This window comes from Neoarius graeffei, chromosome 4, assembly GCF_027579695.1.
Source record: "Neoarius graeffei isolate fNeoGra1 chromosome 4, fNeoGra1.pri, whole genome shotgun sequence".
NCBI classification, from domain to species: domain Eukaryota; kingdom Metazoa; phylum Chordata; class Actinopteri; order Siluriformes; family Ariidae; genus Neoarius; species Neoarius graeffei.
The window spans coordinates 46,450,814-46,594,992 of NC_083572.1; the positions used below are offsets into that span (position 1 = coordinate 46,450,814).

Here is a 144,179-nt window from a genome sequence, read left to right on the forward strand (position 1 = left end):
CAACTGCACATGCACCTTAAGAATTCTTTGGAGATTGGGCAACCTTGAGTATATTATTAGGCACAACAAATAAAGACACACAGTTTCAATAATAATGGAATTTATTATAACAAAGATAAAAATGGATAATAACAGTTGAAATCATTATATACAAATATGATATGGTGTGTGTGTGTGTGAAAGGCCCTATGGCCTGAGCAGAAGGCTAGCATGGGATGCTAGCTAGGTATGTTCGTGTGTGTCCACGTGGTGTAGGGATCACCACATGGGATTTGAGGAGAACAAAGGAATTAGCCTTGTGTTGCTAAGCTGAGACAAAGGAATGCTAGCTAAGGTGTGTTTGTGTGTGGGGGGGAGGACCACCACGTGGTTAGGCCTATGGCCTAGCAAAAGAAAGGCTAGCATGTGTTGCTAGCTAAGGTAAAGGAATGCTAGCTAAGGTGTGTTGGTGTGTGTGGGGGAGGACCGCCACATGTTTCTAAGACAATACACTTAGCTTTGGATGCTAATGGGACAAAAGAAATTAGCCATAGGCTAATTTCACTAGCTTATAACAGCATTGAATCCACTGAAACCTTGATAAGGTCAAAATGTGTGATAAGGAAAATAAAGTGTTAGTGAGGAATAAAGAGAAGCATGCACAGCCTATCTATTAAAACAACTGAGAGATTAAAACAAAATAATAATCAATTCAACACGCTGCGTGTTTACAGTGTAAACAATTAAACCGTTCCTGAGCTTAAATTCACACTACTTCAATAAAAGCTAATTCCTAAGACTAGGTTTTTGATTATGCCCAAAAATGCCAGTCTTACTTCTGTATTTCGCTTCTACGCGAGATTATGAGAAGATGTCCCGAGACTTTTGGAGTTTTCACCATTGTGGAGATCTCCGTGAAGCACAGGAAATTTCTTGGAGAGGCTGAGTTCACAGGAGCCCGTAGAGACTTCTGTAGAACAACAAAGAATTCTTGGTCCGACGCTTCGTAGCTCGTGGGAAGGAAATCTTTGTAGAACAAGGTGCACAGCACTTCAGTTAAAAAAGGGTCCAGCCGCTTTCTCAACTTTGAATTAAACTGCTTTTGGGCGGCAGTCGTGACGTCACTTCTAATACGAATAAAACCGGTTGTAACTCGACTTGAGTTAAAGATCGCGCGACTCTGGAGTCTACCTTGGCCAAGGGTAAGAAAGAAATCGCGCTAAATCATGGATCTTGCAAGAAAGAGGTCTTTTTCTGGTTTGCTCGGGTGAGCAGCCTCTTTGTGTCCGTAGACCGCTGGTCCCGAGACGGAAAGAGGGAGAACAGGAGTTTCCGGGTTTTTTTATGCCTTCCTGGAGGATGCGACGTAGGTGATCCCGCCCACGCGTGACGTAGGTCAACGCGGAAGTTGGCTGATGGGAAATGTAGTTTCTTAAAGGGACCGTACCTACACTATTAAGTTTGCAAGGAATTAGATCTGCACTCTCAAAACATGATTCAATAGTAGTCTCCTTTGGGTATGCATCTGTGTGTTTTACCAGGTTGTTCATGCGCTTCCCTTCTGCTGGGGTCTTTGTCCTTTGTTTTTATTAATTGTCCAGTGTTTTTGTTAATTACTGAAAAGAAGGGGGAAGGGGAAAAAAAACAAAACCCTTTGTCCATGTCAATTCCAACACAAAGGTTAATATTTAATCTTCATTTCAACTGTTGTCATTTAAAGAATATTATAAATCTACATCTCCATAGCAGGCTACACTGCATTTTCAATAGCTTCAGAGCATTCTATAGTGACTGAAGATATATAAAATCATCTAGAAAGGGAGATCATAAAACTTCATAGATCATAAAGTATATTTGTAACAGTTCCCTGATGTGGGTGGAGTACAGAAGCATGGCAGGCGGGAGTTGATGTTCACACACACACACATTATTTTATTTGTTTCCGTAGCTTTTTAAAAAGATGGCGCCGCGGACGGTTGCCTCAGTACTTTGCTCTCTCGTACTTTCTACGTTTTTGTGTATTTGTTGTGTTTCTTGTGCTTCTTCTCTGGTCACATACTCCAGAGAAGAACTCATAAACATTGGAATAACCACCAGTAAAGTTTTTTCATTGGTTTTCATTGATCCGGAAAGTTTTCCAGAGCTACTTGTTGGAGGAGCAGCGGCTCTCTATGGTCTCCGCCGAGGACGCCGGAGACACCGGGGGAAGCGAGCCGGCACACTCGTCAGGCTAAGGCAGGGGGGGTTTCACACTGCGCTCCCGTCTATTCACGTGGCTAACGTCCGGTCTCTGGCCAACAAGATGGATGAACTGCTGCTCCTCAACACAATCAACACAGATTTTAACAGATCTGCTGCCTTGTGCTTCACCGAAACCTGGCTCGGTGAGCACATCCCGGACACTTCTCTCCACCTGCCTGGACTTCACCTGCACCAAGCGGACCGTGAAATGGAGCTCACGGGGAAAATGAGGGGAGGCGGAGTCTGCTTTTACATTAACGAAGGTTGGTGTACTGATGTCATGGTTCTAAACAAATCATGCAGTCCTCATCTGGAGACATTATTCATAAACTGCAAACCGTTTTATGCTCTGCGAGAGTTTTCCTCGTTTATTTTGGTTGGAATCTACATCCCTCCTCAGACGTGTATTACTGAGGCGTTACAACACCTGGCTGACCAGATAAACAACGTGGAGAAAAAAACACCCGGACTCTTTGCTCATTGTTTTGGGGGACTTTAACAGAGCAAACCTCAGCCACGAACTGCCAAAATATAAACAGCACATTAATGCCGCTTTTCCACTACAAACGCGGCTGAGCCGTGCCGTGCCGAGTCGAGCTGAGTCGGGCTGAGCGGGGCTGTTGGAGTTGCATTTCGACTACAACCGCGCTGAACCGTGCTGGCTGGAAGTGGGTGGACACATTGGGTGGAGTTAGCGAAAGTGGGTGGACGTCATGTGATGTCGTTAAGCAGCGCAAACAGTGACATCAGTGACAGTGGCGGAACAAGTCAGAGCCGGGCCGGGGGCGGGGCAAATGACCGGGCCCTTTATTAAAGCTTATCATAACATCATTTTAGGCTACAAAATGTCCGCAACTGCGGTGTTTACCAATTTCAACACTACCGGGTGCAACTATGTTATTTAGTACATCAAGTCCTTCAAACGAACATGTAACTCAGAAACAAAAAACATTAGGATACTGTACATGGCTCATAATAAAACATCAATAGCCTATACTGCGCACATTATTTGAAGGGCATACGAATGAGCGCTCAGAGGTTGCAACGCTGACAGGAAGAGTCAGAAATAAAAGGAGGGCGGTGCAAACCTCACTGAATGCACTGTGTTTACCAATTTCAACACTCCGGGGTGCAACTATGTTAGTTTGTACATTAAGTCCTTCAAACGAACATGTAACTCAGAAACAAAAAAAACATTCGGCGACATACTGTACATGGCTCATAATAAAACATCAATAGCCTACTGCGCGCATTATTTGAAGGGCATACGGCGAGCCTTGCGCTCCGCGAACTCGTCCACGATGCTCTGTATGTCACTGATTCAGTGAGCTTTTAAGCGGTAGTCTCACGACCCGAATAGTAAACAATAAACATGGAGGACATGGAGTCGTTAGTGTTGCTGGTCTTGGTGCTGTGGCTTGTTGTCACCGACAACGCCAACAGATACTGGCAAGAGCGTATAGATGAGGCGAGGCGCATAAGGCTTCAGAAATTCTCGTAATTCATAATTATTCTCCTTCCGGGTTTGCGGTGTTTACAGATCCCAGCGCGCTCGCGGGGCGTGTGTGGGCATGTGAGGACACGCCTCCTCACCAATCAGTGCACAGGGGAGTGTCTGCTCACGCCCCCAACCTCAGTCGGCACGGTTTGGCTCGCTTCAGCCCCACTCCAAAACGGTGCGAGTTTTAGGGGCTAAGCAGGGCTGAAGCGAGCCAAGTCGTGCTGGTTTTTGGTAGTCGAAACGCGAGCCGTGTCGGGCTGAAGTGAGCTGAAGCGAGCTGAAGTGAGCTGAAAAAGGGTAGTGGAAAAGGGCCATTAGTGTCCCACCAGGGACACTAACACTCTGGACCATTGTTACACTGTTTTAAAGGACTCATACCACTCTGTCCCCTGTGCAGCCTTGGGACTATCTGATCACCGCATTGTTCATCTTATCCCGACCTACAGGCAGAAGCTGAAATCTGCTAAGCCTGTAGTCAAGACGGTGAGGAAATGGTCTGATGAGGCCAAAGTGGAACTACAAGCCTGCTTTGACTGCACTGATTGGAGTGTTTTTGAGGCTGCAGCTTCAGACCTGCATGAACTGACTGACACCGTGACATCTTACATCAGTTTTTGTGAGGATGTGTGTGTGCCCACCAAGACCTTCTGCACATACAACAACAATAAACCCTGGTTCACTGCAAAACTCTGGCAGCTTTGCCAGGCCAAGGAGGAGGCCTACAGAAGTGGGGACAGAGTCCTGTACAAACAGGCCAGAAACACACTGACAAAAGAGGTGAAAGCAGCTAAGAGGAGCTATGGTGAAAGGATCAAAAAGAGCCTTTCAGCCAACGATCCGGCATCAGTGTGGAGAGGCCTGAAGAATATCACCAGCTACAGGAGACCATCCCTCAACACTGCAATGAACCATCAACTGGCTGACAAGTTGAATGTGTTCTACTGCAGATTTGACACATTCACACCTCTCCCCCCCCAGACAATAAAGACCCATTTACACCCCCTGCTATTCTGCCTCCTCTCACCTCTGACCCCAAACCAGCACTCAAGATCTGTGAAGAGGATGTTTGTCAGTTTTTTCGCAGACAGAAGATCAGGAAGGCACCCAGCCCAGATGGTGTGTCACCCTCCTGTCTGAAGGTCTGTGCTAAACAGCTGGCCCCCATCTTCACCCAGATCTTCAATAGATCCCTGGAGCTGTGTGAAGTCCCCTCATGCTTCAAACACTCCACAGTAATCCTGGGTCCCAAGAAAACCACCATCACAGGACTGAATGACTACAGGCCTGTAGCCCTCACATCTGTAGTCATGAAGTCCTTCGAGAGACTGGTGTTGTCACACCTGAAGGACATCACAGACCCCCTGCTGGACCCCCTGCAGTTTGCCTACCGGGCAAACAGGTCAGCAGATGATGCAGTCAATATGGGACTGTACTACATCCTGCAACACCTTGACTCTGCAGGGACGTACGCCAGGATCCTGTTCGTGGACTTCAGTTCGGCGTTCAACACCATCGTTCCAGACGTCCTCCACACCAAGCTCACCCAGCTCATTGTGCCCTCCTCCACCAACACGTGATATGTATCCCCTTGAACGCTTACCAGTATGCATATGGCCAGCCGATCTCCTCCAACATCAGCGTCCGGAAGCACTGACGATGTTGTTCCGGGGAGCGGCCGATGCTGCAGGATGGCTTTCTTCAGGTCGGCGTACCTGAGCCGGCTGTCAGCAGGGAGCTGCAGTACTGCGAGCTGCGCCTCACCAGTCAGAAGCAGGAGGAGGTGCGCCATGTGCTGCTTGAGTGGCCACCCCCACGTTTTGGCTGCTTGCTCGAAAAGAGTGAGGAAAGCTTCCGGATCGTCCTGCGGGCCCATCTTCGTGAAGGTGGCGTGAGGAGGGTCCGCCATGGTGATGGTCAAAGCCCCTGCTGACGTGAGCAGATGCCGGAATGCCTGGTGATCTTCCTGCTGGGCCAGCATCAAGGGTTCAAAGCGTTGCTCTTGCTCCTTCCGGAGGGCGGTCAGCGCTTGATGCTGGTTCTGCTGGGCGGTAGCGAGGGCATGGTTGAGCTCTTTGAATGGGGAGGACTCCATGTGGTGGTTCCCTTCTGTACGGCCCAGGTTTCAGCACCACTGTAACAGTTCCCTGATGTGGGTGGAGTACAGAAGCACAGCAAGCGGGAGTTGATGTTTGCACACACACTTTATTTTATTTGTTTCCGTAGCTTTTCAGCTTTCATGCACTCACACTCTCCCAGTCTCTCTCACACACACACACACACGTGTTCTGGTCAGGAGAGCTCCCTTCTCTCTCCCTCCTTTTCTATCCTCTGTCACTGCAACACAGACACACAACATTAATTAGGCACAGGTGCATTGACTTTGCCACTCACCTTCCCTGGCCCCAAATTCACAAACCGATGCTAGGCCATGTCCCCGCTGCCACAATATTATAAAAACAATGAATGCTAACAGTACTCATTTCAGTTTAAAACTAGTTGTTGATATTGATTAGCTTTAATATACCTTTAAACATAGTTTGGTCGTTAACAACCTTTATTCTTGTCATCCCCTGAGATGTACCTTCTAGGGCAGAGTCAACATCTGTGAAAAGAAAGTTAAAAATAAAATACATACTATAACAGACAATGGCAGTGCTTGGTCTGCACAAAATGAATCAAATATCAGTGGGCATACTGGTGGACTGAGGGAGATGGTCATACAGTGTGAGATGCCTGGAAGTTCCTCAACAGCTTACCTAGCTCTCTTCATTCTTATACTGAGCTCAATATTCATTCTATACTATTTAGCTCAATAGGTCTGGTGTCATATGTTCAAACATTTCATAAACAGAAAGTATGAATAAACTGTCAATCTCTAACAAGATCTCTTCAGAATTACAGAAGGAGAATTAAAACTGCAGGCTCTATTACTTTGTTTTGCAGTGATGTGGTTGGGCATTTTCAGAGTTCTTTTATTTTTTTAATTATTATTATTATTTTTATTTTTATTTTTTGTAGAGCCAGACAAGCACAAGCAGCATATCAACCTCAACCCACTGACACGCAAGACATGTACCAGTCACGATAGTGTAACTGGTATTGTTTTCACCTTGTGAGTCTGTGTGTGTGTCATCATGGCAAACCGTGGTCCTTGAGACACTTACTGTTACGGGAACTACCACAAATGCGGTTTTGAGTACTTTGTCAGGTGTGTTATCTGTCTGTCAACAGATTTTGTCAACACGATGGCATCAGAACCGTGCAAGATCCAGTCACAAAACTTTGGAGGTGTGTAGTTGAGATCAAAATGAAGGCAGAGTTCAAAGATGGTGTAGTCTGAGTACTCACTGAGTACTCATGGGTTGTAACACATACGTAAACATGCCATACACACCAATTGTGTGATGTGTGATATTGACTTCTGATTCCAGTTCTGATTTTGTGTTGTGGCTGGTATGATCCCATCGCAAGATGGTCTCGAGTTGAAATACTTGAAATTTGCTTGGTATATGTTGACCATATTTACCTCGCCTGCTACGGAGTAAGCGGGGCGAGGTATTGTTTTTGGTCGGGTTTCTTTGTTTTTTTGTAAACAATATTACGGGAAAATGACTGGATCAATCTTCATGAAACTTTCAGGATAGATGGGCATTGGTCTCAAATAGAATCTCTAACATTTTGAGGGTCATCCGATCAAGGTCACCAACAAGGTCAAAATCGTTTTTGTTGTGGCTACTGCCTCATATACAGGCAGGGCCGTAACTACCATTGAGGACACCGAGGCCATGTCCTCGGCATTTTTTTCCCACGGTATTTTTTTTTTCACTCAGAAATGTGAAATTAATATATGATGAAAATCGTTCTGACTTTGATCGGTGGAAAATTCTAAATTCAGCTTGCATCCCCCTGTTCTCATGTGTTTGTCTAAAAATAAAGTCCATATAATCATTTTTAAACGAAGCTGAAATATCCGACCTTGGAAACATTTCATATCAGGCAGCCTCGCGATAGTCAGCTAAGCACCACGGGATACACAAGAGCTGAGAAGTGTTCTCATCAAGGTCCGACTCCGCAGCCAGTCAGTTTGTCAGTTAGTCGTGGAATCTGAAAATTGACATAAGATGAAGAAGTCTACTACACTAAAACAAACCAAACTCAGCTTTGGAAAGTAAGCAAGTGAGAGAAAAAGAAAGAGGGAAGAAGGGGAGTTAATTTTGCCAGTCACTGACAGTTATGTGCCGGAATGCTTATGATCATTAACTGTGCAATTTTAATTAGCATTTCAAGCAACAACAGTCGAAGCCACTTAGCTAGATAGGATTTTCGTTTTCCAGGCAGCACAAACTCTTTTATTCTCTCTCTCGATTTGATTTGGTGCGTTTCAGATCAGAAAAGGCTGGACAGTCGTGACCTGTTGTTTATGAAGTTATTGGGTGCTGACGAGACTTGAGCTATTTTGCTAACTTACCAGACTATAGGCTAACGTGAACACAAGACACTATTGTTTTGATCATTGGTTGTATTTTTGAACGGAAATGAAAACGGGTAGCAAACTTATGTTCACATTTTATTTACAACATGATGTACCGCCTCTGACTGCTTTCTGTCAATCATGAACAGCCCAGCCGCGTTCACAGCTCCTCCTCCAATCACCAGCTGGAGATGAGCCTCCTCTCGGGAAGTCTTGTCCCGCCCCTCTTATTGACTCCCATCTCCAGTGAGGCTCAGTCTCCGAATGGAGCGTTTTAGTCGGTTTTGTCCAATAACCGTCTAGTATTTTGCTATTGAAAAGGGCAGATATTTTTTAAAAAGCAATTGAAGTCTATTCAGGCTCGGCTAGATTGCGTTGTCACTCTCACTCATTCTCACTCACTCACTCACTCACTCACTCATCCACACTCACTCACGCACGCACACACACAAAATACTTTTGTGATTGTGCAGTTTTGAAATTGTTAAAATAAACATGTTCACCTACATGTTCATCTTGTTGGGCTTGTGATTTTGACTCGTTTCCAAAATGTATGAAAAGTCACCATATTAGGACTTTTTTTTTTGGCAAATAAGATGTATCGCAATGTTTGACCTCGGTATTTGAAAAATCCTGGTTACGGCCCTGTATACGGGCGCTAGCCACTACATCATCATGCTGTAAGAATGCAAGAGTGTAACAATTGTGCACTGCGCATGTGCATACATGTGTCTCGATTAAAATGGCTGGTGAGTGTATACAATTCAGTTCACCATTCAAAACAAATGGACTAGACTAAAGAAATTGCTTTCAGACATGTTTATGCTCATTACAAAGGGAAAGTGTGTTCCACTGAGCTCTAGCGCTGGGCCATTTCCGGGAAATAAGAGTTTCAGTCATGGCGACAGCATGTGTATGTCAGCCTCGGTTCGGAGGTTTCAGTTTCAAAAACTGCAGAGGTAAGAGTAGAATAATACAAAGTACAGACACTTGGTATATTTTACTTCTGTAATTTTTAAATTGTTCATTTTTGGATTACGCTTCATTTTTGTGGCTACTGCCTCAAATATATATGCTATATTTACTATATGGACATGGTATCAGAAAACAATTTTATTTATAAGTAGTAGCCACATGAACCCATAGTGTACCTATTTTTTTCATGATATCTTCCTTCATATTCATCATAAGTGCTACTGGGCGAGGTTTGTTTTGCCTGGCAACACAGGTACTTTATAGTACACTGACTATATTGCATCAGTAACAGCTGTGTATATCTAAACTATCTTATAATTTGAGTGCATCATATACTGCACTTCTTATGTGGACTTAAATAATTTGATGTTTCATTTACCCGTTTGTATCTGTGGATATGCCTCTTCATCTTCACTGTCTTCACTTTGTCCAGAATCAGTCAGGTCTATGGTATCTGACACAAACAAACAAACAAACAAATACATACACTTTTAAGCATGAAATAAGTTTAATATCGCAAATGTTAATAGAGTAACATATCTAACACATAATGATCAACATAAAATTTGGTGAATATTACAATATTGAAGTTCCAAAGTCACCATGCTAAAGATTGTCTATAGGTTAGGAATAGTTCAATAGGGCTGTGTGATATGACTAGAATCTCATAACCTGATAGGTTATTTCATATCCCCATAATGATGCACATCACGGTAAGGCATATTTTCTGTAAATTCAATGAATAAACTGTTTATATAAAATGTTCACAAGGAAAGGCCTATTTCTTGTTCCATTTTGAATTATATACTCAACAAATACTCATTTGATTGATTATTTTCTCCTTTCATTTAGAACATTTGTGCAAATTTTCAATGAACAAAATATAAATGTTTACTACATGGCTTCGGTGGTGTAGTGATTAGTACTGTCGCCTCACAGCAAGAAGGTTCTGGGTTTGAGCCCAGCAGCCGATGGGGGCCTTTCTGTGTGGAGTTTGCATGTTCTCCCCGTGTCTGTGTGGGTTTCTTCCAGGTGCTCCGGTTTCCCCCACAGTTGAAAAACATGCGGTTAGGTTAATATGGGGCGGCCTTGGGATTTAGTGCCCTTGAGCAAGGCACCTAACCCCCAACTGCTCCCCGGGTGCTGTACCATGGCCGCCCACTGCTCTGGGTATGTGTGTGCTCATTGCTCACATGCGTGTGCATGGGTGTGTTGACTGCTTCAGACGGGTGAAATGCAGAGAGGAATTTCACTGTACTTAAGTGTACGTGTGATGATTAAAGTTGTTCTTCTTCTTTCTTGATTACTCGATTCTGATTGGTCAATTATGGTATTCTGTGGGCTGTTATTTCTGGATAAATTTGTTGCTATGGACAATTTTTAAGCAGAAGCAATAAAATCATATTTAAATCAATAAAATAATTCATACAACAAAACCTTTTACCCCCACTGCGAATAAAAACCTTAGAGGAAACACTATATCACATAGCCTTTACTTGAAAAACTTTACAGTTACCTACAAAAGACAATTTACAACAACTTTAAACAGCTATTCCTTCTGTTTCAATTACTTCAAGTTGCCTTGAAGATTTGTAAGGGACCCTTTCTCCATAGCAAGAAGTAATTTGGATATTTTGGCTCGCTGGGTTGTAACCTCTGGAAGCCTATAATATTCTTTGTGGACATGAATATCATTACATTACATTAATGGTATTTACAGTGGTGTTTGAAAATTTGTGACCCCTTTAGAATTTTCTATATTTCTGCATAAATATGACCTAAAACATCATCAGAGTTTCACACAAGTCCTAAAAGTAGATAAAGAGAACGCAGTTAAACAAATAAGACAAAAATATTATACTTGGTCATTTATTTATTGAGGAAAATGATTCAATATTACATATCTGTGAGTGGCAAAAGTATCTTGGAGTGGTCTTTGTTGGTCGACCACTCTTAGAGAGGGTAACAATGGTCTTGAATTTCCTCCATTTGTACACAATCTGTCTGACTGTGGATTGGTGAAGTCCAAACTCTTTAGAGATGGTTTTGTAACCTTTTCCAGCTTGGTGAGCATTAACAACATTTTTTCTGAGGGCCTCAGAGATCTTCTTTTTTCGTGCCATGATACACTTCCACAAACATGCGTTGTGAAGATCAGACTTTGATAGATCCCTGTTTTTTCAATAAAACAGGGTGCCCACTCACACCTGATTGTCATCCCATTGATTGAAAACACCTGACTCTAATTTCACCTTCAAATTAACTGCTAATCCCAGAGGTTCACATACTTTTGCCACTCACAGATATGTAATATTGGATCATTTTCCTCAATAAATAAATGATCAAGTATAATGTTTTTGTCTCATTTGTTTAACTGGGTTCTCTTTATCTACCTTTAGGACTTGTGTGAAAATCTGATGATGTTTTAGGTCATATTTATGCAGAAATGTAGAAAATTCTAAAGGGTTCACAAACTTACTTTCAAGCACCACTGTAGCAGACATTCTTATCCAGAGCAACATACAACATACCCAGAGCAGCCTGGGGAGCAGTTGGGGGTTTGGTGCCTTGCTCAAGGGCACTTCAACCAGTCCTTCTGGTCCAGGGAATTAAACTGGTGACCTTTTGGTCCCAAAGTTCCTTCTCTAACCATTAAGCCATGCCATGCCCCCCCCATGGCCCAGAAAGTCAGCAACTTGGTCCAATTCATGGTTTTTGAAGTTCAGGACCTGTGACAAAGTTGCAACATGCTTGCATAACTATGTTGACCTGAGGAGTTCAGGATTTTGTACACCACACCCATTTGTATAAATCCTCAGACAGTCCCATCCTCTGTCAGGAGTCAAAGAGTTGGGTCTTGCAAACAGGAATGGGCTTTCTTCTGGGACTCCACACTTTTCTTTTGCTTATGACCTGTGTTAAGGCACCAAGCACGTCTGGTGATGGCAGCACAACAACTTTTTGCCCCCTTGTACCCCTAATTTCCACCTGACTGAAATGTGCACAAAGTTTTTGTTCAAACTTTGTGAGGCCAACTGCAACATCCTTCTGTAGGGCAGCTGTGTCCCTCTCCAAGAAGCCTTTTCATTGCATCTTTGCAACCTCATCTCCACATCTTCAGTTAAAGATAATTATTTTTGCCGGAGTTGCTGCAAAGGTCCCCACAGACTTGTGCTGATGGCATCTTTTTCAGGTTCTCAGATGCTAAACCAGCAACTTTTTCAAGATGCTGGTGAAGACGTTGCACATCTTCTGTGAAAGGGAGGGTGGATGGTTTGTTAAAGTGTCCTTCATGCAAGGTGGTCAAAGCTGTGTGTGAAGCAAGTTCAGACAACTTTGTGATATACAGTTTTTTGAAAGTCTGGGTTGACTTTATCCACTCATTGTCTTCTGGCATTACAGCTTTGCAGTTTTTGATGTCACACATCTTTTGCGATGAGTGGCCCAACTTAAGAGCAAGGCTTGGAGTTTAGTAGCAGTGCTTTTCTTCATCAACCCCAGATACCTTCTTGACAGCTAGGATAACCACGTGAAAATTTGCAGGTCATACAGCATCCTCAAGGGTTTGTATTGAAAACTCTTGACACAGTGTCAGCAGAAGTCTTCCACCTTCCCATTACTTCTGTCAAACATAGTAATATCTGACGGGATCTTGACCATGTTTATTGAAAAATGACTGGGCCGATTGAAAAATGTAGAAGTCACTGTGCACAGCAGCAGAGACGTCATCATTTTTCATCACACTTAACAGCTTCCAAGCACCCCCAGATATCTGTTGGCACAGCATTGATTCCGACATCTTAGCTAAAGGCCTAAAGCCCTAGTTCTTCCTGACTCTACATTGTTTTTCACTGGTTTTGAAGGACATTTTTGAATGTGTTGCCACAGATCTCTCTGGAGAAACACAGCGTGGCAATACATGCAGTGCACATACTCTTTTGGATCATACTTTTTCTTTGGCTTACGTTTAAGCTTTCACAATCCAGTCCCACTCGTTAAAACATTTGTATTATGTTTGTACAACCCCGATTCCAAAAAAGTTGGGACAAAGTACAAATTGTAAATAAAAACGGAATGCAGTGATGTGGAAGTTTCAAAATTCCATATTTTATTCAGAATAGAACATAGATGACATATCAAATGTTTAAACTGAGAAAATGTATCATTTAAGGAGAAAAATTAGGTGATTTTAAATTTCATGACAACACCACATCTCAAAAAAGTTGGGACAAGGCCATGTTTACCACTGTGAGACATCCCCTTTTCTCTTTACAACAGTCTGTAAACGTCTGGGGACTGAGGAGACAAGTTGCTCAAGTTTAGGGATAGGAATGTTAACCCATTCTTGTCTAATGTAGGATTCTAGTTGCTCAACCGTCTTAGGTCTTTTTTGTCGTATCTTCCGTTGTATGATGCGCCAAATGTTTTCTATGGGTGAAAGATCTGGACTGCAGGCTGGCCAGTTCAGTACCCGGACCCTTCTTCTATGCAGCCATGATGCTGTAATTGATGCAGTATGTGGTTTGGCATTGTCATGTTGGAAAATGCAAGGTCTTCCCTGAAAGAGACGTCATCTGGATGGGAGCATATGTTGCTCTAGAACCTGGATATACCTTTCAGCATTGATGGTGTCTTTCCAGATGTGTAAGCTGCCCATGCCACATGCACTAATGCAACCCCATACCATCAGAGATGCAGGCTTCTGAACTGAGCGCTGATAAAAACTTGGGTAGTACTTCTCCTCTTTAGTCCGAATGACATGGCGTCCCTGATTTCCATAAAGAACTTCAAATTTTGATTCGTCTGACCACAGAACAGTTTTCCACTTTGCCACAGTCCATTTTAAATGAGCCTTGGCCCAGAGAAGACATCTGCGCTTCTGGATCATGTTTAGATACGGCTTCTTCTTTGAACTATAGAGTTTTAGCTGGCAACGGCGGATGGCACGGTGAATTGTGTTCACAGATAATGTTCTCTGGAAATATTCATGAGCCCATTTTGTGATTTCCAATACAGAAGCATGCCTGTATGTGATGCAGTGCTGTCTAAGGGCCCAAAGATCACAGGCACCCAGTATGGTTTTCCGGCCTTGACCCTTACGCACAGAGATTCTTCCAGATTCTCCGAATCTTTTGATGATATTATGCACTGTAGATGATATGTTCAAACTCTCTGCAGTTTTACACTGTCGAACTCCTTTCTGATATTGCTCCACTATTTGTCGGCGCAGAATTAGGGGGATTGGTGATCCTCTCCCCATCTTTACTTCTGAGAGCCGCTGCCACTCCAAGATGCTCTTTTTATACCCAGTCATGTTAATGACCTATTGCCAATTGGCCTAATGAGTTGCAGTTTGGTCCTCCAGCTGTTCCTTTTTTGTACCTTTAACTTTTCCAGCCTCTTATTGCCCCTGTCCCAACTTTTTTGAGATGTGTTGCTGTCATGAAATTTCAAATGAGCCAATATTTGGCATGAAATTTCAAAATGTCTCACTTTTGACATTTGATACGTTGTCTATGTTCTATTGTGAATACAATATCAGTTTTTGAGATTTGTAAATTATTGCATTCCGTTTTTATTTACAATTAGTGTCCCAACTTTTTTGGAATTGGGGTTGTAGTTCCCTTTGTTCCTTAATTTGTAATGCATTTTTTTCTGTTCTTTTGTTTTGAGAGTGTCAAAACTTGAGCAACAGCCACACTTGTCTTACATTAAATTACAGGCATTTAGCAGATGCTCTTATCCAGAGTGATGTACAATGTACCCAGAGCAGCCTGGACAGCAGTGTCTTGCTCAAGGGCACTTCAGCCATTCCTGCTAGTCCAGAGAATCGAACTGGCAACTTTTTGGTCTCAAAGCTGCTTCTTTAACCATTAAGCCATGGCTTCCCCATGTCTTCTTGTGGGTTTGCAAGTGGTGGGCAATTTTTAAGTGTGGTTTGCCACAGATGTAGCAGTAATTTTTTTTTAGCTCCCAAAGAGGATGTGTTTGTAGATTGTATGCACTGATCTTCCCCAAATCTTGTCCTATTCTTAACAGATTTATCTTCAATATTCTGAACTTCAGCCTGGACTCCTGATACTTGTACGTGTTTGTGTTAGGGGTGGTGGAGGTGTGGTGAGATAAGGATCCACAAGCAGAACACAGACAGTAATCCAATAAATAAGGTGATATAATTCAGGGAAAAGGGCATGGCAAAAAGGTAAACAAACAGCAGAAATAGTCCAGGTAAAAAAGAGACAAAAAAAACAAGACAGACAAGGACAAAAACGCTAGAGCAACAAAAAAAGAAAAAACCCACCAACAACAAACAAGTGTAAAAACCATGAACTAGAAAAATAGCTTGAGCAAAAACCATGAACCGCAATAAAGGCACAGAAACGGCTAGAATAGCAAAACGAGACATTCTGGCAATGTCAGGGTCTGAGAACAGCTTATTTATACACAGCAGAGAGAACCAGGAAGTGAATGGCATTCCCGTCCCGGATCCCGATTAGTGCTGACCTGGGAGATAAGTAATCTCCAGAGTGGAAGTCCGGGGCGGAGCATGACAGTTTGGTCTTCTCACAAGTCTTCTCAAGCTGCTCTGTACTGTCTGCACCTTTAGGAAACTGTTCTTTATCCAACAAACTTTCTGGGCAGCCTCTGCATTTTTGAATTTCTGAGGCAGGCTCAATGCAGGGCACTTCATTATCCTGAATTTCTGGGATTTCTACAATTTCTTCTGAACAACAACTGTCTGAACCGGGTACAAATTCCTCCTCCGATATCTCTTCACTTGAACTAGGTTTTTCAGAAACCGGATACTTAAAAAAAATTACTACACTGAACCTCTTAGGTACACAAATTAAAGAATAAAATTTCTCAAGTACACTCACCAATGGTAGACATTCAAAGTCCATGCTTATCATAACAGGATTTTTGCCAGAAGCAGAAGCAAACTAGACAGATAATATAAAAAAATTAATATTTGCGCATATACTATAGATTTTACAGTGCACTTGCATGCAGCCAAATGATTAAATTGCTTTTGACAGAAAGGAAAATGACACATTTTGCCACCAAAAGACTTGTTTCCCACTGTAAATATACTGTATTTGTTTTAACTACTTTGTGCATGCAAAAAAAAAAAATTCTACAGTCTGACAATTGTAGAAAAATGTCCAATAGTCGACATTTGTAAACCAAAGAAAGAATGGTGTAAAAGTGGGTCAAATTGAAAGACCTAATTTCACTGAAAAAAAATGGCCTGTTAAATTAACACAAAAAAATCTTGTACATCGGTTGCACTTATTAAAATCATATCCACTAAGACCAATTAAGTCATGCTCTGTTTGACTGAACATGACTTAATTGGTCTTAGTGGATATGATTTTAATAAGTGCAACCGATGTACAAGATTTTTTTGTGTTAATTTAACAGGCCATTTTTTTCAGTGTTCTGCCTTCATTGATAAATTTGTATTCAGACAGAAGAAAAATGGCAGCAGTAATTATTATAGCTTATTAATGGATATATATCTTAATAGATGCACATCTTAGTCATTGAGACAAAATACTCACCTTTATATCTTACAGCAATCTATTTCAAAGCAGAAAAGAGTCCACTACACAAGGCACATATTTTTCAAGCTTGATACTGCTGAGAAAACCACATCATGTTTACAGTTCTGTTGGGGGAAAAAAAGAAAAAAAAAGAAGTGACTGAGATTACATCATAAATTTAAAAGGATTTGATTTGATAAAGAAACGAATAAAAAAAAACACTGAAGTGCAAGCTTCTGACTGAACAGACAAAGATATAATTCATTCCTTTAGCACTGACAGATAAAAAATTTATCAAAGACAAATGCATTGTATGTATTAATTGTATTCAACCACTGACTTGTACTGAATACAAAAAGGCTGTTTAAGTTGTGGTGAAGATGTAGCAGAGGAAACCAAGTAACTTCCACTTAAAAAAAAAAAGTTGCCTAAACACAAATCAGCGAAAGGCAGCCGTACCTACTGCTTTCCACAGTATTATGTAAAACCTAAAGAATTTACATTTTTAAAAACTTACCCAATTAATGTTGGCTGAGTGATGTTCAACATTCAGACAGGACAGGATAGGAGAATCTCTCTCACCCAATAGCTATGGATATGAACACACAGTTAAACACAGTGAAATAAAACCATGTCTTTACACAAATAAAGTCATGTGTTAATTGTTCAGTTACATTTTGTAATTTGCTAAAAATATGCTGGAAAAAAAATATATATCTGCCGAGTATTTCCGGAGCAAAATCCATCTTCTTGCTCTTCTTTAAAAGCGCTAAAATATATTTGTGTCTCATTTTACTCATGAATTTATAGTGGGTGGAGCACACTTGACAAAACATGATTTCAATTATATCCAATGCCATTCCATTTGAAATGAAGTTTTATTGATGGCATTGACAATTTAATCTGATGTACCACATCCAAAGAGTGATGCACAGCTGCTGTTTTTTGTGTTTTTAATAAAAAAATTGTGTTTTTTTTTAAACACTTAAGACTGCTATGCATCTAAAATTACAGAAAAAAGCTGAAGATCAGAAACCAGGTTTTAAAGGGATATAATAATTGATAACTTACCTGTTCAGTGTTATCACAGGGGGAATCAGATGTCATGGCCACATCAGCAAGGTGAGGATCTGTGTCAGCTGAAACCTTGTGGGGAAAAATAAAAAAAAGCTCGATTATTTTCACTTAAGCAATACATCACTGTATTTAGTTAGGTAAAACTGTTTAAACTGGCAAACAAGGCTTGGCAAGTGGTCTTTCTCGTCTCAGGAATAAGAAAGACATGTGTAATAAGACAATGTTAAGTAATATTTCTTGTCTTCACCATCCATCTGTCCAAATGCTTTGATTTGACTTAAAAATCGGACTTTGATATTCAGCAAGTATGATGGGAAAAAAAAGGCCTATACCAAAATTCAATGGCAATTAATTCACCTGCTCAGTGTTCTCACAAGGGGAATCAGATGTCATGGCCACATCAGGAAGATGAGAATCTGTCTCAGCTGAAACCTTGTTGGGGAAAAACAAAAAAAACATCCATTGATGCACAAAAGACTGTACTTGCTGATATGCTGAAAGTCAACAAAATTATGTACTGGATGAATGATAGGTTATATTGATGAGACTGTAATGTAGTATAATGTTGACAGTGAATGTGAAAATTCATTGTGGTATGCAGACCAATAAAACGCTTAAGAGTATCCATACACAGTCCTTGTCATGTCCATACCTGACCGGTACAAACACACTGAGGACTATGCATCTATAACATTTAGTCTGGACCGTGTACCCGTATCTATATCCTTCAATTAGCAATGCCAAGTGCATAATTTAAATCACCGAAATTGACCATCTGTTAAAAAAAATAAAAACAAAAACATTTTACTAATGTATTACTTTTTATTTCATCAAAATCGAACAATTAGATCCAGAGATATCGTGATTTAAAGGTAAGTAATTGGGAGGCTTCTTGGGAAATGCAAATAATGCACATGCAAATAATGGACCAGCCTTAAAAACAAGCAAGACTGCATTCATTTTACAGCAGTTTGTGAAATAAATATTGTCAGGATTTTAAAAAACTGCTTACAGATAATTCTTAATGTCTAAAGAATATATGTCAATACCTATTTTATTCCAGAGTTAATCAAATTTGTGATTAAAATCCAACTTCAGAAGTTTCACAGGCACTTTACTAGGATGATTCCTTCAGTTGATTTCACATCTAAATACACCGACATGCAGGTAATTCTATTTTCTGATAGATTAAATTATTTCTATTTACATAGGAGACTGAAAGCCCTGCTTTTGGCCATTACATCTAGACCCCTCCATCTGTTTATGTACTAAAATGGCATGTATTGTAGAAAAGGGAAAATATTGCTTTCAGAGGCAATACAAAACAATTTTATTGGCTTTGCTCATAATGTATCACATGCTATTAATAAAAATCAACAAATATATGTTCTTAAGGTAATACAACAGTTTTATTATGTTGTCTTTATTGGTTATAAAGATCTGTGCACTGGCGCTTCAGAAGCCGAAGAATTTCCAATACGAAACATGGCTTCCATTGGCATTGCTACTTCAATATCAACATCCAGACAAAACTCATTTACAGGAAAAACCACATGAACTTCACATGTGATTTCTCACATGTGAAATATGTGGAAAATGTGTTTTGCACATGGGAAACATGTTATTTGCACATGGGAAACATGTGGTTTTGGCCCAATTTTATGTGAATCACATGTGGGAATGTTTTACATATGTGGTAACATGTTTTCCACATGGTCTACATGGTAATACATATTACAAAATCTGATACCATGTATTCCACGTTACCACATGTGGTAACATGTGATCACATGTGAAATACATGGGAAATTCATGTGTTTTATCTGTAAGGGTACTGAAAAAATTACTATTGTATTATGCAAGGAGGAAGCCATTCATCAATTCTATGCAGAAACGCTGCTGATTTCTCTGGGCCCGAACTCATCTCAGATGGACTAAAAGACAGTGGAAACGTGTGCTGTGGTCTGATGAGTCCACATTTACGTTTGTTTTCTGGAAAACTGGACATTGAGTTCTCAGTGTCAAAGGTGCAAAAGACAGCATCTGTGATGGTATGGGGGTGCATCAGTGCCCACAGCATAGGTGAGTTGCATGTGTGTGTTAAGGTGCCAGTGATGCAGAGGCATATATTGGGATTTTAGAGACACATATTCATCAAGGCGAGGTCTCTTCCAAGGAAGTCCATGCTTATTTCAGCAGGACAATGCCAGGCCTCATTCTGCATGGGCTACGTTGACAGAATGTGTGTACTTGATTGGCCTGCTGCCAGTCCAGATCTGTCTCCTATTGAGAATGTGTGGCACATCATGAAGAGACATCAGACAACAGCGACCACAAACTGTTGAGCAGCTGAAGTCTTGTATCAAGCAAGACTGAACAATAAATTCCAATTGCAAAACTGCAACAGTTAGTATCCTCAGTTCACATACGATTAAAAAGTGTGATTAAAAGAAAAGATGATGTAATACAATGATAATAATGCCTCTGTCCCAGCTTTTTTGAGTGAGTTGTGGGCATCACATTCTAACTTTGTTTAGATTTACAACCCCGATTCCAAAAAAGTTGGGACGAAGTACAAATTGTAAATAAAAATGGAATGCAATGATGTGGAAGTTTCAAAATTCCATATTTTTTGGAATCAGGGTTGTATATGTGATGTGTGTGATTTGAAAAAAAAGGAAAAAATGGAAGTAATAGATGTTTAAGTTCTGTATGCCACATTATACACTTCCTTGAATAAAGCATATATGAAAAAAAAAAGATTACCAGTATGATGCCAATTTGTTCAATCTGCACCAGCTACAGGCCAAAACAAAGGTGACTACAGTCTCAGTTGTGGAACTCCAATATGCTAATGATGCTGTGGCCTGCTCAACATCAGAAGCCAGACTACAGAGAATTACAGATGCATTTGCAGAAGCCTACAGCAGTCTCGGACTATCATTAAACTGCACCAAAATGGAAATAATGTATCGACCTGTTTATGGTACCACCACCTCAGCTGTCACTCAACCTGAAATTACTGTGGATGGAACTGTCCATAAGGTAGTCCTGAACTTTAAGTACCTTGGTAGCTATGTAACCAGTGATGTTTCCCTTGATCGTGAGATTAATAACAGGATCAGTGCTGCTGCAACAGCTTTTGGCAAGCTACGTGTGTTTTCAATAATCACGAACTTGAGCTCGACACCAAGATACAAGCCTATCAAGCTATCATCATACCTACACTTCTGTATGGTTCTGAAACTTGGACTATGTACTGATATCAAGTAAAACAGCTAGGGAAATTTCACCAAAGATACCTATGTACAATCCTGAACATCCTGTGGTACGATTGTATCGCCAGTACTGAGGTTCTTGACTGGTGTTCTGTGACAAGCATTGAGGCTATGCTACAGCAGAATAGATTACAGTGGTATGTACACATGGCTAGAAAGGATGCACATCGTCTACCTAAACAGCTTCTCTTTGGTCAGCTATCTACAGGAACCAGAAGTGTCAGCGCACCTAAGAAGAGATTTAAGGATGTCCTAAAAAGGACCTTCAAAGACTGTGAGATCAGTAATTGGGCCACAAACCCATTAGATAGATTGGGTGTGGTGTGTCCTTGGTGTGTGGTGTGCCCTTGTGACATAGGCTGGTGTGATGCATCTAGTGTGGTAGTGCGCTCATCACCGCTGCATAGCCCTATGGGTGAAAAGAAGGCCAAGTGCGTAAGTCCTTCTGGGCAATACATAGCCTCTCCAGCATCAGGACCCTAGCTGTCACCTCTTTGTGGTACCACACAGAAACTGGAGGCTTGTGCCTTCAGGCTAAGTGGCTAGGAATCTCAGAGGAGCTCAGCCCCCAGAGGTGCAATGTGCAGGCCCACCGGTGTGTGGACATGCCCTGGCATCCACCTACTGAGCCCCAACTATGGGTGAAATAGCAAAGACACTGGCAGCAGGGCATCGGATGGTGTCAATGGCAGAAGACCTCTTGGAGCCAATGGCAAAGACACCGGATGGCATGCGTAGGAATCAGATTATTGGTAAACAGATGGCATCACATGGCAAGTTAGTTGTCACTGTGGGGCAACCTTCCCACCCACCAAGTCATTGTGCCTTTGCGTACCACTTGGACTCAGATGGGGCGGTCCAAAGAGAGAGAGAATGGTGGGGGCACAACACCATTCTGTCTACAACACTGTGCAAGGCGTTCTATCAGGCAAGTGAGGTGGAAAACCCTATGGCAATGGAGTGAACGCAACAGCAACAGGCCTAAGAAGCTGGGAGCTGCTAGTAGGATCTCTGCACATAGGCGGCCCACACGTGATGGTCGCAGTCATTGCTGAATTTGAGCACCAGCAGGACTGAGGCAGCTGTGTGGGTGACCGGGAAGCCCTTTTCAGGGATAGCACTGCCCGCCCCGGAAGGGGAGGCCCCAAGAAAAGGCGGGGTAAAGAAAGAGTTGCTCAACCCTAATCCTGGCTGGCTGACCGTGGCCAGCGGGACTTCATGACAGCAGTGTGAAAAGCAAAAAGCTTAAAATGACAATCACGACATGGAATGTCAGAACGATGTTGGACGATGACTCAAGACCGGAATGCAGAACCACTCTGATCTCGAAGGAGTTGGATCGATATGGGGTGGACATTGCTGCACTTCAGGAGACGTGAATTGAAGGACAAGGACAAATCCAGGAGAAGGAATATACTTTCTTCTGGATTGGCATGGCAGAAGAGATACTGGGGTTGCACTGGCTATTGCCAACAGAATTGCAGGTAGACTGCCATTGCTCCCAACTGGGATATCTGAAAGGATAATGTCCCTGCGAGTTCCCCTCGGAAGCAGTCGTTACTTGAACTGTTATCAATGTCTATGCCCCAACCAAGTCATACTCAGATGAGGACAAAGAAGCCTTCTACCAGGAACTCACAAAAGTGGTAAACAAAGTCCCCACCCAGGACAAGCTACTGATCCTTGGAGACTTCAATGTCAGAGTGGGTATGGACAGCACTACATACGAAGGCATCATTGGCAAGTTTGGCAGAAAAACTCAAATGGAGAATTCTTGCTGAACTTCTGTACTCAACACATGCTGTGCATCACCAACACCTTCTTCCGACAGCCCGATAAGAACTTCTACACATGGATGCATCCTCGCTCCAAGCACTACCACCTGCTGGATTATGTACTGACTAGAAAGCAAGAAATGTCAGAGGTTCTGTCAGCAAAGACAATGCGAGGAGTGGAATGTTCTACAGATCACTACATGGTAAGACGTCAGCTTAGACTTAGGCTGACACTGCCTAGGAGGAAGACACCTGCCAGAACAATCACTAAAAAGCTGAATGTGAACAAACAGGCCATCGATGAGTACCAGCAACGCTTGGCAGATGCCCTCTCCTCTAGCCAAGATGATATATCCCTTTCCACAGGGGGTCAGGGTGACACTGAAGAACACTAGTATGGGCTAAGGGAGATTGTTTACTCTACGGCGAGCGAGGTGCTGGGCTACTTCAGCCACAAGACTCCCAACTGGTTCTGGGAGCACGGTGAGGCTATCCAGAATTTCCTGGACGAGAAGCACAAGCTATTTGACCACCATCTGAAGGAAAATTCAGATAGGAGCAAGGCATCCTTCAATGAAATCAAAACCAAAGTTCAATGGGAAATAAGAGCTCTGAAGAATGACTGGTGGTGCAAATAAGCACAAAGGCTGCAGGAAATGGCAGATAGACATGACTACCGCAGCCTTTTTGGTGGACTGAAAGCAATTTATGGACCTAAGTGTAATGCAGTGACCACCGTGGAGTCAGCCGACGGAAGAATACTGTGCACGGACATTGAGGACATACATGCAAGGTGGAAGGAACACTTCTGCACCTTGATCAACCAGCAAGGCACTGCCAATCCTGAAGCATGCCGCTGGCAGGGTTGCCACATGTACTGGTTTTCCCGGGATTGTCCCGTTTATTTAGTGTCTGTCCCGGAAAATTGATCATCTTTCCCGGGACGCGTATTGTCCCGTTTTTTTGTGAAAATGCACTTCTATTCACATATTCATTAGTTTCACTTTTGAATAAACCTATAATTCTGCTGTTGCATCAGTGTTCTCTTGCCCGCCACTATTTTACTTGCTGTCCTGTGTTGCCATAGCGCAGGGATGCTTTCATTTGATTGGTTGTTGTAGCCTGTGCAATATTAAAGTTTACTTTACCCATCATCACCTAGCAACTACTGTGGCTGTGTGGTGTGCGCAACTACTGTGGCCGCACGGTGCGCGCAACCACATGGAGCAGATTGACAGAGGCAGCTAGTATTGTTGTCTAAAAGTTTATATTTGATATATAGAGAGGGAGAGCAGCAGGGAAAGGAGGCAGAGTCCAGGGCCAGTGCGTGTGCATCAGGGAGTGTGTTTGCAGGGAGTTCCTCAAGACAATAGCCAGGTAAGATACTTGCATTAAAAACTTCCTTTATAAAATGGTTTGTCATCAACCTCTGCCCAGTCAGTAATCACGCCCCCCTGGGCGTCCTGGTTTTTCACAACTCAGATGTGGCAACCCTAGCCACTGGTTAGAAAGGAGGCAAACCAGAGATGATCTGTGTGACGATATTTCCATGGAAGAGCTTGAGAAGGCACTCAGGAGTACCAGCTCTGGAAAGGCACCTGGGCAAGATGGAATTCCACCCTAGGTGCTAAAGCATGGTGGATGTGCTCTGAGAGAGCATCTGCTAAGACTCTACAATGCTTGCTGGCACAGCATGTGCTTGTCACAAGATTTTAAGGATGCTCTGATTGTTACCATCTATAAGAAGAACAGAGACAGGAGTGAGTGTGGCAACCACCACAGCATTTCACTCCTCTCAATTGCAGGGAAGATCCTGGCCAAAAGCATTCTGAACAGACTCAGAACCATCACTGAGGAAGTTCTACCAGAGAGCCAGTGTGGTTTTAGATCTGGCTGATACACGACGGACATGATCTTCGCCCTGCAACAATTACAGGAGAAGGCGTTCGAGCAGCATCAACCTTTGTATGCAGTCTCTGTGGACTTCTCAAAGGCCTTTGACACTGTGGATAGGAAAACATGATGGAAGGTCCTGGAAATGTATGGGTGCCCAGATAAACTTGTGAATGTTATCAAACTCTTCTACGACAGAATGACTGGAAAAGTGTCAGTCAGTGGTGAGCCCAGCGATGCATTCACTGTTAATCATGGTGTAAAACAGGGTTGTGTTCTTGCTCCTATGTTGTTTTCCCTCTATCTAACTGCAGTACTGGAAATGATGAACATCAACCTGAACAAGGGAGTGTACATCAGGATCAGGTTAGATGGAGGACTCTTTAACTTGGCCCAATGATGAGCATCAACCAAGACAAGACAGCATTGTCTGAGAGAGCTTCTCTATGCAGACGACTCCGCCCTGATCGCCACTGATGTATATGCTATCCAGGAAGTTGTCAACAGATTTTCCTTTGTTGCAGAACTGTTTGGACTCCGTATCAATGTATCTAAAACTGAATTAATGTACCAACCCTCTCCTGATTGTCCCATTGAGGAAAAAGAACTGCAAGACGTGCTACTCAATGGTGCAGTACTGAAGAAATCTGATCACTTCACCTACCTTGGCAGCACAGTGACCAATACCAACTCATCTGATCTTGAGGTGGAAAGGAGAATTCAAGCAGCTACCAAGGCCTTTGCAGCCTTGCAGAAGAAACTCTGGAGCTGCCTGGACATTGGGCGATCAACTAAGATCAAAGTTTACAAGGCTGTTGTACTATCAGCCCTGCTGTATGCAACAGAATGCATGACCTTGTATCGACACCACATCAAGAAGCTGACAAGAGTACAACTCCAGCACCCCCACCAAATCTTGGGCATTAAATGGCAGGATAGAGTACCTGACATTGAGGGGCTAAGGAGAGCTGAATCAGTCAGTGTCAAGGCACTTATCACTGCTTCCCAACTTCGCTGGACTGGCCACATCTGCAGGATGGGGGACTCGAGACTGCCTAAAGAAGTACTGTACTGTGAACTTAGCCGATGTCTGCATATGCAGGGCAGGCAAAAGCTCCGATATAAGGATGTGATCAAACGTCACATGAACACGGGAATGAGCATCCCCATGTGGGAAGGAGATGCGGCTGACTGCATAAAGTGCCAATGCCTCATGAGAGAATCAATGTCATCGAGCTGAAAAGACTGAAAGAGTATGAGAGAGCACATGAAAGAAGACACTTGACTATGGATCAAACAAGTTTCGTTTGTCCACACTGCGCCCGCCGCTGCCGCTCTCAAGTGGGCCTTGTGGCTCATATGCGGGCCTGCCAAAACTAACCTGACAGCACAGTCAACATCGTATCGATGGACAGCCAAAAAGATAAATTGGAGTGGAGAACGGTTTGTGATGGTGTGAGGACCTTTGAAAAGAAGAGGCGATCAGCTGAGGAAGAGAGATGAGCCAGACACAAGGCTGCTGAGGCACTAAAACAAGGACAACCTCCTAGGTAGGTGTCCACACAGACACCATATGGACCGCCATGCTCATGTTGAGCGGCAGTGAGTGAGTGAGTGTACATGGCACACTTGATTTTGCTGTGTAAATACTGTGAAATTATAGTAGATTCACATAGAAATGCATTAGTTCTTTGTGAAAACAGATTCCATCTGTACCTTTAACCTCCACGGCCAGTCAAAGTTTCCATAGTTGTAGGTTATCTCTTCCCCTGGCTCGATGTCCTTTATTGCAAATAAACAGAGATGAGGCTTTCCATTGACAGTGATCGTCTTCATCTTGCTGTTTGGGCTTATATGATCATCGTTAACGAGTCTCCCTAGGGAGTCATCCTCTCTGGCTGCATCAATACTGAAATGGCAAAAATTATGTGGACAATAAGTATAATGACACACACACACTATGCAAGAATGAATAACTCACTACTAGAGCGGCAGCTACAATTATCAACAGTCCATAATTATCAACACCTTTTCAGATTTACCAATAAAAAACAATTTTACAAAGGTGAGTTTCAGTTACAACAGGTAATATTGGTTAATTAATCAACCAGAAGACCACCCCGATGACACAGCTTGTTACCTGAGATGGAATTCTTTTTCAGCATGATCAGCAAGTTGAGAAAAACCCGGACATTATCATCGCAGGTAAGTATGACGGAAAGATCATGGACATGTTTTTACTTATCAGATTCACCAATTTTTCATGATATCCTTGTCAAATCCTACTTTGTTTCTTACTCTTTCATTAGACGGTCACCATTTTGTATCTAAACGCGTGTTTGAGAAGTCAAGTGATGCTTTGATAATAGTGATCACTTTCACCGGTGTTCACCATTATCGACACCCTGTGGAATTAACTGACATTTACAACTGTTATGTATTGATCTTTGTGTAACATTGTTGAAGTAGATGAAGTACTTTAAAAAATGTAAAAGTGCTGTGATTTATAATAATTTTTTTCTGATTCATAACAGAATGGAATGCTTATAGAGTATTTGGAATCCGACTGCAATAAATAGAATTCGACCAGAATTAAAGTCCTAGCATATAAAAAAATTACATGCTTGAAATATTCAGATTTTTCTATTCCATTCAGATTTTTTTTTTGCAGTTTGTTGTAAGTATCTACCACGTATTACAATATTAGTAGACATTTTATATTTTTAGATGTAAATTTAAAATCTCAATTAAAAAAAAAAATGTTAGTCCTGTGATGACCTGGCAACTTGTCCAGGGTGTACCCCGCCTCTCGCCCATAGTCAGTTGGGATAGGCTCCAGCTTGCCTGCGACCCTGTACAGGATAAGTGGTTACAGATGATGGATGAATGGATGGATGGACCTTTGACCTGGATTTTCATGTGGTTACAATGTCAATTGCTTGTTGACATTTATTAGTAAACTACAGAACTATAAATTAATACAAACAACAACAATGAATGATTAACAAAATGTGATCTACGAAAATACTTAGAAAGTGGGTAGAAAGTGGAACAAAATGATTTTCTGACACAGGTTAAACATTATCAGTTCATTTGTTTACAAACATGAGAATTACTTCCTCATTTACATAAGCACCAACATCAATACGTGTATATAAAATATATTTTTTACTCAATATAAGTCGATGTAAAACAAATTTTAAATGAAAACTGTTTTGTTAACTTAATACCATATACAGATGATATATATATTGAGATATATATATATATATATATATATATTGAGATATATATATATATGGGGCGGCACGGTGGTGTAGTGGTTAGCGCTGTCGCCTCACAGCAAGAAGGTCCTGGGTTCGAGCCCCGGGGCCGGCGAGGGCCCTTCTGTGCGGAGTTTGCATGTTCTCCCCGTGTCCGCGTGGGTTTCCTCCGGGTGCTCCGGTTTCCCCCACAGTCCAAAGACATGCAGGTTAGGTTAACTGGTGACTCTAAATTGACCGTAGGTGTGAGTGTGAATGGTTGTCTGTGTCTATGTGTCAGCCCTGTGATGACCTGGCGACTTGTCCAGGGTGTACCCCGCCTTTCGCCCATAGTCAGCTGGGATAGGCTCCAGCTTGCCTGCGACCCTGCAGAAGGATAAAGCGGCTAGAGATAATGAGATGAGATATATATATATATATATATATATAAGTAATCATCTGGGTGTTGATAACTGTGGAACGTGTCGATAATGCAGACAAAGGTGTCAATAGACCCTTTCGCAGTAAACGTCATTCATACGTAAGAGGAAATTGCACGCACAGCCTGGACCCAAAAAAGACTCAGCGACGGTAGAGACGAGATAAGAAATATTTGGAAGAAATGCCTAGTTGTTGTGTTATCGGGTGTCAGAATCGTAGCAGTGATGGGGTTAAAATGTACAGAATTCCAGCAGGATCTCACCCATTCCAAAAAAATCGCCGACGTCTATGGCTACAAGCCATCAAACGTGTAGACTGGGATGAAAACACCATCAAAAATGCGCGGGTTTGCAGCGCCCACTTCATCACAGGTAAGATCAGGCTATTTATTAAATCTTTCTTTTTTATTCTTTCTAGTCTTCGTTTATTGATGTAGCAAAATACTTTGGTAACGTTTGTCTGATTAGCTGGGTCATAGTTACACAATGTAATGAATATTGTTAGCATGTTAACTTAGCTTTGCATGCAATTTTGTTTGTAGGAGAGGTCTCGCTTGACTCATGCAATCCAGATTTTGTGCCATCATTATGTGTGTATGCCGAAAATCACAATTTTAAAGCAAGGATGGAAAGGTAAAATTGTGTGCCCTCACTCTAAATGCCAACTTGCGTTGACTGCTCTAACCTAGCTCCCGCCCCGTTCAGTTTCATTTCTGCTCTCTGCCTCTCGCTTTTTACGCAGCTCTGATTTCTCTTAGCTGCACTCTTTACACTATCATTCCTTTCATGCCATTCCCTCCTGCAAACTGCTGTTTAGTGTTGGTATTTGCTGTTGTAGCTAAAGCCACATTGCCATCACATCACTGGCACAATTTGATTAAAACAAAATGAATATGAATGTCCCATTGTTAATCAAGTTGTAGTCTCGCTGTAACCAGAATGTTGATGGCAGGCTACTTTTGTAAATATATATATTTTTTTTTTAGTTTGACATTTTTGGTAAATAGTATGACTGCCTTCAGGTATCAGAGGAAAATGAGGAGGGAACTTACTAACATCATCCGTCCACTCTTTAATTAAATACGGATCCGGTAGGCGATGTCCACTTGTTAGAGTTAACTTATTTATGTAGCATTGTCGATCTTGTAACGACAATTGTTTTGCATAATCTGACAGCTCATAATGCCGGTCTATGGGCAGCGCCATTGTTTCTGAGTCCAGGCTGCGCGCGCATCCTGGCAACGGTCGGTTTGTTTACAAACATGCGAAGGGGCCTATACTTGTGGAACAGTGTTATGTGATCTGATACGCTAAGTAATAGAGAATCAACTCATTTTTTCCAGTGGAAGTTTGAGTAATTATTCATGCACAATTTATGTACTGAAAGTCTTTTCTACTTGCAATGGCCAAAAGATTGTTAAGGTGTCGATAATTGTAGCTGCTGCTCTAGGACTACTTTAATAACACAAAGTTTGTACAAAATAGCAGAGTTTGTTTTTTTTTCTGGGTGAAATAAAACTTGCAACAGATGCTATGAATTAAGTATGGCAATATACATACCAAAACTTTTTTCCTTTGTAACGAAATTCAAACATGAAACCCTTCACTGCGTAATGATAAATTCTTAGCCTGTTTTCATGCTCCTGTTTGTTTATCAAGTCCCCTCGATATTCAATAAGGAACTCTCCTTTCTGAATGTGGCACCTACTGAACACTCCTCGACCTAACAAAGAGCAGAGAATATGTCAGGAAAAGTGATGAGATTAACACAATAGTTAAACATATGCCTGTGCTAAAGACTCTTAAACGTCTTGGCCACTCACCTTTGACTGAATTAATAAATTGTACATTGAATAAATCCTTGTCCTTCCCCAAGGACGAAAAATATACTGCCTCTTCTTTAGGCTTCATCTCCAACTTCTGTGGCCCCATTGCCACTTCTTATGCAAAAGATGATGACTTCAGTAATTTAAACAAAAACAACAACAAAGTCAAACTTCAGACCTTTTTCACAGTCGACATTATCATGGGTTAATTCGTGATGGTTCTTTCCATTTAAGCTTACTAGTATAGCCTTGTGGAGGAATTTGTGCCAAACAAATTTGCAATACAAGTACGCTTGCCTTGGCAGTACATCACACCAGAATCAGAATTTGAATTCGAATCAGAATAGTTTAAAGACCGGTTTCACCCTCCTTGACAACCGTCGTTAAGGACGAACTCAAGAAGACAAACAGTTGTGGTTTTAATAACACAGTGCCTAAAGCGTTTAACTTGGAAATATGGTTATTTTTTGTGCGGTTTACAGGTGTTCAAATAAACAATTTTTTACTGCTTACCTTCAATTCCTGCTGAAAGATTTAATAAAACCCGGCGACATTTATACAAGAAACGACGAGAAACGTGGTTACGTCACAGTGAAAATATTTCTCCTTGAAATATTTTTCTCGTCCTCGGTTACGTCACAACGTAGTGTGTGACGTAACATTCGACAGGCCCTATCACTCGGGGCTATTCTTCGTGTGCAACCATGTGACAAAAACAGTGTGACGTATGCACCCGCTACCATGTTGGATGATATACAAATCTAGAATGCAAGGACGTACATAAGTTGTATATTTTATTAACATTTTGATATTCGAATTATTCTTGTTTTATATTATTAACCCAACAAACCTTGACATTTCAAAAAATAAATAAATAAAGATCTTTGACGAAATAGAATACAAACACAGTCTAAAAGCATGCAACACGAGAACTAGTGATGACGTCACAACCGGGTCATCGAGCGCGGTATTCAGTGTTGCCAGATTGGGCGGTTTTGAATTCTACTTTGCGGGCAAAAATGGCTTGGGCTGGTTGACAAAAATTGGGCAGGTTTGACGTTAGTTCGGCGGGTTTTTATAAGATGTTTATAAATATTTCGCACCAATGTTCTGTGTGAGAATGCAGCAAGAGACACTCAAGCCTTAGAAGGACTTTGATGCAGCACATTCTATGTACTATCTACGTCCACTAGTCTACATCCAATCCAATCCATATTAAACTAAGCCGAATGATGTTCTTGAATATGCGAAGGAAATTAGGAAAAACAGCTCTCTTTGGTCAACTGAGGCAAGTCATAGACCTAGTTTACCCAGCACCCCTTAGATATTTTAAACAACTAAAATCGAGCATTGGCCTAAATTAATCATTAACAATAAACATTAATCTCATTAAGTATTATTTAAATAAAAAAAATGTTGATGTAACTGTAAGACTAATATGAATGTGTGTAATGTAGTGCAGAAACTGAACTCAAACTAGTAAATAAGAATGACATTCTTCATTTTCTCTTCTCATGTTACATTCAGCCATGCATCATAGCCTAACTTTTTTTTTTAATTGAAGTATATAAAACAGGTACAATCTAACAAATCCACAAAAATCAGGATAACAGATGAAGAAAATACATGGATGTAGACAAAAATAAATTAAGCAGAATAACTAGGCCTATGAAATTAATAAAACAAACAGGATAAATAAAAAGATAAATAAATAAAAAATAAATAACCTCAGCAATGCAAATGTTAGATATGCATCGTAGCCTAACCAGGGCCGTGTTAACCCTTGCCGAGGCCCTGGGCAGACACCCCCCCGAGGCCCCACCCCCGCCTGTTGTCAACTGCACTCAGCAAATTCACCCCCTCAGACATGCCTGTCTAACTTAAATAATGACAGTGGCACAATTAGAAATACTATTGAATGATAAAACTTTATATCCAGCAACACCTATTTAATCGAGAAAAAGCAATGGTGAAATAGGCAATTGCATGGTGAAAAAATCCATCAGACATCACGGTTAACAAGTCTGGTTAACTAAAGTTTAGCTTCAAGAAGCCTTTGAATGAGTGAGTCAATGAACAACATGTCAAGAACATAACCTAGGCCTACAACAGTTTCTTTAGTATTCAGAACAAGAACATTCATTTGGTATATAACCGTTTGTTTTCATTTTGGAATCCAGGCGACTTTTAACTTGTGAAAACAAAGAGCGATAACAAAGAAAGAAAAATATCTTGCTTCTCAGAAATAAATCTCAAAATGTTAGGCTGTGTGAAACATTTCATCCTTTCACACACGTAATGTCCCAAACAGCAGTGGCACACAGCTTTGCGCATTCAGTTTGACAGCCATGGGTCAACTTACAAGGGCACTTTCCTACTTTTCTGGAAAGCGAAGTCATTAATTAAATCATTGAACTCAAGCTGGCGTAGTGTGTGAAGACATGGTAGACAGTGATCATATTGACAATGACGGGTGATTTATGCGACGGGACAAGGTGGGCTTCCTTACGGGTGGCGAAATGTATCAAAAATGTTATCAATATGATCAAAACTTCTGAAAATATCGTTTCATATTTTCCGATCTCGCTACCTCCGAGGCCCCCTAGTGACCGAGGCCCTGGGCAGCTGCCCATGAAGCCCATTAGGATAACGCGTCCTTGAGCCTAACATAGCCTACAGAATATTCCGCGTGTGCGCCACCTACTGGTGCATGTAGGATTCAGAACACAGCAGATGATTGCAAAGTTATAATCTGATTCAGCCATACGGAGCCGAGTACCAGACAGCAGATTTTTCACCTCCAGCACTGACGGTCTCATGTTGCCATTTAGAAGTTGTTTGCATTGTTGTTCGATTTACAAATAGTATACTGGTCTTTAGCTGCATATTTGTACTTTACAAGATAGGCATCAAGTACATTTTACATTTTGGGCAGTTTTAAGTGCATTTTGGCGGGTTTTGAACATATTTTGGGCTGGAAAACGTCAGCAGTATCTGGCAACACTGGCGGTATTGATCTGTCATCGGGGGTGGCCAAGATGGCGCTGTAGGAGGTGCAACGTGTTTTCAGCTCGGGAAAAAAAATCAAGCACTAACTCACTTAAGCTTGTCTAATATGATAAGGACTGGTTAGAATACGTTATCTTTTCTTTTAATACGTCGTTATTATGAATTAGAAGCTCTTAGTAACCATAAAAGTTGTTTATTTTTCTCTTTAATTTTAACACAATAACTAGCCTGTATCTGGAGTGCTAGGAAATTAGCCTGCAAGATAAAGATTGAACAAGATAAACAATCGAACCAAAATCCAAGGAAAATGAGTCAAGAAAGTGATCCAATGGACTTGAACAGCGATTTGAAATGAGCCTAACACAGCTATGCAAAGAAATCGTTGGAAAATTACTTTGATGCTTACGGAAGCGTATTGCTGCCACACTCAAAAAAAAAAATGACTTAGTATCAAGTAATTACGTGAAAACTTTATTGTTATAACAATATCTTATCACGTTTTTACAATATATTTATCATGTAATAACATGATATCACGTAATTTCATGATGCGAAATTATCACGTTATTTCATGATATTTTCATGTAATAATGTGAAAACACCTTATCAAGAAATAACGTGAAAGTATGCTTTAATGTCATAGGTTAGGCTACTTCCATTAAAAGCAGACATCCTAGCCTAACACCGAGCAAAAACATGGCTGAATCCTGAATGACTCAGTTTTGTATAAATAGGGGACTACATAGGCGGCAAAATGTAATGTTTTTCCTGCCATGGAAGTGCCCTTGTATACTGAGGAGGAAGGGAAAACTGAGCCGAGGCGCCATTTTGAATCCTCATTCACGGCTGTAATGCAAATTGCTTCCTCCTCAGTATACAAGTGCACTTCCGTGGCAGGAAAAACCACTACATTTTGCTGCCTATGTAGTCCCCTATTTATACAAAACTGAGTCATTCAGGATTCAGCCATGTTTTTGCTTGGTGTTAGGCTAGGCTAGGACGTCTGCTTTTAATGGAAGTAGCCTAGCCTATGACGTTAAACCATACTTTCACGTTATTTCTTGATAAGGTGTTTTCATGTTATTACATGAAAATATCATGAAATAACGTGATAATTTCATGTTATAACATGATAATTTCGTATCATGAAATAACATGATAATTTCGTATCATGAAATAACATGATAATTTCGTATCATGAAATAACATGATAATTTCATATCATGAAATTACGTGATAATATCATGTTATTACATGATAAATATATTGTAAAAATGTGATATTGTTATAACAATAAAGTTTTCACGTAATTACTTGATACTAAGCCAATTTTTTTTTTTGAGTGTGGCAGCAATATGCTTCCGTTGATGCTGTAGCAGAGGGACCTGCATTAAGCCTAGGTCACAACCGGCCATACGTGCTCCTACGGCCAGTCTACGTGCAAAAAACGCAAGAAACGCACGGAGGGCGCACATGTGATGTGCTGATTTTCAAGCCGTAAACTGGATGCAGACCGGTCGCAGAGGTTCTTTGTCATGTCAAATAAACTCTACGGGCGCTTACATTTTTTTCAGGTTGCAAGACAAACTTATGGCCAACGTGCGTCTTTCTCCACAAACAAAAAAACCGCAGCGATTTGGGAAACGCCAAAAATCGCACGGCCAAAAAATCGTACGTCCGGTTATGACCTAGGCTTTACCGTCAACTCCTGAGCCTCATGCAAAGAAATCCAGACCCTCTGACAGTCCACTTGTGTCTAACAGCGTACTGTTAGCAGCCATACAGAAAGTTGGACGTTTGCAAGAGGAATCGATTGCGAAACTGCAGTCTGTGGAAAATGCGGTAAAAAACAACACCCAGTCAATAAAAGATCTCACTGCTTCTTTGGAATTCATGAACACACAAGTTGAGGATGTTAAGGGGAAAGTGAATATAATGCAAGGCAAAGTTGACAGTCTGGAGAAAGAAAATGAACGGCTGCATCATAAGTGTTCGGAGATGGACTCTTACAAACGACGGTGGAATTTGTGCGTTGCAGGAATCAAAGAAAAACAAGGTGAAAATGTCAAGAGGGCCATCATCGATCTGTTCACCCAAATGTGTCCGGATATTGCTGAACTTCTCCCGAACTCTGTGGACATCGTGCACAGGATCGGTCCTCAGGATGACAGGCGAACCCGATGCATCATTGTGCAATTCATCTCCCGCTCTCACAGGGACAAGGTATGGAAAGCTGCTCGGACCTCTGCCGTGCTATCAAAGAACAACATAAAGATCTTCAAGGACTTATCACAGGAAACCAAAGATGCCAGAAATAGGCTGTGGCCTCTTGTGGAGAAAGCAAGTGGTGAAGGGAAAAAGACTGTTTTCAACGGCGCTATTGCAGTAATTGATGGTAAAAAAAGTCTCAGTTAAAGACCTGCCTAAATAACATTAGATAGCCTGCATAGCTAATTGTAGTCAACTATGGGTTGCTTAATACCTAATCTTTAGCTGATTGAACACATGCAAGGCCGTTTGTTCACATGATCTACATTTTGTTTTTCATAGCCATTCATATCTTATTGATAACCTAGAGATATGTTTAGTTTATAGGCCTGTTTTGTCTACATTGGATTATATTTTGTTCTGGATATTCAATTTGTCATCAGTTTAGGGTAAATGGCATGTTCAGGCTAGTAGCCTACCTACTCAGTTAATGCTGAATTGTTATTCTTACCTAGCTATGGCCATGGTTTGCTTAAATGAGTTGTGCTGATTCAGTTAAAACAGTTCAAGTTCAAGTGCAGACTAGTGTGAGTTTTAACTCAGTGTCAGAGGTGGAAAGAGTACTAAAATATTATACTCAAGTACAAGTACTGTTACTCTGATGAAATTTTACTTAAGTACAAGTAAAGTTACCAGACAAAAAATCTACTCAAGTAAAAGTAAAAAGTAGATCATTTAAAATGTACTTTGAGTAAAAGTAAAACGTTACTTTTAACAATGGGTGTTTTCTGCCTCCATTGTGTTGTGCAAAAATGAAAAAGAAGAGGAAACAAGGATATATGTACATCTCAACCCAGATGTTTTATTTAAAGGAAGTGTATCAAATTGAATGCTTAGGATAATGCTGCATTAAAACTGAGACAAACAAAAAAGGTCAATACACACAGTCATGTCGTTTGCATCACCCTGACCACACACAAAGCATTGTACACAAAATATGAAAGTGAAATGTTGCACCGAAATCTCATAGCTTGCCTGTGTGCACTGTGTGTTATTGAACAATTCAATTCAAACATTATTTGTTTTGCTTAGTATTCCTTTCTGGCCTGTTGGATGTAGAATGGTAGGAGGACTGATCACGTCAGGTTGGCGAGCTAACTTGCTTGCATGATTAGCTAACCGAATAACAGACTAGTTACCGTTATGTTACAGTACCAACAGGTTGCTACTTCAACATTAGCAATGCCATCCACTATTTTTGGAATATAACCAGCCTATTGTCGGTTTTACTATGGAAAGGAAACATTATGATCAGGGGCGCAGATACGTTTTTTGAACTGGGGGGGACAAAAAACTGGGGGGGGACAAAAAACTGGGGGGGGACAAAGCTGCCAGCAAACCAACCCCAATATGCCTGTCAAACTTGTTGTGGGTAACCATAGCAACCAAGCTCGAGCTCGCAACCTGTGCAGTCTGCGCAGTTCAACCAACCGAATATCAGTCTTTGTTTTGTTTTATGTGAGTTGTTGCAACTATGTATACACTGCTGTGCACCTCAATAAACCGAATGGTAATTAGTCTTTTGATTTTTCCGTGAGGTTTGCCTTATGCAAAGAAAGACAGCATAGACGTTTTTTCCTCCCTATAAGTGGGGGGGACCGAACGAGGTGAATTTAAATCTGGGTGGGATGAATCCCAGCCGTCCCACCCTCTATCTGCGCCCGTGATTATGATGCCAATGACAATACTTACCTCAACATGCTTGCACAGATTAGACGTCGAATTTTTGTATGCCGCAATGGTTGTCTTCTTGGGCAAACAATCTGCATTGCATAATGAAACTGTCACCCCTTTTCTCTACGAAGCTGAAGTGATCACGTATGTAGGGCCAGGGGTGCACTTCATTACTGGAAGAAATTGCGTTTTCTGCAGGGTCGTCCACCACAGGTTCCTCGGTCTCCTCCATGTCTGCAGGGGCGCTTTATCAACACCCGTGGCCCAGGGGCTAGGCCCCTCATAGGCTACCTGTCAACCCTACCCTTACCGTTGGCCAGGAAAACACTCTTATTTTATTTGCAATACATGTCAAGCATTTACAGTGTAAGCGCGTAATTAGCCTAGAAGCCTACGATAGGTTACGTTTGGCTCAGCGTAGCTGCGCAAGGCCCACGCTCACATCGCTCAACACATCCGACCACAGAGGGAGAGAAGAACGCGCGCATTATCATTACAGAGCCAGTTCTGATTATTACCACGGACAGGACAGTGATACTGCGTAACTTTCACGCAGGGGCATGGCCAGAGATAACCACACAAGCGCGCGTGCGCTAATGTAGACCTATGTGTTGTAAACATAAAACACACACACCTACAGACAAGTCCTTTTAAAAAATAAAATACATAAAAATAGCTCGGCGGCATGAAAACAAACATTCACTGCAAGACAAGGTGCCCTAGAATCGCCATCAGTTTTTAAATATCTATATGGACTTTGTTGTCAGGATTGCACAGCATGAGATATCAAATATCCACAAGAGAAATGCATACGAAAGCACGAGCATCAGGAGAGGGTTGCATAACAGAGATTCTATACGCAGATGATCAGGCCATACTCGCTGGATCCATCGAGGAGCTTCAGAATATTCTTCAGTTGTATGATAAGACCTACACCCGCTTTGGTTTACAAATATCATATGTCAAAACAGAAACAATGGCTTTTAACGTAAATGAGGATATCAAATGTAAACCAAGTATCATTTCCCTTGGTGGCACTAATATTAAAAACGTCCGCACCTTTAAATATCTTGGTTATAATGTCAGCAACTGTGATGAATCCTCACACTTCCTGCATGCTAGGATAAGTGCTGCATTCATGAAATGGAATGAACTGAAACACGTTCTAACCGACCACCGAATACTACTAAAAACCCGTATAAAGTTCCTAGTGGCATGCGTTCGATCTCGTCTCCTGTACAACACACAGGCATGGCAACTATCATCCAGTGAAATTCACAAAATTGAGGTAATGTGGCACGGCTTCCTAAGGAAAATGATTAAAGGTGGATATAAACGAAAGAATGCCCCTGACCAAAAGAACACTACAAATGAAGATATAGACTGGAGCTACAAGATGTCCAATGCTGACCTCCGGAAACTGACAGGAACCCAGGATATAAAACTATCCTGCTACGTACAACAACTAAAATATATTGCTCACATTTGCCGGATGGGCAATAACCAAGTGTAAAAGCAGCTCCTGTTTGACAAAAATGGTTACAAATGGACGAAATGGGAAAATCTGCTGGGCATAGACACCCAACAGATAAGACGTATGATGATGGACAAATCAAACTTTGAGCAACTGCTACAGCAGAAGCACCCCTAGAGAGTTTAACTTTTGACAGGGGAACATGATGATGATGATGAAGGTACTTGGCTCGGCGGCCACATGAAACGTAAACACCATGGACAGCGGCCAAACTCATAACTCTACAGACCGAAATACACGAAACCAAGTCCTACTAGGGTCTATTTTACCGATCTATGTTCAAGCATCATGCAAGTCTTCCTTCTCCTTGAATAAGACCGTGGATTCAACTGCCTTTTTGACATGACTGCATCGAAATACCACTTGCAACAATATTTCACGCACTCCATCAAGAAAAAAGTTAAACATGATGAACACGGGCATACTGTTTTGAGCATACGATTTTTTAAAAAGAAACTAGCTACATCAAAGTCCTTCAATAAACCCATCCTTTAGTGCAAATGAGCTTAACCTAGTTCAAAGCATGACGCTAGCAGTAGCTGCATAAGGCAAAATCGTGTGGGCCTTTCGTCAACAACAAGCCACGGCGGGCAAACATTAATAATCAAGCGTCCTTACCTTAAAACGTTGTCTTGACCACAGAACTTCTCAAGTATTTCACTTAAATCCACACGGGTTAACAACACACCCAACACAGCTAGCGAGAAATGTGGATATGCGCTAGCTTTGTATTGCTATTCCCCTCAGTATGCTTACTCTGTCTGCTGCCCGAACTGTGAAAATTATAGGCTACAATCTTTTCATCAATTTCTTCAGTAGATGCCGTTTTAGACATTTTATTATCCCCATCGAAATATGCTATTATACTAACAGGATTATAACTCAAATCACATGACACGTATTCAAATCACAACTGATTTATTTTACTGTTGGACAGATCATAGCATATCTAGCCTAGCTGCACATAGCCTAGCTGCTGGTAGGCTGATAACTGATAAGTAGCTGATATTCTGAACAGATTGATCCTTACCTTAAAAAAGTCTGTGACTTTAGGCAACGATTCTATCATTACCTGCATCTCTCTCTTTTTTTCCTTTTATGCGCCCCGCTAACATGTGAACGCTTCATCTTTCAAAGTCTCTAAATTTGTGTCTCAGTAGTCTGCAGTCTTTGGTGCGCTTTCGTGCGTGACGTTACATTTTGTTACATTTTATTCTGGTACAGTTGTGGGTGTTCGTTTCGTGAACCACATCCACCGTGTCTCTTACAGCAGGCTACTGTGCGCTCATTTATTTCTAACCTTATTTCTATCTGTACATTAATGTAGGCCCACGATTCCGACAGTTTATTATTTTATTAATATTACAAGGCCCCTGATTGGCTGTGGCCCAGGGGTTTGAGCCCCCCGAAGCCCCCTCCCCTTAAAGCGCCGGTGCATGTCCGCCATCGTCTGTGTGAGACTCGCGCGCGCGACAACTGTCCTTCCCATGATTCATTTCCAGAACGCATTTCCCCAGGGGCGTCAGAAGCATTTTTAATGTGGGGGGGACACTGGCGGGGGGTCCTCCGCCAGAAAAATTTTAATTAATTTTCAACAATAAGTCCTCATTCAACTAGTCCATATATTCATCAGCCTGTTTTTAAACCCACCGCTACGCCTAAGATAATGAGATGAATGTGACACAATTTATCACCAACAATGACTTTATGGGTGCATTTTACTTTTTATTTTGTGTTTTCTATTTAGTTTTTGATGTAACACAACATGCCACTGGGCCAAGCAATAGTGACACTCAACTGTATGTTTAAAAATAAGAATATTCATAATCTCACACAATGAACAGGCATGACATGGCATCATGCAAACTTCATAACACAAAATCACACTGTGTCAAGCAATGACACGTAAAAGAGAACTTCACACAATGAACAAGTGCAGTTTTGTCAACCTACATGCAATGGTGGTACTACAGTAGCATTTACAGATTAGTATAACAAATAGATTTATAGATATAACTCCTTCTTATATTGGTGCCACCACAATTTCTACCACTTCATAACTTTTATCCCCCTTTCCTTCACAATCCACCTGGAATAACATCTCTCTCCATCGCTTTCCTCTCTACTATTCCTTCCCCATACACTGATTTCCCATCTTACTTTCCAGAAAACTGCCAAAGACCAGACAAAACAAGGAATCAATAAATATCATCAGAGCAGACTTGACCTCATTCTTGGCATTACAGTAAGGCAGGCCTACTGGGTTTGAATGAAATGATAGCTAACGTTAAGCTAGCTGATACATCTCCTAACATTGACTAGCCAGCTAACTGCACTAACATTTCCATTGGGACAAAAAACCCTGTCCTGTGGGGAAATTTTGACTGACTTTCCGCTTCTTTGTAAAGAATGTCCTTATGTCCATTGAGCAAATACTGCAAACAATTCATCATCAATCAAGAATACCCCATTAGGCTAAGCTTATTTCACTGTTTAGTTGAATATTAATTTAACGTGTCCTAGGGTTAATTTTGAGGGCATATAACAAAAGAATAAGGTTTTAGCAAAAGCTAGACATTGTGAGGTTGCAATGGGCTGACGTCACCTCCACTTTCCAGCAGCTGCACCAACATTTCTGTGCTCGCGCTGAGATTCACTTCACTCGCGCGCGGTGAGCTGTTGTAGGGAACGCCCGGAAAACCCGGAGTGGATTTTCAGTGGTCTGTGTATTCTCTTATCGATCAAGTGGAATGGATTCTTTCACGAAGCAATAGAAACGGCGCTGGGTGAACTCATATTTTATGTTAAATGGGGGGGGGGGGGTCCAAACGAAGAATTATGAAATGTGAGGGGGACATGTCCCCTTCACATTCAATGGTGGCGATGCCCATGCATTTCCCCTTCTCCGTTTTAGCCTTTTATTTATTTATTTATTTATTTAACTCAGTAACGGTTGTGATGTAAAATGTACCGAAGTACACTACTTAAAAGAAAACATACTTAAGTAAAAGTACACTCTTTAAAAATTACTTGAAAAAGTATAAGTACACAAAAAAGCTACTCAAGTACAGTAACGCGAGTAATGTAATTCGTTACTTTCCACCTCTGCTCAGTGTTGTTGACATTTGGTGCCAATCTACTTGCTTTTTGTTAGTTATTTTCTGTATGTCTCTCTCTTTTTTGTCTGTTAACGCCAGGGGGTTAAAAGACAGTGTAAAAAGGAAAGCCTTATTTCTTTATGCTAAGAACTATAAAACTAGCTTTTGTTTTTTTCAAGAATGTCACTCAACAAAGGAGGATACAAACTTTTGGAGGACTCAGTGGGGTAATGAGTTGTGGCTTGCACATGGATCCTCTCACTCTGCTGGTGTAGCAATTCTAAAAAATGACTTCACAGGAAATATTGTAGGTCACTGATTCTTGAGAGTCGGGACAAAACACTTTCTGAAAAACGTTTTTTGAAAATTTATACGATATTGATTAGAGTTATATATTCATGTAGATAAAGATCTGTGCTATTTAACCATGTAAAGGTGCAGGCTGGAGGTTAAAAAACCTTTTTAACAAATTCACATGTTTACCTTAAAAACTTGATTTGTGTCAACTCCATCAGACACACTAAAAGTATATAATTATAATAGCCCAACAAGAATTTTAAGTTCTGATGTATGTTGTAATAGTGTTCGGTTACTCTAATAAGCAATTAAATATATAAACTAAAGGCTTAAAAGGATAGTTCGGGATTTTTGACATGAATCTGTATGGCATCCCCATCAATAGTGTCGTGCAAACACACTGACTTACCCCTGACAGCATCCTGTGAGTCCAGTTCTTGTCCAGTTTTGGTCCAGACGAAAGTAGTCCGGCAAGTTTGTTGGGGTCACGAAAGTAAAACGTTTTTCGTCTCAAAACAGTATGTGTTCAAAAGAGTGATATATTTGCATCACAAAACCGTTGCCAAATGAAAAGTCAGACCTCGAAATCACTTGGCACCATTTTCTCTCCCTTCTTATCACTGCGCGCTGCCGCCAGGTGACAGCCACGGCTGTTTCATTCATTGTTTTAGTGATGGGAATTTCGGCTCTTTTTCGGGAGCCGGCTCTTTTGGCTCTTCTTACTATAAGGAGCCGGCTCTTTCGGCTCCCAAACGGCTCCTGAGATTTTATTTTTGATTTAATTGCTGCAATTAACTAGTTAATTAATTACATTATTATTTATATTTTATCAATAGGATGTTTTCCATTTTATTTTTTAGTTTTTGTAGCCATTGTAAAGCTTTGTAAAGTATAGCAGTGTAACAATGTTCTAGCTATAGAAATAAAACTTACTTACCAATTAATAAATTATTTTCTCACAAACATAATACAAAACTGTGTTATATTACCAATCTCTCATTGCGAGGGAGAATCCTATTAACAAAAGCTGAAGGGATCTCAAGGCTAACATGCCTCGCTCTCTCCTTGTACATTGGTAAATCTCTTGCCAAGAAAATAGATCAAATTTTGCTTAATTTCCTTTGGAGGAATAGAGTGCATTATATTAAGAAGACTGTCTTAATGAATACTAACTCTTGTGGGGGTATGAATTTTTTTGACTTTATGTCTCTAAATAATACTTTTAAAATTAACTGGCTTCGGCAATTTATAAATAATTCTTCTTCTATTTGGAATCTTATCCCACAATACATCTTCTCAAAAGTAGGTGGGCTCAAGTTCCTTCTAATGTGTGATTATAATATTGAGAAGGTCCCCATTAAACTAGCCAATTTTCACAAACGGGTACTTCTAGCTTGGTCTTTAGCCTATAAACACAACTTCTCCCCCCATAAATATCTGATTTGGAATAACAAAGACATACTATATAAAAATAAATCTCTATCTAGATAATTGGGTATGCCATGACATTCTCTTGGTTGCTCAGTTAATAAATGAAAATGGCTTTCTCATTAATTACTCACAATTCTTATCTAAATTTAACCTTCCTGTGACCCCAAAGGAATTTGCCACTGTTATTGGTGGCATACCTAATGGAGTGGTAATGTTACTAAAAAAACAGCAAGCATTTTGCTCTTTGCCAAATGTGGCGGATTTGAACCCCTGCACTTCATCTGTGGGGCAGGTTTGTTTTTCACATAGGACTAGTAAGAATAACAGAGAAATCAGAGCATTGTTCCAAAGAGACATTGTAACAACACCATATGTGGTTTCTTACTGGACCGGGCTAGTTGGGGACATCCCTTGGAAAAGGATCTGGACATTACCAATGGAATACCTTCTCATAAATAAAGTACGTGAAGTCGCATACAAACTTATTCATAGGTACTATCCCTCCAAGAGCTTCATCATAAGAATGAAAAAAGATCTCAATGATGCATGTTCTTTCTGTGAAGGATCCCCAGAAACTTCTGTGCATCTGTTTTGGTTTTGTCCACACTCTACTAAGTTCTGGACAGATCTGTTATCATTGCTATGTACCAGATTTAAACGGAATTTTGAATTTTCTTTTAAACATGCTTTGTTTGGTTTCCATGATTTTAGCAGAGAGGAAAGCAATGTATTTTATATCGTAAATCTGGTGTTTCTTCTTGCAAAATTTTTCATTCACAAATGTAAATATACCAACAGCAAGCCACTCCTTTCCATTTTTATGAATGATATAAATACCTACCATAAAACATTACTATCTTCAACAAACCCCAAAGCCATTAAAGCAATTCTCCTCCTGGGCTCTTTTCACCTTTGTGACGAAAAGCTTATGTTTATTTTATGTACAGTGGTGCTTGAAAGTTTGTGAACCCTTTAGAATTTTCTATATTTCTGCATAAATATGTCCTAAAACATCATCAGATTTTCACACAAGTCCTAAAAGTAGATAAAGACAACCCAGTTAAACAAATGAGATGAAAATATGATACTTGGTCATTTATTTATTGAGGAAAATGATCCAATATTACATATCTGTGAGTGGCAAAAGTATGTGAACCTCTAGGATTAGCAGTTAATTTGAAGGTGAAATTAGAGTCAGGTGTTTTCAATCAGTGGGATGACAATCAGGTGTGAGTGGGCACCCTGTTTTATTTAAAGAACAGGGATCTATCAAAGTCTGATCTTTACAACACATGTTTGTGGAAGTGTATCATGGCACGGACAAAGGAGATTTCTGAGGACCTCAGAAAAAGCGTTGTTGATGCTCATCAGGCTGGCAAAGGTTACAAAACCATCTCTAAAGAGTTTGGACTCCACCAATCCACAGTCAGACAGACTGTGTACAAATGGAGGAAATTCAAGACCATTGTTACCCTTCCCAGGAGTGGTCGACCAACAAAGATCACTCCAAGAGCAAGGCGTGTAATAGTCGGCGAGGTCACGAAGGACCCCAGGGTAACTTCTAAGCAACTGAAGGCCTCTCTCACATTGGCTAATGTTAATGTTCATGAGTCCACCATCAGGAGAACACTGAACAACAATGGTGTGCATGGCAGGGTTGCAAGGAGAAAGCCACTGCTCTCCAAAAAGAACATTGCTGCTCGTCTGCAGTTTGCTAAAGATCACGTGGACAAGCCAGAAGGCTTTTGGAAAAATGATTTGTGGACGGATGAGACCAAAATAAAACTTTTTGGTTTAAATGAGAAGCGTCATGTTTGGAGAAAGGAAAACACTGCATTCCAGCATAAGAACCTTATCCCATCTGTGAAACATGGTGGTGGTAGTATCATGGTTTGGGCCTGTTTTGCTGCATCTGGGCCAGGACAGCTTGCCATCATTGATGGAACAATGAATTCTGAAGTATACCAGTGAATTCTAAAGGAAAATGTCAGGACGTCTGTCCATGAACTGAATCTCAAGAAAAGGTGGGTCATGCAGCAAGACAACGACCCTAAGCACACAAGTCGTTCTACCAAAGAATGGTTAAAGAAGAATAAAGTTAATGTTTTGGAATGGCCAAGTCAAAGTCCTGACCTTAATCCAATCAAAATGTTGTGGAAGGACCTGAAGCGAGTAGTTCATGTGAGGAAACCCACCAACATCCCAGAGTTGAAGCTGTTCTGTACGGAGGAATGGGCTAAAATTCCTCCAAGCTGGTGTGCAGGACTGATCAACAGTTACCGGAAACATTTAGTTGCAGTTATTGCTGCACAAGGGGTCACACCAGATACTGAAAGCAAAGGTTCACATACTTTTGCCACTCACAGATATGTAATATTGGATCATTTTCCTCAATAAATAAATGACCAAGTATAATATTTTTGTCTCATTTGTTTAACTGGGTTCTCTTCATCTACTTTTAGGACTTGTGTGAAAATCTGATGATGTTTTAGGTCATATTTATGCAGAAATATAGAAAATTCTAAAGGGTTCACAAACTTTCAAGCACCACTGTATGTCTTTATTATTATTTTATTTTTTTCCTTTTGTTGTTTTACTTTTCTTTCTTTTAGGTTTTGGATGCATTTGTTTTCTATCAGAATCCTGGTGTTTGGAAAAGAATGTTGATTGTACTGTTTCTATACAAATGTATGTGTGATAGCACTCAATAAATCACTTAAAAAAAAAAAGATCTGTCGTCGGCAAAATAACGAGGTAGTTATGCCACATTGACCTGCATAGCGCTAGCGGCCTGCAGTGGCTACTCATGTGTCACATTTTGGTCTTTGCTTTCTACGTTATTGATTCCCATGCGAATTTCCCCAGTACACAAATACTGATGACATAGTCAGTATTCTCAGTAACTTCGTGGTTCTCAAATTTTCGCGATGTGACAACAGGAAGTGGAAAAAAAAGTTGTTTATGAAGTAGACCCTCATCTTCCGACTTCTGTTACCATCAATGGTGAGTAGGTTGTATTTTCTAAACATATAGAAGTGATAGCTTAAGTATTTTTCTTGATTACTGCCAAGTTTCATCGTAATCAAAAGACGAGCACATAGTTTTCTAACGTTAGCAAAACCAATGTGCTCAAGTGCTGCCGGCGGACAGGCGGCCATGATTGATTTCTACCGCCAACTTGGGAGGATGAGGGCTTTATAAATCCATTGTTTCATTTATAATTCATTTATAATATATAAAAAGGTCAGATTCATTGGAGACAGCAAATCAGGAAGCAGAGTTGGTTAGTAAGGATGAGGTGAGGGCAGCCATGAAAAGAATGAAGACTGGGAAAGCAGTCAGACCGGATGGTATCCCGATTGAGGCTTGGAGATGTTTGGGTGAGACGGCTGTGGAGTTCCTAATGAGATGGTTTAATAAGATCTTAGAGAATGAGAAAAAGCCAAATGAATGTAGTGTGCTAGTACCGATATACAAGAATAAGGGAGATGTACAGAACTGCAGTAATTACAGAGGAATAAAATTGATGAGCCACACCATGAAGTTATGGGAAAGGGTATTGGAGGCGAGATTGAGAAGAGAGGTAGCAATCTGTAAACAGCAGTATGGGTTTATGCAAAAGAAGAGCACGTGGGATGCAATTTTTGCTTTAAGAATGTTAATGGAGAAGTACAGAGAAGGCCAGAGAAAGCTACATTGTGTGTGTGTAGACCTGGAGAAGGCATAAGATAGAGTGCCGAGAGATGAGTTATGGTATTGTATGAGAAAGAGTAGAGTGAATAAGAAATATATTAGAGTGGTGCAAGACATGTATGAGAACAGTGAAACAGCAGTGAGGTGTGCAGTTGGAACGACTGAATGGTTCAAGGTGAAGGTGGGACTCCATCAAGGATCTGCTTTGAGTCCTTTCTTGTTTGCCATAGTGATGGATAGCTTGACGGATGAAGTGAGGCAAGAGTCACCATGGAACATGATGTTTGCGGATGATATTGCAGGGCTTGAAATTTGCGGTGGTCCGGTCGCCCGAGGCGACTTAATTTGTCATTTGGCGGGTAATTCCTGTCACTAGCCAGTCTGGCTGGCTAGTTGAAAATAAAAAATATATATAAAGCGAAGATTCAGACACGCCGTCAACTAAAGCCGCCATATATTAAGCGTGTGCCGTGTCTGTGTTAATCGATGTGTTTATCGGCAGGACGGAAAATACCGAAGAATTCCTAATCGTATCGTGTACGAGTCAGGCTGTTGGTTTTTTCACTACTGCGCATGCATATAACGCATCTCGTTGAATATCGCGGTAATCACGTGTAGTATTGGACCAGGTGGGTGGAGCACAGAAGCACAGCAGGCCAGAACTGAGTTCTCAATTAACTATTTATTGCTAGCTTTTCAGCCTTTTATCACTTCCCAGCCGTGCGCGCGCACACACACACACACACACACACACACACACACACACACGTGTTCTGGTTGGGGAAAGAGAGCTCTTTTTCTCTGCTCTCCTCTCCTTTTAAACGGTGCGGTCACTGGGGAAGAGACACAAACACAGGTTAATCCCCATCAGGTGCAATGATTCCACCACTTACCTTCCCTGACTCCGCCCTCCATTCACAGACCGACGCTTGGCCACGCCCCTGCTGCCACATCACATTATCAAATTCAACAGATGTGGCCACATTATCGCCCATTTAAACACGTCTGTTTTGTTGTTTACATCTACATCTGCCAAAGCTACGTTGCGATGTGGAATTTTCTGAAAGGTGTACAGAAACCGCCAGAGACGGGGACAAAGCGACCTCGGTCTGAAGAGGAGAAAAAGGCCGCCGATAAAGCGTACGAGAAGGAGAAACGACAAAGGACTTATAAGCAAACGTGGGAGCAGGGAAGGCCTTGGCTGCGATATGATTTTTATGGAATAATTAATTTTTTTCAAGTTGATTCCTAGTCAATATGAAGCTCCTAATGCTTTCTCTCTCATAAATGGTTAAATACAGAAAGCATGTTGGACATATTTTAGGTGCTATAGTCATGATAGTAAGTACAGTGGTGCTTGAAAGTTTGTGAATCCTTTAGAATTTTCTATATTTCTGCATAAATATGTCCTAAAACATCATCAGATTTTCACACAAGTCCTAAAAGTAGATAAAGACAACCCAGTTAAACAAATGAGATGAAAATATGATACTTGGTCATTTATTTATTGAGGAAAATGATCCAATATTACATATCTGTGAGTGGCAAAAGTATGTGAACCTCTAGGATTAGCAGTTAATTTGAAGGTGAAATTAGAGTCAGGTGTTTTCAATCAATGGGATGACAATCAGGTGTGAGTGGGCACCCTGTTTTATTTAAAGAACAGGGATCTATCAAAGTCTGATCTTCACAACACATGTTTGTGGAAGTGTATCATGGCACGGACAAAGGAGATTTCTGAGGACCTCAGAAAAAGCGTTGTTGATGCTAATCAGGCTGGCAAAGGTTACAAAACCGTCTCTAAAGAGTTTGGACTCCACCAATCCACAGTCAGACAGACTGTGTACAAATGGAGGAAATTCAAGACCATTGTTACCCTCCCCAGGAGTGGTCGACCAACAAAGATCACTCCAAGAGCAAGGCGTGTAATAGTCGGCGAGGTCACGAAGGACCCCAGGGTAACTTCTAAGCAACTGAAGGCCTCTCTCACATTGGCTAATGTTAATGTTCATGAGTCCACCATCAGGAGAACACTGAACAACAATGGTGTGCATGGCAGGGTTGCAAGGAGAAAGCCACTGCTCTCCAAAAAGAACATTGCTGCTCGTCTGCAGTTTGCTAAAGATCACATGGACAAGCCAGAAGGCTTTTGGAAAAATGTTTTGTGGACGGATGAGACCAAAATAAAACTTTTTGGTTTAAATGAGAAGCGTCATGTTTGGAGAAAGGAAAACACTGCATTCCAGCATAAGAACCTTATCCCATCTGTGAAACATGGTAGTGGTAGTATCATGGTTTGGGCCTGTTTTGCTGCATCTGGGCCAGGACAGCTTGCCATCATTGATGGAACAATGAATTCTGAATTCTAAAGGAAAATGTCAGGACGTCTGTCCATGAACTGAATCTCAAGAGAAGGTGGGTCATGCAGCAAGACAACGACCCTAAGCACACAAGTCGTTCTACCAAAGAATGGTTAAAGAAGAATAAAGTTAATGTTTTGGAATGGCCAAGTCAAAGTCCTGACCTTAATCCAATCAAAATGTTGTGGAAGGACCTGAAGCGAGTAGTTCATGTGAGGAAACCCACCAACATCCCAGAGTTGAAGCTGTTCTGTACGGAGCAATGGGCTAAAATTCCTCCAAGCTGGTGTGCAGGACTGATCAACAGTTACCGGAAACATTTAGTTGCAGTTATTGCTGCACAAGGGGGTCACACCAGATACTGAAAGCAAAGGTTCACATACTTTTGCCACTCACAGATATGTAATACTGGATCATTTTCCTCAATAAATAAATGACCAAGTATAATATTTTTGTCTCATTTGTTTAACTGGGTTCTCTTTATCTACTTTTAGGACTTGTGTGAAAATCTGATGATGTTTTAGGTCATATTTATGCAGAAATATAGAAAATTCTAAAGGGTTCACAAACTTTCAAGCACCACTGTATATTTGTTTTCAATACTCATACACCAAGTTGCCAAGTTTTCCAATATATTATTATTTGTTGATATTATATTATGGTGCTCTGTGTTGTTCTCATTTATGTATTTAACAACAGTATCAAAATACTCGGGTCTTGAAATAAATGCACATTAGTCATGAACAATGGTAACTACTCTCTTTTTTGCGTTATTTTTGACAGAAGTAAAATTCATACATGAACAAATTTTGGCTAGTTGATTTTCTGTTTGGCTAGTTACTTTGGAAGGTAACTAGTCTGGCTGGCTGGTGAAAAAATATATGAATTTCTAGGCCTGTATTGTGATATGTGGTGAAAGTAGAAAGGAGGTTGAACTGGGTTTGGAGAGATGGAGGTATGCATTGGAACAAAGAGTAATGAAGGTGAGCAGTAGCAAAACAGAATACATGTGCATAAATGAGAATGGGGATGAGAGTGTAGTGAAGATGCAAGGAGTAGACATAAAGAAAGTTGGTGAATTCAAGCACGTGGAGTCAACTGTGCAGGAAAATGGGGGCTGCGATAGTGAGGTGAGAAAGAGAGTGCAGGCAGGGTGGAGCAGTTGGAGAAGGATTTCGAGAGTAATTTGTGACAGGAAAGTCCCAGCAAAAGTGAAAAGTATGATGTGTAGGACAGTAGTGAGACCAGCTGTGATGTATGGATTGGAGACCGTACCCTTAACGAAGAGACAGGAGGCAAAGTTGGAGGTGGCGGAGTTGAGGATGTTAAGGTTTGCGATGGGAGTGACAAGGTTGGGCAGGATAAGGAACGAGCACATCAGAGGGACAGCACATGTGGAGAGCTTGGGAATTAAGCTAAGACAGATGAGACTGAGATGGTATGGGCACATCCTGAGGAGAGATGCAGAGCATGTTGGAAGGAGAATGTTGAGGATGGAGCTGCCAGGCAAACGAAAACGAGGAAGGCCAAAGAGGAGATACATGGATGTGGTGAGAGAGGACATGAAAGTGGCAGGTGTGGTAGAGAAGGATGCGGAAGACAGGGAGCAATGGAGACGAAAGATCCGCTGTGGCGACCCCTAATCGGGAGCAGCCAAAAGAAGTAGTTTCATTTATAATTCACGATAAAACAACTCCTAATTCATCTTAGACAGTATCTTGAATGAATAAATAAAGTTTACTTGCACTTATACTGTATGTATTCCATATAAAATGTCGATTTTAGGGTAGGCCCAAGTGAATTTTGTGCAATAGCCGAGTGCGGCTTTCTCCTCTTGGCACATGACCCTAATCAAATGATTCCACTGGCTAGAGTTCATTGTTTACATACATAATCAACCATGTGCTAGTGAACAATTGTTAATTTTACCAGCAATATTGGTGATTATGATTAGAATTACAATATTTACTGTACATATGATCATTTATTTACTTCAGGAAAATAGGCCTGCAATCATTATTTTTAATTTTCTGTCCCAATATTACAATTTTGGACCCTTTCTTGCATGATTTTCTGTTTGTTTTTATTTTCAGCATAATCACCATGCCAGGGCGGCACGGTGGTGTAGTGGTTAGCGCTGTCGCCTCACAGCAAGAAGGTCCGGGTTCGAGCCCCGTGGCCGGCGAGGGCCTTTCTGTGTGGAGTTTGCATGTTCTCCCCGTGTCCTGTCAGCCAAGCTAGGTATGGCAGTGTCTTACGTGGCAAAGAATTTCAGCAGCTTTCCACGTGGTGTCGGCTCAATTAAGAATGGGCACATTTTGCAAATTTACTACAGCAGTGACAAATCGATTGTCAAAACTATCGAAAATGTGAAAGACTTATTAGGAATACCATGCTCAGTACAGTCGTGGCATATCAACAAGCTTCTGGACGGTTCTATACAAAAATACACAAATCTTACTTGTGAAAATGACATGAAAAAACTGAAGGAAGTCTGTGATGAACTGTTCACACTCTACAAAGAAATGGATGACGCTGTGGTGTCTACCTCGGCATGTGATGAGCCAAGTACCTCCTGCGGGCCCGGTGTACCTAACACGCCACTCGGTGAACTGCCATCTTCAACAGAGACTGTTGCTGCTACTGCCACCCCAACTGAACTTGTAGTGCCATCTACTCCCAGTTCATCCACAGCAAGATCTTCAAATCAAAAGATGCTTACTCCAAAGTGTAAAGCCATCAAATGAAGACTTGAATTTGTGTCTAAGGCAAGATCCGACATGAAGAAAAAATACCAAACAAGTCTCAACCAGGACTTGAACAGGAAAAAAGCAATCCTTGCAAAACGGAATGCAGAGATCATTATTTTAAAGGCACACCTGAGAAAATATCAAAAATCAGCTGATCCTACTGAATTATTAGAGAGACTGCGACGAAACCACCTGAAAGAGAAGAATTCTCAAATCAAAAGATACTACAAAGGTAAGCGTGTGCTGCCTTCTCAGGATAGTGGACTTGGTGATGCTACTGTGACACAGCTTGAGAGTGACCTGAAAGAGAAAGATGTAATTATCAGTGTGTTGGAAAATGACAAGTTAGTCTTGGAGGAGACAATAGAAATGATGAGAGACTATCATGCCAAAGTGTTTCAGAAAGAGGGTAAATCTTTTCCCCTAGATATGAGAATGTTTGTTTACGATTGTGTGCTGAACAATGTCCCAACCAAAAACATTCCCTTATTAAGAGTTTCATTCAAAGGTTTGGTTACAGTTATAAGTTACTGGGCAGAAAATGAAACCTATGACAACGCAATCAAATTTGACCTTACTACGTTTGCCCTTGCTGCCGACCACATACGTGAGGACTTGACTATCTCCTAAATTTAATGATTTCCATAATTTTTTGACAGAGAAATGTGAACATTAGCTTTGAATATCACTGGTTAGATTGTTCTAATTAGGGCCCGAGCACCGTTCAGTGCGAAGACCCTATTGTTTTTCGAAGGATTTTTTTTTTTTTTCTGTCGCACTTGGCTTTTTTTGAGGCATTTCCCATGCACAAAAACTCATGAAATTTAATACACACATCAGTCATTGTAACCGCTTCTCAGCCACAGACGTTTGGCCCCAGGCATGGCCCAGGGACTTCATAGCGCCCCCTAATGTCATGGAGTCCTTGGATCGGCATATAGTTTCAGCTACGCATACCAAATTTGGTAGGTATGTAGGTCGTCTCAAGACAAACAACTTTCGTACATACATTGCATTAGCCACGCCCAACAGGAAGTGAGGTAATTGGGCTTATATGCATTTGGACACATGGTAATTTTTAACGTACTCCTCCTAGACGGTTCATCAGATTCATGTCAGACTTGGCAAACATGATGCCAAGATATTGCTGATGTTGAATTGCGAAGGGATTTTTGATATGTTGTAATATGTTGAAATGGCAATATTATGAATTTTAATACTCACCACATAAACAGGAAATATGTCATGAAGTCATAATACATTTAATGATTTGGCTGAAACCTTTCAGGTTATTAGAGAATGTGATTATTATGACATCTAGATGCCCAATATGCCTGTCTGGTATAGCGCCACCAACTGGCCAAGGAAAGAATAGGGTTTTGAATGCGTGTGTTTTGACACATGATGAATTTTAACATGCTCCTCCTAGACGGTTCATGAGATTCATGTGAAATTTATTATACGTGATGCCAAGATGTCGCTGATATTAAATTGCGAAGGGATTTTTGATATCTTGTAATATGTTGAAATGGCCTGATGATTTTAATATCTTGCCACATAAACAGGAAATGTGTCAGAAAGCCACAGTGCATTGACCGTATGGTGAGACACTCCTTACTTCAATAGATATTATGATTTTTATGATAACCTGAGGGGCGGCACGGTGGTGTAGTGGTTAGCGCTGTCGCCTCACAGCAAGAAGGTCCGGGTTGGAGCCCCGTGGCCGGCGAGGGCCTTTCTGTGTGGAGTTTGCATGTTCTCCCCGTGTCCGCATGGGTTTCCTCCGGGTGCTCCGGTTTCCCCCACAGTCCAAAGACATGCAGGTTAGGTTAACTGGTGACACTAAATTGACCATAGGTGTGAATGTGAGTGTGAATGGTTGTCTGTGTCTATGTGTCAGCCCTGTGATGACCTGGCGACTTGTCCAGGGTGTACCCCGCCTTTTGCCCGTAGTCAGCTGGGATAGGCTCCATCTTGCCTGCGACCCTGTAGAAGGATAAAGCGGCTAGAGATAATGAGATGAGATGATAACCTGACGCCCAATGGGCCTGCCTGTTATAGCGCCACCACCTGGCCAAGCAGGAAATGTGCCAGAAATTGGCAATGCCTTCACTGATTGATCTGACACTCATCTCATTATCTCTAGCCGCTTTATCCTGTTCTACAGGGTCGCAGGCAAGCTGGAGCCTATCCACTTTACAAAATATTGTGTATTATGATTGTTATGATATTCACATGTGTAATTCAGATGCCTAGCACAGCGCCACCATCTGGCCAAGCAGGAAATGGGGGAAAAAATGTTCAATTCATTGATGGATTGATCTGAAACTTTACAAAATATTGGATATCGTGATTATGATGATATTGACACGTCTAAATCACATACCTAGCACAGTATCACCATCTGGCCAAGCAGGAAATGTGCCAAAAATTTTCAATGCTTTGACGGATTGATCTATGACATGCCTGACATAGCGCCACCAACACACTCACACTCATATACATGTAGCACACACACACACATATGCACACACACACACACACACACACACACACACACACACACACACACACACACACAGAGTTGCAATCATATACACACACATGAATACTCACGAGAATGGGTGACGTATACAATTCTGTGCACACACATACACACACAGTCAAATGCATATTTATGCATACACACATACACTCTCTCAAGTATGCACTCACATGCACACGCAACATCTATGAGCACACTCTCTTTCACACACACACACTTTCTCTCTCTCTCTCTCTGACACACACACACACACACACACACACACACACACACACACACACACACACACACACACACTAATAGTGACCTGCCATCATTGTGCATTTTGCTGCAGACATATGAATGTACATACAGAGTTTTCTGTTCCCCGAGCTCAACAAAAAGGTAGAAACTGGCAGAGGAGGAGGCGTCGCGGTTATTTATAACGATTATCTAGGTGTAACACACAAACCTGGTTATAAATTTAATACATTTGAAGTTCTTCATACTCATATAATGTATGTAGCCTCGAAAAATAAGTCTACCCAGTTAATTCCATTGCTTATTATTTACAGGCCCCCGGGGCCATATTCTGAGTTTCTTTCTGAATTTGCAGATTTTATCTCAGATTTGGTTATTTCCTTAGACAAAGCTTTAGTTGTCGGAGATTTTAATATTCACTTCGATAACCCAGAAGACCCTTTAAAAACAGCGTTTGTGTCCATCTTAGATTCAGTCGGGATTAAGCAGAATGTCATAGGACCGACCCATAATGGTGGTCACACCCTTGATCTAATACTAACATTCAGATTAAACGTAGACAATATAGTCATACTTCCACAGTCTGAAGTTATCTCAGATCATTGTCTCATCTCATTCAAAATATGTCTGAGTAATAATATATGCACCTCACCACGCTACTGTATTAAACGTACTTTCACGTCAACTACTGCACAGAGCTTTATAAATGATCTCCCAGAGCTGTCAACTTTGATTGGGTCACTGTCAGCCCCTGCAGAACTTGATCAGGCAACTGAATGCTTAGAGTCAACATTCCGCCATACTTTAGATAATGTAGCTCCTCTAAAAAGGAAAATGGTCAGAGACAAAAAATTAGCACCCTGGTATAATGATGACACTCGCACATTAAAACAGACCACTCGAAAATTGGAACGTAAATGGCGTCAAACAAAATTGGTAGTGTTCAAATTAGCTTGGAAGGAGAGCTTCGTGAAGTATAGAAAAGCTCTTAGTGCTGCGAGATCAACATATTTCTCCTCCCTAATAGAAGATAACAAAAATAATCCTAGATTCCTATTTAATACTGTAGCAAAATTAACCAGGAATAAGTCCACTATCAACACATGCACACCTGCAGTATGTAGTAGCAACGACTTCATGAATTTTTTTAATGACAAAATTGAGAATATCCGACAAAAAATTCAAACTACTAATTTAAGGTTAGACAATGAAAGTGACCTTGTAGTTAACAATATAACTGTATCAGATCATCAGTTAGAATGTTTTACTCCCCTAAAAGAAACTGAATTACTTTCATTAATCTCTACATCAAAAGCCTCAACTTGCGTACTAGATCCCTTACTGACATATCTATTCAAACAGATAATGCCTGGAGTAATTGAACCGCTTCTAAAAATAATAAATTCTTCTCTTATGATTGGCTATGTACCCAAATCCTTTAAACTAGCAGTTATCAAACCCCTGATTAAAAAACCTGACCTTGATCCCTGTCAACTGTCCAATTATCGGCCAATATCAAACCTCCCCTTTATCTCCAAGATCCTTGAAAAAGCTGTGGCACAGCAGTTATGCTCATATTTACATAGGAATAACATCCATGAAATGTATCAGTCAGGATTTAGACCTCATCATAGCACAGAGACAGCACTGGTTAAAGTAGTAAACGACCTACTGTTGGCGTCTGATCAGGGCTGTGTCTCGCTACTTGTGTTGCTTGACCTTAGTGCAGCATTTGATACCATTGATCATTCCATTCTTCTGGATAGACTAGAAAATGTTGTGGGAGTTAAGGGAATGGCCCTCTCCTGGCTCAGGTCTTATCTAACTGATCGTTATCAGTATGTTGATATAAATGGTGATATTTCTAGACGTACCGAGGTAAAGTTTGGTGTTCCACAAGGTTCTGTCTTGGGTCCACTGCTTTTTTCTCTATATATGTTACCTCTGGGCGATATTATTCGTAAACATTGTATTAGTTTCCACTGTTATGCTGATGACACACAGTTGTATGTCTCTGCAAAACCTGATGAGAGACACCAGCTTAATAAAATTGAGGAATGTGTTAAGGACATTAGACACTGGATGCTTATAAATTTCCTTCTGCTTAACTCTGACAAGACTGAAGTACTTGTGCTAGGACCACATACAGCTAGAAGTAAGTTTTCTGATTACACAGTAACTCTGGATGGCCTTTCTGTTTCTTCACGTGCAGCAGTAAAAGACCTCGGAGTGATTATTGACCCCAGTCTTTCATTCGAAACTCACATTGATAACATCACCCGGATAGCTTTCTTTCATCTCAGAAATATTGCAAAGATAAGAAATTTAATGTCATTGCATGATGCAGAAAAACTAGTCCATGCTTTCGTTACCTCCAGGTTGGATTATTGTAATGCCTTACTGTCTGGATGTTCCAATAAGTGCATAAACAAGCTCCAGTTAGTTCAAAATGCCGCAGCAAGAGTCCTTACTAGAACTAGAAAATATGACCACATCACGCCTGTCTTATCCACACTGCATTGGCTCCCAATCAAATTTCGTATTGATTATAAAATACTACTATTGACCTTTAAAGCACTAAATGGTCTCGCACCACAGTACCTGAGTGAACTTCTGCTCCTCTATGACCCGCCACGCCTACTTAGATCAAAAGGTGCAGGCTATCTGCTGGTACCTCGTATAGTGAAGGCTACATCAGGGGGCAGAGCCTTTTCTTACAAAGCCCCACTGTTATGGAACAGCCTTCCAAGTAATGTTCGGGAATCAGACACAGTCTCAGCATTTAAGTCTAGGCTGAAAACATATCTGTTTAGTCAAGCCTTTTGTTAATGGTGTTTATGAGGTAAAGGAGTAGATCTGGAGGGTCCTCAGACATAGAGTGTTTTGGTAAACTGGGATGTATGGATGCTGTCGGTCCCCACTCGCTTGCTCACTCGAGTTTGTTGATGGTGTAGTGGCTGGCTGCTTTATGTCCCAGGGCTCCCTCATGCCTGTGTTACCTTCTGGCTCTCTCCTTTTAGTTATGCTGTCATAGTTAGTTGCCGGAGTCCCTGCTTGTACTCGGTGCAATATGTATACTGTTCCTACTTATTCAGGTGACATTGGGCATACCTAACCACCTGTGTTTTCTTTCTCTCCCCCCCACCCCAAATCTGTCCCTCTGAGTTACATGGAGTCAACAGGAAATCTTTTGGTGGAGACGGTGGGGACCTCGACTGGCTATCGTAGCCTGCAGGGAATCGGCCGTCAGACATTCTGTCGCATGTCCCAGACCCGGTGAAATGTAACTGAATTGTCTTGGCCAGGCCTAAGGGTCCCATCTGCATCTCATCATTGCTGAGGAGTGTGCTCCCATCACCCAATCAAGCATCCAGCCAGAGCAGGTCATGATATATTTTTTACCATATTAACATGCCATTGTGTGTTATGCCTGATGTAAAGACTCTCGTCTCTGCGAGCCTACCACACAGATTTACTACTTGTCATTTTTAGGGCATACCTAACAACGTGTTTTCTTTCTCTCCCCCCCCCATCTGTCCCTCTGAGTTACATGTTGATCCTGGGATTGAGATGCTGGCCTCTTCTGCCCCTCGGACCTGCTTGATCCATCCTGGTGCCCTGTGTCTGGTCGGAGTTTTATCGCCCCACTCCTGTGAAGGACGGCCCCATGAGGACAGTTGAGGGTTATATCTGTTAAAACTGTTAATATTATAGTCAGGCTGTCTGTTGTTGCCCAAATGAGGATGGGTTCCCTTTTGAGTCTGGTTCCTCTCGAGGTTTCTTCCTCATGTCGTCTGAGGGAGTTTTTCCTTGCCACCGTCGCCACAGGCTTGCTCATTGGGGATAGATTAGGGATAAAATTAGCTCATGTTTTAAGTCGTTCAAATTCTGTAAAGCTGCTTTGCGACAATGTTTATTGTTAAAAGCGCTGTACAAATAAACTTGATTTGATTTGATTTGATGTGACTGTTTTGTTGGGTGGCGGAATGTCCTGGGTTGCAGAACCACACTATTTAGGGCCCAAGCACCGTACGGTGCAAAGACCCTATTGTTTTTCGAAGGATTCTTATTATTATTTTTTTTGTCACGTTTGGCCTTATTTGAGGTATTTCCCATGCACGAAAACTCATGAAATTTGATACACACATCAGTCATTGTCACCACTACTCAGCCACAGACATTTGGCCCCGAGCATGGCCCAGGTACTTCATAGCACCCCTTTTTCCATTTCCCATTGAAATGAATGGGTAGAACTTTGGAGTGATTATGTCATAAGGCCATTTGGAGTGATGATGACACATGGTCATTTTTAACGTACTCCTCCTAGACGGTTCGTCAGATTCATGTCAAACTTGGCAAACATGACGCCAAGATATTGCTGAAGTTGAATTGCGAAGGGATTTTTGATATGTTGTAATACGTTGAAATATTATAACATATAATATGCCAAGATATTGCTGAATGTTGAACCTGATATCTTGTAATATGATTCTGATTCATTTAATCTCTTTACAAACATAACACACCTGGGCATGTCCTAAACAAAATGTGGTGTCACAACATGAGTTTCAGGCTTGTGACCTGTAACCCACTGTGGTGAAATCAAAACACTACACCTCATTAAACTGCATTACAATCACATATCACATATTGTAACTTTACAAAATATTGGATATCGTGAGTCTGATGATATACACACACAGTCATATGCATATTTATACATACACACATACACTCACAAGTACGCACTCACATGCACACGCAACATCTATGAGCACACTCTCTCTCTTTCACACTCACACCTTCTCTCTCGCCCTCTCTCTCCCTCTGACAAACAGACACACACATACACACAATAATAGTGACCTGCCATCATTGTGCATTTTGTTGCAGACATATGAAAACTCTGCATGTACACACACACACACACGCACACACTGTTACAAGTCACATGCTTGGGCATGTCCTAAACAAAATGTGGTGTCACAACATGAGTTTCAGGCTTGTGACTTGTAACCCACTGTTGCCCCTTTTCCACCAAAGCAGATCCAGGGCTGGTTCGGGGCCAGTGCTTAGTTTGGAACCGGGTTTTCTGTTTCCACTGACAAAGAACTGGCTCTGGGGCCAGAAAAACCGGTTCCAGGCTAGCACCAACTCTCTGCTGGGCCAGAGGAAAGAATCGCTTACGTCAGCGGGGGGGGCAGAGTTGTTAAGACCAACAACAATAACAAGACCGCGAAAGATTGCCATTTTTAAGCGACGAGAAGCAGCAGCTGTACAAACGCGAAGTCATCCATTATTATTATTGTTGTTGCTGCTGCTACTGTTTCTTCCGCGTTGTTTTTGCTTCGATATTCGCACCAAGGTTTATGCAAACGTAGTGAAGTAACTGACGTATACAGCGACGTAACTGACGTATACAGCGACGTAATGACGTGGATTCCCTTAGCACCGCGAGCTATGGAAAAGCAAACTGGTTCTCAGCTGGTTCGCAAGTTGAATGAGTTGTGAACCAGCACCAGCACTGGCCCTGAACCAGCCCTGGAACTGATTTGGTGGAAAAGGGGTATGTGATGAAAACAAAACACTACACCTCATTAAACTACATTACAATCACATCACATATTGTAACTTTACAAAATATTGGATATCGTGAGTCTGATGATATATACAATTCTGTGCACACTCATACATACACTCACAGTCATAAGAATATTTATGCATACACACATACTGGAATGTCCTGGGTTGCAAACCCACACGTGCGAGAACCACACGTGCAAGGGCCCGTCAAGGCCGTGAGCAGCTTTAAGCTTATTATTATTATTATTTTTCTGTCGCGCTTGGCTTTTTTTGAGGCATTTCCCATGCACGAAAACTCATGAAATTTGATACACACATCAGTCATTGTAACCGCTTCTCAGCCACAGACGTTTGGCCCCGGGCATGGCCCAGGGACTTCATAGCACCCCCTAATGTCATGGAGTCCTTGGATCAGCATATAGTTTCAGCTACGCATACCAAATTTGGTACGTATGTAGTTCGTCCCAAGACGAACAACTTTTGTACATACATTGCATTAGTCACGCCCAACAGGAAGTGAGGTAATTGGGCTTATATGCGTTTGGACACATGGTCATTTTTAACATACTCCTCCTAGACGGTTCATCAGATTCATGACAAACTTGGCAAACATGATGCCAAGATATTGCTGATGTTGAATTGCGAAGGGATTTTTGATATGTTGTAATATGTTGAAATGGCAATAGTATGAATTTTAATACTCGCCACATAAACAGGAAATGTGTCATGAAGTCAAAATACGTTTAATGATTTGGCTGGCCAAGGAAAGAATAGGGTTTTGAATATGTGTGTTTTGACACATGATGAATTTTAACATGCTCCTCCTAGACGGTTCATGAGATTCATGTGAAATTTGTTATACGTGATGCCAAGATGTTGCTGATATTAAATTGCGAAGGGATTTTTGAGATCTTGTAATATGTTGAAATGGCCTTATGATTTTAATATCTTGCCACATAAACAGGAAACGTGTCAGAAAGCCACAGTGCATTGACTGTATGGTCAGACACTTCTTACTTCAGTAGATATTATGATTATTACCGTATGATACCCTGACGCCCAATGGGCCTGCCTGTTATAGCGCCACCACCTGGCCAAGCAGGAAATGTGCCAGAAACTGGCAATACCTTAACTGATTGATCTGACACTTTACAAAATATTGTGTATTATGATTGTGATGATATTCACATGTGTAATTCAGATGCCTAGCACAGCGCCACCATCTGGCCAAGCAGAAAATGGGGAAAAATGTTCAATTCATTGATGGATTGATCTGAAACTTTACAAAATTTTGGATATCGTGATTCTGATGATATTGACATGTCTAATTCACAGGCCTAGCACAGTATCACCATCTGGCCAAGAAGGAAATGTGCCAAAAACTTTCAGTGCTTTGACGGATTGATCTATGACATGCCTGACATAGCGCCACCAACACACTCACATGCATGCACACACACACTCATACATGTAGCGCACACACACATGCACGCACGCACACACTCATACACAAACAGTTGCAATCATATACACACACATGAATACTCACACGAGAATGGGTGACATATACAATTCTGTGCACACACATACACACACTCACAGTCATGCATATTTATGCATACACACACTCTTAGAAGTATGCACTCACATGCACACGCAACATCTATAAACACTCTCTCTTTCACACACACAATTACTCTCTCTCTCTCTCTCTCTCTCTCCCTCTGACAGACACACACACACAATAATAGTGACCTGCCATCATTGTGCATTTTGTTGCAGACATATGAAAACTCTGCATGTACACACACACACACACACACACACACACACACTGCAGACAGAGGAAAGCTAAGATGACTTAAGATTACAGCATGAGATAGAGATAAGGAGACACATAGTTTTGTACATATACAAATGTACATTTTTACACCACAGAAACACACACTTACTGTCTTTGTCTATCTCTCATCTGTCAAGCACTCATGGCATTTAAAACATGCACATCACCTTTGAACATTTGATGAATATATGACATGTGACTGTTTTGTTGGGTGGCAGAATGTCCTGGGTTGCAGAACCACACGTGCGATTCCCCTTCTTATTTTTCTGCCACATTTGGCTTTTTTTGAGGCATTTCCCAGACACGAAAACTCATGAAATTGGATACACACATCAGTCGTTGTAACCGCTACTCAGCCACAGATGTTTTGCCCCGGGCATGGCCCAGGGACTTCATAGCGCCCCCTAATGTCATGGAGTCCTTGGATCGGCATATAGTTTCAGCTATGCATACCAAATTCAGTAGGTATTTAGTGCGTCCCAAGACGAACAACATTCGTATATACATTGCATTAGCCACGCCCAACAGGAAGTGAGGTAATTGGGCTTATATGCATGTAGGAATCAGAGCGGGTGGGTGGAGCACAGAAGTATGGCAGGCCAGAACTGAGTTCAAAAAACTCTTTTTATTTGTAGCCAGAGGTGGAAAGAGTACTAAAATATTATACTCAAGTACAAGTACTGTTACTCTGATGAAATTTTACTTAAGTACAAGTAAAGTTACCAGACAAAAAATCTACTCAAGTAAAAGTAAAAAGTAGATCATTTAAAATGTACTTTGAGTAAAAGTAAAACGTTACTTTTAACAATGGGTGTTTTCTGCCTCCATTGTGTTGTGCAAAAATGAAAAAGAAGAGGAAACAAGGATATATGTACATCTCAACCCAGATGTTTTATTTAAAGGAAGTGTATCAAATTGAATGCTTAGGATAATGCTGCATTAAAACTGAGACAAACAAAAAAGGTCAATACACACAGTCATGTCGTTTACATCGCCTTGACCACACACAAAGCATTGTACACAAAATATGAAAGTGAAATGTTGCACCGAAATCTCATAGCTTGCCTGTGTGCACTGTGTGTTATTGAACAATTCAATTCAAACATTATTTGTTTTGCTTAGTATTCCTTTCTGGCCTGTTGGATGTAGAATGGTAGGAGGACTGATCACGTCAGGTTGGCGAGCTAACTTGCTTGCATGATTAGCCAACCGAATAACAGACTAGTTACCGTTATGTTCCAGTACCAACAGGTTGCTACTTCAACATTAGCAATGCCATCCACTATTTTTGGAATATAGCCAGCCTATTGTCGGTTTTACTATGGAAAGGAAACATTATGATCAGGGGCGCAGATACGTTTTTTGAACTGGGGGGGACAAAAAACTGGGGGGGGACAAAGCTGCCAGCAAACCAACCCCAATATGCCTGTCAAACTTGTTGTGGGTAACCATAGCAACCAAGCTCGAGCTCGCAACCTGTGCAGTCTGCGCAGCTCAACCAACCGAATATCAGTCTTTGTTTTGTTTTATGTGAGTTGTTGCAACTATGTATACACTGCTGTGCACCTCAATAAACCGAATGGTAATTAGTCTTTTGATTTTTCCGTGAGGTTTGCCTTATGCAAAGAAAGACAGCATAGACGTTTTTTTCCTCCCTATAAGTGGGGGGGACCGAACGAGGTGAATTTAAATCTGGGTGGGACGAATCCCACCCGTCCCACCCTCTATCTGCGCCCGTGATTATGATGTCAATGACAATACTTACCTCAACATGCTTGCGCAGATTAGACGTCGAATTTTTGTATGCCGCAATGGTTGTCTTCTTGGGCACACAATCTGCATTGCATAATGAAACTGTCACCCCTTTTCTCTATGAAGCTAAAGTGATCACGTATGTAGGGCCAGGGGTGCACTTCATTACTGGAAGAAATTGCGTTTTCTGCAGGGTCGTCCACCACAGGTTCCTCGGTCTCCTCCATGTCCGCAGGGGCGCTTTATCAACACCCGTGGCCCAGGGGCTAGGCCCCTCATAGGCTACCTGTCAACCCTACCCTTACCGTTGGCCAGGAAAACACTCTTATTTTATTTGAAATACATGTCAAGCATTTACAGTGTAAGCGCGTAATTAGCCTAGAAGCCTACAATAGGTTACGTTTGGCTCAGCGTAGCTGCACAAGGCCCACGCTCACATCGCTCAACACATCCGACCACAGAGGGAGAGAAGAACGCGCGCATCATCATTACAGAGCCAGTTCTGATTATTACCACGGACAGGACAGTGATACTGCGTAACTTTCACGCAGGGGCATGGCCAGAGATAACCACACAAGTGCGCGTGCGCTAATGTAGACCTATGTGTTGTAAACATAAAACACACACACCTACAGACAAGTCCTTTTAAAAAATAAAATACATAAAAATAGCTCGGCGGCATGAAAACAAACATTCACTGCAAGACAAGGTGCCCTAGAATCGCCATCAGTTTTTAAATATCTATATGGACTTTGTTGTCAGGATTGCACAGCATGAGATATCAAATATCCACAAGAGAAATGCATACGAAAGCACGAGCATCAGGAGAGGGTTGCATAACAGAGATTCTATACGCAGATGATCAGGCCATACTCGCTGGATCCATCGAGGAGCTTCAGAATATTCTTCAGTTGTATGATAAGACCTACACCCGCTTTGGTTTACAAATATCATATGTCAAAACAGAAACAATGGCTTTTAACATCAATGAGGATATCAAATGTAAACCAAGTATCATTTCCCTTGGTGGCACTAATATTAAAAACGTCCGCACCTTTAAATATCTTGGTTATAATGTCAGCAACTGTGATGAATCCTCACACTTCCTGCATGCTAGGATAAGTGCTCCATTCATGAAATGGAATGAACTGAAACACGTTCTAACCGACCACCGAATACTACTAAAAACCCGTATAAAGTTCCTAGTGGCATGCGTTCGATCTCGTCTCCTGTACAGCACACAGGCATGGCAACTATCATCCAGTGAAATTCACAAAATTGAGGTAATGTGGCACGGCTTCCTAAGGAAAATGATTAAAGGTGGATATAAACGAAAGAATGCCCCTGACCAAAAGAACACTACAAATGAAGATATAGACTGGAGCTACAAGATGTCCAATGCTGACCTCCGGAAACTGACAGGAACCCAGGATATAAAACTATCCTGCTACGTACAACAACTAAAATATATTGCTCACGTTTGCCGGATGGGCAATAACCAAGTGCAAAAGCAGCTCCTGTTTGACAAAAATGGTTACAAATGGATGAAATGGGAAAATCTGCTGGGCATAGACACCCAACAGATAAGACGTATGATGATGGACAAATCAAACTTTGAGCAACTGCTGCAACTGCTACAGCAGAAGCACCCCTAGAGAGTTTAACTTTTGACAGGGGAACATGATGATGATGATGATGAAGGTACTTGGCTCGGCGGCCACATGAAACGTAAACACCATGGACAGCGGCCAAACTCATAACTCTACAGACCGAAATACACGAAACCAAGTCCTACTAGGGTCTATTTTACCGATCTATGTTCAAGCATCATGCAAGTCTTCCTTCTCCTTGAATAAAACCATGGATTCAACTGCCTTTTTGACATGACTGCATCGAAATACCACTTGCAACAATATTTCACGCACTCCATCAAGAAAAAAGTTAAACATGATGAACACGGGCATACTGTTTTGAGCATACGATTTTTTAAAAAGAAACTAGCTACATCAAAGTCCTTCAATAAACCCATCCTTTAGTGCAAATGAGCTTAACCGAGTTCAAAGCATGACGCTAGCAGTAGCTGCATAAGGCAAAATCGTGTGGGCCTTTCGTCAACAACAAGCCATGGCGGGCAAACATTAATAATCAAGCGTCCTTACCTTAAAACGTTGTCTTGACCACAGAACTTCTCAAGTATTTCACTTAAATCCACACAGGTTAACAACACACCCAACACAGCTAGCGAGAAATGTGGATATGCGCTAGCTTTGTATTGCCATTCCCCTCAGTATGCTTACTCTGTCTGCTGCCCGAACTGTGAAAATTATAGGCTACAATCTTTTCATCAATTTCTTCAGTAGATGCCGTTTTAGACATTTTATTATCCCCATCGAAATATGCTATTATACTAACAGGATTATAACTCAAATCACATGACACGTATTCAAATCACAACTGATTTATTTTACTGTTGGACAGATCATAGCATATCTAGCCTAGCTGCACATAGCCTAGCTGCTGGTAGGCTGATAACTGATAAGTAGCTGATATTCTGAACAGATTGATCCTTACCTTAAAAAAGTCTGTGACTTTAGGCAACGATTCTATCATTACCTGCATCTCTCTCTTTTTTTCCTTTCATGCGCCCCGCTAACATGTGAACGCTTCATCTTTCAAAGTATCTAAATTTGTGTCTCAGTAGTCTGCAGTCTTTGGTGCGCTTTCGTGCGTGACGTTACATTTTGTTACATTTTATTCTGGTACAGTTGTGGGTGTTCGTTTCGCGAACCACATCCACCATGTCTCTTACAGCAGGCTACTGTGCGCTCATTTATTTCTAACCTTATTTCTATCCGTACATTAATGTAGGCCCACGATTCTGACAGTTTATTATTTTATTAATATTACAAGGCCCCTGATTGGCTGTGGCCCAGGGGTTTGAGCCCCCCGAAGCCCCCCCCTTAAAGCGCCGGTGCATGTCCGCCATCGTCTGTGTGAGACTCGCGCGCGCGACAACTGTCCTTCCCATGATTCATTTCCAGAACGCATTTCCCCAGGGGCGTCAGAAGCATTTTTAATGTGGGGGGGACACACTGGCGGGGGGTCCTCCGCCAGAAAAATTTTAATTAATTTTCAACAAGTCCTCATTCAACTAGTCCATATATTCATCAGCCTGTTTTTAAACCCACCGCTATGCCTAAGATAATGAGATGAATGTGACACAATTTATCACCAACAATGACTTTATGGGTGCATTTTACATTTTATTTTGTGTTTTCTATTTAGTTTTTGATGTAACACAACATGCCACTGGGCCAAGCAATAGTGACACTCAACTGTATGTTTAAAAATAAGAATATTCATAATCTCACACAATGAACAGGCATGACATGGCATCATGCAAACTTCATAACACAAAATCACACTGTGTCAAGCAATGACACGTAAAAGAGAACTTCACACAATGAACAAGTGCAGTTTTGTCAACCTACATGCAATGGTGGTACTACAGTAGCATTTACAGATTAGTATTACAAATAGATTTATAGATATAACTCCTTCTTATATTGGTGCCACCACAATTTCTACCACTTCATAACTTTTATCGCCCTTTCCTTCACAATCCACCTGGAATAACATCTCTCTCCATCGCTTTCCTCTCTACTATTCCTTCCCCATACACTGATTTCCCATCTTACTTTCCAGAAAACTGCCAAAGACCAGACAAAACAAGGAATCAATAAATATCATCAGAGCAGACTTTACTCAGTAACGGTTGTGATGTAAAATGTACCGAAGTACACTACTTAAAAGAAAACATACTTAAGTAAAAGTAAAAGTACACTCTTTAAAAATTACTTGAAAAAGTATAAGTACACAAAAAAGCTACTCAAGTACAGTAACGCGAGTAATGTAATTCGTTACTTTCCACCTCTGTTTGTAGCTTTTCAGCTTTTCACACTCTCCCAGCCACACATGCATGCACGCACACAAGTCTTCTGGTTGGGGAGAGAGCTCCCTTCCTCGGCTCTCTCTCTCCTTTTATAAGGCGCGGTCACTGGGGAAGACACACAAACACAGGTTAACTAACATCAGGTGCAGTGATTCTGCCACTTACCTTCCCTGACTCTGCCCTCCGTTCACAGACTGATGCTTGACCACGCCCCCACTGCCATATACCCCCACTGCCCAACTCAGGCTGGGGAGCCGTCCGGCCTGCAGCTGACTCCCCCCCCCCTTGACAGGAGAGGAAATCCGCCACGACCATCTGCACCCCCAGCCTGTGGACCACCTTGAACTTAAATGGCTGGAGTGCCAGATACCAATAGGTGATCCGCGTTGGCATCCTTCATGCAGTGGAGCCACTGGAGGGGCGCGTGGTCCGAACAGATGGTGAAAGGGCGTCCCAGTAGGTAGTAGCGGAGGGCGAGGACTGCCCACTTGATGACCAGGCACCCCTTTTCTATGGTGCTGTAGCGGCCCTCACGCACCGACAGCTTCCTGCTGATGTACAGCACTGGACGATCCTCCCCCTCCACCTCCTGGGACAGAACAGCCCCCAGCCCCCTGTCCGACGTATCCATCTGCAAAACAAAGGGGAGAGAAAAGTCAGGGGAGTGTAACAGTGGCCCCCCACACAGTGCAGTCTTTACCTCAGAGAAAGCCCACTGGCATTGCTCCGTCCACCGGATCTGGTGCCCCCTTTTTAGTGAGATCAGTCAGTGGGCTGGTGACATCCGAATGATTAGGTATGAACCTACGATAGTAGCCAGCCAGTCCCAGGAAGTATCTCACCCCCTTTTTGGTCTTGGGCCTCGGGCAGGCCGCAATCGCTGCTGTCTTATTAATTTGGGGACGCACCTGCCCATTGCCCAAGTGGGAGCCCAGATACCGTACTTCCACCCGCCCAATCGCACACTTCTTTGGGTTGGCTGTGAGACCCGCTCGCCTCAGCGACCTAAGGATGGCCCTTAGGTATTTCGATTACGTTCATTATGTCTTATATTAAATATAGTTAGGTTTTTTTTTCTTTTTTTATCAGACATCTAGTTTTTGGGTTTGTTTACCTGACATGTTTCGACGTACGACTGTCGTACGTCAAAACATGTCAGGTAAACAAACCCAAAAACTAGATGTCTGATAAAAAAAGAAAAAAAAACTAACTATGGCCCTTAGGTGTTGTAAATGCCGCGGCCAGTCATTACTATAGATTATGATATCGTCTAGATATGCGGCTGCATAGGTGGCATGGGAGTGGAGGACCCTATCCATAAGCCACTGGAACGTAGCAGGCACCCCAAACAGCCCAAAAGGAAGTGTGACAAACTGCTGGAAGCCAAACGGTGTGGAAAAGGCTGTTTTCTCTTGGGATAATGGAGTCAAGGGGATCTGCCAATATCCCTTTGTCAAATCCAGTGTCGAATAAAAATGAACCGTGCCTAGTCGATCAAGCAACTCATCAATCCGAGGCATTGGGTATGCATCGAATTTAGACACCACGTTGACTTTTCTATAGTCTACACAGAACCAGACCAACCCGTCGGCCTTGGGAACCAAGACCACCGGACTGCTCCAGTCACTGTGGGACTCCTCGACGATGCCCATGTCGAGCATGGCCTCGAGTTCTTCCCGAACCACCTTTTTCTTGTGTTCGGGTAGCTTGTAAGGGCGGCTGCGCACTACCACCCCCGGGGGCGTCTCAATGTGGTGTTCTATGAGGCAGGTGCGGCCGGGCAGGGGTGAGAACACGTCAGAAAATTTGGTCTGCAACTGGGCAACCTCCGTGAGTTGGGTTGGGGAGAGGTGGTCTCCACAGGGGACCGGAGCGGTAAGCGATGTCAATATTCCCTTTTGAACCTCCGGCCCCAGCTCTGCCTTCTCCGGAACCAATGACACCAACGCCACGGAGACCTCCTCGTTCCAAAGTTTTAGCAGATTGAGGTGGTAAATCTGTAACGCCCCACCCCTGTCCGTTCGCCTCACCTCATAGTTGACGTCCAGGACTCGCCATGTGACCTCAAAGGGTCCTTGCCACTTGGCGATCAATTTGGAGCTCGACGTGGGCAACAGCACGAGTACTTTATCTCCCAGTGCGAACTCCCTAAGGCGCGTGCCCCTGTTGTACAGGCGGATTTGCCGTTCTTGGGTCTGCCACAAATTCTCCTGGGTTAGGTGTGTGTGTGTGTGTGTGTGTGTGTGTGTGTGTGTGTGTGTGTAGTTTTGCGTGCAGGTCGATAACGTATTGAATTTTGTTGTTGCTCGTTGACGGTCCCTCCTCCCAATTTTCCCGCAATACATCTAGGATGCCACATGGCTTACGCCCATATAATAATTCGAACGGGGAGAACCCCGTGGAGGCTTGTGGGACCTCTCACACTGCGAATAACAGGGGCTCGAGCCATTTATCCCAGTTGCGTGCGTCCTCGCGTACACATTTTTTAATTATGTTTTTGAGGGTGCGATTAAACCATTTGACTAAGCCGTCCATTTGTGGGTGATAAACGCTGGTGCAGATCAGCTTAATTCCCAGTAACCCATACAGGTTGCGCAGTGTGCATGACATAAATGCAGTGCCTTGATCAGTCAGAATCTCTTTGGGGATTCCAACTCGGGAGATGACGTGGAAGAGTGCTTCCGCAATACTACCTGCTGAGATATTGCGAAGAGGCACTGCTTCTGGATATCGCGTTGCATAGTCCACCAGAACTAAAATAAAGCGATACCCTCGTGTTGACCGATCTAATGGCCCGACAAGATCCATCCCAATTCTTTCGAACGGGGTGTCGATTAATGGCAGAGGGTGCAAAGGCGCTTTTGGAATGGCCGCTGGATTTACTAACTGGCATTTGTGGCACGCCGTACACCACCTACGGACATCGCCGCAAATCCCTGGCCAATAGAACTGGGCCATTATTCGGGCTAGTGTCTTATCCTGCCCCAAGTGTCCAGCCATGGGATTAAAGTGAGCCACCTGGAATATAAATTCCCGTCGGCTCTTTGGGATCAAAAGCTGTGTGATCGGCTCCTTCATCTGAGTGTCCTGCGTCACTCGGTATAATCTATCCTTAATAATGGAAAAATAGGGGAAGGATGGGGTGGCGTTTGGCTGGAGTGTTTGACCATCAATTACTCTCACTTGGTCAAACGCATGCCGTAGAGTCTCATCTCGCAACTGCTCTAACGGGAAATCCATGAGGGATTCCCCGAGAGAGGGAGGAGGAGCCTGCTGCTCCTCACTCTGACGCGGTGATGACGTAGATGGCTCTGTGACAGCTGCTCCCATCAATGCCACACCGGGACCTCCCCCTGCTGAACTATGGCAGGCCCCACTCTTCACAAAATGAGTCATTAATTCCCGAAATCCTGGCCAATCAGTCCCCAAAATTATCGAGTGGGTAAGGCAAGGATTAACCGCCGCCTTTACACTAAATTACTCCCCTCGATATAGAATGTGGACCAACACTAAAGGGTAGTTGTGAACATCCCCATGCACACACAACACCTTCACCAATTGTGCTCTCCCCAATGCCTCGTCTTGCACCAGGCTTTGGTGGATTGAGGTCTGATTACAGCCGGAGTCCACCAAAGCCTGATACGTATCCCCTTGGATACTCACCGGTATGCGATATGCTCCGGCCCAATCGAGGGCTGTCCCTGGCGCGTCAGGGATCCGGACCACCGCGCCCACCTCCATCGCCGAGCACTGATGCTGGAGGTGCCCCGGCTCCCCGCAGCGCCAGCAAACTGGCCCGGGCTCTCTCTCTGCACCGGTGATCCGGAGCTCACTCACCTGAGAGGGGGGAGAAACAGACACGGAAGTGGGAAACGGTAGGGCATCGAGGGCGCGGCGGGCCGGCTGGGGTGGAGCCAGCCCCCGCCTCCGCAGTGGGGGAACGGGGCAAGGACGAGGAACAGAAGGCGAGAAAGAGAGAGAGAGAGAGGAGACATGCTGTCGGAACAGCCACCAAATGGTCCTCCGCCAGCTCGATGGCCTGATCCAGCGACGCCGGGCAACGGCACTGGACCCACTCCACTGTTGCTTCGGGAAGTCGGGCGATGAATTGTTCCAGCGCCACCAGATCGACAATTCCCTTGGCATCACAGTTGTCAGCCCTCAGCCACCACCAGCAGGCGTCCCAGAGTTGCTAGCCAAATGCGAACGGCCGGCCAACCTCCTCCAGGCGCAGAGCATGGAAGCGCTGCCGTTGTTGCTCCAGGGTGCACCCCACAAGCTGGACGACGGCCCGGTGGAGGTCGGCGTAGACCAGCCAGCTGTCGGCGGGGAGCTGTAGTGCGGCCAGCTGCGCCTCGCCCGTTTGCAGGGGGAGGAGGTGCACTGCGCGCTGTTCCATCGGCCAGCCCCAGGCCTCTGCTGCCTGCTCAAAGAGCGCGAGGAAGGCCTCGGGGTCGTCGTGCAGGCCCATCTTCATTAGGGTGAGGTGGGGAGGGCCCGTGGTGGTGGAGGTGGTGGACCCCGCCGATGTGAGTAGGTGCTGGAACGCCTGGCGATCTTCCTGCTGCGCCAGTACCAGGGCCTCGAACCTTTGCTCCTGCTCCTTCCAAAGGGCGACCAGCGCCTGGTGCTGGCTCTGTTGGGCCGTGGCGAGGGCATGGATCAGATCCTTGAAGGAGGAGGACTCCATGGGGCTGTTCTCCTCTGTGCTCCGATCCCAGGTTTCGGCACCACTGTAGGAATCAGAGTGAGTGGGTGGAGCACAGAAGTATGGCAGGCCAGAACTGAGTTCAAAAAACTCTTTTTATTTGTGGCTTTTCAGCTTTTCACATTCTCCCAGCCACACACGCACGCACACAAGTCTTCTAGTTGGGGAGAGAGCTCCCTTCCTCTGCTGTCTCCCTCCTTTTATAGGGCGTGGTCACTGGGGAAGACACACAAACACAGGTTAACTAACATCAGGTGCAGTGATTCTGCCACTTACCTTCCCTGACTCCGCCCTCTGTTCACAGACCAACGTTTGACCATGCCCCCGCTGCCACAACACGTTTGGACACATGGTAATTTTTAACATACTCCTCCCAGACAGTTCATCAGATTCATGTCAAACTTGACGTACATGATGCCAAGATATTGCTGATGTTGAATTGTGAAGGGATTTTTGATATGTTGTAATATATTGAAATGGCAATATTATGAATTCTAATACTCGCCACATAAACAGGAAATGTAATGAAATCATAATACATTTAATTATTTGGCTGAAACCTGTCAGGCTATTAGAGAATGTGATTATGTGATTATGACATCTAGACACCCAATATGCCTGTCTGGTATAGCGCCACCAACTGGCCAAGGAAAGAATAGGGTTTTGAATATGTGTGTTTTGACACATGATGAACACTCACACTCATGCATGCACACACACTCATACATGTAGCACGCGCACACACACACACACACACACACACACACACACACACACACACACACACACACACACAGTTGCAATCATATACACACACATGAATACTCACACGAGAATGGGTGACATACAATTCTGTGCACACACATACACACACATTCATATGCATATATATGCATACACACAAACACTCTCACTAGTATGCACTCACATGCACACGCAACATCTATGAAACACTCTCTTTCACACACACTTACTCACTCTCTCTCCCTCTCTCCCTCTGACAAACAGACACACACACACAATAATAGTGACCTGCCATCACTGTGCATTTTGTTGTAGACATATGAAAACTCTTCATGTACACACACACACACACACACACACACACACACACACACACACACACAGGAAAGTTAAGATGACTTAAGATTACAGCATGAGATAGAGATAAGGAGGAGACATGTATAGTTTTGTACAAATATAAATGTATATTTTCACACCACAGAAACACACACACACACAGTCTTTGTCTGTCTCTCTCTCTCTCTCTCTCACACACACACACACACACACACACACACACACACACACACAGACTTACAAAGACATATTAATCCACATAATCACTCAAAATACACATCAGACAGTCACAGAAATGTACCGTACACACATATCCACACAAATGCACGCATGCGCGCACACAGTAACATGTCACCCATAAAACAAAGACACACTTAGACTCACACAGTGACAAAACGAACACACACACACACACACACACACACACACACTGTGGGGTGCTGAGTTGGTCACGTTTACTGCAAGGACAATGCAGGTAGTTGAACCCCATTCCACTAATGTGGAAGTACCACTACCACTGCCTTTTGCTTTTTTTGTGACTTTGGGAGAAGCAAAATCATCAACAACAACAGCATGTCATGAGGAATCATAAATTAGAAGCGGCCGATTACAAAACAGTGGGTTATTTACACAAAACAGTGAACTATTTACAAGAAAGTAACCATGCTGTTGTGATGATCGAAACAGAACCCCTCGTTCTTAGTTTGTTAGTAACAGATGACTAGAAAAGCAAAATTAATGTTTGTTCAGTTAAGGGTTTGTTTGGGTTTTTTTAAGGGAAGCTCACACTAAGTGGCTAAGTCACTAAGTGAATAGCACTTTATCAGTTGTAAATGGTTTCTCACATTTAATTCTAACAAGTTGTTGTGAACAGAACACAAAGCAACAGCAAAAGTCTCAGAGTTGGTTGACAAGGAGGCCGAGTCCAGACCTTATTTTTCACATGCACATGATCAAATACACAAACACAAGTACAAATATAAACCTAAGCAAAAAAGTTAGAAAGTTGAATCTTAAATATATTGTCAAATGGAAAATGTACACACAATAGCTTCATGTGTACTAAAGTACAGTACATGCATGTTCTTTTCACATATACATGGTCTATTAATGTACCTGCTTCAGTGGTAGGTTCTGAAACAATCTGTGTGAAGTTTTTGGCTGCCATAAAGTCAATAAGGCACTGAGTTTTTAAAGCATCTTCATTAAAATCTCCCAAAATGACTATGTTATTACTGTACCTGCTTGGGATAATAGGTCAAGCAGATTTCCCAAATAGTGTTTGAATAGTTTAATGTGATATGATGGAGTTCTGTAAATTACCACTAATATAATATCCAAGTCAGTATAGTGTTTCACTGAACACTCTAAATTCAAATCTGGAATGTTTTGTCTACTGTATGTTAAGCCAGATTTGGTGTACATGCCAACTCCACCATGTTGTAGACTGCGCAAAGCATTCAACTGGCAGCTGTCTTCAGAGTATGCTGAAGTACGTGGAGTGCTGTGAAAATCATAGTCAGCTAAATTTAGTCTGTCAGTAGTGAAAAGAGAAGGGAGCCATGTTTCTGTAACACAACTAGGAAGCAGGGTTTTAACACAAGTTCTCAGATCTTCTATTGGCCCTTTTCCACTACCCTTTTTCAGCTCACTTCAGCTCGCTTCAGCTGACTTCAGCCCGACACGGCTCGCGTTTCGACTACCTCAGAACAGCACAACTCAGCTTGCTTCAGCCCTACTCAGCACCCAAAACTCGCACGGTTTTGGAGTGGGGCTGAAGCGAGCCAAACCGAGCCGAGTGGGGCTAGGGGCGTGAGGAGACACTCCCCTGTGCACTGATTGGTGAGGAGGAGTGTCCTCACATGCCCACACACGCCCCTTGAGCACGCTGGGATCTGTAAACACCGTAAACCCGGAAGAAGAAGAATTACGAATTACGAGAATTTCTGAAGCCTTATGCGCCTCGCCTCATCTATATGCTCTTGCCAGTATCTGTTGGCGTTGTCGGTGACAACAAGCCACAGCACCAAGACCAGCAACACTAACGACTCCATGTCCTCCATGTTTATTGTTTACTATCCGGGCCGTGAGACTACCGCTTAAAAGGTCACTGATGTCACTGTTTGCGCCGCCTAACGACATCACGTGACGTCCACCCACTTTCGCTAACTCCACCCAATGTGTCCACCCACTTCCAGCCAGCACGGTTCAGCGTGGTTGTAGTCGAAATGCAACTCCAACAGCCCCACTCAGCTCAACTCAGCCCAACTCAGCACGGCACGGCTCAGCCCAACTCAGCCGCGTTGGTAGTGGGAAAGCGGCATATGTGTGCTTGTAAGCTCTGAACATTTAATAAATAGACTGAGAAAGTTTCTGACAAAGGCGTTACAAAATCAGTGTCACACAAAAATTGTGGCATTTTGTTAACTGTTTGCTGAGTTCTATCTTTACAGTAAATGGCTCCCTCATTAAAATCCTGTATAATTAGGCCTGCTATGGTTTTTACTCGACTTAGTGCTACCGTACATATGCTTGGCCGGCAGCAAATTTTTTTTTTAAGGAACACAACAGCTTCATCAATTGTGAGCAATTGTACCTTATGTACAGTAATTGCCCACGCCAAAGTTAATGGATACTGTCTTCGTAAACTACCCTTGCCCCTGTTGTCTACCCTTTCTTCTGCGGGAAATATTGGCGTGGAGTTCTGTAAACGTGTCTGTTCACAAATGTACTGTTTTCTTCTCTGTCTACCTACCTCAGCATCATCAAACTGTACATATAATCTTACTGGAAAAGGCTTGCCTTCTTGTTTGTCTATCACACACCCCATTAACTAATCCGTCTGACACAATGTTTTAATTAGCATGACATGAGCGCCATCACCCAGATACAAGTGGCTTGGTAGGTTTGAATTGTGCACTCTAGAGTGTGGCTTGCTCATGAGTACCATCTTTCCTGTTCTGTGGTCTTTTTTATAAGCTTGTGCATTAACGCACACATAGTCCTCACAAGATTTAGTCAGTCGCTGACTGTTGTGCTCTTGCACTTGGTTATTTGTTGGAAATACTGTATGTGCAATGCTGAACTTTCCTCACCTGTTTCTCTTGCTTTCAAAAGAGCAATGTCTGTTTGGGAAAGAGGAGTTTCTTTCTTGTGTGTTCTCAAATGATTCAGCAAATGAGCAAACTCTATGTCTTTCTGTCTGACAACAGCTGTCAATTCAACTGTTAGGGTTTCTTTTTTTCACCTCTGGCCCTCACCATCTCGAGATCAGTCCCCTTGTGTCACCCAGATGTCTGGGGGTGAGTCGCAGAAAAAAGAAAGGAACCCCACAATCTTTATTCGCAAGTCCCCCCTGAGATGAGAGTACACAGGGGTTTTATTATATATATATATATATATATGTGTGTGTGTGTGTGAGTGAAACCTTGGCTCAGTCATGTCATATTAAACAAAGACTATGTTTAGTCTAACAAAGAAGTGTCTTCTCCACTGGACGAAGGTCAGGTTACACAGGAATAGTTTAAAATCACTGTTCTAGTATATGTAAGTTCTAAAATATTAAAATCATAAAGTCTTAACACCTTGTGCAGCAATAAGGCTAATATAAAATCTATAAAACTAACATGAATCACTTAATGCAGCTTTAAATCTAACATTCAATCATTTCAATACTGAAGAGACTAGTTAAATCTAACAATCCTAAATCACGTGTAGCTATAAAACTAACTTAAATCATGGCTTTAAATCTAACTTTTAATCCCAAATACACGTTGGATATGCAGTTGTGGGTGTGTGGGTCGTAGGATGTCAGACTATGGTGTGATGGTATGATGACGTAGGTCAGTAAACCTTGGACTGAGCAAAACATCTTAATTCCATCAATATGTATGTGTGAGTGAAAATATATCCTGTATACATTTCATATTAGCAGATGTTCTAACAGATATCAACATTTACGCACAACCTTAGGTCAGAGATAGCACAGGGCAATATATTCTGATAGAATGTTCCAAAAGATATCAATATTACATCTCGAGCAATGTGTCTAGCTTAGACAGAAGGTCACACAGTAACTTGGTCAAGTTACACAGGAGACAGAAGAATTCAATGCCTTCTAGCTGAAATAGTAAAATAGTGTTCGGGTTTTGCTGGGATTCGAACCTGGTTCACTGGTGTGATAATCCAGCAAACCCCCACTAGGCCGATGACTCAAATGCAGAGGCGTGAGTAGAAAAAGTATCAAAAGGTTTATTTACAATATTTACAATCCAAAGCAAAAACAAAAGTATAATCCAAACGCTCAGAAGATAACCGGAAAAAAAAGTTCAAAGAAACAAAGAGCCAAAAAACCAGAAAAGAAGAGGTAAAAATACAAACATTCAGAGGATCCAAAATGGTAAACACAAAGTCCAAAAAGTCCAAAAGAAAGCAAAGTACAAAAACCACAAAGACACGGGCAAGGAAATCGGAACAGAGGTTACTAGAGCTAAACATAACAGCACAAAGACTCCATGACAAGAGGCCTGAACTCAGGGGTATAAATACACAAACTAATTAAGGACAGGGCGGGGCAGGAAACAGGCAATAAGACAAAAACAAAACACAGAACACAGTGGTGACCTCTAGAGGCCCAAAACAAACATGGCCAGAAAAGGAAATAACAGTGGCTTCTAGAGGCCAAAACAGTCCCAGTCCTAACAAATAGAACAGAACAGAACAATATTAAGAATAAATCCTTACAATTTTGTCACTAAATAAATTACTGCCTTCTTGGTCAAGAATAAATACTTACAATTATTTATCCTTACAAAGGAATAAAACCTTACATCAACGACAGAAAAATTGTTCCACAAGTTTATCCCTTCAGTGTCCACATACACTGGTTTACCTCGCACTGGCCCAAGCTGAAAGTGGTCCCCAACTGCAATCACACTGACATTGCCAAATGGTGAAAAACTAGCTGTTTGTTTAATTTGTCTAAGCCGGCCATGAATATATGTTAGCAATTTGTGATCTACCATGGAAATTTCGTCGATTATTAAAATTTGTAATTGTCCTAATGTTGATTGTGGTGTGTTAAGCTTTTCTTCACCAAGAGGAGTATATGGCAGCTTAACATCTGTTCCTATAGAAAGCGCACTGTGGATTGTGGCAGCTTTCAAATTGTAAGCTGCAATACCAGTTGGCGCAATCAATAGCACACAGACTGCATCAGGATTATGGGTGTTCCTGCTTAAAAGTCTATTAGCTTCATACTGTATGACTCTAATTAAATGACTTTTGCCTGTTCCAGCACCACCTGTAACAAAAACATGAAATGGTGGTGGTCCTTCTCCCTGAATTCTACCTAAACACCACTGTCTGATTTTGTTGAAAACTGCTCTGTGTGTCATTTAGGGATCATATCAAAGCCAATCCATCTGCTCTAGAAAGCCCATTTTTTTTGCTTTTCCACATGCAAGTTCTTTTCATTTCCATCAGTCAAATCTGGTATGTCTTCAACAGGGTCTTCCACCTCCACTAACTGAGCTTATTCAATTTGTAATTGCTGACATTCTAAGGCCCTGTCCACACGGCAACGGATTCAGGTGAATCCGATAAAATTGTTTATCGTTTTGGCCTGTCGTCCACACGGCACCGGCGTTTTGGGTGCCCCAAAACGAAATCTTTTGAGAACGGGTTCCAGAGTGGAAAGATCTGGCAACGGCGCCATTGCGAAGTCGTCTGGATGAGTAGAACAGATTTGTTTACGATGACGTCACAACCACATGTGTTTCACACCGGGTAGAAGTGTAACCAACTCGATGCGAGTTGTCAACAAATCCTATAACTTGGTTCATGAAACGCACTTACAAAATATTTTCACTGTGAATATTTATTGTGTAATGGTGCAAAGTGATAGAGAGAGAGAGAGAGAGAGAATAGCCCTTAGGGCAAAGTCAATCCCGTCAGCAAAAATAGGGGAAAAAAAAGGAGCGATCTCACCTCTTCAGATGTTGGTTTAAGTCCTACAATACATTCCTCAAAAAGGGCATAGAAGAACAAATTAATCCATCAACGTGTAGCATTCAATTTATTCCGGACCATTAAAGATGCCGCCTTCCGCGTAGAACCATACGTCATCCTCGCCGCCATATTGGATGGGTCAAAGCAGAGACTAAAGATGCCTCATTCATGTGCTGCGTTTAACTGTACCAACAGGTTTGCCGTCCAAACGAGATCACATGGGATTACCTTTCACAGGTGAGACTGGAAAAATACTTTTCATTGTATTTGGTCATTATAATGTAATTTTACGAAAAGATTTTTCTGACTTTGTGGCTAATATGAAGTCTCGCGCATAATAGTTTATGCACACGCGTCCTTACTTCTTCTATTGTTCTGGTGTCTCCGAAGGGACCGTCTTACAGCGCCCCTAGAGGTGTGGCATGTGTATTGCATCGTTTTCAGCAAGCGTTGCGTTGCCATATGTACCTGATATTTTACTGATCCGTTGCCCATGTGGACGCGATATTTTTTTTAATAACATCTCGTTGCCGTTGTCGTGTGGATGTAGCCTAAGTGCTCCATCTCTTGTTCAGGACATAATTGACCCCATGCATCTTCCAGTAAGCCATTGAATTGTTCTTCAGCTAACTGCAGTAAATCTGCATCTACCTCAAATCTCATCCTATTGTGGTCAACAATTTCTTTAACAGACTGCAGCTTACCATCTGCATAACAAACATGTCCATTATTATAAAAGTCCTTAAATCTTTCATAGCCTGGTGGTTTTAATTGCATGTCCAATTTATATGGAAGAAATAACTGCAACATTGTTTGATGAAATTTTTCTGGGTCTTTTGTTGCAGAAAAGTAAGCATAGCGTATAGCAGCTGGTGCTGTACGTGTTCTGCGCAAGATACTGGTATATCCTAAATCATTCTTCAATTTAACCTTATTTGCTGACTTCTCATTTGCTGACAGAATGCGGAACTCTGATGCAAAAGTTGCTAAACACATCTGATCAAACACATCTTCATCTGGTCTGTTCTTGTACCTATCAACAATGCTGGTCATCCACATGTCATCTGTGGACAAACCTTGACTTTCTGCACGGCCTCTAAAAACAGTTAATGGCAGGCTCATTTTCACAACATTGTCTCCTGTTGGTATAAATACCACTGTGGCAGCGGGGGCGTGGTCAAGCGCCGGTCTGTGACAGGAGGGCGGAGTCAGGGAAGGTAAGTGGCAGAATCACTACACCTGAGAGCAATTAACCTGTGTTTGTGTGTCTTCCCAGTGACCGCGCCCTATATGAGGAGGGAGAGCGAGAGCGGAAGGAGCTCATCCCTGAACCAGACGCAGGTTGTGTGTGTGTCTGTGCGTGATTGATTATTGTTAGACTGAAAAGTGTGGCAATAAAGCCAAGTTATAAACCTGATCTCTGTCCTGCCGTCCTCTGTGCTCCACCCACACATAGGGAGTCCTACAACCACTTTACGGGAACATTCTTTTAAGTGCATATTTGTCGAGCTGTAGACTGCCTCCTGTGCACTGACATCACAGTTGTGCAAATAGACACTGCCTAACTTCTTCAAAGCACTTTTTGCATCAAGGTTTTTGTTTTTAGATGCTTCTCTTTGCGCATTACCTAGAAATAGTCCCATTTCTCTTTCTGCTTTAGAAATGTATGAAATGATGTACACAACACATGCGTATGCATCCACAACATACTGAATATCCATGTTAGCATTCCAACACTTCAAAAGGGGCTTACTGTACTGGTTGACCCAAACTTCTCCTGGCTGTCTTTTTATTACAATTTGTGTTTTTCTCCCTAATGTTTCATTAGCCAGCTGGTAATCTTCCTGGGTAATTCCTAAAGAGTTGAACAACTCATGAACAGATGAATAACTTTTAGCTTCATCTGCAATGGCTTTTTTTGACATCTCCCAAAATAGCTTCAGCTACATCCTTACGCATCTTATTGTTATTATCTTTAGAACATTCACATGCCTCTCCTAGTGGACATTTGCATGGGTCATGACCCTCACTCTGATGTTCATGGTCCTCCTTTTTACGACATATAAATGTGCGAGTAGATGGGGGACGAGGAAAATTAAACCTGTAAACTGTGCTTTTCTTTTTACATGTTTTTGCGTGCCTTTTGCTATGCTGTTGCACAGTTGACACAATGTCCAATAATTCATTGTCATCAGATGGCAACTCACATGTTACATATTTGTCAACAAATTCTACTACTTCACTGTCTGTATTTTTGTCTATTTGTGGTGCATTCTCAATCCAAAACAAACAATGAGCATGTGGAGAACCCCGCTGTTGAAACTTTACACGGTAGAAGTAATCCAATATTTTTCCAATTGGGTGAGAAGGAGACATAAAGACATCCTTCAAAAAACAATGCCACCTGAAGTCGAACATTCGTGCGGCAGTAACAGGGTTGTGTCTTAACATTTCACACTTGTCAGTCCATTTCAATGTCTCAACACTTCCCTGTCTACCTTCCTGTTGCATAATACTATACAACAAGTTTGTCCAACGCATATCAGCTGATGAAAATGAACAGAACCATGATGGGATACCTAAATTTTTATTAAAGCAAATAAATCTTTCTGTACACCTTGTCAGAAAGCAGGAGTTCCACGTATAGGTTTCAAGAACCTGTATCCTTCATCATGTTGAAGTAACTTGTTCAATGCGTCCCCATATTTTAACATGTCAAGTCCAATTTTACTGGCTTTAGTCTCTCCCTTTGCCTTTCGCAAGGCTATGGATACATTTGATACAACTTGTTCAATTTCAGACAAATATTGAGCATAGAAGATATATTCAACATTGTTAGCAAATCTGCCATCTGCATTCAAAATCCTCATGTTGAAATACCTAGACAAAGGTCAGTCTGTCTTTTCTAGCATCACTATATGTATGACACCCTTCTGGGAACAATACAGGAAAACACTTAGCCTCGTTTGATTGGTCTACAAGCATTTTGACCAGGCTGTTCCCCTCAGCCAGAGCAAGATTCAAAATACTGTCAAAATATTGGTCCAAAACTTCCTGTCCAATATCAACTGGCTGGAGACAAGTATCCATGTACATGCAGTGTTGCTGCCTGTCATGCAAAAGCTCATCTTCGTTGTCACCTGGAGCTGGTTCTACACTATCTGTTTCTTGATTATCCAGTTCATCATCTACAGCAGGGGTCACCAAACTTTTTTCTCTGGGGGCCACATTGTCATTCCTGACTGTGATGGGGGGCCGGGGTCGGGTCAGCTATATAACATAGAATTGTATGACCCAGACAAATATGACCACCAGCAGGCCTCATTGTGTAGTAGAGATTACTAGCCTGGCACAGCCATCCCCACTACTATATCCACACTACTATATCAACACTTGATTCCTGGCACATATGTTTCTCTTTACTAGTGGTTTGCAAAAGTAGTAATTGAGTCTTCACACTTTGTTTTAATTTGAAATACCACAGATATTCCATTTATTTATTTTCTAATAAAAATAACATCAAAGCTGTCAAGGTAAGAAACATCTGCCTAGTTGAGGTGATTGACACAAAGGTGAGTGGAAAATTATAAATTGTAGGTAGGCCTGTTGATATTATTAATAATATTAATAATAATTGTGTGCAGCACTTAATAAAGGTCAAATAAATAGGCCTATGAAATAAATACATTTAAAAAACAGTGAAATTATAATAATATGAGCAATAGATCACAGCAGTTGTGCTGTGTCCTGCACGTCATTGCTCTCATCCATGGCCAAAGCAAAAAAACTCGAATTCTGACGCTCTCTCATTCAGCTGGTCATACACGTTGTCCCCTAAATCTTTGGTTTGCCTGGTCATAGCAGGTGCGGAGAGACTCACCGCGTTGAGCACATCCTTCTTGTCGGGACACACCTCCTCGGCCACAGCAAGCATGCATACTTTAACAAAGTCCCCATCAGTAAACGGCTTTCCATGGGTAGCTAGTAGGTGAGCTACCTTATAGCTAGCTCGGACAGCAGCCTGGTTGATCTGGGTTTGGCGAAGGAATACATTCTGTTGTGCAGCCAGTCCGCATTTCATCCTCCGAATCCTGTCTTCTCTTGTTTGCCCTCGCAAACTAGCATACTCTTTGTGGCGGGTTTTGTAGTGACGACGCAGATTATATTCTTTGAAAACCGACACACTTTCTTTACATACAAGACAAACTGCACGGTCCTTACACTGAATGAAAAAATAATCGGTGGTCCACTGTTCTTTAAAAACTCTGCACTTTCTGTCGACTTTTCGCTTACCGCTAGCCATTTTGCTGTCCTGAACACTGACAGTTCTCTGCGCATGCGCTGCCTGTCACTGCTTGATCACGAGCATATGACGAAAATTCGGAAAATATGAATGGTTCATAAATATCAATTTTAATTGATAAAATCAACAAAATATAAGATGCAGACATTATTATTTGCCAAAAAGCAATTTAAAAAAATAGGCCATGACCACTTTTGGGGATTGCCTCATAGGGCCAGTTCAAGTGGTGGGGGACAGAGGGGCTGGGGGGCCGGTCAAAGGGGGGTGGCAGGCCGGAGTCAGCCCGCGGGCCGTAGTTTGATGCCCCCTGATCTACAGCATCCTTTGAGAAAACATTCAACCAGTCTTCACTGAACTGTATATCTTCATAATATTTGTTGTTCTGTTTTAGATATCTTAATGCTTGGTGAACATGCTACATATTCACATACTCATATTTGTAATGTCCTTTGTAAGTCAGTTTTCTTTTGAGTTTTACACGCAAAAGAGAGTGGTCAACATCTGAACGTGACAAAACATTTGTGGTTTCAACAATGTTTGCAGGAACACATGTAACTGGACCATGAACTCCATTTTGACCACCTTTAGGTAATGCTAACAACTTCATGAAGGGAATGTGTAAAGCAATCAAATGTTGTTCTAGATTATTTAAACAACTTAGTTCTGAGGCTATGGCTGATAAAGATAAACTGTTATGCACACTTTCTGGAGGCATTTAACTTCTTCTTAATTTGGTATCACAGGTATGGCAGATCCACAACTGACTTCTACATGAGCCTACCAAGCGCATTCAAGAACACACCCTTCATCACATTTATGTAAATAGTCTTCAGTAATGCAGTTTTCTGCAATTAAACTAATTTCTTATGTCTTTGTGTATACACTTTCGACACAGTCTTTTACCTGATGCTTGAAAAGCAAGCGGTGGCATACACAGCACACATAATTGGGACTTTCCTTTACTTTATCCAAAAATGTAGACATAACATTTTTAAATAACTTCTGACTTGTCAAATGTTGTTGCCTTTGGTTATGATTGTACTTTTTCAGTTTTTCACGATGTTGGACATTTGTCCTATACTTCACTTTGCTAGCTTTTTTCACTGCACTCCTATGCAAAGCATTTTCTTGATACTTCATTTTGCTGGCTATTTTCTTGATACTCCATTTTGCTGGCTTTTTTCTTGATACTCCTATGCAAAGCATTTTCTTGACACTTCACCTTGCTTGCTTTCTTCACTGCAGACCTATGCAAAGCATTAACTCTATACTTCACCTTGCTATATTCTTTGACTGCAAATCGATGCAAAGCATTCTCGATACTTTGCCTTGCTCGATTCTTTGACAGCAGATCCAGAGCCTAATCTAGGAATTTGAAAACAGGGGACAGATCCCTCACTAGTTGTAGAAACAGGGGACAGAAAATATTAACATGGGTAAAAATATCCTTCATTTGTTCCAGTTAGTGGGGACAGAAAAATAAGTAATACATTGGTAGATATTTTCAAGAGTACATCTATAAACAGAACAGTTTTATTAATAAAACTAAATACATGTAACAAACATTCATATCAGATGTTAATCTATATAATATCATAATTATGGCACTATACATATCCTTTAATACAGTGATATGAAAACCATATCAGCAAACACTTATCCACAGTTTATAGTATTGCACAAACATTATGATCAGATCTGAACTTTAAAAATGTAAAGATTTTAGATCAAAAACTATATGAAGAATTATATACTGCAAAACCTTACAAATATGACTAGTTTTCTGTTATATGACTAGGTTACTGTTTTACTATAAATCATGTGACTAGCCTATTTTTACCAATTTGACCACCAGTAGTATAATGTTGCATTTCAAATATGACTAGGTTAATATTGCATATCAAATATGACTAGGTTAATATTACATCATTTGATATAGTTAAGTCTAAAATCCATGTAGTCTTGCCACTATTAATTACTAATAAGATGAAAAAAATCTGACTTTCTGAATAAAATCACTATCAAATATTTAAAAATGCTATCATATTTGTTTTGTTCAGACCACCTTTCATGAAAGTGAAAAACATTAAACAATCTACCTATGTTTAAACTAGATTTTGACATAAATGACTGGAGATAATCTCAAAATTCAGACTTCCTAAAAAGTATATAATCTCTATCATTTACAATCTTACAGTACCTACAATTACACAAGAACAGATTAAATATATTTCATAATATTTTTAAATAAAACTTACATAATACCAAACATTATCAAACTAATTGTATGTTGGCATTAGGAAAATAATATCAAATTCAAACTTCAAAAACCATTATCAATCAGATGACTTAGTATGTCTTCACACTGTCATATAATTACTCTAAGACCATATTTGTACACAAACTTATATATGTCTTATATATCAACTAAGCACCTTTACTATTTGAATATGATTAATAACATAATACTAAACTGAATTAAGCAAATTACTCCCAAAAAACAACAACTAGCATTCATGTAGAACTTATCTTTAAACTAGTTTTTGACATAGATGACTAGAGATAATCCCAAAATTCAGACTTCCTAAACAGTATATTATCATGATAATCTCTTATTATTTACAGTAATGTTACAGTACCTACCATTATACAAGAACAGATTAAATCTATTTCATAATATCTTGTATCGGGTTGTGTAATGTCAGCTGGATTAGTATCTGTCACTTCTGTGTCTTCGTTTTGTTTCCTTTTATCGTCCAAAGGTCTTTCAACGTGACCACGCGTTTTGACATTGTTATGTTTGGCTGAGACAGAACGATATGCTATGTGCTTTTGGGTATTTTTAAAACACTTCACACGATTGGTTGAGATACACTGTCTTCCAGTTCAGTGACCAATGATATAATAGTTCACAAAACTGTTTTACCCGCTAAATAAACCATTCAGAATACTTCGGTCCTTTCCGATATTTTCCGATTGGTGTGTAAACAACGCTATATTTACCGCAGTGCTTGCTAGCTGGTGCTGACAAATTGATACGCACAAGATTCAGTAAAACGCGACTACACGCTCTCTACTTATAAATGCGTGACAAAATGAATAGATACGCGATATCACTCTCATGCCCAAAGAGTGGATGTGCGACAGACAGATAAAAACCGCGTATTATCGCGTATTACGCGCCCTAGATTAGGCTCTGAGATCTATACATCAAATTATGTTGATATTTCAATTAATTGGCCTCTGTCTTTGCTTTTCTGAGTTCTGCACTGTCACAGTAACGCTTTCTTTGAAGAGTACGCTTCCTCCTTCTTACGCTTTCAAGGTACCAATCATTATAAATGCTAGGCCAAAAAAAATTTAATACTTTGTTTAGGGTTTCATGCTGTTTTGAGTTTGGCTCGGTAGGTAGGGATTTATTTTATTTATTTTATTTTTTTTGAGAGATGATAAAATAGGGTCGGGTTTTAGAATTTTTTTTTTACCCATCGAGATTTCCCGGCAGCCAATTCATAGTATTCCCAATTCATAGTATAGTATTCATAGTAATAGACCACCTTACCTGGCAACTTTTTTGCTGGGCAGAGAATAATTAGCATGATGGGATGTAGCTTTCATCATGATATCAAATGCATTGGTTCGTGCTATCTTGTTTGAGGGTTCAGCAGCTGCTTCAGAATCATTTTGTATACATTTCAATTTCAAAACTTTTAGATTCTTGAAAACACCGAACACATTTTTGAGTGGCTGTCTGTACATTTGGTCAGTGTTATCCAAAGTTGTCCATGGCCCTTTAGCTGATTCTGACATCGATATCTCCAGATTTGTTGTTGACAAACATGCAAAGTCAGATTCAATATCTTCAAATGTTTTACGGGTATCCAAAACATGAAATATGTTCAATCCTCCTCCGTGTTTGCAAGAATCTTGTAAAATATTGACAACAACATTCTCAGCATCCATCATGGCGTCCATCTTCTCGCGCTAGCAACAGCAACTTCCCGTCTCGTATATAACGTGGACGCTGATTGGTTGGTGCACTGGAACAGCTTCAATATGGCGCCGGCGATATTCCAGTCTAACTTTGGTGAAATGTTTGATAAGCATTTCGTTTTTATTTGTCAACATGTATATATTTTAGAAAATCTGATAAAATAGTTAGATTTGCCAGCTAATTTCAGTGTCGGTCGGGAAACCCGAAACAGAAATTTTTTTTTTCATATTTTGGCATTTAGACATGCACAGTCAGCTCCATTTCAATGGGTTGGTCGGGAAACCCGAAACAAAGGTAATTTTTTTTTGGCCCTATTTCTCATCTCATCTCATCTCTAGCCGCTTTATCCTGTTCTACAGGGTCGCAGGCAAGCTGGAGCCTATCCCAGCTGACTATGGGCGAAAGGCGGGGTACACCCTGGACAAGTCGCCAGGTCATCACAGGGCTGACACATAGACACAGACAACCATTCACCCTCACACCTATGGTCAATTTAGAGTCACCAGTTAACCTAACCTGCGTGTCTTTGGACTGTGGGGGAAACCGGAGCACCCGGAGGAAACCCACGTGGACACAGGGAGAACATGCAAACTCCACACAGAAAGGCCCTCGCCGGCCACGGGGCTCGAACCCGGACCTTCTTGCTGTGAGGCGACAGTGCTAACCACTACACCACCATGCTGCCCGGCCCTATTTCTTTCATCTTTATTGGTTGACACCATCTGAACATACACTGGCTCATCAAGACTTGTTTCCATGTGACCCTGTTTTACTGCTCTTTCACTCTGGACATTCACTGGCTCGTTGATATTTGCTTCCATGTGACTGCATTTAACTCCACTTTGTCTTGTTTGCATGCCCTGTCTTTCTGTTGAAAGTTTGCACAGACTAATACACCCTTGCCTATCTAAATCTTTAACACAAACAACAACATTATAATGGCTGTCATTACAATGAGCCAAATATATGCCAGGAATTGAATGTGTACTCTGAACACATCTATATGACAGCCACCGCTCCCTGCTGTATGTGTGGATATCCACTCCTAAAAGATTAGCCATCATCTGAATTTCGACCTCTGTTGCCCATGCATTGACAAATCTAATTCTGGACTTTTCAATATAATCTGAAACACACCTATACTCCTTTCTTAAATATGGTGCACACACATCCTCGTTATGTTCCACATATTTCACTACAGCAAGTCGTAACTTTCTGTGACCCACTGATCACATGACAAATTGCGCGGAAAAAACAATTGCCATCTCCAACCATAGTAGATGTTTGACATGGAAGACCCAATGGTGTGTTATTCTCCTCAATTTCCTCCTCATCACCTTCAAACTCTACATTGAATTTCTCACACAAAGTTGCTGCACCTGCCTTAGAAATAGGCTTAAAACATGTCACACTTGTTGGCAACTCCGTAATAAACAAACATCACATCTTCTTCCATGTTTTGCACTTTATCGCCATCATGATCATCCCTGTCAAGCACCTCTATGTTGGCCTGATATTCTCTTTCAACACTTAACTCCTTCAAACTGCCAATACTCAGTACATCTGCATCCACAGAATGCTGTTGATTGCTGATAATAGCATCTTGCACACAAACATCACTGTCATACCTTTCTGCATTGGTGTCAATGCTACAGTACTGTTGTGATTCCACTCCATCATGCTGTCATCCTTCAATGTGTTTACACACTCTGATAGAACAGTTATATTCCACAAAGCCACAACTTCTACACCACATAGCTCAAATCGCTTGTCAGTGCCTAAAGATGAAGAAAGGCAATGGATGTGTGTGTGCACATCTGTCAAAGACTTAAAGTACAACACAATGCTTGCTCCAGAACCATCAACAATACCAGCAGAATTGCGTGAATGTGAATCAAGAAAAGCAAACTGATCTTTATCGCTAATAATCGCAAAAGTACTGTTATACATTGTCAAAAAACACTTGTCAAATTTCTGAAAGATACATTGTAAACCATCGAATAAACTCATATCAACTCCTGCCCTGATACTGTCTCCATCATTCACCCCATCTCACCTGATACATCACAATATGTACCGTACTGGCACAAAAAATTATGCCCCTTTATCACAACCTCTGCTGGCAAGTCTGTTACACTGAGCCAATGATTTTTCTTGTCACTAACATGACCCGATTCCCATAAATTAGAATACAGTGACTCGCCCATTACAACCACCTCATCTAATGTTTCTGAATTCCAAGTCAAAACACTGTGCAAATTTTGTAATGCCATACCTACAAGACTCACTGCCATACACTGCTTTCCAGCATGACGAAATTGAGCATGGCCTTGATGAAAGCTTCCATGTATTGCATGCAAATGACTCACACCTGAACCACTAGTGCAGCCATGTCTGACATCGCTGCAACCAACATCATCACTGGCAGCAACAGGCTGTGACGGTAAATGACTGATACCTGGACCACTAGTGCAGCCATGTTTAACATCACTGCAACCAGCATCAATACTGGCAGCAACAGATTGTGACAGACCAACTTCAACTTCAATGCCAAAAACACTGTAATGATTAGCGTTCAATGATTCAGCCAGATTATCAATATGCGGCATTAGATCATTAAAATTTGTGTTAAACACAATGCAACCTGTGCCTATCTCTGCTGACAATCCACGAGAATCCCGAATGTTTGGATCCACAACCACAAAATACTCCTCATGGTGTGTGATCACACACACCTGTTCATGAAGATTTAATAAGCATGCGCCATGACTTAACAACTTTTCCTGAATAACTTTCTCTAAACCTACAGCCACCGTAACATCACCAGAAACATCAGAATCTATAGACACACTGCAGTTTCTATCAAAGAAAATGCACTGTCCCAACAATTTTGTTAAATTGCACTTTCCCATGAATTCATTCAATTCCTGTTCATTTGAACGCTGTGCCTCTGAAGGATTCACCTTCACAAGCTGATGTCTGTCACTGCACACCTCATCCACCACATCTCCCGTCCAGTTGCACACCGGAGCAATATGATGTCTGGCTAAAGCTGCAATGCTGCATGCTATACAATTCACAGAACCTTTCCTCTGACTTTTATCTCTCACAACATTTCCACAAACAATTCCTGCCGGCAACGGCTCAGAACACACAAGGTAAAGAAGAACCATCGTTCTTACTTTTTCATTGTGCTGGCGCATGTCTCATCTTGTGTCTCCGTAATTTCGGCATGGCACTGCAATAAAAAAAAAAGGAATCAGGAATTATAGCATTCACTTATACTTGATATGCAGTAACAAAAGCTTTAAAGGGATATGCCACCATTTGGGGAAATACACTCATTTTCCACCTGCCCTCAAGTTAAACTGTTGCACACCGGAGCAATTTAGACTTATATAGACCTTTGCTTTCAGGATCTGGTGTGACCCCCTTGTGCAGCAATAATTGCAATTAAACGTTTCCGGTAACTGTTGATCAGTCCTGCACACTGGCTTGGAGGAGTTTTAGCCCATTCCTCCATACAGAACAGCTTCAACTCTGGGATATTGGTGGGTTTCCTCACATAAACTGCTCACTTCAGGTCCTTCCACAACATTTCGATTGGATTAAGGTCAGGACTTTGACTTGGCCATTCCAAAACATTAACTTTATTCTTCTTTAACCATTCTTTGGTAGAACAACTTGTGTGCTTAGGGTCGTTGTCTTGCTGCATGTCCCACCTTCTCTTGAGATTCAGTTCATGGACAGGTGTCCTGACATTTTCCTTTAGAATTCACTGGTATAATTCAGAATTCATTGTTCCATCAATGATGGCAAGCCGTCCTGGCACAGACACAGCAAAACAGGCCCAAACCATGATACTCCCACCACCATGTTTCACAGATGAAATAAGGTTCTTATGCTGGAATGCAGTGTTTTCCTTACTCCAAACATGACGCTTCTCATTTAAACCAAAAAGTTGTATTTTGGTCTCAGCCATCCACAAAACATTTTTCCAATAGCCTTCTGGCTTGTCCACATGCTCTTTAGCAAACTGCAGATGAGCAGCAATGTTCTTTTTGGAGAGCAGTGGCTTTCTCCTTGCAACCCTGCCATGCACACCATTGTTGTTCAGTGTTCTCCTGATGGTGGACTCATGAACATTAACATTAGCCAATGTGAGAATGGCCTTCAGTTGCTTAGAAGTTATCCTGGGGTCCTTTGTGACCTCGCTGACTATTACATGCCTTGCTCTTGGAGTGATCTTTGTTGATCGACCACTCCTGGGGAGGGTAACAATGGTCTTGAATTTCCTCCATTTGTACACAATCTGTCTGACTGTGGATTGGTGGAGTCCAAACTCTTTACAGATGGTTTTGTAACCTTTGCCAGCCTGGTGAGCATCAACAACGCTTTTTCTGAGATCCTCAGAAATCTCCTTTGTTCGTGCCATGATACACTTCCACAAACATGTGTTGTGAAGATCAGACTTTAATAGATCCCTGTTCTTTAAATAAAACAGGGTGCCCACTCACACCTGATTGTCATCCCATTGATTGAAAACACCTGACTCTAATTTCACCTTCAAATTAACTGCTAATCCTAGAGGTTCACATACTTTTGCCACTCACAGATATGTAATATTGGATCATTTTCCTCAATAAATAAATGACCAAGTATAATATTTTTGTCTCATTTGTTTAACTGGGTTCTCTTTGTCTACTTTTAGGACTTGTGTGAAAATCTGATGGTGTTTTCGGTCATATTTATGCAGAAATATAGGAAATTCTAAAAGGTTCACAAACTTTCAAGCACCACTGTACTTCTTGTTTCACACAAATGCCACTTAGTCTACATTAATATGGCTTCACTATACTGAAACTAGACCATACAAACACAGACTTTACCAATCCCAGTTACAAGGAACAGCCTAGTAATTTAATGTATCCATCTCATTTATCAAATAGTTCATTGCATAACATGTAACTACTCCCAACTCAGACCTGTATTCAAGACACTCCCCCCTCCCTTTACACACATTTGCAAGTTTTTGAACTTTCATAAATTAAGCTAGCCTGGCAAGCCAGACTAAATGTAAATATTTAGTCTGGCCTCGATCCGTAGACGTTGCCGAAGCGGGTAGGAGGAACAAACCGCTGTCTTTCAAACTGTCTCTGTGCGTATAGGCCAACGCTCTGACCAATCAGTGCAACAGTGACTGTGACGTAGTCAGAGCGACAGAAAGCAGTGGGGGAGGCCTTGAAATTAAATAATTTTTCAAAATGCGTATTAATTAATAAACAGGTTCTAGATATTAAGAAGTTTGGAGATAATGACCACAAGTTTGGAGTCTGTACCACATACACATTTTTTCCAAGTGTTTTTCAAGGGTTTGCTTAAACTGTTTTTGAGAGTTTTTATTTAGTGGTGTTTGGTGAAATAATTTCCCTTAAATTTAAAATAACGGGAAAATAAGAAACAATCAAAAAGTAATGTTTCAAAGCTGTTTATTAATTCTTCGTACTGCACAAACTAGCCCATCCTTTTGGCTACGAGCGGAGCCAGCTGGTAGATCAGACTTTTGCCATAGCCGGTCGGCAAAACAGCGAAAACGTCCTTCTTGAAAAGGAATGAGCGGAGAGCCTCTTCCTGCTCATGTTTCAACGAAAACTCCAAGTCTAATTCTTCTAAAACTGATTCCAAAGCGGAGTCAAACACGTGCTGTTCACTAGCCCGTAGCCATCTTTCCTGTTGCGCTTTCTCCAGTGTCGCGCAGCTTTGTCATCACTCCTGCAAAAGCCCGCCCAAAGAATCCAAACAAAAACCTTGCGTTGTGATTGGCGGGCACGATTTGATGCCCGGGGTGTTTTTGTTTATATGGTGCGAGGCTAGACATTTGCTAGGCAAAAAATATTTTTGGCTGCTAGGCGGTTGGGTCTAGTTTACTAGGCTAAAATTAAGCTGAACTTAACTCTATGCAAAACAAGTTAAAAAGACATTAAACCAGACAATTTTACTTTACTCCTCAAAATACAACACAACAAAATGGCTCAAATTGATAACATTTTGAACATAAAGCCAATTCTAAACTAAGCCCTTCTTTCAAATAAAGTTGAAACGCGTTAATCCAAGCACTTTACCCCCCCATCCAATTTGCTACCTATTCACATGTCCTTTGTTCCACAGATTACTTTCCACTTCACAAAAAATATAAAAATTGTATAACTAGATAGCTATTTTGTAGATTTTATTAAACCACACAAAGAACACAAAAAGTTGCATCCCTAATTAAAAACACAATTACAAAAGAATTCACCACATCTATATGAACCTTTAAATGAAATCACACTAGTAGCCTATGGCCCAAAATAACCTCCCTCAGTCACACAGTCCATCTCACTCCCCAGTTGTACTAACTAACCTTAACTTAAATTTAGACCCAGATTTCACAATCATTTATTTGTCACAATAGTTTTTGTAATAATTATGTAATAATTATTTCAAAACACTAAATAACTCAGGGGCGGCACGGTGGTGTAGTGGTTAGCGCTGTCGCCTCACAGCAAGAAGGTCCGGGTTCGAGCCCCGTGGCCGGCGAGGGCCTTTCTGTGTGGAGTTTGCATGTTCTCCCCGTGTCCGCGTGGGTTTCCTCCGGGTGCTCCGGTTTCCCCCACAGTCCAAAGACATGCAGGTTAGGTTAACTGGTGACTCTAAATTGACCGTAGGTGTGAATGTGAGTGTGAATGGTTGTCTGTGTCTATGTGTCAGCCCTGTGATGACCTGGCGACTTGTCCAGGGTGTACCCCGCCTTTCGCCTGTAGTCAGCTGGGATAGGCTCCAGCTTGCCTGCGACCCTGTAGAACAGGATAAAGCGGCTAGAGATAATGAGATGAGACTAAATAACTCATACTTAGTTTTGAGATTCATTGTACATTTATGTTAAAATAAATTCTCACTCAATTAAAAAAAATACTTTTTTTGCAAAAATAGCCTACGCTTGTATATCTGCACAAATAAAACTCTAAATATACAGCAATCCTCAACAAAACATCATAGTAGGCTAATAACACTTTGACAATAAACCTAGATCTAAATAAAACCCTATGCCTATACTTTCAACCACAACCACCAAACAAATATTAAATATTGAACAAAGAAATAATCTCCTTCTTCTCTCTTTTAGTAGTAGTCTTGCAGATGTATTCCACAGAAGTAGTCTTGCAGATCCCAAAGTGATATTTCGTGTCAGTGTAGGTTGAATTGGGATTAATTAAATTATAAATTATGTAATAATTGATAATTGAATTAATCAATTTATAAATAAAGATCAGTCTCATAAAATCTTAAATTATTAATCTTAATACTCACCGTGAATGGTTACATTCAAGATTAATGGTAGCTCTGCATTAGATGGGAAACCCAGTTGTATACAAAAGCTAAATTTTTGAAGGAAAAAGGAGTTCTAAATAGTTGACCTTGTGAATAAACAACAGGAACAAGTAAAATGTAATTCAATTTGATTAGCTTTTATTTGTCTACTACTCACTAATAATAATCTCACAAAATACATTCAACGTCGGGCAAAGGTAATAACAAGACAAAACAATGGAACAATTACACCTGGATCATAGATTTGAGGGGAAGAGAGAGAGAAAGAGATAGGAAAAGAGAATCCCTTGTGTGTGCGTGTGTGTGTGTGTATGTGTGTGAGAGAGACTGGGGCAAGCCGATGCGTGCGTGTGTGTAGGTGTGTATGTATCTGTGGTAGTGGTGTGTCGTTCACGAACGAACCGTTCTTTTTGAACGAGTCTTCGAAGTGAACGACTAGAACTAGTTCGCGCTGCCTCTCGTTCTCGGTCGTTCGCGAATCAGCAGTCTCTGCTCGCTGGCAGCAGGGCGGTCGCTGAATCTCGGTCGTTGGCGAATCAGCAGGATCTGTTCAGTAGCAGAAGGGCGTCCAACTTGCATTTTGATCTGTGCAGAGCAGCGCCACTTTACTTCTTTAAGGGCTATCTGAGCCCTATTATCAGAGCGTTGACACATCTCAGGTCTTTAGTTTACAATTTAGAGCTCTCACTCAGCAATACATTTCAGTTCACAGCGAACGAGCTCAGCAGTTCGCGAACGAACAGCCAGCCTGCCTGCTGCCATACTGGGCTGGGCGCATAGCAACGGTTTCCATGACTGTGATAAACAATGAAGAACGTGGCTCTGGAGATCGCGGCATACTGTGTTCGGTTTTTTAATGTTAATGCAATTTGTAATAAAGTGGTTTGTTCTTTGTCATGAGCGTTGCTGTTGAATATGAGCAAAATGGGTGTTACTTAATGGGTTTAAAGGAGGTCTCTTGCTTGAACAGCTGGAAAAGGTCTCGCTAGACGTGACGTCAATCGAATGTTCGTGCATAACAACCGTTTCCATGTCCATGACCAGGCCAAACAATGAATGATCATGAATGCAGCAGAGAGACATCGCAGGCTACTGTTCGCTGAATACGATGACTTGTAAAGTTGTTTATTCTCTGAAATGAGTGTTGCTGTTAAATAAGCATTTTTTTTTTTTTTTGCTTAATGGGTTTGAGAGAACAACTGCATAGCCGGCAGACCATGGCTCTACTAAAATAAATATAATAAATATAAAAACACACTGTAAAAAAAATCCCGTTGTTTTTACGGAAAAAAACTGGCAGCTGGAGTCACCAGAAAAAATCCGTAAAATATACAGCAAAACGGTAATTGCTTTTACAGCACAGCATGTACATTTTACAGTTTAAAGTAGCAAATATAACAGAAGTCCAGTGTTTTATATGCTGGATTTAACTGTAAAATGTACAAGCTGTACCGTAAAAGCAATTACCGTTTTGCTGTATATTTTACGGATTTTTTCTGGTGACTCCAGCTGCCAGTTTTTTTCCGTAAGAACAACGGGATTTTTGTATGCTGGTTTCAATGATCTACTAGACAGATATTTTTGGGGGGGGGCTTTTTTCACCTTTATTGAATAGAACAGTGTAGAGACAGGAAATGAGCTAGAGAGAGACTGGGAAATGACCTTGGGTCAGAATCGAACCCGGGTCCCCAGATTCACGGTATGGCGCCTTAGTCGACTGAGCCACGACAGTAGCCGTTTTTGTATTTTTTTTAACAGGGCAATTATGTAATTTTAACTATCACATTCTGTTTTAGTATTACAGTTTGTCTGTGTTTAAACTACAACAATTTGTAAATTCTACAAAAAAATATGATCAATTCAACATATTCTTACTGTTAAATTAACAGTGGTATTTGGTGAGGAGTTTTACAGTATATTGATGTAAATTACACACTGCTTCATTGTTTTTGTATTTACAGTTTTTTTATGTCATGATTTTACATAAATTCCCTGTTAATTCTACGGACATTTTTTACAGTGCAGCTTTATTCTCATCTACATTTAATTAACTTTCAGAGCTTTGTTTATGTAGTCTTTTTCAGATAATGCTAGGATAATGTTTTTCTTCCATCTTTTTCTCAAGCACATTGTAATGTATGAAAATCTATTGTGGATGGCACCTCTGCCGCCTCTCGTTCACTCAAGATGAACTAAACTTCGGACGACAGCCATTGTTGTGCCGCTTTGGTGTGACGTCATCAAAATGAACGAGTGAACGAACTGAACGAACGAATTTCTTTGCTGAACTGACCGACATGAACGAACTGGCGGAAATGAATCGCCATGTCCCACCAATAATCTGTGGGCAGATGCTAACGACTAGCCACTCTGGCAATGCTTAAACAAAATGGCGGTCAGTGCCTAGGTGTCGTATCACAGGTAACTCAATGAGGGAGGTACCAAAATGGCGTCGGGCAATATGGCGCCTGCAGGCCTAGTCGAGAACACAAGCCTACCAGCTAGCGTATCACCCTGAGGTAGCTAGCAATAAGTTGCTAAGGAGAATTTGACCACATTACAGCTAGATCCAAACACTGTACTTAACAATTTCCAACAGACTATCTGTCGTGTTATCCAATAACTGCGTGGAGTCCGACTGTAAAGCGTGAATGTTTATTTCATAGCGTGTCTCTCTCTACTACACACAGGCAGCCTAACTGACCTAACTCTAACTGCCTCACGTTCCAACTCTGATGTCATCATCTCGCACTCCGTAGTTGTACACAAAACAGTTACACCACATCTTCCCTTTTTAGAATCAATGGGTAGACTACCATTGATTCAGCAGGACCTTAGGGGATTATTCTGCCCCTGTGGCTGGAAGGTCTGCTCCTATCTGAGTCATTCACACTCCCAATAGACACACAGCAATTTACCCTTACTTTGGAACAGGAAATTATAAAATACAATACAAAACATCTTGTACTGTCTATGCTCTTCTAACTCTGAAACTTGGAACATTTACATTCAAACACTGCAATAATAAAAATAGCTCAATCACAATACAAAACACATTTTTGTCTTCCTTTGTGTGAGTGTGTGTGTGTGTGTGATTGTCTTAGTCTCTGTAAAGTCTGTGATAAGCAGAATCACAAGTTGAACCGGGTCGGTCTTACCACAGCTCTCCCAGACCTGGTTCTGACCGTGGGAGTAGATGGTGGTTCTGGAACATTCTGCTGCGGTGGTGCTGCTGCAGGTCGTTCTGGAACCCCTACTGGAATCTGCTCGGCTGCACCACTGTTGCTTTGCTCTGGTGAAGGCTGCATGGCGATGAGATGGCGACGGTTTCGCCTGATGATCCCATGGGGACCCTCCACCAGATATGAGCGAGGGGTGGTGTGACTTCCGATGACAGCTCCAGATGCTTTTTGGTCTGTGACCCACACGTCCTGCCCAGGAGTGAGGCTGTTGAGGTCCCGTGCACGGTGTCGCAGATTGTAGCGCTGTGCATCTCTCCTCTTCCTCTCCTCCTCCTTCCGAAGAACAGCGCCTCCATCAGGAAGAGCAGGCTCCAAAAGTGCAGGCAGAATAGGCACAGTGGTGCGAAGTCTCCTCCCCATGAGAAGTTGCGCTGGGCTATATCCATTTTGCAGTGGAGTAGACCTGTACGCAAGCAAGGCGAGGTACGGATCGTCAGACTTCTTCAAGAGTCCCTTCACGGTCTGTACTGCCCGCTCAGCTTCAGCATTTCCCTGGGGGTATTTTGGACTGCTGGTCACATGGCAAAACCCATAGGACTCAGAAAAGTCAGCAAAGTCGGCTCCTGAGAACTGTGGCCCGTTATCGGTGACCAGTGTCTCACAGATCCCGTGACGTGCAAAAATGGACTTGAGGTGATTGATCACATCTTTGGACGTTGTGTGGGTCAACAGTGCGATTTCCACATACCTTGATGCGTAGTCCACCACTAGCAGGTAGGTCTTGCTCTCTAGGACGAACAAATCTGCTCCACACATTTGCCATGGTCGGCCTGGATACGGCGTCGGCATCAGCGGCTCCCTGTGGTTCTGTCTCTCCTGGCAGCATGCCCGGCAGCTCAGAACCACCTCGTTCAGCTGCTGGCTCAGCCCCGGCCACCATACTGACTGTTGCGCCCTCTCTCTGCACTTGACCACACCTTGATGACCTCCGTGCAACTTGACAAGAACATCATTTCTCATCGTTGAGGGGATAACAAGTCTTTGTCCTTTTAACAGTAGACCATCTTGAACTGTGAGGAGAGCGCGTTCAGGCCAGTACAGCTTGAGTGCAGGTTCGTTGGTGCCATGGGCTGGCCATCCCTCTGTACACAGCTGCATCACACGTGCACACACGCTGTCCCTCTGCAGCTCGCCCCGCAGTTCAGCTAGGTAAACGGTGCTCGCAGGTAGGTTCTCCATCACCATGTCTACGTAGATATTTGTGTCTTCAAACAGCTCTTTTTCAGCCGGTGTCTCTGCTCTCTCGACTGGCGCCCGTGACAGTGTATCTGCCGTCCACAGACTTTTCCCTGCCACATGTGATATGGAGTAGGAATAGCGCATCAGACGCATTCTGAAACGCTGGATCCGAGGAGGTAGGGCATCTAGAGCTTGAGAACCCAGGAGACTCAAGAGAGGCTTATGATCCGTCTCCAGCTGGAAGTGTTTTCCAATCAGGAAGTTGCGGAACCTCTCGCAGGCCCATGTCAGTCCCAATGCCTCCTTTTCCACTTGCGCATATCTCTGTTCGGTTGGAGTGAGAGACCGCGACATGTAGGCTATTGGCCTCCACTCTTCGTCCCACCTTTGTAGTAGCACTCCTCCTAGCCCATATGATGATGCATCTGCTGAGACCTTGGATTCTCTGTTAGGATCATACATGGCTAGCACGGGTGGCGACGTCAGTGCATTCTTCAGATCCTGAAAAGCTTTGGCCTGCTCGATGCCCCACATCCAGCAGTTCTTTTTCGACAGGAGATCTCGCAGGGGTTTGTCCCTCTCCGCCAGCTGTGGAATGAACTTGCCCAGCTGGTTCACCATGCCGAGAAAGGATCTTACTTCGCTCACTGTTGTCGGTTCCTGCATCCTCTGTACAGCCTCTGTCTTTCCTGTATCTGGGCGGATACCGCTGGCAGAGACCATGTGGCCTAGAAAGCTCACCTCTGACTTTGACAGGTCACACTTTTCAATGTTCAGGGTGATGCCCGCCTTTTGGATCTTCTCCAGCACGGCATGCAGGTGCTCGTCATGCTCCGCCTGTGTACGCCCCCACACCAGCACATCATCTATGTGGCACACCACGCCCTCAAGCCCTTCTATGACCTCCGTCACCATTCTGTTCTGGAAGTGCTCGGGAGCTGATGCTATGCCAAAAGGAAGCCTCTTGAAGAAAAAGCGTCCGAAGGGTGTGATGAACGTTGTCAGTTTCGCTGAATCATGTGTTAGGGGAATTTGCCAAAACCCCATATTCGCATCCAGCTTACTAAAAATTCTGGCTCCAGCCAGCATTCCCAGTGTCTCCTCCACCGATGGCAGGATAAACTTCTCCCGACGTACTGACTCGTTCAGTTTGGTGAGATCAACGCATATGCGTACAGCACCCGTCTTCTTTGGCACCACCACGATACCAGCGCGCCAGTCTGTTGGTTCCTCAATTCTGCATATCACCCCGAGGTCTTCCATGCGGGACAGTTCCTGCTTGACTTTGTCCATCAGTGGCAATGGGATCCTCCTAGGTGTTTTGAGTGAGAATGGTTGAGCCCCTGGTTTCAGCTTTATGGCGTATGGCTGACGCAATTCTCCAAGTCCACTGCATAGTCTTGGGTAGGTTTGTTTTAATGTCTCCACATTAACACTGTCAAGACGTGCAACCAGCCCCAGCCTACAGCTTATGGGTCTTCCCAGCAAGGCAGTGTGCAGGTTACGTACAACATATACATCCTCCATCTCCGCTTTCCCAACTTTCCTCAGCAGCAGCCTGGCGACGCCCACAACATCCAGTGGACTCCTACCTGGTCCCAGGAGTGGCTTTGTTGCTTTTCTGAGAGTTGGCGGATTGTTCTTGTATATCTCCAGGAACACAGCGTGTGGCAGGACAGTGACATCGGCACCTGTGTCGATTTTAAATGTCACATAACTGTCATGGATGCCTATGCTGACTGTCCAGGGTTCACCATCTGCCGTGATGCTGCCGAGGAAGATTGCATCGTCCTCCTCTCCTTCAACTTCATGCACAGATTTTGGTGCTCTGCACACGCGGCTGTAGTGACCCTTTTTGCCACATGCATGGCATTTGCTTTCATTTGCAGGACAGTCTCGCGCAGGATGAGATGGAGAACTGCCACATTTGTGACACTGCGCTGCTTTCCCTTTGCTATACTGGGCACCGTGAGGCTTGTGTACATGCCGAGGTTTGTCTTTAACAGGCTTGCTGGTCTTGAGCATTCTGACCCTATCCACAGACTTAGCATCACTTGCCTGTGCTTTGGTGTCACCCCGCAGTGAAACTTGCTGCTTTTTCACCTCCTCGCTTTGGCGCGCCATTCTAACAGCTTTATCCAACGTAAGTTCTGCGTCCAGCTGCATGCGTTCGGACAGCGCATTATCTAACAGTCCAACAACGAGTCTGTCTCGGATAAGCTCATCATGAAGCACACCGTAGCTGCAATGTTCTGCTAGCGCATATAATGCAGTAACAAAAGAGTCTACTGGCTCTCCTTCTCTCTGCTTGCGCATGTTGAACTTAGCCCGTTCATAAATTACGTTTTTCTTGACCACAAAGAAACCTTGGAAGCCATCACGTACCCCTTTGTAGGTGCCTTTCTGAGTAGCCGTTAGAGTTAGCCCACGTAAGATGTCGTCCGCTTCGTCCCCCATGCAGTATATCAATGTATTAACTTGATTCTCTTCAGAGCTTGCATTAAGATTACTTGCCATGCGGAATCTTTCAAATCTCCGGATCCATTTATCCCACTCTTGCGGCTTTGAAAAGTCGAAGGACTCAGGCGGCTGGATATTAAATGTAGCGCAAGGTCCCGTTGATGCTGCCATTAGCCGTCGACCACTGCTGCTATCCCCTTCTCCGTCACTCATTTTGCCCTTCTCTTTCTTTCCGTCGCACGTGTAAAATGGTCCTTTTTCCGGGGCTTCTCCCTTACGCTTAACTACAGGACTTCTGACACCATGTCGTGTTATCCAATAACTGCGTGGAGTCCGACTGTAAAGCGTGAATGTTTATTTCATAGCGTGTCTCTCTCTACTACACACAGGCAGCCTAACTGACCTAACTCTAACTGCCTCACGTTCCAACTCTGACGTCATCATCTCGCGCTCCGTAGTTGTACACAAAACAGTTACACCACACTATCTAGGCAAAGAACTCAACGCGAGGGAGAGAGAGAGAGAGAGAGAGTGTGTGTGTGTAATAGGTGTTGGGTGGAGAGAACTAGGCCTTGTAGCGGTCTAGCCTCAGAGCTTAAAATAAACTTTTCGCTGCGCTGCTAATCAGATAGGGAAGCTAGCAATGGAGTTAAGGAAAGATATCATGCAAGATACCCTGTCTAACAAGTTCAAAGAAAAAAACAGAACCAAAAAAAAAAAACCACCTTCCGTGTCTGGGCGGGTATGCTAAACAGCTCAAAGCTTAAACATGACCCTAACAACCATCTGAATAAGCTACAAATTAAAATTTGCCCAAGTGCCTACTCAATGCGATGGAAGTTCGTTCTCCGATGTCCGCGCTGAGGGTCGCGGTCCGAGGAGAGGAGGTTAGCGGCGAGTTGCGTCCAACCGCGGCTAACGAAGCAGGGAGATCGAGGCCTAGCTGGCCCACGGTGCTTCGGGAGAAACCTCCGGTGATGCGTCGACGAGAAAAAGGCTGAGAGGAGCGAAGCTGTCCGCAAATGCCTCTTAGCGTGGAAAACTACTTAACTGTAGTTAAACTTTGCAAAGGTTTAGAATCAAAACCACTATATCACTGAAACTTAGCGGGTCGTTCAAAAGTTCGGCCGAAACTAATTTGAACAGGCTGTTCTCAGACAATAGCGGTTAGTCTCAACACTGTAGGCGAGTGTGCCAACAGTCCGTCCGACCACTCCAGTAGCCAGAACACGAGAGGACGAATCGAGGCGCTCTCGATACAGTTAAAGCAGTTCCACTTTACGTCACATCCGGGTGGAGCGCGCAAGGAATTGTGGGATCGTTATAGGGGGCGCTGGCAAGTTACCAACATCCCCCCCTTGGCCATAGGTGCTGAAAGGAGTGATACCCTATGGGCACATGGTGCTTAGTCCGCGACTCACGGTCCCTGGTAGTTCCACAAAGAGGTAGTTCCACAATGAGGTAGTTCCAAGGGTCCTTTCTGTGAAAAGTCTTTCAGACACAGTTCAATTCATTTCATACAGTCCATAAGATGCATAGGCACTTGGGCATGAAAGCATAGGCACTTGGACATGAAAACAATTACACTATGGCTACTTAACTACCTTCTACATACAACATTTCACACAGCAAACAAACAAAAAAAAAAATCAAAACTCCATAAAAGAAAATGGAAAAGAGGGGTTAGTTAGCGTGTTAGCAAGCCTACTCTTCAAGAAAGTTAGTGGAGGCCTTAAGCCTGATGGAGAATCGGACAATGCCATGATCTAATTTCTCTGGTGCGTAGATCGTTTTGTCCAGTTTGCGGTGTAGTGTCAGTATGTACCTATGTAGAGTGATGGCTATGAAGACTGTGATAACCCAACCGCTAGCTAGAAATCCCAGCACAATTCGGCTTATTAAAGATCCTTGATCGGACGAGGGGTTTGAGCGGTTATTCAAGAAAGTGGTAGCGATGCCAGTGGGCTTAAGATTGAATTGCATGGTTTTGGTCCCTTCCAGCAGTAGTTGTGCTTGGAGGGTGGAGTTTATCTCAAGTTCGTGACCTGGGAAGGCATCGGGCATTTCTATCTCGGTCTCATATTGGTCAGCGCTAAGGTGATGGAGGGTGATGTCACCCACGTGAACAGTGGCTCCTAGTGGGACACTTAGGAGGGAGGTTTAGTTAGGGATCTTCATTCTAGTGGCAGTGTTATGTTGATCATATGATATCAGAATCTCAGTTTGGGGAGTGTTGATTAGCCACCGATTACCAGCTCTTTCTACTCTAGTTCCTATTCCTTCATCTTTAATAGACAATTTGCCTGCACACTTCTGATCGGGGACTTTTGTCAATCCACAGAGATGGTCTGTGGTGTCTCGGATAAAGGGATTGCTGGGGCAGACCCAGTGGATATCTTTGGTAGAGGTGCACATGTCTAAGTTAGGGACGAGGTAGATAGAGGGGTTGTCATTGTGATAGGCTATGGTGGGAGGTGTCTGCAAACGTACGTGTACGTCATTGTTCCAGAAACCTACATTAAGGACAGATTTGATTCTGTATATATTTTGCCGTTCAATAACGGGGAGATTGAGGATGAAGCCTATTTCTAGGTTTTGAGGGTTCACAAAAATGGGAATAGCACTGCCAAGACTATAAGCCAGATGAATCTGTGATGAGTAAACGTTAGTCGTGGTAGTAGATCGGAGTATGCTGTCAGCCATGTTGAGGGGTATCAAATATGGTGGGATTTTACCTCCACTCAGGGTGCTGAGAGAGCTACTTACTTCTCTCATCAGGTCCTGCATTAGGTTTCGGATTACTCGGACGTACTTGACTTCGCTTCTCATGATTGTCGCTAGCCTGTCTACGGCATGTACTGTGTTCTTGATTAATGTAGAATGCATGTTAACGGTTAGTATGGTTCCCTGCAGGGTTTTGCCTAGGCTCTGCAGCTCCTCCTGTTGAGTTAGTAGTCTACCCTGGATTTCTGGCATTTCTTCCTTAAGAATGTTCATTTCTCGTTTGACCGCGGTCAGGCTAACGGTGTTAACGGCAGAGAGGCCCATTGAGAACAGAGAGCCGATGGCGGATGCAGCAGTAAGTAGTCCTCTGAGGAACCGTTTAGGGCGTGTTTTGCCGCTGAGTTCCTCCTCAGTGACTATGAACTTCTGTAACTGTTCGAGCATGTGAACTGTGGTATGCTTGGCGTGTTCGATGTTGGACCCAATCTCGGAGTCAGGCCCGGTTTCGAGGTTTGTTTGTGTGGGTGACCTAAAATGCTTACGATACACGTCCCAAGGATCAAGGCGGGTGTACACGCGCTGGGTGTGGACGCAGCAATTGGTGAGGAGCAGTCCTGGGGCATCTTGGAGAACGATGCCGCTCGGCGGACCTAGTTCCACTATGTTACTGGCCAATGTGGTCTGCAGGACTAGGAAGATGCCGAGGATCCAGAGAGGGGCAATTCTGCAACATACAGGAGTTTGTTATTCCGATTTGAGTGGTAACAAGAGTGGTTATTTATAGATGCACGCTTATGGATTGAGAGGCATGCAACTAAGTTGGGCAGGCTATAACTTATTGTCTGTCCACCCCCCCTATGGAGTGTGGACTGCTCAAAGAGCTTTATTTGGTTGCTATGGACCCATCTATACGAAGGCGCCTGGCTGGGCTTCGAAGTTTTGATGCGGTAGGCGACGGGGGACAGTTTACCGACGATTTCGAAAGGACTGGACCAATGGGGTAAGAATTTTCTGGCTACTCCTACCGGTTTGGTGAAATTGAAGTATAGGACTCTGTCGCCTACTTCGTACTCACGGTGTGTCGCCTTTCTGTCGTAGTAAGCTTTCTGGCCTTTCGCACTCTTTTCGAGGTGTTCCTGGGCCCACGCAAACGTGGCCTGCAAGTGGCGTTGCAAGTCGGTGACGTACTGGTGTGCGATGTACGCAGTGGCAACGCTTAGGTCCTCTGGTCGGTAGAGGAGGTGTAAGGGAAGAACCATTTCACGACCAGTCATCATTTCGAACGGAGTGACTCCGGTGGTGCGGTGAGGAGTGGACCTAATGGCCATCAGCACCAGAGGGAGTTTGATGTCCCAATCTTTGCCATGGTGGCTGACATACTTGCGAAGCATGCTCACGATGGTTTGGTTGGCACGTTCGACCTGACCGGAAGACTGAGGATGATACGCGATGTGGAATTTTGCCTCGACTCCGAGCATCTCCCACAACACTCTCATGACCTCTGCGGTGAAATGAGTACCTTGGTCGGAATCAATGGATAGGGGCAAGCCCCAACGGCTGAACACATGGTTCATAAGAAGGAGAGCAGTGGTCTCTGCAGTTTCGTTCGGGGCGGGCAAGCATTCCACCCACTTCGTGAACGCGCAAGTGACGGTAAGGAGGTACTTATTACCTCGAGCCGATTTCGGCACCGGTCCGACCCAGTCTATCTGGAGATTAGACCAGGGGAATGAGATGCCTTTGCTTTGCAGTGGGGCGCGGTTCAACGGTTGGGCTGGTCGGAATTGGCAGCAAATCAAGCACCCTTTGACATACTCTGTAACATCCTGAATCATGAAGGGCCAATAGACAATCTTTTGGAGTGTCTGGTAGGTCGCCTGAGCGTTCCTATGGCCCCCGCACGGGCTGTCGTGAGCGTACTGCAACATGACCCCCCTATGATCTGTGGGCACGACCCACCGGGGAGGTCCCTGGTTGCGTGGTGTGTACACCAGGAGTCCTTTCTCGAGTTTTAAGCCGTTTTTGAGATTGTGAAGGTGATTTAAGTCTTGGGACTGTTGCAACTCTTGTGGGGAAATTGGGAACGCCACGGGGTCTGCAAGGAACTTACGGATTTGGTGGATCACGGGATCCCTTTCCTGCATAGACACCAGGTCGGCGTCCTGGGGCAGTCGGCCGAGTTGCACCGTTCCTGCTTGGGGTACTCCGTCAGTTTGACCTGCTCTAGCCTGTCGGCGAGTAATCGCGGTTACGTTATGGCGTGGCGTCTCGGGAAGCCATGACGGCTGGAATTCCCAAAGGGGGCCATCTACGGCTCCCGCTTTGGCGAGGCCATCTGCCTCATCGTTACCGACTTTGTCAGGTCCTGGGACTTGAGAATGTCCCTTCACCTTCTTCCAGTAGACGCACATTCCCTGTTCGGTTGCGAGTCGATCGCATGCTAGGAAGAGTTCGGAGTGTTTCACTTCCTTGCCCCTTGCGTTTTTCATGTCCTTCACCTTCCACGAGGGAAAGTGTGAGACGAAGCTAGGCCTGGCATAGTTTGAATCAGAGCAGAGAACTAACCGCTTGATGTTCGCACGGGCAGCTTGTTGCAGGACGATGAGCACGGCTGCTACCTCCGCATATTGGCTAGTCTTAGCCCCAAGTCGATGTTGATATTTCCCTAGTATAGGGCCATTCGCCCATACGATACCGACACCGGCTTGGACTTTGCGTTCATGATGGAATGAGCATCCATCTATGTAAGCGGTGGGGAGGTCTTTGCAGACGTTCTCGTCATAGTAGTGGTGGTCGGAGGGGAGAGCAGGTACGGTTGTTAGTTCGGTTTGATCCGGATTATTCTCGCAGTCGCAATGCTGGCATTCCGCCAGGCCTCGGCCAAGTGCCATCTTGTGGTTCTGGGCGTACTTCACCTCGACGTCGTAGCCCTGTAATGCCATCATCCAAGCTGCGATGCGACTGTTCAAAACTCTTCCCTCTCTCAGCCTCTGGCTGTTCAAGAACGAGACCGGTTGATGATTGGTCTCTATCATCACCTTCTGGCCACCAATGTAACTGCGAAAGTGTTCAACGGCCCAGACCGTGGCCAGCAGGGCTTTTTCGCAGTCTGAAAATTTCAACTCCACAGCACTGAGGGGCCGACTGGTGTATGCTATGACACGGCGATCTTTGTCATGCTGCTGTGACAGTGCGGCACTCAGGCAGTGGGTGGAGAAAATAGCCTCCAAGAAGAATGGTTTGTCTTTGTCGGGATATGCGAGGCAGGGAGCGGAGCAGAGCTTCTGCTTCATGCTCTTGAACACAAGTTCTTGAGGGTCACTCCACTGGAAGGGTTTATCCTTTCAGAGGAGCTCGGTGAGTGGTCGTGCCATCTCCGCGTAGTCCTCGATGAACTGTCGGGAGTAGTTGCAGACCCCTAAGAAGCTCCTGAGTTCGGGTACGTTGGATGGGGCTTTAATGTCTTGGATAGCCCGCACCCTCCCCGACTGGGGTTCAATGCCATCTGGCCCAACGCACAGCCCAACATATTCGACTTTGGTGCAACACCACTGCCCTTTGGTGACAGAGAGCTTCGCTCCTGCTCTGGACAGCTGAGACAGAACGTGGCGTATCTCTTCGAGGTGCGCATCAAAAGTCTGTGACCTAATGAGGATGTCATCGACATAGATCAAGTTGCCACGAGCTGCGGCATCGCTCATTGCCTTATGCAAGAAGATGTTGAATTCAGCGGGGGAGTTCGCGTAGCCGAACGGACATCGGTTGAAAGTTAGCTGGCGGTTCCCAAAGGAAAAGGCCAGCTTGTGCTGGTCAGCTGGATCCACACGCATGGTCCAGAATCCACTCGCCACGTCGGCGGTGGAGAAGAACTTTGCACCCTTCACCTTGGCAAGTTCTTGATCCAGATGGATCATGGGCCATCTTGACAAGGGCACTTGCTTGTTCAGCTGCCTATAGTCAATGGTGAGACGCCACTTGCCGTTCGGTTTCAGCACCGGCCACAAGGGGGAGTTGTAAGTCGAGTTACACTCGCGAATGATCTGCTTTTCCAGCAGAGTGTCCAGTGTTTCTTGTATTGAGTCGTATGCGGCTAAAAGGATTTTGTATTGCCGCACGAACGTTGGTGGAGCATTCGGATCTGTTGGGATTTGGACGGTGTGGATGTCTGTGACTCCGCAGTCATTAGAATCTTGCGCCCAGATCGCCTTGAAGTCGTAGAACAGTTCATGGAGCTGTCGTCTCTGGGCGTCCGTAGTCAGGCTGTCAGCTTTCACCAGCTGTTGTTGAACTTCTTGTTCGAAACCTGGGTATGGTTCACCTAAAGCTGAATCAACAACCTCAGTTGCAGGGGTGACGTTGCTTGATTGCGTGGCAAGAGCGTACACCAGCATGTGTTTCGGGGTGTCAGTTTTGGTCATGACTATGCGCTCATCGCAAAGCATGTCGTGAGGTCCGACGCGGATCATGTGGAAAGGAAGAGTAACCCAGAGAGGTTCCACTGGATCGGAATGAGTGTCCGGCGTTGGCAGCTCACCGATGACTGGAATGGTGAGTTCAAAGTCATGGAATGCCTGGTCTATCAGAAGGCCTAAAGGCCGACGGGCGGGGATCGTGATGGCGTCCCGCATGGAGTTTTGAACCAGGAGGTAAGCGGAACGATGACTCACTTCAAGCAGCGGAGTCCCACACATGGCTAAGTCGAGCTCCATGAAGAATTTGAGAGGCTGGAAGAACGCCTGGGAGCTACGAAACTGTTGGTCTTTCATGATGATCAGCTTAAGAGGGGAACCAGCAGTCCTAGCGGGAATGACAACGTCGAATTCGCTAGCGACATGGCAGGCTTGGGGAATCGTTTGTCCTGACCGCATTTGTTCCGGGTCAGCTTGGAACAGGTGCTTAGCGGCGTCGGCTTGGGTCCAGATGACCCGGTTGACTAGGTCCAGCTGGGATCCCAGTCTGACCAAGATGTCTGCCCCGATGACCAGTGAGTCAGGAAGTCCGGGGACAACACTCAAGAAATGAAGAAATTCTCTCTGACCGATGGCGAGCGACACAGCGCAGACGCCCGTGGCTTTGGTGGGGCTCTGTGGTTGTTCGGCTGACAGTAGCCGGTGGCTCTTCTGCACAAAGACAGGGGAAGGAGTGCTCTGACGCACTATGTCGAACCACGTTTGGCTGATGGCTGACTTCTCTGACCAAAGAGCTAACCTGACGCCCGGTGCCGTGATGCCGTTGACAGTAATGTTGCCAGATATCCAGGGGTAGTACCTGGTTGGAGCAGAGTCGCCAAGAAAGCAAAGGAAAGACGGGTGGCCATCGAGCGCGTTGCGGTTGAGAAGAGTGTCGGTTGAGTTTGGTGCTTCTTGACTCGGCTCAGGGTGGAGCGGAGTGGTCTCGAGGTTCTTGGGGACCTGCCCTGACTCAGCTATCGGTGGAGTAGCATCCATGCTAACTTCATCGCAACGGGCTCGATCATGATGACGAGGATCTGGGGTCTGTGGGGACGCGACCTGGGCCCACAGTTGCCCACGACGACAGTCAATGAGGGGCGCTAGCCTATCTAGTAGGTCTTGGCCAATGAGGAACGGTTCTACCCCAACAGAGCAGATGTAAGTGGGGTGAGTGATGGACATGTCCTGGAAGGTGAGTTCTAACCATGCGATGGTTGTTACTGGGGCTTGATTCTGGGTGAAGCTAACCAAGTTGATGTCACAGCGTTCGGTTCTGATGGGTCTACCTTGCGCGCGCCGCGCATCAGAAACCTCTGCGAAGACTTTGGAACACATCAGGGTGATTTCCGACCCAGTATCCAAGAGAGCTTGGAGGGAAACGTTGCCTTCTACCACCACTGGGGTATAGATACGCTTGGCGTTGCCTTTCCTAACCAAATCTCCAAGAAACTGCGTCAGGGGTGCATCCTGCGGGTCAGGCTTCACTACCGGGGGGGTGGTTTCAACTCATCGCTGCCTATTGGGCAGGGGTCCTTTCCCCACCCCACGAGGTAGACACGTGGTGGTGGGGATGGGTCCCGGCCTAGTCATGCTGACGGTTCGTCCCTGTCCTTGCTCGGCTTATCCTTCCTGTTCTTATTGCTCAGCAGTTGTTTAACCCGTGCTAGTTCGGTCCTCAGTTCTGCCATCCCAAGCGGCTCTTGGTTGGCTTATCTAATCTGTGCTAGTTCGGCCCTCAGTTCTGCCATCCCAAGCTGCTCTTGGTTGGCTTGTTTAGCGGTAGCTAGCTTAGGGCTCTGCTCCCTTCGAGAGGAGTTGCGATGGGGCCTTGACTGTCCGCTATTCTGAGATTTAGGGCCGTGACTGCCAGGTTTGCGGTTACCTTGCCCTTTGGCATTGGGGCCCTGTACCCCCTTGGCTCCAGCTTGTCGAACTTTCCAGTTACCTTTGGGTTGACTCGACGTCTGGTGGCCGGGGTTTGGGTTCGCCCAAGGGGGTCCGCGGTTTGGGGCTTCACCCCCTTCTAGGCCTAAGGACTGACCTTCCTGCTCATATAGGCTGAGGACTCTGGGATCGTCCTCCTGGCGGTCCGTGGGTCGGACGAACGTCTCCCACGTTAGTTGTGTGGTGCGACGCATTTCTCTCATAGTATGGGGGCGCTGGCGACACGCGAGTGTTACTTGGTTACGGATGCATGGGTGAAGGTTATGGAGATAGAGGGACTTGAAGTTGTGATTGTCCTCTAGCCCGGGCTCGCTTCTGCCCTGAAAGTATGCCGCGCGGAGCCGACGGTAGTACTCGCGAGGGTGTTCGCTTCATTTCTGTCTGATTAGAATGGCACCCATCGTCGCAGCAGTCTCGTCCTCGTACAATGAGTATTCCTCTTTCAAGTACTTATGTATTTTCTTTTAGTTGTCGAGGACTGACTGCGGTAGGGTCTCAACGAATGCTCGTACGCCACTACCTAAAGTTTTCCAGACTAGTATGGCCTTTTCATGCGACGTAGCCTCTGGCAGGTCCAGGAGGCTACGTTCGATTTCCCGGAAATAATCATTAATGCTTCAGTGTCTATGATTTTCTGGCTCAAAACACTCTATGTCTTTCGCAAGGACGTCGATTTGGCAGATCCTAGTTTTGCGTTCTGCGACGAGGCATTTTGATTTTGACCCGTAGGGGTCCTCGCTGTCTTTGCTACTTGAGCTGCTCTCATATCGCCTATGTCTGCGTTTCGGCTTGTAGGCGGCCTCTCCGTCAGAGGAGTCTGAGGGTACGTAGCGCGGCGTTTTCTGCGGGCTAGAGGCTGCAGCGATATTGAAGTGCGAGGGGGTGTAGTGGGGAGTAAAGTAAAAACTCCCAGCGCCACGAGGTGGCGATCGCGCGGCTTTCACGCGAGTTGAGCTTGGGTGCGGTGTCTGATCTACCGTTCTAAGCTCAGGTTCTTCCTCCTCCAGAGCGGAACTTTGTTCTTGGGAGGGTTTGGCCGATCCCTCATCTGAGCGATGTGCTTGCGTCACTTCTTCTCTGAGGCATTCTATTTCACGCTTTAGTTCATCTTGTGTGGCTCTCAGGCCCACAAGGCTACTCTCCGCGCTTTCTGCTCTCCTTTGAGCTTCGGCCAGTTGTCGTTTTAGTGTTCTTTTCTCTTGTTCGAGGGTCATACACACATGTTCCATTTCCTTATAGTAGATCATGAACAATTTGGGTAGCCCTTCTGGGAGAGTCATAGTACGCGCCTTAAGTTCCCTAACGGCTATGTGTATTTCATCAAAGCGAGCCTTTTGGTCCAGATCACAGAAGTAATTTCTCCTATCGTCCGGGACTTGGCCTAAATCGCCTATAACGTCGAAGAGAGAGAGGAGGGGCCCTTCTGACTCACTTGATGGGGAATGCGACATTTTGTTCGAAATGTATTAATTAACTTAAAGGAAATTAATACTAGGTGTTGATTAGGTTAGAATTTAATTTAATCCAAGTTGCTAAATAATTGATTTGTGGTTTCTTAGCTACTTTGTTTTTCACTAATGTTTCACTTGTATTAATTAGCTCAATTAATAATATTAGTTAACAATAATGATTATTATTAATAATATTAATCAAGTACTTGGATTACATATTACTCTAATGTACTAATCAATTAAACCAGTTTATCAGCTAATTGTGGTTGGCGGCTGAATTTCAGTTCTGTGATTAACACACTGTTAATGATTCACCATTAAAGTCACCTGTGTTATACCTTGGCAGTTGATTTTGGGTATACAGCAGTTTACAAGTTATTGTTGAGAAATTCACAAGGTCATTAAACTATGCCTCACATGGGGCACCACTTTAATGTAGGTTGAATTGGGATTAATTAAATTATAAATTGTGTAATAATTGATAATTGAATTAATCAATTTATAAATAAAGATCAGTCTCATAAAATCTTAAATTATTAATCTTAATACTCACCGTGAATGGTTACATTCAAGATTAATGGTAGCTCTGCATTAGATGGGAAACCCAGTTGTATACAAAAGCTAAATTTTTGAAGGAAAAAGGAGTTCTAAATAGTTGACCTTGTGAATAAACAACAGGGACAAGTAAAATGTAATTCAATTTGATTAGCTTTTATTTGTCTACTACTCACTAATAATAATCTCACAAAATACATTCAACGTCGGGCAAAGGTAATAACAAGACAAAACAATGGAACAATTACACCTGGATCATAGATTTGAGGGGAAGAGAGAGAGAAAGAGATAGGAAAAGAGAATCCCTTGTGTGTGCGTGTGTGTGTGTGTGTGTGTGTGAGAGAGAGCCTAGGGCAAGCCGATGCGTGCGTGTGTGTAGGTGTGTATGTATCTGTGGGCAGATGCTAACGACTAGCCACTCTGGCAATGCTTAAACAAAATGGCGGTCAGTGCCTAGGTGTCGTATCACAGGTAACTCAATGAGGGAAGTACCAAAATGGCGTCGGGCAATATGGCGCCTGCAGGCCTAGTCGAGAACACAAGCCTACCAGCTAGCGTATCACCCTGAGGTAGCTAGCAATAAGTTGCTAAGGAGAATCTGACCACGTTACAGCTAGATCCAAACACTGTACTTAACAATTTCCAACAGACTATCTAGGCAAAGAACTCAACGCGAGGGAGAGAGAGAGAGAGAGAGAGAGAGAGAGAGTGTGTGTGTGTAATAGGTGTTGGGTGGAGAGAACTAGGCCTTGTAGCGGTCTAGCCTCGGAGCTTAAAATAAACTTGTCGCTGCGCTGCTAATCAGATAGGGAAGCTAGCAATGGAGTTAAGGAAAGATATCATGCAAGATACCCTGTCTAACAAGTTCAAAGAAAAAAACAGAACCAAAACAAAAAAAAAAACCACCTTCCATGTCTGGGCGGGTATGCTAAACAGCTAAAAGCTTAAACATGACCCTAACAACCATCTGAATAAGCTACAAATTAAAATTTGCCCAAGTGCCTACTCAATGCGATGGAAGTTCGTTCTCCGATGTCCGCGCTGAGGGTCGCGGTCCGAGGAGAGGAGGTTAGCGGCGAGTTGCGTCCAACCGCGGCTAACGAAGCAGGGAGATCGAGGCCTAGCTGGCCCACGGTGCTTCGGGAGAAACCTCCGGTGATGCGTCGACGAGAAAAAGGCTGAGAGGAGCGAAGCTGTCCGCAAATGCCTCTTAGCGTGGAAAACTACTTAACTGTAGTTAAACTTTGCAAAGGTTTAGAATCAAAACCACTATATCACTGAAACTTAGCGGGTCATTCAAAAGTTCGGCCGAAACTAATTTGAACAGGCTGTTCTCAGACAATAGCGGTTAGTCTCAACACTGTAGGCGAGTGTGCCAACAGTCCGTCCGACCACTCCAGTAGCCAGAACACGAGAGGACGAATCGAGGCGCTCTCGATACAGTTAAAGCAGTTCCACTTTACGTCACATCCGGGTGGAGCGCGCAAGGAATTGTGGGATCGTTATAGGGGGCGCTGGCAAGTTACCAACATCAGCATACAATGCAAAGAATTTGCCATGGGTTGCCTTCCCTATATATAGCCATGTCTTTCAGAAGACTTTTTCAGTGGGTGTGATAAGGTGAGATGGGTTTAGCCTCTCTCATAACAATCAATAGGCTATAGATAATTTTCACTGATGTCACGGCATTCCGGGGAACACCCTCCAGCCACCATCTTATGGGGCAAACAAAACGGACCATCGCCATTACCGGTTACGTTATCTCGGACGAATTTATGAAGTTATATAGTCAGTTTTCTAAAATAAAGATCAATGTCGGCAAAATCAAGCAAACAGAAGTATATAGATACATTAGACGACATCTCACAACAACGGTATGCAGCCAAACTGGCCTTGATTGGGGGAATTGACCCCTACGAAGTGGACAAAGATGCATTTTCAAGTGACTATGCAGGGCTGCCAAACCCTGAAACTGCCAAAGCCTGCTCCAAAGCCTGAAACTGACTTCATCAAACTTTAAAGGCTGTCTGATATATACAACTTTATATATTCACAGCACGCCTTTTGGCGGATGCCGCCTTTTTCACGGCTGAATCGCGCAGATCCGATTTTTTTTTTAGGGGGGCGTTGGACTGTCTGATTATAATTTCAAAGTAAATTCTGTATTAAAATTACCAAATAAGCAAATCCATTACAGTCCATGAAACAGGAAGTATAAGGATAAGAAAAAAACAGTTTAAATCGGAAAGCTGCGCACATTTGCGCAGTCCTGCACACTGCTCGGGCTGCGCAAATGTGCGCAGCTTTCCGATTTAAACTGTTTTTTTCTTATCCTTATACTTCCTGTTTCATGGACTGTAACGGATTTGCTTATTTAGTAATTTTAATACAGAATTTACTTTGAAATTATAATCAGACACTCCAATGCCCCCCCCCAAAAAAAAAAATCGGATCTGCGCGATTCAGGCGGCATCCACCAAAAGGCGCGCTGTTTGCATCCCAAACACAAATCAAATCATACAGAATAGACCTAAAATGTTTTTCAAAAATGACCCTTGCGTGAGTGAAGTGACAAGTTTCAAATAGAAACGTGACAAACGAGCGATATTAAGTGTACATTACAATGTAAACGTACACTCAGCGGTTCCAGTTAGGCATTCTCCAGAGATTGTTCACATGATGTTTTGGTTTCCAAAAACAAACTTAAACACAATTGATTGTTTATTTAAACAACTTACCACTTATAAAATGATCGGAGCAGACTTTGCTGTGTTTGGAAGGCTGATAATCCTTGCGGTTGATTCTCGCAAGCCATAGATTTCTCCTTTGTATGCTGAGTTTCTTTGTTTGCTCGCCTTCGTGCTCCCGTACAGTGGGAATTCCATAAAAGCTCTGCTTGACTTCATCATTTGACCTATTACGACAGCTGTGAATACAACAGGTGTGCACCATTGCTAGCTTTAAATAGCCTGCTTGGGTTCTTTTGAAGACTTTGTACTTGTGCGTTACAATGTGTGCTCAGTCACCTGTACGGTAAGCTTGACCCGCAAGATGGCCGCCACTAGGGAATCCCCGACTCTGTGACGTCATGTGAAAACTATCTATACACAGCTTATAGTAGGGTGACCAGATTTCCTGAGTCTAAAACCAGGACACTTTGCGCGTGACCGTGATACTCGTGCACGCACACGCGTTTTGATGTAAACATGCGCCGGCTCAAACCATGGCTCAGACAGGTGCTTTTATCATTTTGTAGAAGCTCACTTTTATCAACATTTCAGAGAACAATCAAGTATTTTCTTGTTATCTATATGTACTTCTATCACAATTCAGTTAAAGTAAGAAAATCAGACAACAGATGTGGTGATAGGGAATAGGCCAATAGCCTAAATTTCAACTGATTTATTTCACCTTTGTGAAAACGCCAAGAAAATGCATTGCTTCTATATTAACATCAACATTTTATGCGATGAACTTGTTTTTTAAACAATAGGCTATGCATTGTAACAGGAACGAGCGCATGAGCCTAATTGTTGTCACCTCCGAACCTTTACCCAAAATGCCTCTGTTTAATCTTAACCAGTGTAGGCTATTCACTATTTTGAAAACATGAACCCTGAGTTGACAACAGCATCAAACAAGTCCAGACAATCTGTGATACAGATTAAAGACAGATGAAACAGACGAAAGACAACAAAAAATGTTTCAGAAACACAGCCACCCAACCCACCCACCCTAAAGAAGATGCCATTTTATCGCATATATTTACATGATGAGTGAATTTGCTCCAGTAGCGCTTTATTGCCCGAGAGCCTGCTGTGAAACTGCGAGCAAGTATCGTTGAAATTGGCCCCGTTTAATGAGCAAGGCTTCGAGAGTAGGCACGGTCATGCAATTCCTCTCATCAGTCCAGGTATTGCTCATGAGCGAAAATATTCGCTCAACTGGAGCATTGGTGCCAGGTAGGCACATGGCAAACTGGCAAAGCTGGCTGACATTGCTGTAAGGAATCTCCCTACTCTTGAAGTGCGCGAACATCTCCACCCAGTGCTCATCTGTGCGGCATTGTTGCGTAGTAGTTGACAGCTGCTAGCAAAAAAAAGTTATAACGCGGCCTCTATATTGCAACATTTGTACAAATAGATACATTATAAGGTTGATTGTGCACACACACACATTGATGCTGAATTGCTAGAAGCTTTATTGATATCTCATTGGCTATGTATGATCGCTGTAACTGACACAGTTTGTTAGTGTTACCGGGACATTTCAGTGTCCCGACGGACCTTTGTTGGGACTGGGGACACGCAACTCAAAATCGGGACTGTTCCGGTGAAACCGGGACGTCTGGTCACGCTAGCTTATAGACTACTTCAAAATTCTCCCCCAACTCCAGACTGCCAAGGAAGAGGATGAGAGAAGACCACTGATGAACTAGACTAGTTCAAGTTCAAGTGGGTTTTATTGTCATTTCAGCCATATACACAGTTGAGATGAAATTACATTTCCCCAGGGCCTATTTGGTGCTACATGTAATGCTTTGAGTAGTCAAGTCATTTTATTTATATATCATATTTAAAAAACAACAGAAGTTGACCCAAAGTGCTTCACAGTAAAGGCAGAAAAGTGTCAAAGATCAAGGAATAGTAATACAAAAAAGACTAAAACTGGAATAAATAAGTACAGTAAATAGATATGTACATGAAATAAAGAAAAATATAATTAAAATAGGGCGGTACGGTGGTGTGGTGGTTAGCACTGTCGCCTCACAGCAAGAGGGTCCGGGTTCGAGCCCAGTGGCCGGCGAGGGCCTTTCTGTGCGGAGTTTGCATGTTCTCCCCGTGTCCGCGTGGGTTTCCTCCGGGTGCTCCGGTTTCCCCCACAGTCCAAAGACATGCAGGTTAGGTTAACCGGTGACTCTAAATTGACCGTAGGTGTGAGTGTGAATGGTTGTCTGTGTCTATGTGTCAGCCCTGTGATGACCTGGTGACTTGTCCAGGGTGTACCCCGCTTTTCGCCCGTCGTCAGCTGGGATAGGCTCCAGCTTGCCTGCGACCCTGTAGAACAGGATAAAGCGGCTAGAGATAATGAGATGAGATGAGATAATTAAAGTAAATAAGAAAAGAAGAGAGCGTAGAGTAAAAATATTAGTCAAACTGAGCTAAAGGCAATAGAAAAAAGGTGCATCTTTAAATTTGATTTAAAACTATCTAGAGTGAAACAGGACTTTATTGTGGAAGACTATTCCACAGCCTTGGAGCAGCAACTGAGAAAGCTCGGTCACCTTTCGTCTTGAAATGTGAGCGGGGGACTGACAAAAGATGCTGTGAGGAGGACCTAAGTGACCTGGTGACCTCCAGTGGCCTGGAGGTAATGAGTGGGGTTAGCAGATCTGTGATGTATAATGGCACTAATCCATTTAGAGCTTTAAAAACAAAAAGTAATATTTTAAAATCAATCCTGTATTTGACTGGTAGCCAGTGCAAATGGGCCAAAACAGGTGTAATGTGGTCATATTTCTTTGTTCCTGTTAAAAGCCGTGCAGCAGTATTCTGAACCATTTGTAGCCTTGAAATGTTAGACTGAGACAGACCTGTATACAGAAAGTTGCAGTAATCTAACCTAGAGGAAATAAAAGCATGGATAACCGTTTCAATATCACTGTATGATAAGAGAGGTTTTAATTTGGCAATGTTTCTTAGATGATAAAAGCTGCTCTTCACCACACTACTGACCTGTTTGTTAAAATTAAGTGAACTGTCTAACAGGACACCAAGATTTTTGAAAGTGTCATGCAAATTAGCAGACAGAGGGCCAAGGGCTTTGCTCAATTTGGACACAGAGGAGGGAGAGCCAAAACGTATAACTTCAGTCTTGCGGTCATTAAGCTGAAGGAAATTATTAGCCATCCAGGATTTAATGTCATCTAAGCAATTAAAGAGATTTGTCAGTGTGCAAGAGATGTGACTGGTAGATAAAACTGTGTCTCATCTGCATAACAGTGATACTGAATGTTGTACTTGTTTAGAATGGACCCAAGAGGTAACATATATAATGAGAAGAAAAGAGGGCCTAAAATTGACCCTTGGGGGACACCATATTTGATGGAAGCTGGTGAAGAGGAGCAGGTTTCCGACTACCTGATCATTCTGCTTCAACACAAGATGCTAAGAGAATGGCAATATCTAAAAAGCATTTTATCTCACAAAAAGCAAATATTTCAAGCACTTTGCGGTTCAGCTCAGGATCCAGACACAAGCATGCCCAGACTCAACGCAAACAGCAGCACGGAGACCAAAGAGCTGTTTGTTTGAGCCAGCTGTTTAGCACAGACCTTCAGACAGGAGGGTGACACACCATTTGGGCTGGGTGCCTTCTTGATCTTCTGTCTGGAAAAGCTGACAAACATCCTCTTCACAGATCTTGAGTGCTGGTAGGGGGTCAGAGGTGACAGAATGGCAGGGGGTGAAAATGGGTCTTCATTGTCTGGGGGGGGGGGGAGAGGTGTGAATGTGTCAAATCTGCAGTAAAACACATTCAGCTCGTCAGCCAGTTGATGGTTCTCTGCAGTGTTGGAGGATGGTCTCCTGTAGTTGGTGATGTTCTGCAGGCCTCTCCACATTGACGCTGGGTCGTTAGCTGAAAGGCTGTTTTTAATCTTTTCAGCATAGCTCCTCTTACCTGCTTTCACCTCCATTGTCATTATGTTTCTGGCCTAATTGTACTGTAGGCCTCCTCCTTGGCCTGATGAAGCTGCCTGACTTTTGCAGTGAACCAGGGTTTGTTATTGTTGTATGTGTGGAAGGTCTTGGTGGGCACACACAATATAACACAACAGTTCCATTATGAATTATTTTGTTAATGGTAGTATTCTCAAAAATAGTAACACAAATAGCAATTAAAATACCAACAAACATAAAAATAACTTATGCAAACAGTATTAAAAATAGAGTATTTACACAGAATCAACACTTAGCTATACAATTAAAATGTAATTAAAATATAATTTAAAGCAGAGATAATTAAAGATTAATTAAAATGTTGGCTAATTAAGTGATAAACATAACAATACAAAATGAAATAAATACAATATTTACAAAAATTAAATATTAAAAACACAATGGTGTTCATTTCACTGGTGCCACGTTTCACTTGTTCTATAGGCCTAATTAGTGCCATGCTTCATTGGTGCTGGCCTTGACAGATCTTAGGCTTCACTGGCGCTGGGCTTCTCGTCTTCTGGTATGTCTGTTGAGGATGTAACTTGCAGTGTCTGACCATCAGCTGCATGCTCGCAAACAGGTTCTAGGGTGGATTGCTGAAACTGTACTGACTTCAAATCAGATGCATTTTGGGAAACATATTCTGTTTCACTAAAATCAGGATCTATAAAATAGAAATGTAAAGTCATTTACTTTAACATTTTTACTTTATTATGAAATGTATTCATCATGAAACCACCATCAGGAATAATGTATGACATCAGATCATATCTACATTACTTAACATTCTGTTTATTTTACCTTCAATCTCTGCAGTCACAACACAACCTAGCTGTTCTTTTAGATCATTGATTTGTTTGGTCAATTTTGCAGCTTCTTTCCTCAAATAACGGACACTTTGGAGGTGGGTGTCCACATGGGTTTTCATCTTCATAAAAAGGTTTCTTGTGCGCTGTGCTGTGTCAATCAGTTGACCAGAAATGAAAGTTTTATGGATCCTCACGTCTTGGACTTGATACTGTCAACACACAAAAATGAATTTTAATGAAATTTAATTATGGTTTTCATTAATAATAATTAGTGCTGTCAAGCGATTAAAATATTTAATCGCGATTAATGTCGCAACTGTCATAGTTAACTCGCGATTAATTGCAATTTAATCGCACATTTTTGTCACATGAAAAAACATTGTAATTCTCTTATCAGCATAAAAAAGTGAATGGGCTTGCTTTGTACCATGTTTTTTTTTTATTGCAGAGCATAACACGTCTTGTCACAGCCACTGACATCCATAACTTCCATATTAGATGAGAAAACCAAGGGATGAAAAATAAAGTGCATATCACTGTGAAAATAAAAAAATGTTTTATTTTACTCTTCATTAGTTTCTTTTGAAGAGAAGTATTTGCCATAAAAAAGATAAAAACAGATAACAAAAATAAAAACATTCATCATACGTTCAAAAACGTTCATCATAGTGTGGCACTGTATTATCTAATTCTCACTGCTTATAACTCTACACCTACCCGGTGGAGCTGAGCTGGGAAACTGAAGACTGAAGGAACAGTATTGAAAAGTATTTTTCCAGTCTCACCTGTGAAAGGTAATCCCATGTGATCTCGTTTGGACGGTAAACCTGTTGGTACAGTTAAACGCAGCACATGAATGAGGCATCTTTATTCTTGGCTACTGTCTAGATGCTATACCAGAGACGGTTGAAGAATCTCCACTTTGCCCCATCCAATATGGCGGCGAGGATGTTTATATGTCTATGCCTTTCTCCATCACTCACACATACTCTTATTGAAGCAGCGCGCAACAAGCCTCAACAGGAACTACGGGTGACTCGCAGGGCCAAATTAGAATTTGCGTTAACGGCACTATTTTTTTTAATCGCGTTAAATTGAGATCGCGTTAACGCGTTATTATGGCGTTAACTTTGACAGCACTAATAATAATGTAAAAACATGAACCATTTCAAACATTAAGTTGGTATACTATACAAAACCTTATACTTTATAAACTATAAGCTTTACTTAAGACTTTACATATACTTACAGCCAGCAATGTGAGTTTGTCACAAATGGTATTGAGCTCTTGCATCTCAGCAGTAATTTTGGCTGGAGACTGATTAGAAGCTATTCTAAAAAGAAAATATTACAAATCATCAATCTAATGATCCACAAGACACACAGAAAGTACTTCAACTTTCCACAAATTCAGCTAAAGTTTACATCGTCTTTTGTAACTCCGTCCTGTTGAGCTCCGCAGCTTCATCAGCACTGAACCTGGGGAATAATCTCATGGAGGCAATGATACTCTTTAGACGTTATGGCATCTTTATTAACAATCACAGTCTTACACTTTCTCTAGTTGCAGTGGGGAGAACTCCGAACTCCTTTTTTTTTCATCTCTTTACAAACATAACACGCCTGGGCATGTCCTAAACAAAATGTGGTGTCACAACATGAGTTTCAGGCTTGTGACTTGTAACCCACTGTGGTGAAAACAAAACACTACACCTCATTAAACTGCAGTACAATCACATATCACATACTGTAACAACTGAGTACATTAAATAAAAGAATATCTCTTTATTAGGGCCCGAGCACCGGTCGGTGCGAAGCCCCTATTGTTTTTCGAAGGATGATTATTATTTTTTTTTTCCTGCCGCACTTGGCTTTTTTTTGAGGCATTTCCCATGCACGAAAAGTCATGAAATTTGATACACACATCAGTCGTTGTAACCGTTACTCAGCCACAGACGTTTGGCCCCGGACATGGCCCAGGGACTTCATAGAGCCCCCTAATGTCATGGAGTCCTTGGATCGGCATATAGTTTCAGCTATGCATACCAAATTTAGTATGTATGTAGTGCGTCCCAAGACGAACAACTTTCGTACATACATTGCATTTGCCACGCCCAACAGGAAGTGAGGTAATTGGGCTTATATGTGTTTGGACACATGGTAATTTTTAACATACGCCTCCTAGACAGTTTATCAGATTCATGTGAAATTTGTTCTACATGATGCCAAGATGTTGCTGACATTTTTGATATATTGTAATATGTTGAAATGGCCTTATGATTTTAATATCTCGCCATATAAACAGGAAATGTGTCAGAAAGCCACAGTGCATTGACTATATGGTTGGACACTTCTTACTTCAATAGATATTATGATTATTATGATAACCTGACACCCAATAGGCCTGCCTGTTATAGCGCCACCACCTGGCCAAGCAGGAAATGTGCCAGAAATTGGCAATGCTTTAACTGATTGATCTGACACTTTACAAAATATTGTGTATTATGCTTGTGATGATATTCACATGTGTAATTCAGATGCCTAGCACAGCGCCACCATCTGGCCAAGCAGGAAATGGACAAAAAATGTTCAATTCATTGATGGATTGATCTGAAACTTTACAAAATATTGGATATCGTGATTCTGATGAAATTGACACGTCTAATTCAGATGCCTAGCACAGTATCACCATCTGGCCAAGCAGGAAATGTGCCAAAAATTTTCAATGCTTTGACAGATTGATCTATGACATGCCTGACATAGCGCCACCAACACACACTCATATACATGTAGCACACACACACATATGTACACACACACATATGTACACACACAGTTGCAATCATATACACACACATGAATACTCACGAGAATGGGTAACATATACAATTCTGTGCACACACATACACACACAGTCATATGCATATTTATGCATACACACACTCTCTCACAAGTATGCACTCACATGCACATGCAACATCTATGAGCACACTCTTTTCTCTCTCTCTCTCTCTCTCTCTCTCTCTCTCTCTCTCTCCCTCTGACAGACACACACACAATAATAGTGACCTGCCATCATTGTGCATTTTGTTGCAGACATATGAAAACTCTGCATGCACACACACACACACACACACACACACTGCAGACACAGGAAAGTTAAGATGACTTAAGATTACCGCGTGAGATAGAGAGAAGGAGGAGACGCATGTATAGTTTTGCACATATATAAATGTACATTTTCAGGGGGCGCTGCTGAGCGTTAATGGAGTAGGACGCAAGTTTGGAAGCTCCTGCTGATTTCGGTTAAATTGTTATTCATCTGCACTTTTTGGTCACATATTTAGTCTTGTTTTACTCCACAGTACTTTTTGTTTGGGAGTTGTATACTGTACTGCGTAAAATGGCTGGAAGGAACTCTAAAATTAGCAATACTATTCAGACACAACTGAGGCCTAGTTCACATTCCGCGACCACACCCTTGAGTGAGCCACCTGCTCCTGCAGAGGTCGCCTCGATGCACGCTAACCCTGACATTGCTGCCCTCAAGCTCGAGTTGCTGGCCTCGCTGAGGAAAGATATTGCTGATATTTTCAAAAAGGAACTCCAGGACACTCTCGGGGATGCTTTCTCCACTATCAAGCTCGACCTGCAAGCGGTGCGGACACAGCTGGTGAATGATAAAGTGGCTACCAATGCTACCCTGTCCAAGCTAAAAGGTATGGTTGGGGAGATGGAGCACACACTAACCAAGTGCTCTGATGACATCGCCAAGATGAAAACTACTATCAAGTGCCTAACAGCTAGCATAGCCAAGCTGGAAAATAAATGTGAAGACTTGGAGTCCAGGTCACAGTGTAACAACGTTAGAATAGTGGGAGTACCGGAGAGTCCTGACACCTGTACCACTGCCGCTGTGGCCGCCTTACTAAAGGATGCCTTTGGTCTGGTAAAGGAGTCGCTTTTGGATCGGTCCCACCAGACCCTCCATCCCAAACCCAAGCCTGATCATTGTCCACGAGCCACTGTGTGCAGATTTCATTATCACAGTGACTGTACTGGCATTTTAAGCCGCGCTAGAGAGCTCCGACAGATTAAAGTCAGAGACTTGACCATCTCAGTCTTCCCTGACTACACTGCCAAGGTAGCCCGGGCTCGGGCTGCATTCAACGAGGTCAGGTGGCAACTTCGTGGCATTGAGGGTGCTTGGTATGGTCTGATTTATCCAGCACAACTTCACATCACTCACAACGGTGTTGAGAAGGACTTTGTTTCTGCGGTGGAAGCCAGCGACTATGTCAAAACCTTGATCTCTGGATGAACTCCATTAGCTTTTCGGATCTGTTTTCAATAGTGTTATTGCTTAGAGTTTGGGGTCTCACTCATCTTAACTTCACCTGTGCAGTATTAGGTGGTTTTCTGCTTTGCAGGCACTTTCTTTCTGTATTTCTTGTATTTTTGTACTCCAGATCAGATCACCATTACCTCATTTTATGCTCTCTGCATTTATTTGTACAGGTTTTACTGTTACTATTGTTTGTTAATTAGTATTTCCACGTGCTTTGCTATTGTATTCATCCGGTCTATGTGGTATTTTGATTTGTATTATTAAGGTGATCATCTTTGTTGTTTTGTTGGAATGTTCATCCTTAGTTGCAACAATATTTTGCGATGTGAGTTTCCTTTTTTTTCAGGGGTTTATTACTATGTGCATATTGTCAAACATTGTTGAGATCGGCGGGAGTTTTTTCTTTTTATTTCTCTCTTGCTTCTGTTTGCTCTGCACATTCTCTGGGTTGTTCAGACACTGTGGTGGACAACTTTTGGTTTTTGTGGGAAACACTGCTGTCTCCTTTGTTCTGTAGTTATATGGGGACTTTGGGTGTATTTGTGTTTAGGGGTATGTTGGGGGGAGGGTGTCCCACCTTGGCTCTCGGTGATCATTTGCATTTTTGTTCTTTTTTTGTATTATTTAAATGGTTAATGGCAATATAGATCCCAGCATTGCTGGGTCAGGCACAGCTTTCAGATTTATTAGTTGGAATATCAGAGGTATGGGTAATCCTTTTAAGAGATCCAAGGTTTTTATACACTTGAAACGGTTAAACTCTGATGTAGTTTTTTTTTACAGGAGACTCACCTTCGCATTAAAGATCACCATAGGTTACATTGTCCCTGGGTAAGTCAAGTCTTCCACTCAAATTTTAACTCAAAAGCTAGAGGGGTTGCCATTTTAATTAACAAGAGAGTTCAGTTCTCATCCACTGATATTATTGCTGATAGGAATGGTAGATACCTCATAGTTTCTGGCACCCTAATGAAGAAAAAGGTTTTATTGGTGAATGTGTATGCCCCAAACTTCGATGATGTTGAATTCACCAACAGATTGTTGAGTAACATCCCCTTCCTGAATACTCATCTGCTGATCTTCGGAGGGGATCTAAATTGTGTTTTTGACCCAATCTTGGATAGGTCTAATCCTTGTAATCTGACTCACTCTGCGATGTCTAAAACATTCTCTGATTTTATGAAACAGAATGGTCTCATTGATCCATGGAGATCTCGTAACCCTTCTATCAAAAAATTTTCTTTCTTCTCCCAGGCGCACCTTTCATATTCTAGGATTGATTACTTTTTTTATTGACAGTACTCTTAATTCATATGTAAACTCTTCTGACTATTTAAGTATCGTAATATCTGACCATTCACCTTTATTATTAGATATTCAACTTTCTACTTATGTACGTCGTCCACCACTTTGGAGATTTAACTCTCTTCTTCTGGCAGACGAAGAATTTTGCAACCTTATTTCAAATTCTATTGATGAGCTCTTGTCTTTCAATCAAAATGACTCTTCATATTCATTGCTATGGGAGACTCTTAAACGTTACCTGAGAGGTCAAGTTATTTCTTATTCTGCTCTTTCAAATAAAAAAAAATAATGCTAGGCTTCATGAACTTACATCTGCAATTAGTGACCTTGATCAAAGATATGCATTGAACCCTTCTCCGGAACTACTCAAGCAGCGTTTTGATTTGCAGGCAGAATTCAGTCTTGTTTCAACTAAAGGGGCAGAGCACTTGTTACTACACAGTCATGCCTCATATTACGAGCATGGTGACAAGGCCAGTCGTTTACTGGCACATCAGTTACGATGACAAGCCAGTTCCCGATTGATACCTAGTATTAAAAACACTTATGACACTATTACTACAGATCCTTTGGAAATTAATGCTACTTTTAAGATCATTTTACTCTTTGTTATATAAATCTGAGTTTCCTACAGACAACACTAAAATGAACGATTTCCTTCAGAGCCTCTAGATTCCTGTCATCAATAGTAATACTGCTATGCAATTGGACTCCCCACTCTCCCTCGAGGAAGTATCAAATGCTATTAAAGCTATGCAATCTAACAAAGCCTCAGGCCCTGACGGGTTTCCGATTGAATTTTTCAAAACATTTATTGGTAAATTGGCACCGCTACTTTCATCTGTATTCAATGAATCTCTAGAAAGTGGTTCACTACCACCAATTTTGACACCCGCCACTATAGCTCTCCTTCTCAAGAAGGACAAAGATCCAACCTCCTGTGGTTCCTACAGACCCCTATCTCTGCTTAATGCTGACCAGGGGCGATTTCTCAGAGACAACAAGGGAAGCCGAGCTTCCCTAAAATTCTCTCCCCAAACTGCGGCATCTATGACGTTGAATTCTCATTAAAACAATAACTTGCATAACATAATATATGCCCAAGATTGTATTTACGTTCATAACTATCCTGTAAATTATTTGAGTGATGTCTGACGAACTTGCAGTTCGCTATGAGAATCACCTTTGCTGCCAGGCTGTAACCAGCGTTGCCAGATACTGCTGATGTTTTCCAGCCAAAATATGTTCAAAACCCGCCAAAATGCACTTAAAACTGCCCAATCTGGCAACACTGGCTGTAACCTTTCTTATTTCAATGGGCTCTATGGACTGGCAGCCGGGTATCCGTTGCAGTCTATGAGAGGGCTCTGAACAAACAATTTCGGCTAGTTGTTATTGGTTAAAATCGACAAAATCGTCATTTCCAGGGAAGCCGGGCTTCTCTGGGACTAACGAGACAGTGGGAGGGGCAAGAAGCCGGGCTGATGAAGGATTATTGGAGGTAGTGTTGAAAGACATGAGGAGGGCGGGCTCTGTACTTCAGCGTCGGCGAGGAACACGGTAAGCGCATGATCAGTCAGTCCCTAGCGGATGTCGAGAAAGTGTAGTCGTGTGCCAAAGTGCTGTCCGAATTTCTTTTCATATAAACGTTTCTTCTCATTGATGTCTCTGTACATTACTCTGCAAATAAATGTAAATATTACTCGTTGTGCTACATTAACTTTCATCCATTCTATCAGTTTGATCATTTGTGAATTCACTCGTTTATTTCATTTGTAGTTCAATCTGGTTGTAGGCTAGCTTGAGCCTTATTGGGATCTGCAGTGCTAGCTGCTAACAGAAATTGGTGAAGTCTCTGGAAAGCACAACCAGCTAGTATGACAGGGTCACAGACCATTTTCTGGAAAAGGAGCGGAGGGCAGAATTTGTGTATAAATAGTGTGCATCATATAATGTTCATGAATCTGAAGTGTGTATATTGTTCAGTAATGTTAAGAGAATGGTGGGCTCTGTGTTATAGGTTATACCTGGGTATAATATTCAAGGTTCTGTGTGTTGCATAGCCTACCTGGTTATGAATTTCCAGACTGTGTTGCAGAAGATGTTCAAGGATGTGTTGCACAGCTGGGTGTTGTGTTAAAGACTCTGTGTTGCATATCAGGGTATGATGTTCAAGGCTCTTCGTTGAATAGCCAGTGATTTTTGGATGTTTGATATTTTTGATTAAGGATATGAGGCACTAGCCTGGCAAGCCAGACTATAACATGAAATGTACAAGCAAAAATACTTTCTGCCACTAGGTAGGGTTGTCTAGTTCACTATGCTAATGGGGCACACCTTTCTATGCTTTGATATCCGGCCTACAGGTTTTACGATGAATGCGTAAAATGGGCTTCCCCTGTTTTAAAAACCAGCAGCCGCCACTGATGCTGACGTAAAGGTGTTGGCTAAAGTAATTGCATTTCATTTAGAGAATGTGCTTCCTCACATTATATCTGAAGAGCAAAATGGTTTTATAAAGGGACGTCAATTGTTTTTTAATACCCGTACACTTTTCAATATAATTTATTCAAAACATTCGGCTGAACTTCCTGAACTTGTGATTTCTTTAGATGCTGAAAAGGCATTCAATAGGGTAGAGTGGGAGTACTTGTTCGCAGTTTTAAAGAAATTTGGATTTGGTGATACATTTATTTCTTGGATTCACCTCCTTTATTCATCCCTTAAAGCCAGTGTCCATACTAATGATGTCTATTCTGATTATTTTGCCCTTGGACATGGCACTCGCCAAGGTTGTCCTTTGTCACCGTTGCTCTTTGCTATTGCGCCTCTGTCTTTTACCTTACGATCTTCCCCCTTACTCAAAGGAATCACACGTAATGGAACTGAATATAAATTATCGCTATATGCAGATGATTTGTTATTGTATATAACCGATCCCACTCGCTCTGTCCCTGCTGTTTTAAGTATTCTGGAGAACTTCGGCAACTTTTCAGGTTATAAATTAAATCCGAGGAAAAGTGAGTGTTTTCCCGTTAATATTGCAGCATGTCATCTTCAGCAGGCATGTTTACCTTTTCAATTTAGTCCATCAGGGTTTAAATACCGGGTATTACACAAAAATACTCATTTTATATTATATATATATATATATATATATATATATATATATATATATATATATATATATATATATATATATATATATATATATATACATATGTACCCATACCCACATATATACACTTATATTATCAATAGACTGTTATTGTAATTCCTCCTCCCTATACCTCATAAAGATCTGTTCCTTATATCTTTTTTTGAACTGGTTTATAGTTGTACATTTCATGAGCTCCACATTCAAACTGTTCCATAGCTTTACTCCACGAATAGAAATACTGAACATTTTTAACATTATCCTAGCACTGTGAATTTTAAATTTCAGTTTCCCCCTAAAATTATAGCCCCCCCTCTTTATCCGAGAACATTGTTTGGATATTATTTGGTACTTTATAATTCCTTACTTTGTACATTATTAAGGCAGTTTTATATTCTATAATATCCCTGAATTTTAAACATTTTGAATTTAAGAATAGTGAATTAGTATGATCTTGGTAACCAGCACTATGAATTATTCTTATAGCTCTTTTTTGAAGTATAGTTATTGCATGGAGTGAACATTTATACGTATTTCCCCACACCACTGAGCAGTAATTTAAGTACGGTAAAACCAGGGAACAGTAAAGAATGTGGAGTGAATTATAGTCGAGGATGTGCTTAGCTATACTCAACACAGATATGCTTCTTGATAGTTTAATTAGTATGTATTTTAAATGTGATTTCCAATTAATTCTATCATCTATTATTACCCCAAGAAATTTATTATTAGAAACTCTTTCAATATCAACACCATCTACCTGTACATTTATTGCCCTATTTATTTTATAATTATTAAATAACATGATTCTTGTTTTAGACAGATTTAATGATAATTTATTTTGATCAAACCAACTTTTTAACCTGCACAGTTCTGAAGAGATTTTGTTTTCTAACTCATGTAAATTTGTTCCAGAACAAAACATATTTGTGTCATCTGCAAATAATACCATCTTAAATACCTTTGATACATTGCACATATCATTTATATAAAGAATAAACAGTTTAGGACCCAATACTGACCCCTGAGGGACACCACAATCAATATTCAAACGAGTTGAGACAGAGTCACCCAACTTCACAAATTGTGTCCTGTTGCTCAAATAACTTCTTATCCAATTTAATACAACTCCCCTTATCCCATATTGCTCCATCTTATTAATTAATGTATCATGATTAATAGTATCAAAAGCTTTTTGAAGATCAATAAATATCCCAGTGACATATTTCTTATCATCTATAGAGTTACTGATTTCTTCACTTGACTCTGTTAGTGCCATCTCTCATCTCATCTCATTATCTCTAGCCGCTTTATCCTTCTACAGGGTCGCAGGCAAGCTGGAGCCTATCCCAGCTGACTACGGGCGAAAGGCGGGGTACACCCTGGACAAGTCGCCAGGTCATCACAGGGCTGACACATAGACACAGACAACCATTCACACTCACATTCACACCTACGGTCAATTTAGAGTCACCAGTTAACCTAACCTGCATGTCTTTGGACTGTGGGGGAAACCGGAGTACCTGGAGGAAACCCACGCGGACACGGGGAGAACATGCAAACTCCACACAGAAAGGCCCTCGCCGGCCCCGGGGCTCGAACCCAGGACCTTCTTGCTGTGAGGCGACAGCGCTAACCACTACACCACCGTGCCGCCCCAGTGCCATCGCTGTTGATCTATTTGCTCTAAATCCATATTGACTATCACTGAGTAGTTTGTATTTTTCAATGAATTTATCTAATCTGTTATTGAATAGTTTTTCAAGAATTTTGGAGAATTGAGGAAGTAAAGAAACAGGTCTGTAATTTGTGAAGTTGTGTTTGTCCCCAGATTTATACAATGGAATTACTTTTGCTATTTTCATGTTACTTGGAAATGTACCGGTTTGAAATGACAAGTTACAGATGTATGTTAATGGTTTAGAAATCCCCCCAATAATAGTTTTCACTAATTTCATATCAAGATCATTACAATCTGTGGATATTTTATTACTACATTTATTAACTATATCAATAATTTCCTTCTCATCTACTGGTGTAAGAAACATAGAACAATAATTCCTCTTTATAATATTATCAATACAATCATCATTTGTTACCGGATCAGAGATATTTTGAGCTAATCTTGGTCCAACATTAACAAAAAAATTATTAAAACTATTAGCAACTACATCCATGTTATAATTTTCGATACCTTTGTCATTAAAGTATTTAGGGTAATGTATTTGTCCAGAGCCATCTTTAATAATACTATTTAATATATTCAGGGGCGGACTGGCAATCTGTGCATTCTGGAAAAGTCCAGAACGGCTGTCCGGTCTATGGCCGTCGGCCCTGTTCAATAACCAAAATTTTCAGTCTATCAACTAACAACAGGTGGTGCTAAGATGATAATTTATTCATCAATCATTATTCCATAGGCCTAAAAGCCAACAAAGAAGAGTAACGTTAGTGTCTGTCAACAGAAAGATGGCAAGCTGAAAACGTAAGGAGAAAGGTGGATGGGAAAAGTTAAAACAAAAGAAAGTGAAGTCAATTGAAGAAGATGCTTCAAAATGTAGAAAGCTCACAGAGCTTTTTGGCAGCAGTGCAACTGCAAGCAGCAGCAGTAGCGGTCATGTCACGTTATCACCGAGCGAGGCTGAGAACCAGGTGGACATCCAACCTGACCAACCACATGCTGATGATGATAGTCATGATGAGGGCCAGGCAGCTGAGGGAATTTCACTGGAGGAGGAGGTACCGGTAAGTGACAACGACATAAAACCATAGCATAACACAGGTTACGTAAAGGCCACTCATAGACCCCTCTCATAGTAGGCCAATCTTCTATTGACTGGATTTGCGGTGTGATGATGAGAAATATGTGGTTTATGCTGTCAAAACAAACACGTAATTACCAAGCAAGCCAATTATAAATAGATAGGCAAGCACAAATGGCCGCGATTTCATATGTTCACCTCTGCATAATTCATGCAGATTAGGCTCTTTATGTTCAAGAGAACCAAAGCTCTAGCCTATCATTAACCAAAAGTTTGAGGGGGAGAAGTGTTTTCCATTTTGGCACTATTTATCTTTGTCTTCTCTTTCATGGTGCGTGGTGGAATGTCTGTGGAATAGGCTACAAGTGTTGTTTGAAGGATGATTGGTTGAATGGTATCATAACTAATCACAGCAGCATTCCATTGTGCAATTTGTTAATAGCCTAATTTTAGATCTGTTTGTCAGGCTTACCTACCAAAAAATCAGCATATTATTAAAACTATAAAATGTGTCAAGCAGGCTAATTCTTACACAGAATAGACCTAAAAGGCTAAAAATGTAATTGGGATTTAGGAAAAACCTCCAAATAATTAAACAAATGTTAATCAAGCATATGTCAGTGCACAGTGTGAAGGGTTTTCCTAGATGCCATTGCATAGTTTAGATATAATCAACAATAGCATTAGCATCCAACTTCATCTTTTCAATTGTTTGTTTATTCAGGTTGAAGATAGTGGCAGCTCAAAAGATGACAGGGAGAGTCCAGGAAAGTGCCAGAATGAGGGATCAGTGCCCCAATATTTCAGCCGCCCCAGTTCAGACAGTTACAGCCTGGAGCAGTTTTTCAGTTACCACCCCTAGTAAAAGCCCAAAAACCTGTCTCTACAAAGATTGTTCAGCTGTAGAGATGGCACTAACCATAAATGGCTGACATACTGTGAGGAGAATCACACACTGTATTGCCTGTAACATATTTCTCTTTAAAATGCAAGCACAGAAGTGACTGTAAAATAGCAGTATAAAAGACAATGTCTATGTTCATTTTTGTTTAGGAGATGCAAGTGATGTTTAGTCGTTCTTGAATATTAGCCTAGGTGTTCTTGAGTTCTTGAATAAACAATCATAAATAGTTCATCTGTGTGGGTTTTGTTATGACAGACAATATACAGTACCACTATAGCACTTTACTATAGCACTATAGTATAGTATACTATAGTATAGTGGGCCTATTTGGGGGGAAAGTCCAGGGCCGTTTTTTGGTCCCAGTCCGTCCCTGAATATATTCCATATTCCTTTAATATTATTTTTGCTATTATATATTAATTTACCATAATAATCCTTCCTACATCTCCTTATGATACTCATTAACTTGTTTTTATATTTTTTATATTTATTTTCTGCTTCTTTGGTTCTTAATTTAATAAATTCTCTATATAGAGTGTTTTTCTTCTTACAGGCATTTTGTAATCCCTTAGTAATCCAAGGTTGGTCATTATAGTTTTGTTTTGTACTATATTGCTTCAGTGGGCAATTTTTATCATATAATAATTTGAATATACTTAAAAAGTTATCATATGCTCTAACAATGCTATTCTCGATATAAACTGATTCCCAGTCTTGTATTAATAAATCATTATTTAATGCAAACATGGCTTCCTCAGTCCTAACTCTTCGATACTTAAGTTTATGGTCTGTCACATTTCTCTTATGATTACAGTCATAAATTGTAAAAACTGGTAGATGATCACTAATATCATTGATTAATATTCCACTTATAATGTTATTATCTATATCATTGGTAAATATATTATCTATTAAGGTAGCACTATGGTCAGTAATTCTGGTGGGTCTGGTAATTTTTGGGTGAAGACTCATACTGTACATAGTATTAATAAATTCCTCAGTCATACTGTGCTTATTAGGGTTCAACAGATCAATATTAGTATCCCCACAAATGAAGATAACTTTTTTATTATCTACTGTAAATGTCTTTTCTACCCAGTCCTTAAACGCCTCTATACTAGTTTCTGGCGCTCTATATATACAGCTAATTAATACATTTCTATTTTTTCAATATTAATTTCGATTTTTAAACATTCTAATAAGTTATCAATCACCGCTGTCATGCCATCTATTAACTTATAATTCAAATTACAGTCCACATACACCGCCACTCCTCCTCCACCTTTATTTTTCCTATTTATATAATTAAATTCATATCCAGCCAGTTCGAAATCCACTCCTTTCTCCAGGTCAATCCAGGTCTCTGATATGGCAATTATGTTGAATGGATGAGTAAACTGACTTAAGTATTTCTTGATGTGTTTGAAGTTGGCGTACATGCTTCTGCTGTTGAAGTGTATTATTATTAAATGTCTACTTAGATAGCTCATCTCATTATCTCTAGCCACTTTATCCTGTTCTACAGGGTCACAGGCAAGCTGGAGCCTATCCCAGCTGACTATGGGCGAAAGGCGGGGTACACCCTGGACAAGTCGCCAGGTCATCACAAGGCTGACGCATAGACACAGACAACCATTCACACTCACTTTAGAGTCACAAGTTAACCCAGGGGTCACCAAACTTTTTTCTCTGGGGGCCACATTGTCGTTCCTGACTGTGATGGGGGGCCAGGGTCGGGTCAGCTATATAACATAGAATTGTATGACCCAGACAAATATGACCACCAGCAGGCCTCATTGTGTAGTAGAGATTACTAGCCTGGCACAGCCATCCCCACTACTATATCCACACTACTATATCAACACTTGATTCCTGGCACATATTTGTTTATCTTTACGAGTGGTTTGCAAAAGTAGTAATCGAGTCTTCACACTTTGTTTTAATTTGAAATACCACAGATATTCCATTTATTTATTTTCTAATAAAAATAACATCAAAGCTGTCAAGGTAAGAAACATCTGCCTAGTTGAGGTGATTGACACAAAGGTGAGTGGAAAATTATAAATTGTAGGTAGGCCTGTTGACATTATTAATAATATTAATAATAATTGTGTGCAGCACTTAATAAAGGTCAAATAAATAGGCCTATAAAATAAATACATTTTAAAAAACAGTGAAATTATAATAATATGAGCAATAGATCACAGCAGTTGTGCTGTGTCCTGCACGTCATTGCTTTCATCCATGGCCAAAGCAAAAAACTCGAATTCTGACGCTTTCTCATTCAGCTGGTCATACACGTTGTCCCCCAAATCTTCGGTTCACCTGGTCATAGTAGGTGCGGAGAGACTCACCGCGTTGAGCGCATCCTTCTTGTCGGGACACACCTCCTCGGCCACAGCAAGCATGCATACTTTAACAAAGTCCCCATCAGTAAACGGCTTTCCATGGGTAGCTAGGAGGTGAGCTACCTTATAGCTAGCTCGGACAGCAGCCTGGTTGATCTGGGTTTGGCGAAGGAATACATTCTGTTGTGCAGCCAGTCCGCATTTCATCCTCTGAATCCTGTCTTCTCTTGTTTGCCCTCACAAACTAGCATACTCTTTGTGGCAGGTTTCATAGTGACGACGCAGATTATATTCTTTGAAAACCGACACACTTTCTTTACATACAAGACAAACTGCACGGTCCTTACACTGAACAAAAAAATAATTGGTGGTCCACTGTTTTTCAAAAACTCTGCACGCTCTGTCAACTTTTTGCTGACTGCTAGCCATTTTGCTGTCCTGAACACTGACAGTTCTCTGTGCGTGCGCTGCCTGTCACTGCTTGATCGCGAGCATATGATGAAAATTTGGAAAATATGAATAGTTCATTTTATAACTAAATATCAATTTTAATTGATAAAATCAACAAAATACAAGATGCAGACGTTATTATTTGCCAAAAAGCAATTTAAAAAAAATAGGCCATGACCACTTTTGGGGATTGCCTCACAGGGCCGGTTCAAGTGGTGGGGGGCAGAGGGGCCGGTCAAAGGGGGGTGGCGGGCCGGAGTCGGCCCGCAGTTTGATGACCCCTGAGTTAACCTAACCTGCATGTCTTTGGACTGTGGGGGAAACCGGAACACCTGGAGGAAACCCACACAGACAACGTACAAACTCCACACAGAAAGGCCCTCGACGACCACAGGGCTTGAACCCAGACCTTCTTGCTGTGAGGCAACAGTGCTAACCACTACACCACCATGCCACCCCTACTTAGATAGCTATAGATATTTATATACCTTGTTTTGTAATTGTAGCAAGCGTTCTATGTGGGTGGAGCACAGAAGCACGGCAGGCCAGTACTGAGTTCTCAACAACTCCTTTATTGTCAGCTTTTCAGCTTCTACACATTTACTCATACATATACACACACGCCACACACACACGTGTCCTGGTCGGGAGAGAGCCTGCTCTGCTCTCCCTCTCTTCCTTAAATAGGGCACGGCTCCTGGGAAGACACACAAACAGGTTAAATCACCTCAGATGTAGTGATTCTGCCACTTACCTTCCCTGACTCCGCCCTCCGGTCACAGACCGATGCTTGACCACGCCCCCACTGCCACATACCCCCACTGCCCGATTCAGGCCGGGCAGCCGTCCGGGCTGCAGCCGACTCCCCCCCCTTGACGGGAGAGGAAGTCCGCCATGACCATCTGCGCCCCTGGCCTGTGGACCACCTTGAAGTTAAAGGGTTGGAGTGCCAGATACCAACGGGTGATCCGCGCGTTGGCATCCTTCATGCGGTGGAGCCACTGGAGGGGCGCGTGGTCCGAACAGAGGGTGAAAGGGCGTCCCAGCAGGTAGTAATGGAGGGCAAGGACCGCCCACTTGATGGCCAGGCACTCCTTCTCTATGGTGCTGTAGCGCCCCTCATGCACCGACAGCTTACGACTTATGTACAGCACTGGGCGATCCTCCTCCTCCACCTCCTGGGACAGAACAGCCCCCAGCCCTCTGTCCAACGTATCCGTCTGCAATATAAAAGGGAGAGAAAAGTCAGGGGAGTGTAACAGTGGCCCCCCACACAGTGCAGCTTTTACCTCAGAAAAAGCCCGCTGGCATTGCTCCGTCCACTGGTGCCCCCTTTTTAGTGAGTTCAGTCAGTGGGCTGGTGACGTCCGAATAATTAGGTATAAACCTACGATAATCGCCAGCCAGCCCTAGGAACTGTCTCACCCCCTTTTTGGTCTTGGGCCTCGGGCAGGCCGCAATCGCTGCAGTCTTGTTAATTTGGGGACGCACCTGCCCATTGCCCAAGTCGAAGCCCAGATACCGTACTTCCACCCGCCCAATTGCACACTTCTTTGGGTTGGCTGTGAGACCCGCCCGCTTCAGTGACCTAAGGACGGCCCTCAGGTGTTGTAGGTGCCGTGGCCAGTCATTACTATAAATAATGATGTCGTCAAGGTACGCGGCAGCATAGGTGGCGTGGGGGCGGAGGACCCTATCCATCAGCTGCTGAAACATAGCGGGCGCCCCAAACAGCCCAAAAGGAAGTGTGACAAACTGGTGTAAGCCGAACAGTGTGGAAAAGGCCGTTTTTTCTTGGGATAATGGAGTCAAGGGGATCTGCCAATACCCCTTTGTCAAATCCAGTGTCAATATAAAAGCGAGCCATGCCTAGTCAATCGAGCAACTCATCAATACGAGGCATTGGGTACGTGTCGAATTTAGACACCGCATTGACTTTTCTATAGTCTACACAGAACCGGACTGACCCGTCGGCCTTGGGTACCAAGACCACCGGGCTGCTCCAGTCACTGTGGGACTCCTCAACAATGCCCATTTCGAGCATGGTCTCAAGTTCTTCCCGAACCACCTTTTTCTTGTGTTCAGGCAATCTGTAAGGGCGGCTGCGCACTACCACCCCCGGGGGCGTCTCAATGTGGTGTTCTATGAGGTGGGTGCGGCCTGGTAGGGGCGAGAACACGTCAGAAAATTCTGTTTGCAACCGGGCGACCTCCGCAAGCTGAGTCGGTGAGAGGTGGGCTCCACAGGGGACTGGAGCGGTGGGTGATGCCAATTTTCCCTTTTGAACCTCCGGCCCCAGCTCCGCCTTCTCAGTAACCACCGACACCAGCGCCACAGGGACCTCCTCGCTCCAACGTTTTAACAGATTGAGGTGGTATACCTGTAACGCCCCACCCCTGTCCGTTCGCCTCACCTCATAGTCGACGTCCCCGACTCGCCGTGTGACCTCAAAGGGTCCTTGCCACCTGGCGATTAATTTAGAGCTCGATGTGGGCAACAGTATGAGTACTTTATCTCCCGGTGTGAACTCCCTGAGGCGCGTACCCTTGTTGTACAGGCGGGTTTGTCATTCTTGGGCCTGCCACAAATTCTCCTGTGTTAGGTGGGCGAGTGTGTGGAGTTTTGCGCGCAGGTCAATAACGTATTGGATTTCATTTTTACTTTGTGAAGGTACCTCCTCCCAATTTTCTCTCAGCACATCTAGAATGCTGCGCGGCTTATGTCCATATAACAATTCAAATGGGGAGAACCCCGTGGAGGCTTGTGGGACCTCTTGCACTGAAAACAACAAGGGTTTGAGCCACTTATCCCAATTACGTGCGTCCTCACTTACAAATTTTTTAATTATATTTTTGAACTACCGCTGAACTACGGCAGGACCCACTCTTCATTAAGTGCATCATTAAATCCCGAAATCCTGGCCAATCAGTCCCCAAAATTATAGAGTGGGTAAGGCGAGGATTAACCGCTGCCTGAACTCTAAATTTCTCCCCTCGAAACAGAATGTGGACCGACACTAAAGTATAGTTGTGAACATCCCCGTGCACACACAACACCTTCACCAATTGTGCTCCCCCCAATGCCTCGTTTTGCACCAGGCTTTGGTGAATTGAGGTCTGATTACAGCCGGAATCCACCAAAGCCTGATACGTATCCCCTTGAATACTCACCGGTATGCGATACGCTCCGGCCCGATCGAGGGCGGTTCCTGGCGCGTCGGGGATCCGGACCACCACGCCCACCTCCATCGCCGAGCACTGATGCTGGAGGTGCCCCGGCTCCCCGCAGCACCAGCACACCGGTCCGGGCTCTCTCTCTGCACCGGTGTTCTGGATATCACTCACCTGAGGGGGGGAAGACACAGACACAAAAGTAGGAGACAGTAGGACACCGCGGGTGCGGTGGGCCGGCTGGGGTGGAGCCGGCCCCCGCCTCCGTGGTGGGGGAATGGGGCAAGGGAGAGAAACAGAAGGGGAGAGAGAGGGAGACGGGAGGGGAGAAGGGGAGACACGCTGTCCTGCCATTGGAATGGCCGCCATCTGGTCCTCCGCCAGCTCAATGGCTTGATCTAGTGACGCCGGGCGATGGCACTGGACCCACTCCGCGGTTCCCTCTGGAAGTCAAGCGATGAACTGCTCCAGCGCCACCCAATTGATGATCTCCTCGGTGTCACAGTTGTCGGCCCTCAGCCACTGGCGGCAGGCGTCCCGGAGTTGCTGGCCAAACGCAAACGGCCGGCCGGCCGACCTCCTCCAGGCGCAGCGCACAGAAGCGCTGCCGTTGCTGCTCCGGAGTGCAACCCACACGCTGGAGGATGGCCCTGCGGAGGTCTGCGTAGACCAGCCGGCTGTCAGCGGGGAGCTGTAGTGTGGCCAGCTGCGCCTCACCTGTGAGCAGGGGGAGGAGGCGCGCCGTGCGCTGTTCCACCGGCCAACCCCACACCTCTGCTGCCTGCTCAAAGAGTGTGAGGAAGGCCTCACGGTCATCGTGCGGGCCCATCTTCATCAGGGTGAGGTGGGAGGGGCCCGCGGCAGTGGAGATGGTGGACCCCGCCAACGTGAGTAGGTGCCGGAATGCCCGGTGATCTTCCTGCTGCGCCAGCACCAGGGCCTCGAACCTTCGCTCATGTTCTTCCCAGAGGGTGACCAGCGCCTGGTGCTGGCTCTGTTGGGCCGTGGCGAGGGCATGGACCAGGTCCTTGAAGGAGGAGGACTCCATGGGGCTGTTCTCTCCTGCGCTCCGTTCCCGGGTTTCAGCACCACTGTAGCATGCGTTCTATGTGGGTGGAGCACAGAAGCACGGCAGGCCAGTACTGAGTTCTCAACAACTCCTTTATTGTCAGCTTTTCAGCTTCTACACGTTTACTCATACATATACACACACGCCACACACACACACGTGTCCTGGTTGGGAGAGAGCCCGCTCTGCTCTCCCTCTCTTCCTTAAATAGGGCGCAGCTCCTGGGAAGATGCACAAACAGGTTAAATCACCTCAGGTGTAGTGATTCGGCCACTTACCTTCCCTGACTCCGCCCCTCCGGTCACAGACCAACGCTTGACCATGCCCCCATTGCCACAGTAATCTTCTATTTTCTCTATAAATGCACCATGAGGAACCTGAAGGAAATGGTATTTCAATGCACTATATTCTTGTTTTGACATATTGACAATAAAGCTATCTTGAATCTTAAAGGATCATATTCCAGAAAATATATGCAGCATATATTTTATGAAGGAAAAAAAGGTGCTCTAAGTATGTAAGTGTGGCAGCGGGGGCGTGGTCAAGCGCCGGTCTGTGACAGGAGGGCGGAGTCAGGGAAGGTAAATGACAGAATCACTTCACCTGAGATCAATTAACCTGTGTTTGTGTGTCTTCCCAGCAACCACACCCTATATAAGGAGAGAGAGAACAGAGGAAGGGAGCTCTCTCCTGCACCAGATGACTTGTGTGTGTGTGTCTGGGAGTATGTGTGCTTAACCTGAAAAGGGAACACAATAAATAGTTTTTTTGAACTCAGTTCTGTCCTGCCGCACTTCTGTGCTCCACCCACCTGTTCTGACTTCTACAGTGGTGCCGAAACCCGGGATTGGAGCACAGCAGCCCCATGGAGTCCTCCCCGTTTGCTGAACTGGTCCACGCCCTTGCCACGGCCCAGCAAAGCCAGCACCAGGCGCTACTCACCCTCCGAAAGGAGCAAGAAGAGCGGTTCGAGGCCCTGGTGTTGGCCCAACAAGAAGATCGACAGGCGTTCCGGCACCTCCTCGCGTCGGCGGGGTCCACCAGCGCTCCTGCCGCGGGCCCGTCTCCCCTCACTGTCACCAAGATGGGCCCGCAGGATGACCCCGAGGCGTTCATCACGCTCTTTGAGCAAGTCGCCGAAGCCTCGGGGTGGCCGATGGAGCAGCGCGCGGCGCGCCTCCTCCCCCTGCTCACGGGAGAAGCACAGCTGGCCATGCTACAGCTCCCCGCCGACCGCCGGCTGGCCTACGCGGACCTCCACCGGGCCGTCCTCCAGCGTGTGGGGCGCACTCCAGAACAGCAGCGCCAGCGCTTCCACGCGCTGCGCTTGGAGGAAGTCGGCCGGCCGTTCGCGTTTGGCCAGCAGCTCCGGGACGCCTGCTGGCGGTGGCTGAGGGCCAACAACCGCGACGCCGAAGGAATCCTCGACCAGGTGGCGCTGGAACAGTTCGTCGCTCGCTTACCAGTAGGAACGGCGGAGTGGGTCCGGTGCCACCGCCCGGCGTCGTTGGATCAAGCAGTCGAGCTGGCGGAGGACCATTTGGCGGCTGTCCCAGCGGCAGGACAGCAGATGACATCATCTCCTCTCTCCTCTTCTCTCTCTCTCTCTCTCTCTCTCCCCCTCCTCCTGTGTCCCGTCCTCGCCCCATTCCCCCACCGCGGAGGCGGGGGCCGGCTCCTCCCCAGCCGGCCCGGCGCACCCGCGGTGCCCTCCCGTTTCTCCCTTCTGTGTCTGTCTCTCCCCCACCTCAGGTGAGTGAGCCCCAGATCACCGGTGCAGAGGGAAAGCCCGGGCCGGTTTGCTGGCGCTGCGGGGAGCCGGATCACCTTCAACAGCAGTGCACAGCAATGGAAGTGGGCGCGGTGGTTCGGATCCCCGACGCGCCAGAGGCCGCCCTCGATCGGGCCGGAGCGTATCGCATACCGGTGAGTATCCAAGGGGCTACATATCAGGCGTTGGTGGATTCTGGTTGTAATCAGACCTCAATTCGCCAAAGCCTGGTTCAAAACGAGGCATTGGGGGGAGCACAAGGGGTGAAGGTGCTATGTGTGCACGGGGATGTTCACCGCTACCCTTTGGTGTCGGTCCACATTATTTTCAGAGGGGAAAAATTTATAGTGAAGGCAGCGGTTAATCCCCGCCTTACCCACTCTTTAATTTTGGGGACGGATTGGCCGGGATTTCGGGGTTTAATGACGCGCCTAGTAGAGAGTGGGTCCTGCCAGTTGACAGGGGGAGGTCCCGGTGTCGCTTTGGCGGGAGCAGCTGTCACAGAGCCGTCTACGTCATCTCCGCGTCAGAGCGAGGAGCCGCTGGCTCCTCCTCTCTCTATTGGGGAATCCCTCGCGGATTTCCCATTAGAGCAGTCGCGAGACGAGACTCTGCGACATGCGTTTGACCAAGTGAGAGTAATCGATGGTCAAACGCTCCCGCCGAACGCCACCCTGTCCTTCCCTTACTTCGCGATTTTGAAGGATAGATTATACCGAGTGACGCAGGACACTCAAACTAAAGAGCGAGTCACGCAGCTTTTGATTCCAAGGAGCCGCCGGGAATTGGTATTCCAGGCGGCTCACTTTAATCCCATGGCTGGACACTTAGGGCAGGATAAAACACTAGCCCGAATAATGGCCCGATTCTATTGGCCGGGGATTCGCGGCGATGTCCGTAGGTGGTGTACGGCATGCCACGAATGCCAGTTAGTAAACCCAGCGGCCATTCCAAAAGCGCCTTTGCGCCCTCTACCGTTAATCGAGACCCCGTTTGAGAGAATTGGGATGGATCTCGTCGGGCCATTAGATCGGTCAGCACGAGGGTACCGCTTTATATTAGTTCTGGTGGACTATGCAACGCGATACCCGGAAGCAGTGCCTCTGCGCAATATCTCAGCACGCAGTATTGCAGAGGCACTCTTCCGCGTCATCTCCCGAGTTGGAATCCCGAAAGAGATTCTGACTGACCAAGGCACTACGTTTATGTCACGAACACTGCGCAAACTGTATGGGTTATTGGGGATAAAGCCGATCCGCACCAGCGTATATCACCCACAAACGGACGGTTTAGTGGAACGGTTCAACCGCACCCTCAAAAATATTATTAAGAAATTCGTAAGTGAGGACGCACGTAATTGGGATAAGTGGCTCGAACCCTTGCTGTTCTCAGTGCGAGAGGTCCCCCAAGCCTCCACGGGGTTCTCCCCGTTCGAATTATTATATGGGCGTAAGCCACGTGGCATCTTGGACGTGCTGCGGGAAAATTGGGAGGAGGGACCTTCACAAAGTAAGAACGAAATTCAGTACGTTATGGACCTGCGCGCAAAACTCCACACGCTCACCCACCTAACTCAGGAGAATTTGCGGCAGGCCCAGGAACGGCAAGCCCGCCTGTACAAC

General features: G+C 43.0%; 1 pseudogene; it reads right to left on the reverse strand.

The window, feature by feature from the left end:
- Nucleotides 1-26,417: 26,417 nt before the first annotated feature.
- On the reverse strand, nt 26,418-90,974 carry LOC132884579 (uncharacterized; annotated as a pseudogene).
- Between the last annotated feature and the right edge of the window lie 53,205 nt (nt 90,975-144,179).